The sequence below is a fragment of the Medicago sativa genome, chromosome 8, assembly GCF_051527215.1.
Source record: "Medicago sativa cultivar Bolivia chromosome 8, Bolivia_mono, whole genome shotgun sequence".
In the NCBI taxonomy this organism is placed as follows: Eukaryota; Viridiplantae; Streptophyta; class Magnoliopsida; order Fabales; family Fabaceae; genus Medicago; species Medicago sativa.
The window spans coordinates 27,810,005-27,954,183 of record NC_140756.1 but is presented as its reverse complement, the minus strand read 5'-3'; the positions used below and the strand labels follow the sequence as shown (position 1 = coordinate 27,954,183).

The following is a 144,179-nucleotide window of genomic DNA, read 5'->3' as shown; positions in this document are numbered from 1 at the left end:
TTGAAGATTGTCTTGCTAGTGCTGAAAGAGAAGAAGTTGTATGCTAAATTGTCTAAGTGTGAATTCTGGTTGAATGAAGTAAGTTTTCTTGGCCATGTTATTTCTGGTAGTGGTATTGCGGTCGATCAGTCTAAAGTTGAAGCAGTGTCACAATGGGAGACTCCTAAGTCAGTTACAGAGATTAGAAGTTTTTTTGGGTTTAGCAGGTTACTACCGAAGATTTATAGAAGGATTTTCTAAGTTGGCACTTCCATTAACGCAGTTGACGTGTAAAGGTAAAACCTTTGTGTGGGATGTTCATTGTGAGAACAATTTTAATGAATTGAAGAAGGGTTTGACGACGACTCCAGTTTTGATTTTGCCGAGACCTGATGAACCTTTTGTGGTGTATTGTGATGCGTCCAAGTTGGGCTTAGGCGGTGTGCTTATGCAAGATGGTAAAGGGATTGCTTATGCATCAAGACAGTTGATAATTCATGAACGAAACTATCCTACTCATGATCTTGAATTAGCTGCAGTTGTATTTGTGCTTAAGATTTGGAGACATTACTTGTATGGTTCGAGATTTGAGGTGTTTAGTGATCACAAGAGCTTGAAGTATTTGTTTGATCAGAAGGAATTGAATATGAGACAGCGAAGGTGGCTCGAATTGTTGAAATATTATGACTTTAGTTTGAATTGTAACGCCCTCCTTTTTATTTAATTATTTTTATTAAGTTAGAATCTGTTTATGTGATTTATTTATATATATGAGGTGTTAGTATTTTATTATGTGGTATTATTCTATTATTTATTAGAATATGAGAATTATTAGTGTAAGTAGAATTGGAGGTTAGAATAGAAAGAAAAATAAGTTATTGGGCCTAAATAGATTTAGGAAGAGTGATTAGTATTATAAATAAGGAAGCTTAGGTTAGAAAGAGTTTTTACGTTAAACCGCTTTTTGGAGAAAGAGGAGAAAGAGGAGAACTCAAAGAGAGAGAACCCTAGGAACGAAGAACGCTGCTTTTGATTTCAGAAAAACAATCTAAGGTAAGGGTGGGACTATCTTTCACTAATATTAAGTCTGTGAATCATTAGATTGCATCTAACGTGTTTTAGGATGAGTTTTGTAAGATTATGAGAATTAGGGTTTGAGTGAGGATTGATGATTAGGTGATGAAAAACCGTTGAATTGATGTAAGGGGGAGTCTTTATTCATCATAAGGGTTGTGTACTCATGTAGGTAGTGAAAGGTTTTGTTTACCATTTTTTTCATGATTTTTGATGATTTCATGTTAAATTTATATTCTCATATGTTGATTTGATTATATGTTTTGTTTTACTGTTATTTTGATCGATCAAGAATGATCTACTTTTGATTGAATAGTTGTTCTGTTTTGTTCATGGATTGATGCGTTTCATATATGCTTATATGCGATTTGTACATGATTTGGTACTCTCTTTCATCAAATTAATTTTCGACGACTCTTTTGTTTCTTGTTCCGAAACTACATTAAGATTGGACTGTTTTTTTTTTTTTTTTTGTAATCGTATATACATGTATACCTTCTTCATGCCAACTCTTTAGTGATTGAGATTTTGAAACTTCTAATAATGATCAAGTTACCCTTGTAAGTTATCGAAGCTTGCTTTAAGATAAGTCTTCTCAAACATTTTTCTTTTCTTTTTTTAGAAACTTATTTGTGACTTTGGTTTATCAGTAATTGCCCTTAAACATGCTCCAAAGTGAAGTCAATTGTGTTTTTCTTGCTTTTGGATAAATCACCCCAAAAACATTGCTATTATTATTTATTTATTTATTTACTTTAATCTTTGGCAATTTAAGATGCTTCATGTTTCAAGCAAATTATGTTTGATTTTTATTCCTAATGCAGCCCATCGTGATATTTATTATTCTTTTTACTTTGTTTGGTGTAATTGCTATCATATATGATAAAAGTTGTCTCTAATTTTCTTTGTTATGTCTCTAAAATATATGATAGTATTTACGTGTATAACTTGCTTAATAAATCTCTATCAGTACCTCTTCATATGGGCATCTATGAAAATACAATTAAATAATTTATCTTAGCTTTACATATTTTATTTTGGTAGAAAGTTTCACATATTTATTTCTACAATTAATGATGAATTATTTGATAATGTGTGTTGATGTGATATTTGAAGATGTGTGATTTAAAGATGTTGTTGATTATCATTTGATGCTGTTATACTATGAAGCTGATATGAGATGAATTATTTATATGCTGCATATACTGCTGAGTCTTATTTAAGATGTAAGTGTCGGTCTAAGTCAATGAGTTATAAGATGTTCATGAAGTTTCTAAGACGTAGGAAGTTGAGTCCATTGCATACTCATTCAAAGTTGGGGGCTTGATGCCCTGGAATGCTTAGTCATTCACACGATTGGTGAGGGCTTGATGCCCTGGAGCTTTTGCTCATTTTTGTTGGGGGCTTGATGCCCTGAAGAGCCTATTTACGCTCATATATGTTGGTTGGGGGCTTGATGCCCTGGAGTTTTAGCTCACTATGTTGGGGGCTTGATGCCCTGAAGAGCCTATTTACGCTCATATAAGTTGGTTGGGAGCTTGATGCTCTGTATTGGTACCACATGCATTTGCATTATTAAGATGTCTAAGATCGTTTAAGATGATTGAGAAGTTGAAGTTGCATAGTCGAGTTGTTAAGATGTCAAGTTGTCAAGTTGTTAAGATGTCAAGTTGTCGAGTAGTTAAGTTGTTAAGACGTTTTTAATTGTATTTATGATGATATAAGATGATGTTTTATGATTACATTTATGAAGATGTATGATGATGTTTGTGATTGTATTTTGTTGATGTATGATGAAGTTTATGACTAATGTAGGAAGATTAATGATATTAGTTAAAGAAGTTTAAGTTGTTATATATAATTAATGAATTATATGAAGCTTATGTTGTTAAATGTAATTAATGAGTTACCTGCTTAATATTATTGTTTGAGAAATCTCACCCCTTTGCTTGAAAATGTTGCTCTTCGTGTGGGTAACTTGCAGGTAACCAAGATTAGTTGCGGTCGTGAGTGAACTCCTCACAAATGTGTCTTTAGGTGCTCTGATACGTAACGGGATGGGATTATGTCTTTACTTTCTATTCCTTACGTATTGCTTATGGATTTTTATGAATAAATGATGAACAAAGACTTTATGAGATTTTATGATAAGGCCTGCGTGCCAAAGACTTTTTATGATGTTGAACTAATTCCGCTGCGAAGTTTTGAAATACTTATGTTAAATGATTTTGAAGGATAAATTGTTATTTATTTCATTTATGAATTTTAAGAAGTGTAGCATTCCGTTTATGATTGAAAAATACTCTGATTTATTAAGAAATTTTTACGTTGGGAAAACGGGGTGTTACAATTGGTATCAGAGCAGGTCGGTCCGTCTGGCCAAGTAGATGAGTCGTTGTGTCGTGTCGTCATGTTTTCTAGTTAGTAGTTATGTTTTTTATGTGATCATGTTTAACTAACTAACTTGATGTGGTTTTTGTGTTTTGTTTGAAAAAGTAATAACTAAATTTATCTTTTCTTGTGCTTTGAATTTCGAGGACGAAATTCTTTTAAGTTGGGGAGAGTTGTAACGCCCTCCTTTTTATTTAATTATTTTTATTAAGTTAGAATCTGTTTATGTGATTTATTTATATATATGAGGTGTTAGTATTTTATTATGTGGTATTATTCTATTATTTATTAGAATATGAGAATTATTAGTGTAAGTAGAATTGGAGGTTAGAATAGAAAGAAAAATAAGTTATTGGGCCTAAATAGATTTAGGAAGAGTGATTAGTATTATAAATAAGGAAGCTTAGGTTAGAAAGAGTTTTTACGTTAAACCGCTTTTTGGAGAAAGAGGAGAAAGAGGAGAACTCAAAGAGAGAGAACCCTAGGAACGAAGAACGCTGCTTTTGATTTCAGAAAAACAATCTAAGGTAAGGGTGGGACTATCTTTCACTAATATTAAGTCTGTGAATCATTAGATTGCATCTAACGTGTTTTAGGATGAGTTTTGTAAGATTATGAGAATTAGGGTTTGAGTGAGGATTGATGATTAGGTGATGAAAAACCGTTGAATTGATGTAAGGGGGAGTCTTTATTCATCATAAGGGTTGTGTACTCATGTAGGTAGTGAAAGGTTTTGTTTACCATTTTTTTCATGATTTTTGATGATTTCATGTTAAATTTATATTCTCATATGTTGATTTGATTATATGTTTTGTTTTACTGTTATTTTGATCGATCAAGAATGATCTACTTTTGATTGAATAGTTGTTCTGTTTTGTTCATGGATTGATGCGTTTCATATATGCTTATATGCGATTTGTACATGATTTGGTACTCTCTTTCATCAAATTAATTTTCGACGACTCTTTTGTTTCTTGTTCCGAAACTACATTAAGATTGGACTGTTTTTTTTTTTTTTTTTTTGTAATCGTATATACATGTATACCTTCTTCATGCCAACTCTTTAGTGATTGAGATTTTGAAACTTCTAATAATGATCAAGTTACCCTTGTAAGTTATCGAAGCTTGCTTTAAGATAAGTCTTCTCAAACATTTTTCTTTTCTTTTTTTAGAAACTTATTTGTGACTTTGGTTTATCAGTAATTGCCCTTAAACATGCTCCAAAGTGAAGTCAATTGTGTTTTTCTTGCTTTTGGATAAATCACCCCAAAAACATTGCTATTATTATTTATTTATTTATTTACTTTAATCTTTGGCAATTTAAGATGCTTCATGTTTCAAGCAAATTATGTTTGATTTTTATTCCTAATGCAGCCCATCGTGATATTTATTATTCTTTTTACTTTGTTTGGTGTAATTGCTATCATATATGATAAAAGTTGTCTCTAATTTTCTTTGTTATGTCTCTAAAATATATGATAGTATTTACGTGTATAACTTGCTTAATAAATCTCTATCAGTACCTCTTCATATGGGCATCTATGAAAATACAATTAAATAATTTATCTTAGCTTTACATATTTTATTTTGGTAGAAAGTTTCACATATTTATTTCTACAATTAATGATGAATTATTTGATAATGTGTGTTGATGTGATATTTGAAGATGTGTGATTTAAAGATGTTGTTGATTATCATTTGATGCTGTTATACTATGAAGCTGATATGAGATGAATTATTTATATGCTGCATATACTGCTGAGTCTTATTTAAGATGTAAGTGTCGGTCTAAGTCAATGAGTTATAAGATGTTCATGAAGTTTCTAAGACGTAGGAAGTTGAGTCCATTGCATACTCATTCAAAGTTGGGGGCTTGATGCCCTGGAATGCTTAGTCATTCACACGATTGGTGAGGGCTTGATGCCCTGGAGCTTTTGCTCATTTTTGTTGGGGGCTTGATGCCCTGAAGAGCCTATTTACGCTCATATATGTTGGTTGGGGGCTTGATGCCCTGGAGTTTTAGCTCACTATGTTGGGGGCTTGATGCCCTGAAGAGCCTATTTACGCTCATATAAGTTGGTTGGGAGCTTGATGCTCTGTATTGGTACCACATGCATTTGCATTATTAAGATGTCTAAGATCGTTTAAGATGATTGAGAAGTTGAAGTTGCATAGTCGAGTTGTTAAGATGTCAAGTTGTCAAGTTGTTAAGATGTCAAGTTGTCGAGTAGTTAAGTTGTTAAGACGTTTTTAATTGTATTTATGATGATATAAGATGATGTTTTATGATTACATTTATGAAGATGTATGATGATGTTTGTGATTGTATTTTGTTGATGTATGATGAAGTTTATGACTAATGTAGGAAGATTAATGATATTAGTTAAAGAAGTTTAAGTTGTTATATATAATTAATGAATTATATGAAGCTTATGTTGTTAAATGTAATTAATGAGTTACCTGCTTAATATTATTGTTTGAGAAATCTCACCCCTTTGCTTGAAAATGTTGCTCTTCGTGTGGGTAACTTGCAGGTAACCAAGATTAGTTGCGGTCGTGAGTGAACTCCTCACAAATGTGTCTTTAGGTGCTCTGATACGTAACGGGATGGGATTATGTCTTTACTTTCTATTCCTTACGTATTGCTTATGGATTTTTATGAATAAATGATGAACAAAGACTTTATGAGATTTTATGATAAGGCCTGCGTGCCAAAGACTTTTTATGATGTTGAACTAATTCCGCTGCGAAGTTTTGAAATACTTATGTTAAATGATTTTGAAGGATAAATTGTTATTTATTTCATTTATGAATTTTAAGAAGTGTAGCATTCCGTTTATGATTGAAAAATACTCTGATTTATTAAGAAATTTTTACGTTGGGAAAACGGGGTGTTACATGAATTATCATCCGGGTAAAGCTAATGTTGTTGCAGATGCCTTAAGTAGGAAGACTTTACATATGTCCGCTATGATGGTTAAAGAGTTTGAATTGCTGGAACAGTTTAGAGATTTGAGCTTAGTTTGTGAAATGTCATCTCGGAGTGTTAAGCTAGGAATGCTGAAAATTGATAATGATTTCCTGAAGAGTATTACGGAGGCGCAGAAGGTTGATGTTAAGTTTGTAGACTGTTGGTTGCTAGTAATCAAACTGAAGATAGTGACTTTAAGGTCGATGATCAAAGTGTGTTGAGTTTCGAGGTAGGATTTGTATTCCAGACAATGATGAGATAAAAAGGATGATTCTGGAAGAGAGTCATAGGAGTAGCTTGAGCATTCATCCGGGAGCTACAAAGATGTATCATGATTTAAAGAAGTTGTTTTGGTGGTCAGGATTGAAACGTGATGTGGCACAATTTGTGTACTCTTGTTTGATTTGTCAGAAGTCGAAGGTAGAGCATCAGAAACCTGCTGGGTTGATGACACCGTTAGATGTACCAGAATGGAAATGGGATAGTATATCCATGGATTTTGTGACGAGTTTGCCAAATACTCCTAAAGGGAATGACGCAATTTGGGTGATTGTTGACAGATTGACGAAGTCGGCACACTTCCTTCCGATTAATATTAGTTTTCCTGTGGCTCAGTTGGCAGATATTTATATTCGAGACATTGTGAAGCTGCATGGTGTTCCTTCGAGCATTGTGTCAGATAGAGACCCACGATTTACTTCTAGATTTTGGAAGAGTTTGCAAGAGGCTTTAGGTTCTAAGTTGAGATTGAGTTCGGCTTATCATCCTCAGACAGATGGTCAGTCGGAAAGAACGATTCAGTCACTTGAGGATTTGTTGAGAGTATGTGTGCTTGAGCAAGGTGGAACTTGGGATAGTCATCTTCCGTTGATAGAGTTCACTTATAATAACAGCTATCATTCAAGTATTGGGATGGCACCTTTCGAGGCTTTGTATGGTCGGAGGTGTAGGACTCCGTTGTGTTGGTTTGAGACAGGTGAAAGTGTGGTTTTAGGACCAGAAATTGTTCAACAGACTACTGAGAAGGTGAAAATGATTCAAGAGAAGATGAAAGCGTCGCAGAGTCGACAGAAGAGTTACCATGATAAGCGTAAAAAAGACCTAGAGTTTCAAGAGGGAGACCATGTGTTCTTGAGAGTTACTCCAATGACCGGTGTTGGTCGTGCATTGAAGTCAAAGAAGTTGACTCCAAAGTTTATTGGTCCTTATCATATATCTGAGAGAATTGGCACGGTGGCTTATAGAGTTGGCTTACCACCGCATTTATCGAATTTGCACGATGTGTTTCACGTGTCGCAGCTGAGGAAGTATGTTCCAGACCCGTCCCACGTGATACAGAGTGATGATGTGCAAGTTAGAGACAACCTTACGGTGGAAACTTTACCTTTGAGGATTGATGATCGCAAGGTAAAGATGTTGAGAGGCAAGGAGATACCTCTAGTGAGAGTGGTTTGGAGTGGAACGACTGGCGAAAGCTTGACGTGGGAGCTAGAGAATAAGATGCGGGAGTCTTATCCAGAGTTGTTTGCTTGAGGTAAATTTTCGAGGACGAAAATTCTATAAGTTGGGGAGAGTTGTAACGCCTGTCTTAATTATTTAATTAATTCGATGAAGTTTAGAATATAATTATAAATATATGCTCATATGATTTATGATTTAAGTGATTTATATGATTGATATGTGTGAATAATATGATTTATAAATAAATTATGTGGAGTATATGATGTTGTGAAGTTGTTATGTTGGTGTGACTTATTTTATTATTAAATAAAATAAGATATAAGAAATAAAATAAAAATATTAGAAGTTGGGCTGTGAGGTGGAAAGAGTAAGTTTATAGGTGAGATGAGTAATAGGGTAAATAAATAGGACAGACATAAGTTGGAAACGTTTTACGTGAAACGCTTTTGGGGGAAAAAGGAGAAAAAGTCAGAAGAGGAGAACCAGAGGGAGAGACTATCGATTCTGCAATTACAAGGTAAGGGTGAGACTAATTTTCATTACTATTAAGGGTATGATTCTATAGGATGAATTTAGCATGATTAGGTTAAGTTTTGGTGAGAATTGGGAATTAGGTTTAAGACCGAATTTGATGATTGAATCATGAAAAGATGTTAGGTTGATGCTAAATTAGTGTACAGAACTTAGTTATACCATAAGATGATAATTAGATGTTAAATTGAGGTTAGAATTAGGAGATTAAGTGAAAAGTTGGAATTTTTAGGTTTCTGGCCGTACTGACATTCATCGCTCGCACCTGCGAGCAAGAACACTCGCATCTGCGAGCTAGAACCCATAACTCGCAACTGCGAGCAACACAACTCGCAACTGCGAGTGACCTGTGAGCTCGCAACTGCGAGCAGAATAACTCGCCACTGCGAGTAAATACGTAGGCACCCAGAATGCACACTTTGCTCGCCATTGCGAGTGAAGTTACTCGCCACTGCGAGTTAGGCTGTTAGTTGCCCAAAATTGTCCCGATGCGATCCTTTCGCACGTGTAGTCTTGAGATGACCTTAGAAGTAAGTTAGAGAGCTGTTTAGGATGCTTTTATAAGCTCCAGAAGTCTGTTATGGTGACTGAAATTAGAAGTGTTGCTGCATGAATGCTATAATGATGTTTTATGATATTTATATTGATGTAATTAATTCTTTACGTGAATGTTAACACATTCAAGCGTTGTTAATTGTTGTATGTTGTTGCTGTTTTCTGTTGTCGGCTGTTAGTGTCTTGAGGTTGCATGAGTCGGTCTATGTTGTTGGAATTTAAGAAGTTGTCCATGATTTTGAGTCATATGAGTTGTACACGTCGTTGTCTAAGTTGTTGGGAGTTGAGTTCATTGCATACTCTTTAAAGTTGGGGGCTTTAGGCCCGGCAGCCTTTGTGCTCATTAAAGTTGGGGGCTTTAGGCCCGGCAGCCTTTGTGCTCATTAAAGTTGGGGGCTTTAGGCCCGGCAGCCTTTGTGCTCACACGTTGAAGAGCCTATTATGCTCATTTGTTGTTGATTGGTACCACATGCATTTGTGTAACACCCCGTTTTCCCAACGTAAAATTTTCATAAATAAAATCAGAGTCTAACAACTTTAAACGGAATGCTACACTTCTTAAAAATTCATAAACTGAATAAATAACAATTTATTTTTCAAAATCATTTAACATAAGTAATTCAAAATTTCGCAGCGGAAACTAGTTCAACATAATAAAGGTTTTTGGCAACGCAGGCCTCATCATAAAAATCACAAAAGTCTTGTTCGACATTTATTCATAAAAATCCATAAGTAATACGTAAGGAATAGAAATAGAAGACATAATCTCATCCCGTTACGTATCAGAGCACCTAAGACACACTTGTGAGGAGTCCACTCACGACCGCAACTAATCCTGATTACCTGCAAGTTACCCATACGAAGAGCAACATTTCCAAGCAGAGGGGTGAGATTTCTCAAACAAAAATATTAAGCATATAAATCATATAAAGTACATTCAACAACTTAAACATCTTATAACTCATTAATCATATCTAACAACCTAAACTTCCTACATTAGTCATAAACTATCATAACACTAATCATAAACATCTTCATATATCATCAATTACTAATCTTAAACATCATTATATAACATCAAATAATAGTCACCAACAATCATCACATAGCATCAATATTAATCATAAGCATCAACATGTAATTCACATAAGTATCATTATCAAAACATAGCATTACCGAAAACAACTTCATAATCAAATTCGTAATCAACTCCATATATCCACATAATTATAAACATCGACTTATAGCATCCTAAGTACAAACACAACGTTATCATGTATCGTCATAAATATATTCATAAAACATCACATATCATCATATCATAATTCACGTAACATCTTATCATAAATCATATAACATCATAATCAATCATCAACATAAATGTCATAATCATCCGTCTTCATTCATCATAGCACTTCATTAATAACTTATCAACGTGACATCTTGACATCTTAACAACTCGACAACTTGACATCTTAACATCTTAAATCATCTTAAAAACCTCTTGATATGCAAATGCATTTGGTACCAATACAGAGCATCAAGCTCCCAGCCAAATTATATGAGCGTAAATAGGCTCTTTAGGGCATCAAGCCCCCAACATAATGAGCAAAAGCTCCAGGGCATCAAGCCCTCACCCATCGTGTGAATGACTAAGCATTCCAGGGCATCAAGCCCTCAACCAACTTATATGAGTATGCAATGGACTCAACTTTCTACAACTTAGACAATTTCATGAGCATCTATGACATCCTAACATCTTGACATCTTGACAACATAACATCTTAACGTCTTAACATCTTAGCATCTTGACAACATATGGATCACATAAATAATTCATGTCATATCACAATATAACAATATCAAATGATAATAAACAACATCTTAAAACATCATATTCATCAATCATAAACAACTTAATATAACATCGTATTTAAACATCAACAATAATTCACTATGTATCTTTGTAAACACATAATAAATTATCCACAACATATTTTCATGTCAAACCAAAGCTACTGGAAAGATATCACAAATATAAACAACTTTATTGTTTACAACAAAGATCAATTCAAAACAGAAACTATGAACAAAACGCAAAAACATGAAACAGAGAATGCTGTCACCGTACAATTTCGCTAAGACCTCCCTGTAGTATTTTAATCATAACTCAAAGACCAAACATCATTTTCACGTCAAACCAAAGACACTAGAAAGCTAACAAAATTATCTAAAACTTTCATGTTTACGTCTAAGACCAATTCTGTACCGATCAATACCAATTTTCATTTTAAATTCGGAAAAGTTGTGCTGAAAGTCCATAAAAATTCATTGTGACCTACGTGCAGTAATTTTACCATAACTCAATTTCTATAAATCGTTTTGATGTGAGACCAACGGAATTAGAAGGCTAACATCCATACCTACAACTTTCATGCTTACAACTAAGACCAATTCGACACCGATCATTACCAGTTTTAATATCAAAATTCGGGCAGAATGCAGATTTTCTCCAAGTTTCACCTAATCTCATGGTTCTAACCTCAAAACTACTTCCAATAATCATCCTATGGATTATCTAAGGTCTGTACACAATTTCTACATCAATTCAGCAAGTTTTCAACATCTAATCATCAAATCTCTCTCAAAACCCTAATTCTCAAATTCTCACAAACTCTCCCCAACTTGTTAGATGTAATCTAATGATTTAACAACTTAATATTAATGCAAGATAGTCTCACCCTCACCTTAGATTAATTCCTGAATCAGCGGCAGCGTTCTTCTTTCCTAAGGTCTTCTCCTCTTCTCTTCTTTCTTGTTCTCATCTTTTCCAAAAAGCGGTTTTCGGTAAACTCTTTCTAACCTAAGCTTCTCTATTTATAATATTTAACGCTCTTCCTAAATCTATTTTGGCCCAACAACTTATTCTTCTTTCTATTCTAACCCCTTTCTTATTTCTATTACACCTCAAAACTACTCTATTCCTCATAATCTTATTTATTTCTAAATTAAATATATCTCTCCCCCACTTAATAATAATAATACACCAATAACAAATATATCTCTAACAAATAACAAATATATTTCTACATCAAATAACAAATATATCTATAACAAATAACAAATATATTTCTACACCAAATAACAAATATATCTATAACAAATAACAAATATATTTCTACACCAAATAACAATTATATTATGCTAGTAAATACCAACATATAACATAACAAAATATCACATAAATCATGTAAATTATACCAATCATATAAATATATTCTAAAACTCATTTAAAATAATTAAATAAAAAGGAGGGCGTTACAATTTGCATATCAAGAAGTTTAATGATGTTTAAGTTGTCAAGTTGTTGTCAAGTTGATAAAGTTGCGTGGTCTAGATGAGTTGTGTTGTCAAGTTGTTGTTGAGTTGATAGAGTTGCATGGTCAAAGATGAGTTGTGACGTCAAGTTGAGTGTTAAGTTGATTATGATTTGTGATGAAAATTAGTAATGATATTTGATGATTGTATTTGTTATGACATGAAAAATATACTGATTGTTAATTGTTGACATGTTATTAATGTTTAAGTTGTTAAATGCATTTTATTGGATTATATGCTTAATGTATTGATTATGAAATCTCACCCCTTTTGCGTATATGTTGCCTCGACCGTGGGTAATGTGCAGGTAATAAAGATTAGAGGCGTTCATGAGTGGACTCTCAGTTGGTGTCTAGGTGCTCTGATACGTAACGGGATGGGGGCTTGCATTTACTTCTATTCCTTACGTGTCTCTTTTATGAACTAATTTATGAGATTTTTCAATAAGGCCTGCGTGCCAAGACTTTTAAATGTTGAACTAATTTCCGCTGCAATAGTTTAAGATTTTTCATGATGTTGAATTTGAAGGATTATTATTATTATCCATTTTATGATTTAAATGAAGTATGTGACATTCCGTTGTGATCAAATACTCTGATTTTAAATGAAATTTTTATGTTGGGAAAACGGGGTGTTACAGGCTGCAACTAAAGCAAGAGCTTTAAACCCTCAAGTTTTTTACTCCTTGTATTAGGTTTTATATATTTGTCTTAGAAAATATTTTTATACGCCAAATTTTGTAAACATGTTTACTCGAAGCTCAAGTGGTATGTAAATGAGGAGTCATAGTTCATGTTGCAAGTTCGATTTCAATGCTAGCTATTTTAATGATTATTTGGACCTTGAATTCTTTTTGCTTTCAAATTCCTAATAATCTAATTCGATTTCGGTTGTTCTAAATATATTAAGACAAATAGTGTGTAATTAAAGTTTGTAAAAGTAAAAAATTAATTTATATTTGTATCATTTCAATATATTTTATTCTTTTAAGATCTCTAACAATCGGTAAATAATGTCTATATTATTATTTTCAACACGCACGCACGCACAATATATATATATATATATATATATATATATATATATTAAAAAGGCCACACACTAGCGGAGTTGATTATAGCGAAAGATGATATACTCTTACAACGTTACAAACCAAAATTTAATTTTTAGGTGACAAAATACTCATATTTAATTAGTATCTCATACATATCATATATAATTACTTTCAATTGAGGGAAGTTATGGATTTTTTTCTTAATTTTGTCTTATTTTCTTTAAACGCACTTAAAAACATCTATTTAAATTTCGTTTTAGTCTAAAAATATATTGGGCAGGCCCTGATGCTGCATCCAAATAATTCTTACACCTACTCAATAAATTTTTTAGAAATTCATACCGGTTATGTGAATGCAAGTTACCAATTCAGCTACAACCTAATCTAGCATCAAAAGAAATAACTAAACACAGAGAGCATTGATTGTCACTTCATCAACAGTTAGCAATATGCAAAATATAATATTTCATTGAAGAACTGAGAAGGATGCAAATTGACCTTCAACTTGATATTTCATTGATTACGGTTTGATCCAAGGAATATAAACATGAAAGTGCAATAAGTACAGAGAATTAGGCTAATAAACATAACATAATAAAAACAGAGAATTAGGGTTTGATTTGATCCATGGAAAAATAGAAAGTACAACCAATCAATAACTAATAGACACCACAAATATCATCACCATCATAATCATCATCATCATCAACATCATCATCAATCTCTTCAAGCTCCTCCATTATCCCTTCTTCCATCCGCTCCATCTGCCTCCTAGCCCTTTCCTCCTCTTCTTGTTCCATCTTTCTCTTCATCCTTCTCTTCCTGATCCTTTCTTCCCTCCTTCTCTGCTCCATTCTATCTTCTTCTTTTCTAACTCTCTCTAACCTTCTCTCTTTCAACAGCATTCATCTCCCTTTTCCCTCACCCTAATAAGACTGATATATTTGGTGAGCCATGAACATAATCTGTACCAAAAGAGAGAATCAGAAGGATGTGAAGAACTTCCATAATCTTTGCTTTTAGTTCTACAAAAAAAAAAAAAATAGTTTGATTTCTAATTTTATTGGTTATTTGAACCTTAAATTCTTTTTACCTTCAGATTCCTATCAATTTAATTTGATGTCGGTTGTTCTAAATATATTAAGACAAATATTGTGTAATCAAAGTTTGTAAAAGTAAAAAATTAATTTATATTTGTATCATTTCAATATTATTTTGTTCTTTTAAGATCTCTAACAATTGATAAATAATGTCTATATTAAATATTATTTTCAACACACGCACGCGCGCGCGCGCGCGCGCACACACACACACACACACACACACACACACACACATATATATATATATATATATATATATATATATATATATATATTAAAAAGACCACTTACTAACGGAGTTGATTACAACGAAAGACGATATACTTTCATAATGCGACAAACCAGAATTTGATTTACAGCCGACAAAATACCCATATTTAATTAGTGTCTGACACACATCATATAGAATTACTTTCGATTAAGGGAACTTATGAGATTTTTTTCTTAATTTTGACTTATTTTCTGCACTTAAAAACCTCTATTTAAATTTCGTTTTAGGCCTAAAAATATATTGAACCGCTCTGATACTACATCCAAATAATTCTTACACCTACTCAATAAACTTTTTAGAAATTCATTCTGGTTCAGGAGCAATTACGCAAATACACCGGTAAATTAAAATGTTTTATTCATTATATATCATATATAATAATTAATATAATATACTTTTAAGCAGGGGGTTTGGCACCATAGCATCTTTCTCAGCAGCAGCAGTAGGTGCAATTGGGTTATTGTTGTGATTGTTAGAGAAGGGACAAACCCTAGTAAATTGGACAGTACTGAATAGGATCCACATAAAACCACATGTTGTATAGCCATGAACAAGTCCACACGGTCTTTTCATCATCTTTCTTGGAATGAAAATACTGCAAGTGGAGTACTATTGAATTCAAAAAAAAAAATTTTGAAGGATACTGTTGAATTCAATTGAATTGTCTCCTTTATTTTTTAAACTAGTATATATGAAAATACCAATTGTGAAGATTTGCTTCTTGGCTATACACTTTAATCACGATGTGGAGATATATTGTGTACCTTACAAATCAGAAATATTTGATTTTAGTTCTACAAAAAAAGAGTAGTTTGATTTCCACCTCTATAAGTTAAAGACTCAATAAACTTTTTAGTTTGATTTTTATCTTAAATTTGATTACTATACACAAATCACTATAAAATTTTTTTTTACCATAATTGCTTCTAATCCGAGTTTTCTTTGTTTTGTTTTTTGTTTATGGACGATTTCACCATGATTAATAGAAGCTCCAAAAGCAAGCTTTCGCGACAACTTGATTTTTCAACGCGGAAATGGTCTACGCATCGTTATAGCAAACACATACTTGAACATAGAATCCCAAATCTCATGACAATAACAAGCTTTAACTCACTCACTCAACCTCTGATTTCGAGTAATGATCGTTGGCTCAAAGTGTGCTAGATAATTGTGGTTCTAATTTCGAGGAGTAGTGATGGGATTATCAAAAACTTAGTAGAAAAATCTCCAATTTTCAACTTTAGATGTGTCTTTCTTTTTCACATATAATCTTACATGATTAGAAATCCGGCTCAATCTTACATCGCTACTACTTTCAGGTTAATTATTCTTAATATGTTTTAAGCGGGGCTAGTGTTTAACTAATACTATCTCAGTGCCTCTTGTGTTCACCTTAATTACATGGAAGATCCTGTCAAAGCTAAGTGTATATCCAACAAAAAATTATTGTTGGCTTATTTAGCTGCTGGTTGTACAAAATATTTGAACTCATTTATTCTTCATCTACTATATATCATCACATCGTGACCAAAGTGTATAGGAAAGAAGTAATCTCCACAATTGGTATTCATATATATTCTAGTTTAGAAAATAAAAGATACCCTTCAATTGAATTCAATATGGTACTCCGTTTGGAGTATTTTCATTTTGACATGGACAATTTTAGAATAGAGACTGAAAAGAGAGCCTAGCAATTAAAGACTTTTTGAATCTACAATAGTTAGTAGATCTACTTATTTTGATTTTGAGTACATCTTCCATAGGTATTAAATATCGATGAACTACCTTTCAAGGCCGATCTAAGGGGATGCCACTAAAGCAAGAGTTTTAGGCTCCGAGATTTTTAGGCCCAGTATTAGATCTTATATTTTTATCTTTGAAGATATTTTCGTACTTCAAACTTGTAAACATTTTCACTTGAAGCTCAAGTGGTATGTAAGCGAGGAGTCATAGTTCATGTTGCAAGTTCGATTTCAATGCTAGCTATTTTATTAGTTATTTGAACCTTAAATTTGTTTTGCCTTCAAATTCCTATCAATCTAATTCGATTTCGGTTGTTCAAATGTATTAAGACAAGTAATGTGTAATCAAAGTTTGTAAAATTAAAAAATTAATTTATATTTGTATCATTTCAATATTATTTTGTTGTTTTAAAATCTCTAACAATTGATAAATAATGTTTATATCAAATATTATTTTCAACACGCACGCACGCGCGCACACACCGATATATATATATATATTAAAAAGGTCATGCACTAACGGAGTTGATTATATCGAAAGAGGATATACTCTCACAATGTGACAAACCAAAAGTTTGATTTCTAGCTGAAAAAATACTCATATTTAATCGGTGTCTGACATACTTCATATAGAATTACTTTCGATTGAAGGAACTTACCGAATTTTTTTCTGAATTTTATCTTATTCTCTCTAAAAGCACTTAAAAAGCCTCCATTTAAATTTCACTTCAGACTTCAAAATACATTGAGCCGACCCTGTCTATTAAATATTGTTGAAGTAATTTTTTCCACAAGCAATGATATATGATGTGATTTAATAATTTTATAAATTATGGTCTAAAATAGAGATTGATTTTATAAATTAAGTGGTAGTGTGTTACTATTATAAACAAAAAAAAACACATTTTAAATTCATTAAAAAACTTATGTATCTTGTTTATAATATAGATATGATACATCTTCTTTTCAATGAATCTAAAAAATAATTTTTTTTTGTTTATAATAATGACCAGAGAGAATATATATATATTTGGTGGATGTGAAATAAAAATGATCTTTATTATTTGAGTTCTATTTTTACTGTTGTTATGGGATAAGACAAGTTGGGCAGTTGGAGTGGGAACAGTGGCGGAGCTAGAAAAAATATCGAGGGTGGGCCAGCAATCAACAAACAAGAAAATTAATTAACATTCAAACTTAGTAATAGTAGCAATCATCAATCAACAATATCGAACAACAACCAATCTTAGTAGCAAACAACAACAAACAAACACCTTTAAATTCTAAAATCAAAAGTAACCAAAAAAAAATTCTAATATCAAAAAGAAAATCAACAATAGTCAAGAAATTACCTTTCTATTTGGATTGGAAAAACAGAGAGTGAAAAAGAAAAAGGGTTTTAATTTGATATTCTCTGAATGAGAGAGAGAGAGAAGGGAGTGCCGGAGTGAATGGTCGGCGCTGGCGGTCGCACGGCCGGAAATCGATGAGAATCGGCGGTGACACTGTGATTTGGGTTGAAGGTTATGGATTTGTAGCTAGGTCGAGTTTTCAAAGAGAGAGAAGAAGTTGTGTCTAACGTAACAGAGGAAGGGGAAAAGGCTGGGAATGCTGGGTGGGCCACTTGGGAATAATAATATAATCTGAGGGTATTTTTGTAATTTCCCTATAGATTTTTTTTTTGAGGGGTGGGTCGTGGCCCACCTCAGCCCATATAAGGCTCCGCCACTGAGTGGTAACATTCCAAAGCTGAAATATGATATTTATCAAACTGTTAAATAATGATAAAACTTCTAATTGTCTGTAATATTATGTCCCTGTATAATTCCTAAATAGAAATATCATATATAGAAATAAAAAATTCCTGAATAGAAATAAAAATTAAATATGATGCAGTAACAAGGAACTCTATTTAGGCCAAATTTTGAAAGATAAATATAATGGAATGAGAAACCTATCGCAAATGGTTTCGTGGTGTAGTTGGTTATCACGTCAGTCTAACACACTGAAGGTCCCCAGTTCAAGCCTGGGCGAAGCCATTTTGCTATTTTTTTCATTTTTCTTCTGATGGACCAAAATCTGTGCACATTGGTTGGTTTTCACATTATAAAAAAACCTAAAATCTAACTTAGAAAATTGATTAATATACTCTTCATGAACATACATTATAGTTCACCATCTGGAATCGACGTTGAAAGCTTTGTGCTCGGAGGCCAACAATTCGCTTTCTGAACATCGGTTGGGGCCGAAGGGTAGGGCAACGGAATGGTAACAGCTGAACAAATATCAGTAGTTGCAGTAATAACAGAGGTGGCAGGTGGAGGACATTCGAGGTTTGTAAAACGCCTTTTATCACCTCTATGCATATGCTCTTGCATCGCCACTTCTTACCGTCTGTTCTTTGGCATCTACATGGTTCAGGTTCTAATCTACTAAGAAGTCAGAGTTAAAACACTTTCACCGCTATATTTTTTCAGGAACATTTACACAAAATAGACATATTAAATACATTGCCTACTCAGGTTACATAGATGTAGTTTCATACTACAAACAATACTCACCAATAACATCAGTCTTTAAATTAGTAACAATATAAGAAAACCCCTTGATGTGTCTTTTCAATAACACTACTTGAAATTGAACATTTTCCCAACAAATGATTAAAACTAGAGGAGTTAGCTCCTTTGAACTTAACATGAGATCAAGGCACTATCCTCAAACAGCATAGCAAAATGACTTAGGCCACATAAACCAAAAAACAATGGTGCAGCTTTGGGGGAATTAATTTGCAATTGGTTTCGTGGTGTAGTTGGTTATCACGTCAGTCTAACACGCTGAAGGTCCCCAGTTCGAGCCTGGGCGAAGCCATTTTCATTTTTGTATTTCGCATTTTTCTTTGAAAAAAAGTTTGGTCGCATAACAAAAATTGGGTTGGGTTCGTGAATTTTCGAGCCTGGGCGAAGCCATTTTCATTTTTGTATTTCACATTTTTCTTTGAAAAAAAGTTGGTCGCATAACAAAAATTGGGTTGGGTTCGTGAATTATATTTCCTAGTAGAGCACAATGTTCTTTAAAGATGGGCACAACATAAATGATATGCAGAAAAATCATAAATTAAAGATGTTTAAAAAGTTTTTTGTCATCGTTCGTTCCTTCAATACAGAACTTGAATCAGAGAGTTTTGTCAAGGCCAAAGGTTCCCTGGTGGAGCATATGCCCATTATTTCTTTATGAATGATAGGCTAATTAATTTTGTCCATATAATCAGAGGACATTGCATTAAGCAGAGGTTGGAGTTCGAATCTCAAATTTTCCACTTATTCATTAAGTAAATTTTTATCCTATAGACCGTTAGACAAAAAAAATCGTTATGAATATGACCGGTTTCAAAGTGATAATTCAAACAAATACTATATGTTCAAATCCAAAAAACAGAATTTATGAGTCATTAGGAATATAAGTAGAAAAATTTGCTCTCATACCATATAATAACATAAATTACACACAAATAGAAAATATTATATATATTTTATTATATAAAACAGACTAATACTCAAATTACATACATTTCTGTAACTAGCTTCAATAACACTACATACATTTCTGTAACTAGCTTCAATAACACAAATTACATTATTTTCACACCTTAAGGTAAATTACATTACTTACAAATTTCAGACAATTTATTTATGACAACATATAAGCCTCATAACCAACATTAAAATTCCTTCAAAAAAAAAAAACCAACATTAAATTGTCACCAGCTAGTGATTAATATAGTAACTACTTGAGGCAAAGATCTTTTGCAAAACCATTGACTTGTGGTATATTGGTATCAATCTCAGATAAAATGGTAGAGTGATGATGATGAATAGGAGGGAAGCATGTGACAACAACTTTTCCCCAAGCTCTTCCAGTTTCAATATAACCAAATGCATCAATCACATTCTCAAAATCATATTCACCTTTTGGATCAATCACAGCTTTCAACTCTCCTCTTTCCAAATATGGTCTCAGCTTTTCCAATATTTCACCACTAACTGTCAAACATGAATAAACTGCTCTTGGATGTGATGCTGGCCATGTTATGTCAACTATTGCTCCATCTTTCTTTGCTACCACAAATGATTTCTTGCAATCACCTGAAATTTTTTATAAGATCATCGCCACTTTTCGAATGTATTATAAAAAGTTGGTAGTGTAACTAATTAAATTAATAATGGATTCGATCGAGGAGAGAAACTTTACCAACTGTATCGTAAAGAAAGTCAAATTTCTCCTCAATGTCTTCATATTTAGTCTTAGTATAGTCAACCACTTTATCAGCACCAAACTGCTTCACAAATTTCAATTTTGGAGTGCTACATGAAGAGACAACATAGGAAGCTCCAAACATAAGTTTGGCCAATTGAAGGACCAAAGTGCCAACACCACCTGCTCCACCAACCACAAACATTGTCTCACCCTTCTTAAAATCTCCTGTTTTGAATCCTTCTGCTTCAAATGAAAGACATTTTGGTTTTCTTGCAACTAACTTCTCTTCCACAACAATGAATTGTGCCAAAGTTCCAAGCTGCTTTGGTTTTTCCATACTGTTGAAATCTTGTATGTTTCCATAGACTTCATCACCTATGTCAAATTTTTTCACATTAATTCCTTTTCCTATCACCACACCAGCCATGTCACATCCAGGAACGACCTGCATATAAATATCCATGGTATTATTAAAACATGAATACAAAAGTTACCACTGTGGCACCGACACTTCTGATTGCGTGTCTGTGACAGCTTCTGTTATGAAAGTTACCAGTGTAGTACTGACACTTGATTGAAGGCATGTCCAGTATCGGGCGCATGCCTGTGTTTCACAGAAAGTTACTAGAGAAGCACGACAATACTTTTCTTAAAAAGGTTACTTATGCAACAAGCAACTTGCTAGGAATCTTGAAATGAAGAATTCCTAGCTTTTTCTTGTAGTATACTATTCATTGATTACTAACACTTTCAAGAAATATACTTTAATCTGTAAAAGTGCATCAAAGATATAATTTGTATCCATAACTTCACATTTCCATTGACTGTCACATGATTGACAGTAACCTATAATATGCACTAGTTCCATGGTCCTTTAAAAAAATGTTTGTTCATTATATCTTTCGAAACTTATAAAATGGCTAACCAAATTTGTGTGATTTAATATAATTTGAGCTTTAGTAATAAATAATTTGAGCAGTGAATAAATTTAGAGTTTCAAGCACTCACAGGAAACTCAGATGGAAAAATAGGACGCATACGCCTCTTTGAATCGATAGGATTCAAAGCAGCAGCATGAACTTGGACAAGTAGTTGGTTATGCAGAGGACATGGAATAGGAAAGTCTCCTAGCTTAAGGACTTCCTTAGGACCATACTCCTCATAGAACCAAGCTTTCTGCATTTTCATATTGAGAACTTAGATCTTTTTTCTCTCAAATGGTTTTAGTCTATGCTATTAGACTTGTAAACCAAGATATATATAGTAAGTTGATGAGTGAGGAAGGAATCATAATATCCCAAAACTATCATGTATGTGTGAGGATAAGAGATTCAAATCCAAAAACATTATCATGTGATAGTCACTCTCTACCTATAACTGTTATACTATCCTCTTATGCTCTATCCTCTTGCTTACAATAGATGCTACCCCACCAAAATTTAAGATGAAAATGCAAAATATGAATGTATATTGTATAGATATTTTGAGTGAAGAGCCTAATGAAATACATATTCAATAAGTGCTTATTATGTCAATGATTATGTCATAAGTACTTAAATTAAAAGGTTATTTGTGTTTCCATATGCGTGTTCGAAATCTATTTACACAATTGTTTGTCAAAAAATAAACTCGAGTAAGCTCTCAAATGTCTTTTGTATTGGTATATAATGCTGACTACCTCTAAGATGAAAAAAAAAAATGGCATATTATCATTAGTCTAATGGGATCAAATATCATCAACAAAACAAAAACAGAGATAATGTATAGATAAATAAAATATCAGTTCATAATACTTCTTGTGTATAGCATGAAAGCACCGTCATTATTGCCATAATTCAAGAAAACAAACATTAAATCTCTACAGAGGCCTATGAAATATGTTTTCAATCTTCTAATCCATTCCTTCCTTTTCTCATCTCTTATTAATCTGTGTGCTTGCTAGAAATTTTTATTCTATACTTATTGATTGTAAAAGTTCAAGGAAGTTAATCCAAGGCCATAACAGTGTTATGTGGTATAAGATACAAGAAACAATATACTATTTCTTGTGGATTGGATAAATGCATGGATTTTTGTTTTGTTAACTATGTTATTGGTGTAAAGTATTCGCCAACTTTGTGGATGACTAATCTCTGTTGGGGAATCTGACCGGCCGCTTTTCTTGGAGTTTTTCCTCCCAACCACGTTTTTTTCGTTCACAGAGCTTGAACTTATAATTAAGACCCTACGCAAGTTATCCAAGTCCAATACTACTCATACCAACACAATGTTGGCAACTAATTGATCACAAAGTTCGGCCAATCATGCTTAGGTCTTCTACTGCAGAGCGGTTATAATATCTTTCTATCATTCAAGCTTATATGGTTACGGAGAACAATTTGTGTTCAAATACTACGCGTCCACTCGAGCAACATGTCCACTTATCAGTAAACTGTGAGCCATATTCAATGCTGATGCATGAGTTGCTCTCACATCTTGTTGTTAAGTCTTTGTCGATCATCCAAGTGGGTTAAGGTAGATATGTTTGAACTGATATTCATTAATTCTAGTTATCCACACTGAAAAACGAGCCATCAGAAAAAACATTGTGGCTGCAAACTTCTCAAAGGATAATCCACTAGCTTGAAAGATGTGGTTAAGAGAATGGCATTTGAGAAAGACCGAAAGAGATGTGGTGTAACTGCAACCTGCGAGAATGTTATCCATAGCCAACTACCAGTCAATGCAAATGCATTGCAAAGAACTTAGTCTAACAACCTTAATATTCTTGTGAGGTGATATATCTTGGAACAAGTCCCACATTGTCCGGTATGGTAAAGAAAGAGGAGGTTGAGACTATATACATTGACTCTAGTTATTCACTACATGTTGTGCTAGTCGAAAACACTTTAATTAACTTTGTATCCGACTTACCCAAGAGTGCTTAGACTAGATGACACGGTTCTCTTCTAGCTTAACTAATGTCCTGGGTTTGAATCCATCCTTGAGGGAGAGTTTACCGCCTATTTGGGTCTCACAAGGCTCGAGGAATTAGTCTCCGCAATTTCGCGCGGAGGATACCCGTTTACACCCAAAAGAAAAGTTTGTAACCCAACTTTCTTCTTTTCTTTTATACTCCTGTCTTAGAGTATTGTGAGATAGTGTTCGGGTATAATGGGAGCAGTAAAATGTTTGAGAGAAGATTACTTGTTGTAAAATCTTCATGTGGTATTCTCTCGTGTCCTATTTATAAGAGACATTTTGATCATCAAAAATTAATGTAATTGGTCTAAATTTTGAACTAGATACATCAAACTTTTGTTACCTAAATATCTCTTATAAATAACTTTGAGGAGTATTATTCTCTAGTTCTCATATTAGACAACAATTATATTCTAGTGTGGTGATTGTGTTCCTTAATTTTTCTTTTCCCAAAAGTGTAACTTGCTAATATTATCCATACCCAACTACCAGTCAATGCAATTGGAGTGCAAAGTACTTGGTCTAACTACCTTAACATTTTTTCTCATGCAATCCAAAATAATAAATATAAAAAATGAAATAAGAACTACTTTTGACTTGTTTTGTTCACATTTTTAAATTCTTAAATGGAGAGAAATAAAATCAAAACAATTTAGTATTTTTCATACTTATAAACGTTTAAACTCAACAAGATATTTGTGTTAGAACTAAATAGATAGGTGAAAGATATTTGCAAACTCAATAAGATATTATTTGATGATAACTCATAGATTAAAGGTGAAAAATTAATCAAGTTATTATGGTGTACAAACATTGTGATAAGTGAAAGTCACTTTAAAAACGTAACACAGGAAAGTATGTGTACTATTTTGAGTATTGTACAAGCATTGGGTTTATCAAGTTATTATAGTGTGCAAAGATTGAAGAGTGCATTTAGCAATGAAGTGAAAGTTTTATGAGAAATGCTAACCGGTGTCCCCGGAATACTAGTTAAGGAAATAAATATAGTAGAATTGTATTGGAAGTTGTGAAGTCAACTCCTCGAAAGTTTAAAAAGTGTTATTTTTAAATTAAAACTTTTTTGTTTTGGCTTCCTTAACTAGTGTCTGAGTTAGCATGACCCAAGTTTTATTGCCTTAAGCTACTTAAGGTCTTTTGTATGATTAGTTAAAACAAGTTTTAATCAAATGATTCATCATTTTTAGTTTAAAGGCATGTTTACTAATTACTAAACTTGGCAATCTAAAGTTCAAGGGAGTTAATCCAAAGCAATATGTGATCAAAGATAGAAGAAAACATTATACTACTTGAGGATAAGTAATGCATGAATTATTGTTTGTTACATGCATCTTGATGGTCCATCACCCATGTGGGTTAAGGTGTAGACATGTTTGAATTCAAGCTATATATGGAAAATAACAATGTGGTTGGAGTTCATTAGATTCTCATAGAAATGATCCATTAGAATGAAAGATGTGGTAATTAGAGAATGGTATTTGAGAAAGATTGAAAGAGATTGATGTCCTATGCTATGAATGTTGTTATCAACATCCAACTACCAGTCAATCCAGTGCAAACCATTTGGTCTAACCCTTAACAACTATTGTAATATCAAATAAAAATGAAACAAAAAACGTCATACTCTTGCCTTGTTTTGTTTTACATTTATACATTTTAACAACAAAGTGAAAATGTTTAAATTTATACATGCTTAAAACGAGTTAAGGAAAATGAAAATAATCCAGGACTAGTTTGATTAGTTTTTTTATTGTAATCATAAGTGAAGATATGCCAACTAAAAGTGGGAGATGGCTGGATGCGAAGTTGAAAGCAGCAGTTTTTTTTTTAAAACAATTTTCTCAGTACAAAAAATTAGAATAAACGAAACATAATAATAATAATAAAATAAAATGTTACAACAAATGTGGACGTGCCGGAGTGGTTATCGGGCATGACTAGAAATCATGTGGGTTTTACCCGCGCAGGTTCGAATCCTGCCGTCCACGCCTTTTGATGAAAATTTATCTGCATATTCCTTTTTGATGAAAATTTATCTGCATATTCTTTTGTAAATTCTTCTACGATATTCAAAAAACCCCAGAAAAAAGATGGGTCTGTATGGGCAGTGGGCACCCCTGGAGAGATTTTGTAAAATTAAACTATAGTAAAAATAAAATAATAAAAGAAATGTAGAACGTTCGATATTGTGTAATTTTTTATATAAAACAACTAGTAAAAGATTATTATGAAATGTTGGATAATATTATGAAATGTTTACCTTTCAAAAAAAATATTATGAAATGTTTTTTTTAGGAAATACTAGTATATTTACCCGGCGTTACACGGGTTAAGCATATAATTTTGTATACTCGTAAATTTATAGATGCACAGACAAATATAATTAACTGGATTTAATAAAATATTTACCCGGCCTTGCACGGGTTAGGCATATAATTTTGTATACTCGTAAATTTATAGATGCACAGACAAATATAATTAACTGGATTTAATAAAATTATTAACATATATATATATAATAAAATAAACATTTTTTAAGTATCCGGACTTGCAAAAATCTGTACCCATTATTATATTAGTAAAATTATACAATTGTCATATTACTTGAATAAAAATCTTCTTGTCATGAAATAAAATATAATTGTATTGTCTAATTAATGATTTTTGTTTGATTATTAATTTCTTGTCAAGTGAAAGTGTGTGGTATAATATTTTTGTCTTAAAAAATAGAATGAATAAGTCTAAAATGTGTCAATTCAGTGGTAAAAGTCTGACTTTGTAACTTCAAGAGATGTTGTCCAAATCTCACATGAAACGGTTGTAAAATGATCATTAGAATCACACTTATTAAAAAAAAATACGAATAAATTATACATAATTTCAATTATTTTTTAATAATGCATTTTTTTGTATAAAAAAATTGTTTTATATGTTGATATTTTCAAATATTTGTAAATATCTTAATATCCACTAATACTCGCTTGGCTGATATTCATGCAAATATGAAAATAACATAAATATCATTTTTATCAAATAAAAAGAGATAACTACTACGTATACCCGTGGACATCCATTATCATCTCCGATAAAAGTATAGTAACAACAACAATAAAATAATCATAATAATAATTATATTAAAAAATAATAATAAACTAACACTTCCATTAAAAAAAATAATCTCAAAGTATAAAGAGAAAAAAATTGTTCCGAGTCCAAAAATAATACAAACCTTATGATAATTGATTCAAAAATGATAAAGATTTATTTTATTTTCTAAATAACTGCAACAAAATTTTGTTAATATATAAGAAAATATCCTTCAAAAAATATAAGAAAATAAACATCTAAGAAGAACAAATGAAAGAAACATTGATAAATTTAGCTTTTTCAGTTGTTGTTTGACAAATGAAAATGTTCAACATTGTATCTTTTTTGCTTATATACCACAAAGCATAATAAAACAAAATGAAAACGTACTAAAAAATAAATGAGTATCTTTCACTCTTTATTCTCAGAAGAAAAAAGAAACACCCATACAACAAATAAAGAATAATAAGATGAAAAAAATAGCATAAGAATATTTATACTGAAAGGAAAATAGTCAAAGATAAATACTATAAAGTAAGAAAAATCCCTAATAAATAGAATGACAAAGAGTGTTGGGGTAAAAGAAAGCAAGATAAAAAAAACAGTATTTTGTTTATGGATAAAATAATAATATATAACACATCACGAATAAAACACATAAAAAGTGTGAGAATAATATAATTGGTTAGTTTCCATGGAAAAAATATAAGCGGTTAGATATTTATAGAGAAAATATAGGTGGTTGTTCCATAGAAATATAAGAATTTAACGAAATAAATGATGTTAAAATAAAATTAGAAAATAAAAAAAAACAAATAAAATATTTGGACGATAAAATCAAAGTTGATGTGGATTATTTGTTGAGAACTTGAGATGTCTATGCTAGATAGAGAAATGAGTTTAGTAAATAAAAATATAAAAGTTAATATGAAAGTAAACGTGCACATGAACAACTGTCAAAAACTCATAGGAAGGTATTTCTATTGCATCAAATAGACCCAGTGTGAGATAATAGTATATGAAACAAAGAAGGTTTGAGTTTCGGTTTCTGCTCAAAATATGTGATTTTGGTGATTAACAAAATCTCATTTATTTATAGTTAAAAAAAAACAAACCGAAACCTTTTTCTCCTCAATGAAAAAACTAATTGAATAATATGGTGCTAAAAGATTATATAATAACTAATTGAAACTTCTTTTCCTAAATAAAAGAAGAAGAAAAAAAGGAAGATTTAATGGATAATATTTATTATATATAGTTTGTTGAGATATTTTGGCTACATAAAATATTAGAAATTAAATATAAAATTAAATAAAATATTTAGTGGATAAGATCAAAAGTTTGTTGAGATATTTATGTCAAATAAAATATAAAAATAATAAAAATATTGAGAAAAAACATGGAAGTGACACGTGACATAAAAAACCTTACTTTATATATATACTATTGATATTGATTGATTGATTGATTGATTGATTGATATTGATAATTATTTAGATATACAAACGACTGTGATTGGTTTGTTATTTAGAAACGACTGTGTGTTCCTATACACTATTGGGTTCACGGTGTCCGCTATATTGGCATACACCAATTATGAATGGATGTCAATACCTATTGCTATAACGGCACGTACCAATTATGAATGTCCGCTATACTGGGTTCACGCACAAAACAACATAAAAGATCAACATAAGCAAAAATACCTATTGCTAAACTACAGAACTGGTGAAATAATAATAAAATAATAATAATAATATAATAATAATAATAATAATAATAATAATAATAATAATAATAATAATAATAATAATAATAATAATAATAATAATAATAATAATAATAATAATAATACAAAATAGGAATGGATGCCACAAACTCAATTATGAATTATGAATAAGAATGGAGAGAAGAGCGGTACTGTTGAATCGGAAAAAGAAAAAAAAACAATAGTATATGTGTTAGTTCAAGGACCTAAAACAGAAACAATAGTATAGGTGTTAGTTCAAGGACCTGAAACTCGTATGTGTTTGTAATGGATACCAAAAACAATAGTTCAAGGACCTGAAAGAAAGAAAAAAACAATCAGTAAACTTACTCGTAAATGTTAGTTTCATCTTATAATATATATATAAAAATAAAAATCTAAGCATAAGTAGAAGAAACGATAGTATAGGTGTTTGTCAAACATGAAGAAAAAAAAGCTTAGATTAAAAGAAGGTTTGAGTTTCGGTTTCTGCTCAAAATATGTGATTTTGGGGATTAACAAAATCTCATTTATTTATAGTTAAAAAAAAAAAAACAAACCGAAGTCTTTTTTTCCTCAATGAAAAAACTAATTGAATAATATGGTGCTAAAAGATTATATAATAACTAATTGAAACTTCTTTTCCTAAAAAAAAGAAGAAGAAAAAAGGACGATTTAATGGATAATATTGAAAGTATTATATATAGTTTGTTGAGATATTTTGCCTACATAAAATATTAGAAATTAAATATAAAATTAAATAAAATATTTATTGGATAAGATTAAAAGTTTGTTGAAATATTTATGTCAAATAAAATATAAAAAATAATAAAAATATTGAGAATAAACGTGGAAGTGACACGTGACATAAAAAACCTTACTTTATATATATACTATTGATTATGATAGGAAATATTATGAATTATGAATTCAAAAAACCCCAGAAAAAAGATGGGTATGTATGGGCAGTGGGCACCCCTGGAGAGATTTTGTAAAATTAAACTATAGTAAAAATAAAATAATAAAAGAAATGTAGAACGTTCGATATTGTGTAATTTTTTTTATAAAACAACTAGTAAAAGATTATTATGAAATGTTGGAGAATATTATGAAATGTTTACCTTTCAAAAAAAATATTATGAAATGTTTTTTTTAGGAAATATTATGAATTTATGAATTTTTTTTTTGTGGTGTCCGGGGTTTGAGCCCCAGACCTTGCATACATTATGCATTGTCCTTACCAACTGAGTTAAGCTCACAGAGACAATATTATGAAATGTTTAAAGATAGTAAATAAAACCTATAGCGTTAACGTAATGTTTCTGTTAAAAAAATATATGAAAAAATCCGTTAAATATTTGCACCACGTTCATTGTAGATTTTATTTGCTTATATATAAAAAAACAATTTTTTTTTTGGTCAAGATAACAAACAAATTTTCATGAGATGCGTAAAATAAGTATATTAATATGAGAAAGTTGATATGATAAAAAATATAAAACTCATAAATATTTACAACATATCAATTAATATAGTGTTTCTATTAAATATTTGTTAGTTTATATGAGAAACACTATTCAATATAATTATGTTTTTGACAAAAAAATTATTGAACAGTGTTTCACATATAAAATAACAAATATTTAATAGAAACACTATATTAATTGAGTTTCAGTTGATTGATCCAGGGACTTAAGCTTCAATCACAAAGTTGCAAATGACATAAAAACTTCATAAATTTAGAAAATTCACATTTTATAAAGTATGAAAGAAATATCAAATTTCTAACTTTTATATGTCATTTAAAATTTTCTAATATTTAATTGAATAAAATACCTTAGAAATTTCCAAAATTTTAAAAATTATCTAAATTAACATCAAATCAATGATTGTATGATATTTCCGACATTTTAAAATTAATAAAATAAAATAAATTTGAGGTATCTAAAAGTAAGAAATAATTATATGACATTCACATACACATTCTAATGTATGTCATGCCATCTCCACATCATCCTCTTTTTCCTACAAATTTTGGAGGGAACTGAAACTAGAAACGAGGAGGTCAAAATTCTCTATTGAACAAAAGAAGGAATCAAAATACTAGAGAATAAATGAATTATTTTGTTTGATTGCAACTCAAATGATCTTGATTGATGATAACTCAATACAAATAACTCTGCTCATATTATTTTGTTATCGATGTCCTATAAGCACATCTTAGTTGATAGTTGTAAGCACAATTTATGTAGAGGTTGTAATTCGAACCTCAGACTCTCCATTTCTTTACATTTAAATGTATGAGTCCGAGTCACTACGCCACTTTTAAAATAAAAAAATTGTCACTTTTTGTAAATATTTTATTTAGCATTGTTGAGAAGGTGAAATATTGATAGAAAGAACAAGAAAAATTGAGAAAAATGTGAATGAATTCTCATTAACTTGGGATAGAAAGCAACTATAAGCATTCATAGGTTGTTATTGGAAGACCATGATAAGCTAGTGTGTTTTATGCCACACTAGATGATAGCAAATTAATTGATAGTTCAGCAAGTTAGTTACAACAAGTAACTAACTCTAAAACTAACTAGATCCTAATAGCTTGTGTTACAAGTTACTAACTTCTATTGTGTTCCTTTTCTTCATTACTGAGTAGACATGCTTCTATATCTTGTGTATTTTGTTTCAACAGCCTCCCACAAGTTGGAGCATGATAGATATTGATCATTCCTAACTTGCAAATGAATAAATTAAATTTAGGAGGGGGGTAGAGCCTTTGTTAAGAAATCTGCTGGTTGCTCATTAGTTGAAGCAGGTATAAGCATGAGTATACCTTTTTTTTAGCTTTTCTCTGACCAAATGGCAATCTAACTCAAGGTGTTTTGTTCTCTCATGAAAAACTGGATTGGATGCTATGTGAATAACACTATAACTATCACAATAGAGAACAGGTTGTCTGACACATTGAATATTGAAGTCCTTTAGCAGATATAGTACCCATTGAAGCTCATAGGTTGCAGTGGACAACGCTCTATACTCGGCCTCTGAAGAAGATCTTGAGATTGCTGGTTGTTTCTTAGTTTTCTAAGATATGAGTGAAGAACATAGAAAGAAACAAAAGTCGGTGGTTGGCAGGGACGGACCCACTTGTTGAACTATGTGGGCCTTGGCCCTCACTTTGTTAAAATTTTCATATTTTCAAATACTATATGTGTGGTAGTGTTTATCTGGTAGTGGTTTTAAAATACTGCCAAATACACTAGAAATGTCCACAATATAAAATATTTGTATTCTTTTGTTCAACATAAAACAATTGTATCCAATTATTAATTTGATAGGCTCAAGAACGAATATTGAGGAGAGGCACTCATGAAATAGAAATTAATGAGACTTAATTTAGAATAGTATTATATATATTAGCCTTTAATATGACAAAAGATAGAGATTTAGTGTTAAACTTTAAATAGTTTGATTATGTTTTATTGTATCTATATTATCTAGATTTGAAAAGAATTTTAACAAGAAAAGTTTAACTAAAATAGATAGTTTTCAAATCCTTTATACTTAGTGTAGATTTGAATTAAAATTTAAGTTTGAAAAAAAATGAGTTGTTATGGATAAATTTATCAAGAAAAAAATCCGACCAAAAAGTAGTTAAGTGTTTTTTCATGAAGAAAAAAAAAGTTAAGTGTTAATTACCTATGGAGTTGCTTTTCTATAATGGTGTGTGTGGCCTGCACTGCTTAAAATTTCTGGATCCGTCCTTGGTGGTTGGTCTTCTAGAATCTATACACCCTGCTCAGTATGCATCCACATAACCTACAACTTGTACTTCTGATTTTCTAGGAAACAAAAGACCAAGTCCATCATCATTTTTGAGATACCTTAGAATTATGCATGCTTCTTTATAATGAGTGACAATAGGAGCATTCAAAAACTGACTTAATTATTGAGTAGCTAGAGAAATATAGGTCTTGCAGTATTTAGATACAATAATCTTCCAATGAGTCTCATGTGACAAGCCACATCTGTAAAAAGGTTTGTTAGTGTCTTGGTGCAATTTGAGTGAAGTATCTAGAAGTGTAGTTGTAACACCCCGTTTTCCCAACATAAAAATTTCATAAATAAATCAGAGTTTTTCAACATAAAACGGAATGTCACATTCTTTTCTTAAAAATCATAAATGGAATAAATAATAATTTATCCTTAAAAAAATCATTCAACATAAGTATTTATAACCTTTGCAGCGGAATTAGTTCAACATCATAAAAATAGTCTTTGGCACCAAGGCCTCATCACTATAGTCTCATAGATAGTCTAAACATCATGATTTGTTCAATCCGACAACTTCATTATAATACTCATAAAAACAATACGTAAAGGAACAGAAAATAGTATCAAAATCCCCATCCCGTTACGTATCAGAGCACCTAAGGACACAGTGAGAGATAGTCACCCACGACCGCAGCTAATCTTGATTACCTGCAAGTTACTCATACGAAGAGCAACATTTTCAAGCAGAAGGGGTGAGATTTCTCAGAAAATAATATTAAGCTTATAAATCATAAATTACATTTAACAACTTAAATATCATTAACATATCTTAAACTTCATTAACTAGCATCATTAATCTCCTACATTAGTCATATACTTCATCTTATATCATCTTAATCATAGACATAAACATCATCATATAACATCAGTTACTAATCATAAACATCATCACATATATTAATCACAAACATCATCACATATCGTCAAATATTAATCATAAACATCATAGCATTATCAAACATAGCATTATCATAACAACTTCATAATCAATTCATGGTCAGCTTCATAATCAATCATCAACATCAACTTCGTATTCAACTTATAAATCAATCTTAACAACTTGACATCTTAACCTCTTGACAACTTGACATCTTAACCTCTTAACAATTCGACATCTTAACCTCTTAACAACTCTACTCGACTATGCAACTTCAACTTCTTAAAATCATCTTAAATCATCTTGATATGCAAATGCATGTGGTACCAATCAACAACATAAATGAGCATAATAGGCTCTTCAATGTGTGAGCACAAAGGCTGCCGGGCCTAAAGCCCCCAACTTTAATGAGCACAAAGGCTGCCGGGCCTAAAGCCCCCAACTTTAATGAGCACAAGGCTGCCGGGCCTAAAGCCCCCAACTTTAATGAGCACAAGGCTGCCGGGCCTAAAGCCCCCAACTTTAATGAGCACAAGGCTGCCGGGCCTAAAGCCCCCAACTTTAATGAGTATGCAATGGACTCAATCTTCCTACAACTTAGACACAACGTGAACATCATGAACATCTCTTATAACTTCTTGACTTAGACCGACACTTACATCTTAAATAAGACTCAGCAGTATATGCAGCATATAAATACAGCATCAAATGATAATCAACAACATCTTAAACATCACATCATCATAAGCATTATAATTAACACATATAGTGCATAAATAACAAGATCACATCTTTATATAACCCATCTTTAAATCACACATCTTCAAATAACACATCTTTTACACATCCTCAAATAACAAATCAATTTCACATCATCAAATAATTCACAAATTACACTTAGTCAAATAACTCATCAATTACACTTCTTTAAATAACTCATCAATTACACATCGTCAAATTACTCATCATAAAATATGCCATTGCAAATAAATCAAAAGTCTATCATGTATGAAGAGACTAAATCTACAATCTCAATAAAAATTAAAGTGAAAATAATTGCAAGGCAATTCTCTTTTTAACACACGTGAATGCAGAAGCAGAAAGATCAATTCAAAATATTAATTCAACTTGATAATCCATTTAAATCAATTCTCATCAAATATTACATTGATTTTCAAAAGATTGATCATACCAGAATGATTAGTGACAAATGAAGACAAAAGTCTTGGATCAAATTACCAATTTTAATTTCAAAACTTACTAGATCCATCGAAAATTTAGTAATCACAGAGGTTCCCTGTTCACGTCAATTATATCATGAAAACAAACAAAAGAAGTGCTATATTTTTTTTTCAAACCGAAGGCACATATACATATATATATAAACGAATTGCAACAACTTTACCTTAAAAGGAATATAGCAAGTATAGTATCACAATTATAAAATCCAGGAATTAACCATGCCCATGCAAATTAAATAATGGTCAGAATGCAGTAGTTTATATATATACATAAAACACGATATGCATGGAAATAATAACAATCCACTAATAAAACCAAAGTAGGCGCATCAACAGTAATTGGTTATGCCACAATGAAGAATCAATATCAATGAAAATTAATTAAGAATATCCACACAGTAGTACTCACGATTTGGAACGAGAAGAAAGCATGATAAATATTGAATAGCTTTTCAAATATAAACAATAAAAGCAAACATTAACACAATTAAATCATGAATTTACAAATACTCACATACTCATAATCACAACAACATAAGCACGGGTTTAACATTAATTCGTTAAAGGTCATGAAAAATAATGGAAAACAAAACCCTTCACTACTCATATGTTCCTACAACCCTTATGGTAAATAGAAACTCCCCCCATACATCAATTCAACGGTTTTCATCACCTAATCATCAATTCTCACTCAAACCCTAATTCTCATAATCTTACAAAACTCATCCTAAAACACGTTAGATGCAATCTAATGATCTACAGACTTAATATTAGTGCAAGATAGTCTCACCCTTACCTGGTAATTGAAGAAAATCGATAGCCTCCTCTTGTTCTTCTCTCTTTCTGACTGTCTCTCCCTTTTCTCTAAAAAACGTACGTTCTGCCTAAAAACTTTTCTCAACCTAACTCCTTCTATTTATAACCTCACTCTAATTTCTCTTTACACCTCTAAAAATGCTCTTTTCACATCACAGCCCAAATTCTAATATTTTTATTTTATTTTCATATCTTATTTTATTTAATAATAAAATAAGTTACACCAACATTATAACGTCACAAAATCACATACTTCACATCAATCTTGAAAATCACACAATTTACCTATAAATCATGTAAACTACTTAAATTCATAAATCATATAAATCACACATATAAATCATATAAATATATGTTAAAACTCATCAAAATAGTTAAATAATTACGACGGGCGTTACAGTAGTAGCAGGTTTGGCACCTAGAAGACCTGAAGATTCAAGTAGATTCAAACATTATTTTCTTTGTGAAATAGAGATTCCTTCTTTAGAATGAGCTACCTCTAATCCTAAGAAGTATTTAAGATTCCTAAGAAGTATTTAAGAATCCCTAAGTCATGTAGATTTCAAGCTCCTCCCACAAAATCTTCAACTCAGAGTAAAAACTTGTTACAGACTTAGAATCTTGTTGCAGAGAGTAAAATTCTTGCATCAATTCAAAGATTCTTACCAAATCACCTTGTGTTCCTTTTCATTATTGAGTAAACATGCTTCTATATCTTGTGTATTGTGTTTCAACAAGCATGAATGTCGGTTTACAATTATTTTAGACATATATTCAATCCACCAATAAAAAAACACATATATTCAATGATGTGTTGTCGTTAATGTCGTTAATTGATGCGACAACACATCATTAGATCTATGAGTAAAATAACTTTACCTTGTCCATCAATTAAACTCATTTTTGTAGAGGTAATAGTCATTTTGTTCTGTGAATGTGTAACAAGTAGTCACAATAGTCTGCATCGAAATTCCAAAATGGTCATTGATTGTGTACTTCATTAATTAAGATATGAGAAATGATATTTGAACATCCCACTTTGTGACAACTTCTGTGACAACTTTCTTTCTCATACCCACATTACTTTTTAATTCATCTCTCTATTGTTTTGGTTTTCGTGCAAATATCAACTTTTTCTTTGTAAATTGTGGTTGTACCAAAATTGTCAATCAAATGGTTGTTCAAATAACACTCCTCTTAAGATATCGCCACCATCGCCACCCCTTCAAACAACACCACCACCACACTCGCAAGAAAACCGATGAACGATAACCATGACCTCTGAAACACCGTATTGCTGCATTTCACACGAATTCTTCAGAACAGCCACCACAAACCCTAACAAAATCGCCGTCATCCACGCTTCCGGCGTCGCCAACCTTTCCCGCCAAAATTCCACCTCCCCTAACTCCAACCAAGACTTCACCACACTCTTACAGCAGCGCGTTGAATCAACCTCCCCGCCATTTTACCACGGTGACCGTTCTTTCACTTACTCTCAACTCTTAGACGCCGTTCGTTCTCTTAGTTCTCGTCTAAGCTCTATTCTTCATGGTGCTCATGACCCGCACCTGATCACAGCCAAATCTCAAGGTTCGTTATAACGGAAAATTCAGTTATAGTTAATTGCTTAGTTAGTTTTTGAAGTGTTTTCTCGAATTTTAAGTTATTTTTATGTTTAAATTTTCGTAGAATCTTTATTAGTGTCACTCCAACTTGTATTGATAATTGAACTGTGGAGTAGAGACACATACACAGACACTGATACGTCGACACTGATAATGATTAGTGAAAATATATCATAATTTAATGCAATCATATGTGTTGGTGTATGTATCTGACACGTCTTTGATCAAAAGTGTTGGTGCTAGCTATAGAGTAATTGAATCTCTAGGTTTGTTATTCACTTGATGATGGAAATTCTGTTACATAGGTGGTTTATTCCTTTGTCTTTTTATTAAGCGTTTATAGATGGATAAAAAGGTTAATTAAGCCCTTATATAATAAGCGCTTATGTATTTAAGTTATTTATATAACTAAATATAAAATGATGTCAAACTGCTTTCATAAACTGTCATGCAAAGCTGCTGGAAATAAGCTGAAAACAACTTGTGGACATGTCATAAGCTGTTACCGTAAACTCTTGCAAATAGTCTCACAAGTGCTTATGTCAGTAGGTAAGCTCAAATAAGTCGATCCAAACTGGCTCCAAGTAATTTCAAATGAGGCTTATATTTAGGGATAGAGGTAGTGGTGAGTTAGTTTTAATTGTAATTAGAAGCTTCAATTGAGAATATTGTGAATGAATTATCTCAGTGTGAGTTTTTCATGTGACCATGTTGTGGGTGTGCCGAGTAAGGTTTTTGTGTTTCCCTGTCCTTGCATGACCTTGTTCATGTGATGTGACCCATTCTAGTGACTAGTGATGAAGCTAATTTGGGGTATACTTTGTTTGGAAGGAAAGGGAAGGAACCGATAAATATTCATTTCTAAATTGTGAAAATGATGAAGTGTTTGTCAAATTGAGTAAGGGAAGGGATTATTGTGAAAATCTCTCATTTTATGTCTCATTATTTAATAACTATAAAGTTAAAAAAATATGTGGTTTCAATTTTCCAAATGTTCACTCTTTACAAGTTATTGTAAACACTTTACTGACTGCTATTTTGATTGTTTGCTATCTATTAGCTCTGTAACACCGGTACTTTAGGTAAAAGATGCTTCCGAGTATCAGACATCTGTTGGTGTCCGACACTCGCTCGACACCGACATGTGTGGTTACGTTCAATCACTTCTATTTTCTCAAATTATTGCTAGTAGTAGTGCCTACGGGTCAATGTTGTGTCTGGTGGCCGTATTTGTGTTTGTTCTTTCTTCATAATCTATTAGTTTTTTATATGTTCGAATGGGGAAATGATTATGAGCATCCTGTATTCTACTGTAGGTAACGATGGTGTCCACCGTGAAGAGGGAGCTGTTCAGAAATCCGAGTCCTTGAAAAATGTCAAGACTAGGGCAGAGTCAAATGTTAACTCCATTGAAGAGTATAAGCCAAAGATAGTGGGAATTTATATGCCTCCTTCTGTTGAATATATTATTGCCGTTCTCTCAGTATTGAGGTGTGGGGAAGCCTTCTTGCCTTTGGATCCTTTTTGGCCAAACGAAAGGATACTGTCAGTTGCTTCTTCTTCAAATGTTGATCTCATTATAGGGTCCCAATCTTCATTTAGTAAAAGTAACTTGGACCAGCTTGATGAATCGCATTGGCTGGTAAAGTCAATTGGTTGTCCTGTTTTAAGATACTCCATTGAAGAAAATCTTCAAGAATGTAGTTCTTCAACAGATTTGGCCTGGCATTGTGCCAATGAAAAGAAAAGATCTTTTTGTTATCTGATGTATACTTCTGGATCATCTGGAAAGCCTAAAGGAGTGTGTGGCACCGAACAAGGTAACTTGTTACTATAGTTTGTTGTGGCTGCTACTTTACCGAAAACAAGATTTACTTACTTAAATGTTATCTTGTGCACTTGTCAGTTTCTTAACCTTCCTTATTTCTTTGATACACATGAAAAGAAGCATATCATATTCAACACCTATTGGATCATAGAATTTTTAACTTTGTATGAAATAAATCGATGTTCAATATTCAACAGTTCTCCCATTTTGAACAAAGCAACATCCTGTTTATATGTATTCTCATGTGTGAAAATCTTTTCAGTTTTACACCAATGAGTTGAACCGTGGAGACTATATACTCCCTCCATCTTTATATATAAGCCCTCTTTGTCTTTTTCACATTTCTTAAGACAAGTTGTCAGTGCAATTAATGTGGACATTTTGTGTGTGAATATTACTCCCTCCGTTTCAAAATACATGTCCAAGTCAACCACTTCACATATGCCAATGCACAATTTTGACCGTTAATATCTTTAATTATCTAAAGTAAAAAATTATAAAAATTTAATATTTTGAAAATATTTGTCGAAACAAATCAAACAACAACTTACATGCTAATATTTGAATTTATACATTGGTTAAAAAGTATGGTCAAAGTAAGTCAAGTGAATAGTGCACATTGCAAAAAGTGGACATGTATTTTGAAACGGAGGGAGTACTAAATTGTTCGTTGTTTGTATGTGTATTAAATTTGACTTTTCATATTTCAAGACAAGCTAGTAGTATTAATTAGGGGTATGTTTAGGAAAAAATAATAATAAATGCATATAGTAATTTGTATAAGGGCTTATATTTAGGGGCACATTTTTTTCTCAAAGAGTGCTTATAATCAGGGACGGAAGGAGTATTTATTGTGAGGTTTGATATGTAAAGATATGGAAGGAAATGAACAAGTCTTGTATTTGGTCTTAATTTATGTGGAGATCGATAGAGATGTCATGTATAGGATTCAAGCTGGGTGAATGATATAGAGAAATGTATTAGCTGTAATTTGTGATCACATTGTGCCTATCAAACTAAAAAAAAAAAGTTCTATTACAGGACCAATGCTGATCTATGTATAATGAGGTGCCAACATGTGAAAAAGAAGTTTAGTAGAGATAAAAATGTCGAGGCAGATTGGCATATATGCATGAAGATATACTAGAAATAAATTTAGGAAAACATTTGAGTAGCACTCACTATGCAGAAGATGACTGAATTTCATGTAAATATGGTTTAGTCGTGAGAAGAATACCAATAACAGGCTCAGTGAGAAAAGCAGTTCAAAAAGGAATATGCATGAAAACTTAAAGAGAAACATTTTAAACTACCTTGGTAAAAAAATCCTTTTATTGGAATTTTGGTTTTCGATAGAACCTCACTGTGTCAATTGTCCCATGCAGTCGTTCCTACCCAGTGAGAGTGGGCTTGGTTGTTAATATTTATTTCTTATTGAATAATTTTAGTTATTTTCATCCCACACAATAATGTTTCTGTCTAAATTCTTATGCTTTTAAAGTAAAAGTTTATGATCAATAATATTATTTTTCTATCATCGATGATGTTATTTTTCTTAAATGGATATGTATCTTCTTGTATCACAATCTGATTTACATTCTTGCTAGGTCTTTCAAACCGCTTTTTATGGATGCAAGGAATGTATCCTTTGACGGGGCAGGAGCTATTGTTGTTTAAGTCGTCAATTAGCTTCATCGACCACCTCCAAGAATTTCTCAGCTCTATTTTGACTGCTTGTGTATTAATTATTCCTCCTTTCAGCGAGCTCAAAGAAAATGTTTATTCTATAATAGATTTTCTACAGGTATGGTGGTAATTTCCGATATAGCTTTTGTGATTTCTGTATTGCCATTAATGATCTTCTACATTCTATTATTCTCTATTAGTTAGTGATGAAGTTATACTTAATTGCTTACCCTTACCTGTAATATTAAATGCTTCTGCAGGTTTATTCTGTTAATAGGCTTACGGCTGTTCCATCACTGATACGGACAATTCTTCCTGTATTGCAAACTCAAGCTGACTTGCGTATCGAAAGTTCACTGAAATTGCTTGTGCTAAGTGGTGAAACTTTTCCTTTCACCTTGTGGGAGACGCTTTCAACTATATTACCAAAGACATCAATCTTGAACTTATACGGAAGTACCGAGGTTAGAGAAGAAAACTATGCTTCTACTTTGAGATTTTTGCAAGAAAGTTCATACTTTGTATTTCCTGTATGATTCTTGTTATGAAATTCAATGCTTCTACTTGAGAGATTCAATGTCGTCATTGACACTCTTGCACATGATTTGACTTGATATTGTTTTTTTTCTATGTATGAAGGTAATTTGAATTATTGTTCTTGCTGCTTCCTTGTCTACTGTTCTTGCTTTGTTACTGCAATCCAATGGTATTTAGTCACACGTATTATAATCTAAGTGAATTAGTTAGAAACAGAGTTGCCATACATCATAATCATTATTCTCATCACCACTGGAACAGCTGCTCTATTGAAAATTTAATTATACCAACATGCCAAGTCACTGAACCATGAAAAGACTAAATTCAAAACACAAAATAAGAAATTTAGAGAATATTGGAGGGTTTAATTAAGGTATGGTAGGGAAATTAGAGCCTAATGGAGGGTTTAATCAAGGTGTGATAGAGTAGGTTTGATTTATAAAAATTGGTTGACACATTATCCACTTGAGAGTAATGCTTGTTTGACTTTTGAGTTTTTATTATTTCTTTTGCTATTTGTAAAATATCAACCATGGGTATTATGGTTATTTTTGGGGTGCAAGACAACAAATATTCAAGCTATGGTATGAAGAGGTGAAGAATAGGCTAAAGCTAAGGCACATTGGTTTTGATGAACTTAATGCAACTTGAGTTATGTAGTTAGACTTTGTCACGAGGATCTTCATTGGGTTGGCACTTGTCTTACTTAATGCATTAATTTTTCTTCTTTTATTTTGAATGTAGATTATGTTATTTTATTTGTTTATGTGAATTTCCACAGTTCTTATCATATTGCACTTTGCTATTCTTTTCTATTATTATCATTGGCTATTCTAGTCTTACATTTCTTTTCCCCATCCATTTTTTAACTAAGGTCTCCGGCGATTGTACATATTTTGATTGCAAGAGGATACCATTGGTTTTGAAGGAAGAAATGCTAACAAGTGTTCCAATAGGTTTACCAATTACTAACTGCAATGTAGTGCTTATTGGTGAAAACGGTGCATCAAATGAGGGTGAGCTATATGTTGGTGGTTCTTGCATATTTAGGGGTTACTACGATGAATCTGATATAATGTCTGAAGGATTTGTAGAATTGCCTCAAAATTATGGTTGTGAAGATTCTGTTGATGTTTTCCAAAACGAATTATACTTTAGAACTGGTGATTTAGTCAAACAGTTGCCAAGTGGTGATTTTATATTCTTGGGAAGAAAAGACCGTATTGTAAAAGTCCATGGGCAGCGTATTGCCCTGGAAGAAGTTGAGAATTTGTTAAGGGAACATCCAGATATAAATGATGCTGCTGTAGTTTGTCGAAATCTTCAAGCAGAGCTTGTGTTTATTGAAGCCTTTATAATATTGAAGGACAAACAACAACTGGGTGAGTTATTGGTACCTGCAATCAGAAGTTGGATGATTAACAAACTTCCATCAGTTTTGCTCCCCAACCGTTTCATCTTTACAGAATCATTTCCCGTCTCTTCTAGTGGTAAAGTTAATTATGAGTTGTTGGTTAGCTCAGCATTATTGACCAAGAGTGTCAAGGATAAGGTTGGTAACATTAGCTGCAGCAATCTTCTGCAACTTATTAAAAAGGTATAGTTTCAGTATTTTATATAGCTCAGCATTATTAAAAAGGTTGGCAACATTCGATACCGAATCTATTTTTTTTCCATCTATCTCTACAAATCTGTGTGGAAGTGACTGTATACTAGGTACCGTTGCCCAGTTCTCCTCTCTGAAAATCTAATCGCCTTTGTCAATGAATGCACACAACCACAAATGAAGTGGAAAAAAGATTTATATGGGGGGATGGGAAGTGTGTTTGTGCCTGTCCCTCTCTTACTTTTCATAATAAAAATTTAGTTATCTGCTTATTAGCCAAACCCATGAAAAATTTAATGAAAAGTAAGAATACAACCAGCTATAGCAACAATGTAGTTATTGCAACTTACAATTTCAGCACAAGATATGACTTTTTGTGCTTTGTCCCCATTTTAATCCCGAGGTATTTTAATGAGGCAGTGTTAAGAGGTGAAAACCATTTCTAGACAATATTTTGTTTCAGAAGAACAAATTTATAAGTCAGTTTATTCAAATCTTTTTAAACATGCTCATTTTGTGTAGGCATCTGTATGTGATGATTTTGTATATCGGCTCTCTCATTTTAGAGGATCCCCTGTTCTCCTCTTTTTCTCCATTTCAGAAGGAATAATTTATAACTCAGCTTGTTCAGATCTTTTCAAGCATGCTTTGTTTTGTTTACGCATCTGTAACTGCTTGTTTTCCTTTTGGGCCTTCTCATTTTGTTTACCCCTTTTCTCTCTAATAAATTCTTTTTTCATAAAACAATTGCTGTCTGCTCTCTGATTAAGTGTTTCCTTTGATGATCTATGATGCATTACAAATAATGAATGAACCTATGAATCTGCAATATAATGAGACATGTTACTTCTACATATTCCGTTTGTACATGTCTATGCATGTAAATGTAACTTGCTGGCTCCTATACTATTTATGTAAAAAGCATTGTGTCTATCAAAAGTTTTTGATCTGGTGATGGCTTTAACAGATATTTCACGATGCTTTGCTGGTTGAAAAGTTACGCAATGACGATGATTTCTTTATTATGGGTGGCAACTCTCTATCTGCTGCACATGTTGCTCACAATTTGGGGATTGACTTGAGATTTCTTTACTACTATACAACTCCTTTTAAGCTTTGTATGGCTCTTCTCCATAAAAGAGGATCGTGCTCTTTGCATAATAGGTTGGATAATTGTTTGCAATTAGACACCGACATACAAAATAACCATTTTTCTTCCAATCATACTGAAAGTTCATTTCCTCTCGAGTCAAGGATGATTCCCAAAGATAAAGTTGATGTTTTGTTCCCTTCTAAGCGCTTAAAAAGGGGTTCTACAGATGTTACATCAGGGGGAGATGAACCGTTTCCTTGGCATTCCCTTCCAATATTCTCATCATCTTCATTTAGCCGCTGCAACAAGGTGTTGTATAAAGGACAAACTTCTGTAATGGATACACACCAAAGAACTTGGTCAGCCAATGTTCCAAGAGGAAGCAGAGGTCACATGAAGAGCTTTTGGAAAGTTTACATGGAATCTTGTGTTGATGCTTCACCCATGGTTGTGTCTAAAGGCTCAGATTTGTATTTATTCATTGGATCTCACTCACACAAATTTCTCTGCATAAATGTTAGAAGGTATAAACAAAATATAGTTAGTATAAATGGTTTTAATTCATCTCCAGGGTCTAATGAAAAATTATAATACCAGCAATTACAATTTTTTAAATCTAATTTGAACCAATATTGTACCCTTGGCATCATGACGATTTCATGTACTCTTAAAAATTTATTTGTACTGATTGTTGAATGATGTAGATCACATACCATCTTTACATCTTAGTACCTATTTTTTCGTAAAATGCATCAATTGATATAGATTTCTTTTACATGAAAGAATGAGGAGATTGCTTACACTATTTTCTCTGAGACTATCTGCCACACTTTTACTGTTTTTCACAATTTCTTAGATATGTTCATGCTATCATGCTTTGTAGCGGATAAATAGAAACTGCATGTTTGGTTACCACACTGATCCTATATATGTTCAGCAAGGTTAAAATGTAAATCCTTGAATCATAGCAGTACTATGCACTGTTGATGCTAGATCTATAAAAAGAAGTTTAGTAGAATTTGGTATATATTTTCTTTTCTAGAACTACTAAAGCTGCTGCTGCTTAATAATTGGTTTAGTGGTTCTATGCAGTGGGAGATCAAACTAGAAGGTCGGATTGAATGTACAGCAGCGATTGTTTCTGATTTTTCCCAGGTAAGTGTTCAATTGTTAAGTACTACAAGATTCTATCCATTTGTTCAAACATGTGGTATTTCTGTAGGTGGTTGTTGGATGTTACATGGGGAAAATCTATTTTCTTGATTTTTGGAATGGACACATCTGTTGGATTTTTCAAACATCTGGTGAGGTATCTAGTTTTAACACTATAATTTTGTCTTTTCTTCTGGGTTTTATGGTGTCTTCCTTAAAGTCTTAGGTTTTCTCAAGTCAAGTTATTTTTTTATTACCACACATATCATGTGAAGGGGCGTAGTGATTGCCGAAGGAACTGGAAAACAGATTGACAGGCACCTATTAAATTTTACCTTCAGTGAAAACCATTTGTTTTTATCAACCAAAATCTATAAGTGAAAAAATAAAATAATATTTGATTCTTCAAAATTTCATTTTTTATGGTATGCAGAGACATGGCAGTCCTGCACTCTTGGTTTTTATTTTCACACTCCTTTTATTTGGTACTTTTTCTATTTTTTTCCTTCCCATGTTGTGCCTAGTATCTGGCATCATTTATCTCCAATTATTATTTTCATTTTAGGTCATGTGGTTATACCCCATCCCCTTCTCTCCCGTCCCCCTTCGTGGTCAATGTCTAATTTATGTTTTAAACTCTTGAAGGTTAAATCACAGCCAGTTGTAGACACATGCAGACAATTGATCTGGTAATTCTTTTTTGCTTCTCTTTCTATGTATTCAGGTGATTTTGCATACTTTTTTGTATATCATTATTTCCGTGGATGAGTTGATCTATGGTGCATATTTGATTTAAGTATCTAACAGTTTGTGCTAAAATTAGTGTTAACGTTATAGCTATAGGTTTTAGATAAAAAGGGAAGGAAAAGAATATAAAGACTTTTGTTGGAAATTCCGCCTTAATTGTGGTCCGCCCCTAGTCGCCTAAATTGCGACCTTTGGTTAGCCTTCATTGCAGCCTCCAACACCTTCATTGTGTTGTGTTTGCTTTGAGGGGGTGGATTTAGTCACACATCGGATAGATAGGACTCTTGAGAAGAGTTTATGAAGAGGAGGCACTCCTCACCTTACAAGCCGGTTTTGTAAGTATGAGTTAGGCCCCAAATATCAACAACTTTGAATTATGAATGTAGTTTTTTTTTGGTAAAGGAATTATCAATATGGTTTGATATGATTAATTTTTATGATTTTTTATACAAAAAGACGAAGTTGTAAGTTGTAACCCTTATTTATACTAATGGCTCCAAATCCTAACTAAACAGGAAATAGTCTATAGGTGATAATAACAAAAAATAGTCAAGAGATGGTCTAAGATACACGAAGATAGGAAACTAATATCATGGTAATTTAAGATACTCTAAGATAATATCAAGATATTATAACATATTTTAGGACTTCATATTCTCAGAAATTCTGAGTTCCGGTGGGACTATGTTTGCTGTAGAATGTGCTTCCCTTTGACTTCATAGCTCTGTTTTGGAAGATATCATCTGCTCTGTCCCCTGTAGCCCTTTTCCTCTTTCATGTCTAAGAAAGGTTATCTTCTAAACATACTTTATGTAGAAATTAAACATCACTTTGTACAAACAAAAAATAAATATTGGACTAACTATGGGTGAAAAGCACATGTTTAAAGGGTGTAGTTTAGATGTTTAAACATCTTTTATTTGTCAGAAGTACATAACCTATGTTAAAAAGAGTTGCTATATGTAAGTTTTAAGCATGGTTTAATGTTTATACAGGTGTGGCTCGTATGATCATACCTTATACGCTCTCGATTACAAAAATCATTGTTGTGTCTATAAGCTATCATGTGGAGGCAGTATATACGGGTCACCTGCAATTGATGAGGTGAATTTCACTTCTAAAGGACATAATAACTCAATATGGGTTAGTTAAACATTTTATACTGAGTTCTTAACCTTTTGTACTAATGTTTCATGTAGGTTCGTGGATTGCTTTATGTGGCCTCTACTGGTGGTCGTATAACTGCGGTATCGATATCAGTACGATCAATTCATAAATCTATTAACATACTTTCAAAAAATATATATTTCTTTCTGGAGACTTCAATTTTTTACTGATATAGACTGCCCCTTCTCCTGATACCCAAATTCCAAATTTTGGGTTTAGGTTATTGTTAAAATAATAAAATACTATATTAGATATTTGAGCTTCTTCCCAGTGGATTCAAAAGTTTTGATTTGTTGGTAACAAACTCTATGAACTATGATATTCAATGTTTATACTGAAAACTGATATTGAGAAGGGTTATCCACTGGTTATGGTTAGTCAACAAAAACCTCTTAGCTTGCCTTTTACTGGATGACTAAGGACTAAGGAGTTGATCAGTTGAACTAATGATTAACCATCAGTATGGAATAAATGAAAACAGCTTAATGGAACTAAATTAATTGTTCATCCATTTTGGTTTATGACAAATCTGGTATAAATTAGAACATATTTTGTTTTGCTTAACTTTTTAAAGCGAAACAGCTTTTCAGCAAAAATCTCTAGTGATCCAATAGAAATGGACAAGAAAAATTATACTCCCTCCGGTCCTATTTATAAGAAAAATTTGACTTTTTAGATTCATTGAGTAATTGATGAATCTTGTTTAGAATATAGATCAAATACATCATTTATGCAATGAATCAAAAAAGTCAAATATTTCTTATAAATAGGACCGGAGGGAGTAAAAGGGAATGAAAAGAAAAGATTAAGGTTTCTTTGCTGACACAGGAGATTCCTCCTTTTATTTATCATTAGATGCATTAATATGTTATTATAGCTATTGAAGCTGCCTACATGTTCAAGTCAATCGAGCAATTGATCTTAATTCCGACTGAAGTATTCCTTTACTAAATCCAGGGTTCACCATTTAGTATACTGTGGCTACTTGAATTAGAAGTTCCCGTGTTTGGTTCTCTGGCTGTCACCAAAAATGGAACTGGTATATGTCATGCACTCTTCCTTTTGATGATTATGTCAATCACTCTTCGTTAGATCGGTAATCCTTTTTCCTATTTGTGCAGTAATATGTTGCTTGGTAGATGGCCATGTTCTTGCATTGGATCCCAACGGATCCATAGTTTGGAAGGTATGAAGTATGAACCTTCTTATATTTGCAATATGTTCCCCGAAGGAAGTAATTTTAACGTGCCTTTTTTGTAAATAAATTTTGTTCAGAAAACAACTGCTGGTCCAATATTTGCTGGGCCGTGCATACCTTCTGTTAATCCTCACGAGGTACATTATTCTCTACATGGATTTTACAAATATTTATTTTTTTTCTTTCTTTTTTCCATTTAACTCTTCACATCCTTTTGTCAAGGTCAATGAAAATTGTGAAAATTAATGTTGGCTTCTGTTTACATGTAGTATGTTCATAATTAGTAATAAGGAAAGTGTTTTGGGTCTGGTTCACTCAATTTAATACCTGTAGTGCATCCGCGAAGTAAAGCGTATTTGTGTCATTGTGAAGTCTCGGTATTGGTGTAATTAGCTATTGGGTATATTATTAGTATTACAGTTATTCTAAATGATTGGCGAATCATTCATTTATATTATTATTCTCTTATTCCACCGTAGGTGCTTGTATGCTGCAGAAATGGAAGTGTGTACTCATTCAAACTGGTGAGAACCAGCAGATAAACTTGTACCATTTTTTTTTCTTGCCATCTTTTTGGTCAATTTAACTTTTGACTGTACAGATTCATCATGTTCAGCCACTTTTTTACTTTGAAGTTTGAACTGATTGAATTTTATTTTTTTCTCTCTCTAATTTGCACTATATTCAATATTGATCTCTCTAGTTTTTATTTATTTAATTAAGTCCCTCAATTTCTAAACTAAGCAAGTCTGTACTGGCTGTAAATTTTCTTCCATCTGAAACCATTAAAGTCTCATTTTATATCCAAACATTCAGATATTTTATAATGCAGTTGGGATATGAAATGAAATACTTTTAAATGTTAAGAAGTCACAAAATTCGTGAAATTATGAGTTTTTTTTATAGGATGTGAGACTATAATTTGCAGAGGGGAAAATTTGGGGAAAAACCTATTGTTAGGTCGTTGTCCCATGTAGTACTATACAGTGATAAAAAAATGATTTTGTTTCGTTTAATAATGTTTGTTTTATTCCATATGTTGGATTAACACCAGGAAAAGGGAGACCTAATATGGGAATACAACGTTGGAGATCCAATTACTGCATCTGCTTATGTTGACGAGCACTTGCAGCTGGAGTCTGATGCCTCTCACATTTCAGACAGGTTAGCCTAGTTTGTTTTCTTAGTTAAAGAGACAATATCAGCTATCAAATTCAAACATATTTTTTGTCGTTTTCAGGTTAATTTGCGCTTGTTCTAGTTCTGGAGGCATACACATTCTTCGAGTGAACACAAATCATCTAAAAAGTGAGGTGGAAGAGTTTGCAAGACTTAAGTTGCCGGGGGATATTTTCTCTTCGCCATTGATGATTGGTGGCCGGATTTTCGTTGGTTGTAGGGATGATTACTTGCATTGTGTTGCCCTTGAAATTCCAAAGCAACGTGAAAGTCAAAACCTTGTATAGTTGAGATTTTGTTGAAATATATTAGGTGGTAGGTTGTATGTGTGTTAAGTTCTCAAATCTATGAAATTCTTGCTAGAAGGCTCCTACTAACTTGGTAGGTCGCATGTATACAAATAATAAATAAATGAAATTCATGAACGAGCACCCTCTTTACTTAACCAAAATAATTTTTTTTAAAGGTTTAATAAGTTTAGTTTCTACAAAAAAAAATTATTTACTTTTAGTACCTATTTGTATTTTATCGGGACAATTTTGGAGGACTAAAAGTATCCATTTTTTGTAAAAAGTTTTCAAAATAAGGACTATTTTTAGAAACTACAATATTTTAGAGGACTAAAATTACCATTAAAATTTTATAGAGACTAAACTTGAAAACTCATAATTTTGTAGTATTTAAGCTTTTTTTTAGGAATCCCAAATAAAATGTTATTTTCTATTTATTTATAAAATAGATAATTAACAGAAGAAGAAAAAAAAAATCACACTGAAGACATCTGCTTATAGCATATCCATAAATTTTGTAGTATTTATAGCTTATAATATCAACATTTTTTTGTAATATTTCCTTTTATATATTGAGTTTAATTTACATAAATGGTTGGTGTATAAAGGTTGTATACCTATTTTTAATGATGTGTTGACACATTATTACACTCACAGGTGTGTGTGTAAATTAAACTTATATGTGTAGTGTATTATCTTGTAAAAAACAATTCGGTTCGGTTCAGTTCAGTCTAGTTCAAAACAGTTCGGTTCGGCTCGGTTTTAGAAGTTCTAAAATTCGATTTCGTTTGGTTTTTTATATTTTTTTTCAATGGTACCAATAATAACAATTTAGTTCGGTTCAAATCAGTTCAATTCAGTTTAGAATAGTTCCATTCAGTTCGGTTATTTTGAATTTAACAAACAATTTACTTTGGTCCGGTTTAGTTTTCATCCAAAGTGAACCATGTCCACTGAGTTCAAATGTTGGAATCTCCATTTCACATTTAAATTTAATAAAAACAAGAAATAAAATAAAATAAAATAAAAAAAAGTCTTCCCTCTTAATAATTTATAAAAGGAGTTTTTTTCTTGTAGCGCAGATCTATGAAACACAACACAAGACAAGACGAGAAGTGAAGGTTTTGAAGATTTTAAGAATTGATTTCGCTGCTGTTTGAGGTCAGAATTCTCTTACTCATTTTTCTAGTTTTGGATTTTGCATGTTAACTGTTTGTGAAAATGCTGTTGATGCTTGTCCTCTGTTTCGAATTTCCCTATATTCACAAGTACTCAAGTTGATGTTCGTGCAAGTTTTTATCCCTCGTTTTGATGATTTGTGTGTTAATGATCAGTGTTGATGCTTGTGAGATTAATCTTTAGTGCACATTCATATGATTATCATTGATTGTAAAACTGTCTAAGGCAACACTTAGTATGAATCTGGTAAAAAGAGTCAGGGGAAGATCAATCTACAAATGGGTAATGTAATACATCAACAACAACCAAGCCTTATCCCACTAAGTGGGGTCGGCTATGTGGATCAAATTACGACATAGTGGGTAATGTAATAGAACAGGTAAAAAGAGTCGAGGAGCAGATTTTAGCTTATCAAAACAAAACAGAATAAAAGATACACCAATCGACAGTGAGATTTGTGCAAAACATGAAGCACTATTACAAAGTTATGAATTGTGCTTAGAGAGTACGAGTCATACTAGGGGATGCTTCAAGTCGGATTATCAAGTTTTAATCCTGTTTACACAAAGAAATTATGACATTACTACTGAAAATGTTATAGCTCAGAAAATGTTTTAACAATGCTTGTATATTTTGTAAAAAATTATATTTTGGATATAAGTCCTACCTCTTATGGAGATTTTATCTCGTTAGTTTAAGTTTATAGTTCAGTTTAACATGACAAAGAGATGGTAGGTAGCTCTGACAAACTCATGTCATTTAGAAGTTGATTTATGGTTTGGTATTTTACCAATATAGTAGTAATATGTAAAGTAACTTATAATAAATTCTTTTCAAAACGTATATTTTAATTAGTACAATATACTATGAAGCATGGAGCCGAGCGTGTCCAACTTCGACACGACATAGACGGATATGATCACATTGAGTTATATGATTTTCTGAAATTATTATCTGTGTCGTGTCCGTGTCTGTTTCCTGCTTCATAGAGAGTGAAGAATATACGTTTTAGGTTGGGTGTTTTGCTGTCCATTGAATTCATCTATAATAACAATTTCAATTTTAATAACTAAGGAATCTTTTTTAGATGGACTCTGCAATTTTTATTATGTACTGTCCTCTAAAGGGATTTTACGTTATCAATTTGAAGGTTTGTTTTTTGAGCAAGCTGAAACTCCTGTTTGAATGGTCGATATTTAAGATCTTTGTTGAAATCTCTGGTTGATGATGGCCAGCCCAGAACCTGTGAGTTCAGTTGGAGAGAATATGTCAGTGAATATTGCTGCTCCCAGGAAGCCTCGGATTTTACTCGCTACTAGTGGAAGTGTTGCTGCGGTTAAATTTGCAAATCTTTGTCATTGTTTCTCTGAATGGGCAGAAGTAAGAGCTGTTGCCACAAAATCGTCTTTGCATTTTATTGAAAGAACAGCCATTCCTAAAGATGTGATTTTGTATACGGACGATGATGAATGGTCTAGTTGGAAGAAACTAGGCGATAGTGTGCTTCACATTGAGCTTCGCAAATGGGCTGATATCATGGTCATTGCTCCATTGTCGGCAAACACTCTTGGCAAGGTAATTAGTTTGAAAATGGGCTGATATAAAGGCCCGTTTACTTCCATGCTTCCTGTTTTCATTTTCAATTCAACAAATAAACATTAGAATATAAATCAAATATTTTCTTCACCATTTTCTTTTACAATTTCTAAAAACAGAAATAACATTTTTCATAAATTTTGAAAATGCTAAACCACTGTTTGTATTGTTTCTAGAAATGCATTTTTCCTAGCCAGTCTTCCTCTTACTATCACAATTGTTTACTACAAAAGTCTTCAATCTCCTTGTTAGTAATTTAAACTGAACACAAATTTTAGAAATTGAAACTGAAAATGGTTTTAGAAAGTTAATAGGATCTAAAGACTTTCCAATTTCTTTAGTTCTGGCAAGTTTGTGTGATGATGTGTTCCTATCCGTTATATGATGTTAGCAACCCAAGAGTTGGATTCGAAAGAAAAAACACTTTTGATTAAGAATAAGAAATAACGAGGGAGCAAGCTCTCCTTTACTGGTTATAAAACCAATTACAACTAAGATATAGGCCAAAGATCCTTTTCTAAGGGAAGAAGGTTATATTTATAGACCTTCTGTTACAAAAGAAAGGGATAATGGGTAAGGATCCATGGCAACTAACCTATAACAGAAAATACAACATAAAACAAAACCCAAATAGAAATCTAACTAACAACCTTAAACCTAGCTAACTAACTCATAGTAACAAAATTCGTGCACTAGGCAGAGAACCGTGAAGGCGCAAACCAATTCGCGAGTACCTAATTCGGGTACTTCTACATATTGAGATGCATCAATTCACGTGGAATTCGCACAAACTGCCATACCAGGCGTACCAAAGAAAGGATAACGCTGATTGGTGAAAAAAACGGTTTGAACTATAAAATAAAAATTAAATAAATAAACGGGGAAATGCACCGAATTCTTCACATGTTGTGTACCGCGAACCTGTACCTGTACCGTGTACCAATGTGAATTGCGAATTATGTGACTACGAACTAACTAAACAAATAACTATCTAATTACTTTAACAACTGATATCTACTTTAACTACTCTAATTTCCCTCTATTCTATAATCCTAACATGATGGTCAGTTGTGTATGTACATCTTATGTATGGTTACATGCATGTTTCTATTATACTTAAGTAATTGAAATTGCAACTTTTTTCGTGTCTATAACTTAAAATGTTTGCTGTTGTAGATTGCTGGAGGGTTGTGTGACAATCTACTCACATGTATCGTGCGAGCCTGGGACTATAGCAAGCCATTCTTTGTTGCACCAGCCATGAACACTTTTATGTGGAACAATCCTTTCACAGAGCGGCATCTCATCTCCATTGACGAGCTTGGTATTTCTCTCATTCCACCTGTTACAAAGAGGTTAGCTTGTGGGGATTATGGCAATGGTGCAATGGCTGAACCTTCTACCATTTACTCTACTGTAAGGCTCTTTTATGAGTCAAAGGCTCAGCAAGGTAACGGCGATGTTTAGTGACGCTAACCACTGTTCAAGTATGAATGGTTTACTAGGACTTCTATTGACCCCTTGATAAGTCGATGCTATTTTATTGCTTAGTTGTTGTTAGAATTCTGTGTTTCTCTTACATTACAACAACTTTGATCTTAGGTGGTGTGTAATAGTGTAAATGGATGTGCTATATTCTCCTTTTATGTCTCAGAGGGTGAGGTTTGTATACACACCCTTTTGGATATTTGGTCGTGTAAAATATTTTCTTATTGAATTTTAGCAAACATATGATTGTTTCCTTGTTTGTAGAATGACCTCAAATTACTTCAACCAGTTTTTATTTGTCTTTTTACAATTTTTCAAGAGTGCATGTAAACATATTTTATGATGTTTCCTCTCAATCTTTTTATCTTTTCTTCGATTGATGAATTTTTAACAATTATGAATCCAAAATTACTAGATCTCTGAAAGTAAACGGAAGTTAATTGGATGTTTATTCAGGAGTTACACATGGAACTCTATGGAAATAATTTCTTTTTTCAAAGATCTATGGAAATAAGTTGAAAATGTTTAAGACACTCATTGTGTTTATTCAGTAATTTATAGGTGTATATCGAGATACTATGACATTATATTTTCCCTAAACTTATTAATCACTGTCATAAATGCATAGTAAGATACTTGCAATGGACTAAAAGTGTTGACGAAAAAAGTGTTGACGAAAAATATTTTATGAATTAAAATTGTTAAGGGTAAGCCTAGTGGTATTGGCTTGGGACCTGAAAGTGTGCTCCTTTTCGAGATCTTAGGTTCGATTCTCCACAATAACAATTTAAGTGGGCTAATTTAGCTTCTTAAAAAAAATTGCTAGGGTAATGAAGGAAAACTTTAATGTAGTACTTTTATACAAAATGTAGCAAATACGTAGAGGACAATATTTCAAAATGATTCTATGGAGAGAACGGGTGGTATCGGGTGGGGGTGGGGGTGGGGGGTGGGGGTCAAATAAATAAGTAAGACTTGTTTCATATTTATGATTAAATTTTATTTATAATTTATAAACGTACAAAACTTCACAACATCCTTTTGATTTCTACCCAAAAATAGAAAACATTCTGTTGCCGACAGTCCTTTTCATAACTTGAACCCACAAAAAAGTTTCAGCTTATATTAACATTAACATTATTGCGAAAATACATTTGTTATAACTACAAACCATTAAGTTAATTATAAGTACAAACCATTAAGTTAAATTTGGATTACTTATATACAATAGCATATAAATCAACTCTGTGTCTGGGGTGACTTATTGGAATTCAACTCATGTAAACTCTTATTTATAAATATGCTCCGATTAAGTTAATTTCAACAAATATTATTATTGAAAGCACCTTTCTAATACATATTCACATAAACAAGTTTTCATAATAAAGTAAATGAGAGGAAATCATAATTTGGGGAATACAATTATTGATTATTTTAGTTACAAATTAAATTTGGATATTTTTTTTAATCAATATATAACTTATTGGTTGTTCAAAAAAATTTATAACTTATTGGTTTTGTTTAAGAGTGTAGAGGAGTAGGTTTTGTGTCTTCCTCTTATAATTTTATAATGCTCAAATTAGCCAAAGTGGGACCTAAATTGTTATCACAAGGAAGGAAGGAATAAGATATTGTCATTGACTCATTGTGCTTCCATTCATCGTCCAATTAATCATCCAAACCCAACAAATGACAACATGTTTCTTCATGTCCCTACCCCTTCCCCCACCCAAAAAATAAAGGATAGATAAAATTGCACTTTCTTTCATGAACTTGTGCATGAAGAAAATATAAGAATAAATTAGTTGAACATGAAAAGCAATTTTTCAAAACAAAAAGAAAAAGGAAAGTGTTTTATTTTTATTTTTTTTAGAATAAGGAAAGTATTCCCTTAATTAGTAGTAAAACAGCCGTCACATATGACATGATATTAGCCTGTCTTAACTATAGAAGATGGATTGCTTGTCAAAAAGTAGAAAATTAGTACTAGTCTATTCAGATTGGTTTTTTTTTTTTGGTACATCATAGATTGGTTTTTTTTGTAAAAGATGAAAGGGACAAGTATGATGTGAATTTTTTTTTTGTACACTATAGAAGATGGATTACTTTTTTTCTTAGGTAAGTGTTAATAGCATTTCATTAACAATCAAAGTCTCAATACATTGAGGTATATGAAAATAAATAGCGGAACTAGATGGAAATGTGGTCTCTCCTGCAATAGTATGAACAACCGCATTTGTTTGTCTCCTAACAAACGCCACCCGAGAGTTGACAAAGTTGGAGGAAAGCAGATTTCAGGAAACCATAATGATGTGACCAAACTCTAAAATGTCTTCCCTATTCGTAAACACAAAAAAAATCATTTCACTTTTATACACATCCTCTCTCTCTCTCTCTCTCTCTCTCTCTCTCTCTCTCTCTCTCTCTCTCTCTCCAAAGTGAAATTCTTTTTCCCCTCACCTCTCTCACGCGCTTTGCATTTTTCTAAAATTATTCTTGTTTGAATTATATAATTTGAAGTTGTTTTTATGGTTCAGATTATAAGAAGTCATAAAAACACTTTTAATAAATCAAATTCTACAACAATATATATATATATATATATATATATATATATATATATATATATATATATAATTCAACTAACAAAAACAATAACAACATAGTTCAACTACAACAACATAAGCTAAAAGTGTACATTAAACACACAAAAAATTATGGATAAGTCAACAAATTTCTTCATTGGGTTCAACCATGCTCGCCCTAATTTCTTTGTATGTACTGGGGCTAATCAAACTTGCCTGAATAATATGATCAAATGTTATCAACTATGCAAGTTCCACATCTGATCCAAGATATACAAAGAAATTAGGGCAAGCATGTTCTTTTCCTTATCATATGTAACACACATGATTATCAAACTTGCTCTAATTTCTTGATATGGTCTACCAAACCACACGCAAGTTCCACATCTGATCCATCCATATACCATATCAAGGTCCTTGAAAAACTTCAAGTACGGCACATCAACATATGTGGCACTCTTGTCAAAGAAGATGGTGGATCCCGACAAGAAAAATAGGGACACCCGACATTGTACAATTAATGCATGAGGCCCATTTATCTTATCCATTTCCCAGCAAGCCTTATACGAGTCATCACCAATAAACTCCGCCATTAGACTGATTGTATCATGCATGGTTTTTTGGCCATGGTTCAACAAACTATCATGGATGCAAAGATGCAGTAGACATGACAAATCATCCAATATCAGTTTCATATCCTAAATCGAGAGATGAAAGCTAGATGTCTTCGAGTTCCACCTCCTAAAAAGGCCGACAAGAGGTTGTGATCAATCATGGTGTAGCATGTGGTAGCAAGCTCTTCTAGTCCGTTAACTCAAATGGCGTGTATGAATCGATCCTCCCTTCGAGTAATCAACTTAATGAACTTTCCATTGTTGACACATTTCAATGTGTAACTAAGTGTGTGTTTGGTTCAGCTTTGGATATAATTGATTCTAGAATTGATTCTGACATAATTGATTTTGAGAGAATTAATTTATGTTTGGATACAATAATGCAGAATTGATTAAACAAATTGAATGTTGTTTGGATAGTTTTTATCAAAATTGCTTTTGAATGTGTAATTACTAAAATGGACATAGCTAAATTCAAGTAAATGTGCTTAGTCGAATGTATATGTAGATCAATACTAAATGTAGATATATTATTTAATTTAAATAAATAAATTTTTTATATATTAATGATGACACTCTGTCATCCTAGTTTTTCTTAGGCATTTTTATGTCATTTTGGGTCATATTCATTGCAATGTATGGAGTTACAAGCTACAAAAGGAAAGAAAATGAAGATTTTGAAAACTGAAAATCGGCCACCGATTTGTAAAATCGGCCACCGATTTTTGCTGCAGTTTTAGGCCATCAGCTTCGAAAAAAATCGGCCACCGATAAGAGAAAATCGGCCACCGATTTTGGCACTTCTGGCACGCGTTTTGGAAAATCGGCCACCGATTTCTGGAGCACGGTGGCCGATTTTTAGCTTCTTATAAATAGAAAAGAGGTGTTTCTGAAGAATCATCACGATTTTTGGAGATCAAAAGGCCTAGAAACACATAGGAGAGCAATTTGGAGCAACTTGGAACATCATTGAAGGAGTTTTAACAAGGTTTATTCATGAATTCATCTTGTAATTCTTCTTTTATTGTTTATTGCTCAATTATGTGTAACTAAACCCTCCATTGTTGGGGATGAATAGACCTAGATGAACATGTTTCTTATGACTTAGTTTATATTATTGATTGAAATTCATATGATTGTTTCTCTTATTTCCGTTCTTAATGCTTTTTATTGTGTCGGCCGCCTTTAAATTGATTTATGGTTTATTTTGTGATACGGAAGTGGAATTGATAAACGCTTTGAAATAAGAGATCCTTGCCTTTGTAATCTAGGAATAGATACGAACCCTTGGAATCATTAAGAGAATTCTTGTTCGTTAATGCTTAACCCTAATCTTCAAATTCACTAAGGAATTAGGTCTTTAGTTTAGGTTTAAAGTTTTTGTCACTAAGGAATTAGGGCAAGAATAAATTAGATAATTCGGTAACAATCATATGAGTCGATCCAATAGTTGAGACTAAGTTATTAGCGTTTCATGGTCATCTAGTGAAATTCATCCCTAGCATCTTTCTCCAATTAATCTTAATCACTTTACTTTCCGTCATTTTCATTATTGCACTAAGAACAAATCTCGTACCTTTTTGTTCAATTAAGTCTTAAATACAATTCGATAGTATAACGCGATCCTCGAGTTCGACACTCGGTCTTACCGTTTTAACTTTACTACTTGAACGGTTTCGTACACTTGCGAAATACGCCATCAAGTTTTTGGCGCCGTTGTCGGGGATTGCCAAATCACTATTGAATTTTATTTTCTTAATTGAAATTTTTTGCTCTGCAACAAAATTATTGTTTTTATTTTTGTTTTTAAAATTATTACTCACTCATTGTCTAACCTTGTATGCGAGGCCAGCCCTCAGCTGAACTTACCTTTATTCCAGAAGTTGAAAAGTACTGCCGAGCCATCCGGAAAGAAACAAAACTCCGAAAACTTCGAGAAAAGGAAGGGACCAGCGGAGTAGAGGTTGACACGGACGAGCAGTTAGACGAAGAGATGGCGGAGGGACAACCGCCACCACCACCACCACCTGAAGAAAGACTTCTAGGAGACTATGGGGCCCGTGACAGAAACCGAAACAGGCTGACCATCACTAATCAGCCTGTGACGGTAAACAAGTTTGAGATCAATCCCGGTCTGTTGCGGGAGTTGAAGGAGAATCAGTATGCGGGGAAGTACAATGAAGATGCCAACAAGCACTTGAAGAGTTTCTTGATACTTTGTGAGACAGCTAAGGTACAAGGGCACTCTGAGGAAGCAAAAAGATTGAGACTGTTCCCGTTCACTTTAACTGATGATGCTTATGAGTGGTTTGACTCTTTATCGGCTGGTAGCATAACAACTTGGAATGAGATGGAAGATAAGTTCTTGGAGCAATTCTTTCCTACAGCTCTATTTGTGAGGAGGCGTCAAGACATTTCCAGCTTCCAACAGAAAGAGGGAGAGTCCTTGGGAGAAGCTTATAAAAGGTACAAGAAGTTAATCTCAGCATGTCCCGAGCACAACTTTGATACTACGGTTCAAATGCAGATGTTTTGTAATGGTCTACGTCTGGCTACTAGACAAGTTCTCGACACAGCTTCCGGTGGTTCCATCAATTTCAAAACCGCCTCTCAGATAATCAAAATCATTGAAGCTGTTGCACTTAATGAACAAATGGAGATGTATGATAGAACCGGTGGTACAAGGGGAGGACTCATAGATCTGAATCAACTTGAGCTCAAAAATGCTCAAAGCATACTAACTGGTAAGCAGATTCAAGATGCAGTCGCTGCTGAAGTATCAAAGAAAATGGCAGCACTCAACTTAACTCAACCCCAAGTTGCTCCGGTGAATCAAATGAACACTGTTAAATGTGATTGGTGCGCTGGCCCTCATTTCACTATGCATTGTGATGTGCCCATGGATGCAACCCAAGTGGAGATGGTGAACTACCTCAGCAGTCAAGGGAACCAGGTTAGAAATAACCCTTTTGCAAATACATATAATCCAGGCTGGAGGAACCATCCAAATTTCTCTTGGAAAAATCAACAAGGTGGTTCCCAAAATCAACAACAAGGGGGTTATCAAGGAGGTTCATCAAACCAAGCACCGAAGAAGGCGGATTGGGAGTTAGCAATTGAAGCAATGGCTACCAACATGAATTCCTTGGCTCAAGAAACCAGAGAGGCTCAAAAGAATACAAGGGCTTCAATCAAAAATCTTGAAACTCAAGTTGGTCAAATTGCTCAACAACTCACTCAACGAGCTCCAGGAACCCTTCCAAGCAACACTGTAATCAATCCAAGGGATCATGAAAATGTGAACATGGTTACCACAAGAAGCATGAAAAAGGATGAATCACTATCATCTCAAGCTAAACATGATGAAGGTGACTCATCTCCTGAACTAATTGAAGTGGAGCTTGAGGTGCATGATACTGTTGATACTCATGTTGTCGAGGAGCCAGAAAAGAAAAAGAACGATGATCTTCCAAAGCCACAAATCAAGCTGCCGTATCCTCAAAGGTTGAAGAGAGAAAAAGATGAGAAGTGCTTTGCAAAATTCATCGAGATGTTCAAAAAGCTACAAATCAACATCCCATTTGCTGAAGCTCTCCAACAAATGCCTTCATATGCAAAATTCATGAAGGACATCCTTTCAAGGAAGAGAACAATTGATGATGAAGATGTGATGCTCACCGAGCAATGTAGTGCTGTTTTACAAAGAAAAATCCCAAGGAAGCTAAAAGATCCGGGTAGTGTTACGATTCCTTGTACCATTGGAGATAGAACTTTTAAGAAGGCGTTGATTGATCTTGGAGCTAGTGTGAGCTTGATGCCTTTGTCTATTTATAAGAAGTTAGGCATCGGAAGAGTAAGAGACACAAGGATGACTCTACAGTTTGCAGATAAGTCTTACAAATTCCCCTATGGCATAGTTGAAGATGTTCTTGTGAAAGTTGATAAATTCATCTTCCCGGTGGATTTTGTCGTTCTTGAGATGGAAGAAGATGATGATATTCCTTTGATACTCGGAAGACCGTTCTTGCAAACCGGGAGGTGTTTAATTGACATGAAAGATGGCACTTTAACTTTGAAATTCTTTGATGAGGTGGTGAAGTTGAATGTTCTAAAAGCTATGAAGCACCCCGAAGAAGAAAAATGCTATAGGGTCGACATGATCAAATCCTTTGTGAAAGAAAAACTCCAAAAAGAGATACCAGCCCTACCACTTGAAAGAGTCCTAAGCTTGCCACCGGAAATTGCACAAGAAAGTGAGGATCCTAAAGAAGGTGAAGTCTTAGCTATGTTGGAGGCCTCTCCATCCCACAACCGTCGCACCCCTACTAGGTGGGAGGAACTTCATCCTCAAAACGAAGTTGTGGAGAAATCAAAGGAAGCACATGTAGTTGAACTCAAACAATTACCCTCTCACTTGAAGTATGTGTTCCTTGGTGAGAAAGAGAAGTACCCAGCCATTATTAGTTCTAACTTGAGCAAACTTGAAGAAGAAAAATTGTTAAGGGTGCTTAGAATGTACAAGGGTGCTTTGGGTTGGTCTATTGAGGATTTGAAAGGCATAAGTCCTACTTTCTGCATGCATAAAATATTGATGGAGGATAACTTCAAGCCGGTGGTGCAGCCACAACGAAGACTAAATCCAGCCATGAAAGAGGTGATTAGAAAGGAGGTGGTGAAGTTACTTGAAGCTGGTATCATTTATCCCATTTCTGACAGTTCGTGGGTGAGTCCCGTCCAAGTTGTTCCTAAAAAGGGTGGGACTACCGTGGTTACAAATGAGAAGAATGAGCTGATCCCAACACGTACAGTCACCGGGTGGAGAGTTTGTATTGACTACAGAAGGCTGAACACTGCAACCAGAAAGGATCACTTCCCACTACCTTTCATTGATCAAATGCTTGAGAGGTTAGCGGGTCATGAGTACTACTGCTTCTTGGACGGTTACTCCGGGTATAATCAGATTGCGGTGGCACCTGAAGATCAAGAGAAAACTGCTTTCACATGTCCTTATGGGATATTTGCTTACAGGAGGATGCCATTTGGGCTATGCAATGCCCCTGCCACGTTTCAAAGGTGTGTTATGTCCATATTCTCCGATATGCTTGAAAAACATATCGAAGTTTTTATGGACGATTTCTCTGTCTTTGGCTCTTCTTTTGATAATTGTTTGCATAATTTATCTCTTGTATTGGAAAGGTGTCAAAAAGCTAATTTAGTCCTAAACTGGGAAAAATGCCATTTCATGGTGAGAGAGGGAATTGTTTTGGGTCACCGAATCTCCCACAAGGGGATAGAGGTTGACCAAGCTAAAATTGAAGTAATTGAAAAACTCCCTCCTCCCACTAATGAGAAAGGCATTCGAAGTTTTTTAGGCCATGCAGGTTTTTATAGGAGGTTTATCAAAGATTTTTCAAAAATAGCAAAACCCCTTACTAACCTGCTTGTCAAAGACATTCCTTTCCAATTCAATGATGAGTGTCTGAATGCTTTTAATACTTTGAAGCAAAAATTGATCACTGCCCCTATTGTCATTGCACCTGATTGGTCACTACCTTTTGAAATTATGTGTGATGCAAGTGACATAGCTGTTGGGGCAGTACTTGGTCAAAGAAAAGATAAGTTGTTGCATGTTATCTATTATGCCAGCCATGTTTTGAATCCAGCACAACTTAATTATGCCACCACTGAAAAAGAACTTCTGGCTGTTGTTTATGCTTTTGATAAATTTAGATCTTACTTGTTAGGGTCTAAAGTCATTGTTTACACTGATCATGCTGCACTAAGGTATTTGTTTTCTAAGCAGGAATCTAAGCCAAGGCTTCTTAGGTGGATACTGTTGTTGCAGGAATTTGATTTAGAGATCCGTGACAAGAAAGGATCGGAGAACACGGTGGCTGACCATCTTTCTCGCCTGGAGAAGATGGATGAAACAGAGGAGGAAAGGCCTATCAAGGACCTCTTTGCTGATGAGCACATCTTAGCTGTTACGATGGTGCCGTGGTTCGCGGACTTTGCGAACTACATGGTGGGTAAGATTATTCCTCTTGACTTTAACTCCCAACAACGTAAGAAATTCCTACATGACTGCAAGTCGTATGTGTGGGATGAACCATTTTTGTATAAAAGGGGGGTTGATGGGTTGTTAAGAAGGTGTGTCCCGGAAGATGAACAAGAAAAAGTGTTGTGGCACTGCCATGACTCCAGCTATGGGGGACACTTTAGTGGGGATAGGACTGCTGCAAAGGTCCTACAATCAGGCCTGTTTTGGCCTACTTTGTTCAAAGATGCCTTCACCTATGTTAAGAAATGTGACCGCTGCCAACGCACAGGAAATATTTCAAAAAGAAACGAGATGCCACAAAATCCTGTGTTAGAAGTGGAAATCTTTGATGTATGGGGAATTGATTTCATGGGACCATTCCCATCCTCATGCTCAAAGATGTACATTTTGGTGGCAGTGGACTACGTTTCTAAGTGGGTAGAAGCAATGGCCACGCAAACCAATGATGCTCAAGTAGTGGTTGCCTTTCTTAAGAAAAATATTTTTTCACGCTTTGGGGTACCTAGAGCGTTAATTAGTGATGAAGGCACCCACTTCCTCAATCGAAAGATGGAGGCGTTGTTGAAAAAGTACAATGTGCATCATCGGATTGCCACACCGTATCACCCTCAAACAAGTGGCCAGGTGGAAGTATCAAATAGGCAAATCAAGCAAATTCTTGAAAAAACAGTGAACTCGTCCCGAAAGGATTGGTCACTAAAGCTTGATGATGCCTTGTGGGCATATAGAACAGCATTCAAAACTCCGATAGGTATGTCTCCTTTTCAAATTGTCTATGGAAAATCTTGTCACTTACCTTTGGAACTTGAACACAAAGCATTATGGACCACTAAATTCCTGAATTTTGATCTTACCAAAGCAGGTGAATCCAGAATTCTTCAACTTCATGAGTTGGATGAATTCCGGAATTACGCTTATGAAAATGCCAAAATTTTTAAAGAAAAAACAAAGAAATGGCATGATAAAAAGATTCAAAATAGGGAATTTTGGGAAGGGCAATTGGTTTTACTTTTTAATTCCAGGTTGAGACTGTTTCCTGGGAAGCTGAAATCAAGATGGTCCGGTCCATTTAAAGTGGTGAAAGTTTATCCCTACGGTGCCGTTGAGGTGAAGGATCCAGACTCTGATAGAACTTTCAAAGTGAATGGGCAGAGACTCAAACCATATTATGGGGGAGAGTCAGAGCGTCCAACTGAGTCTATCCCGCTGCACTCCACTTGAAGGAAGAGAAGTGGACCGTCAAGCTTAGGACGTTAAACCAGCGCTTGATGGGAGGCAACCCATCGTAGGTATATTTTTCTTTTCGTTATCTTTGCATTTATTTTATGAAAAATGTGGGCGCTACAGATTTGAAGTCCCACACAAAAAATTCAGAAATTTCCTTTGAAAATGTCAAAGATCGGTAGTCGTTTTTCACAACCGGTGACCAATTTTTGACACCAAAAATATATTTTTCATCAATTTTTGTACAGTTTTTTTAAAAAAAAAAAAAAAAAAGGTAGAAATCGGCGGCCGATCCTCCTATATCGGGGCCCGATTTTTCGTAAAAAATTTTGCCTTCCTCACGGTAATTTTCGGCGCCCGATTTGCTGCCCATCGGCGGCCGATTTTGTTCTATCAATGGCCGATTTTCGGCCTGCTATAAGGGTACCTACTCTTCATTCCTTCATCCCCAACTTCCATAAGCAAAGTTATGCTGCCCAACTTCCTCTAGGTACCGAAAATCAACCTCTCCATCTTCATCTTCACCATTCAAACCAACCCAAACCTCAAATCTTCATTCAATCTTCATCTTCAACATTCATACACCTTTCACAAACCTACACAACTTCATCTCTAACCTCACAAATTCATAAACCCTCATCAACCACACCACAACCCACTACCCATAACCTTCAAAAAAATCATACATAAACCACAAATCCATCACAAATCATTATCAACTATCTAACCCACAAACTTTTATCAACAAATTCAACCCAAATTCTATCAATTTCATCAAACCCTCACTTTATCCCCAAATTCATATTCCCAAATTAACATACCCATTTCCCAATTCAAACAACAACCATGGCCAAAAACAAAAACCAAGCTCAAGAACCCACCACAAAGAGAACTAGAGGAAAAAGATCTACCGGAACTTCTTCTCAACAACCACCTAGCCCACCACAACCTCAACCACCCATCCAACCACCATACCAAAGGTTTGTTTCGGAGATTGCGGAGGAAAGATATAATTTGATTAAGAAGAGGGGTTTCAACAAAGAAAGGGGTATTGCTATGGATAAGTTAACAAAACACCCTGTTTTTGTGTGGCAAATTGAAGCTAGAAAGTGGGAAGGAATTGTGAACATGGTAACCGAGGAGAGTAATGCGAGCATTGCCTTAGAATTCTTGGCAAATGCATTTGTTCAGAAAAATGGGTACACTTATGTGCGTGGGAAGAAGGTGAGTTATTGTAAGAGGAACATTCAGCGAGTGCTGGGTTTGAGGGACGTGGAGAAGTGTGATGTTGAGTATCGGAAGGAGGTCTATGGTACTTTCCGAAGTCGAAGTGATTGGGATGGGTTGCTTGAAGGGTTGATGAGAGACGGGAAGGGATGGATAGGACCGGTGGTTAGACCTCAGAGGATTAACACTGTTGATTTGCTGCCAGAGTACAAGGCGTGGGCTTCGTTTATCTTGACTGTCATTGAGCAAACTTCGTCAACAGCTGAGATGATACGAGACCGGGTAATTATTTTACTTGCTATGATTGCTGATGATGAGATAGATGTTGCTGGATTGATGACTAATAGTTTGTGGAAGCTGATTAGCACTGATAAGAATACTTTAGGACATTGTTGTTTGATTAATAGACTATGTCAGGAAGCTCAGGTTCCGGTCGAACCCACTGATGTGTATGTGAGGTCTTTGAGGCCTATATCTGATCCTGTGTTAGAAGGCTTTGAGAAAGAACAGGAAGCTTATGATCGGAAGTTTAGGGAGGCGGAAGAGCATCAGGCTATGGAGCAAGATCACATCCCACAGGTGCCTCCACAACAGGTGCCACTACCACAGATGCAGCAGCAGGGTCTTCCACCTTATTTCATGGAGTATACCTATGCCATGGCCAACTGGGCCCAAGACATTTCTTCCAGAGATAGGATGCCGCCACCCGCATTCCCTCAGCCTTTCTACGAGGCAGCTGAGCATTACCGCCAGAATGCTACTGCAAGAACTAATGCTTATGACAGGTTTGCTAGCCCACTAGAGATGGAGAATTATTTTGCTGAAGAGAGGCAGCGGGGACTCAGAGCGGAGGAGCGAATTAGAGCGGAGTACTTTCGGATTCAAGCTGAGAGGAATCCGGGGGCAGAATCACAGCCTCTCTACTATCCATTTCCACCTTCAGGACCAGGAGGGTCCTCAGGAGCACGACAGTGATTTGGGCACCTTGTCTAGCCCAAACAGTTACTATTTTATCGCTTTCAGTATTTCTATTTTTGTTATGTCATTTAGTACTTTGTTTCAGTTGTATTTTGATTTGAACATGAGTAGTGTCCCTTATTTGTACTTGTTCTTGAACTTGTTTATTATCAACGAATTTGTTTGTTTCAGGTGACCTATTCCAGTTTAGTAACAGTGAGTTGATGAAATGATATTCTGAAAGTTCAAACGGGGGAGTGACTTGGTTTTTAAAGGCGAAGTGTACGGCGTTGCTAGGTAGTCACAACTCCCAGAAATCTCAGCCATAAGGTTCATTGCCAAACTTTGTTTTTCAATTTACTTATATGATAGATTAGATTTCCATGCAACTACATTTCTAGAACTTGCATTGCTTCTCTACTGTTGATTGGTCTTTGTCATTTACACACTGAGGCAAAAGTGCTTGGTCCTGTGAGCCTTTTTGAAGCCTACCCTATTTTGTTTACTTTTACTTTATCCATTTTAAGCCAATTTGAGCCGGTAGGTTTAGAACTTTTTGTTCGGTGACAAACTACAAATGAAGCCTAGAGCCTTTTAGGATGATTAACCCGAAATTTTATTTTTGAGTTAGGCTATGTAGAATGTTGCTAAATGATAAGTTTGGGGTTGCCTTTGGAATTTGCAACCTAATAAGTTTGGGGTGGGGTACTAAAGAACAAGAAAGAAAGAAAAGAATGAAAAATACACACAAAATGGTGTATCTAAAAGTTTGAAAAAAAAAATGAAATGAGAAAAAAAGAAGAAGAATGAAATTGAAAAAAGGGACACACATTGCTATATCCGAGTAAACTTCAAACTCGAAGTGTCCCAAGTTTTGAAAATGTTCTCTAGGTACCTAGAATCGTTATTTCAAAGGGGAATTGGGGGATTGAATTTTGTTTATCACTTGTAGGAATGCCTAACTCAAATTTTGTGTAGCCTACTTATCCAAATATATCCCACCTTTTACCTAAGCCCCGTTACAACCCTAAAGACCTCGAAAGTGTGTAATGACTTTGACTTTGATTGATGTTTAGAAACTTTTCAAGCGTATGGTAATATGTAGACCTGCATGTCGACTGGTAGAACCCTATTTCATATGTTTGCGTGGAGTTGTGAATCGGTGGATGCGAACAAGTCAAACTAGCTCATCTTTAGCTAGAGGAGATTGAACTTTTGGGTACTATCATTTCATCAGGTACCTGTTATTTTACTGTCGTTTGTCACTGTTGCAAGTAAATTCCTTGAGGACAAGGAATAGTTCAAGTTTGGGGTTGTGATGACACTCTGTCATCCTAGTTTTTCTTAGGCATTTTTATGTCATTTTGGGTCATATTCATTGCAATGTATGGAGTTACAAGCTACAAAAGGAAAGAAAATGAAGATTTTGAAAACTGAAAATCGGCCACCGATTTGTAAAATCGGCCACCGATTTTTGCTACAGTTTTAGGCCATCAGCTTCGAAAAAAATCGGCCACCGATAAGAGAAAATCGGCCACCGATTTTGGCACTTCTGGCACGCGTTTTGGAAAATCGGCCACCGATTTCTGGAGCACGGTGGCCGATTTTTAGCTTCTTATAAATAGAAAAGAGGTGTTTCTGAAGAATCATCACGATTTTTGGAGATCAAAAGGCCTAGAAACACATAGGAGAGCAATTTGGAGCAACTTGGAACATCATTGAAGGAGTTTTAACAAGGTTTATTCATGAATTCATCTTGTAATTCTTCTTTTATTGTTTATTGCTCAATTATGTGTAACTAAACCCTCCATTGTTGGGGATGAATAGACCAGGATGAACATGTTTCTTATGACTTAGTTTATATTATTGATTGAAATTCATATGATTGTTTCTCTTATTTCCGTTCTTAATGCTTTTTATTGTGTCGGCCGCCTTTAAATTGATTTATGGTTTATTTTGTGATACGGAAGTGGAATTGATAAACGCTTTGAAATAAGAGATCCTTGCCTTTGTAATCTAGGAATAGATACGAACCCTTGGAATCATTAAGAGAATTCTTGTTCGTTAATGCTTAACCCTAATCTTCAAATTCACTAAGGAATTAGGTCTTTAGTTTAGGTTTAAAGTTTTTGTCACTAAGGAATTAGGGCAAGAATAAATTAGATAATTCGGTAACAATCATATGAGTCGATCCAATAGTTGAGACTAAGTTATTAGCGTTTCATGGTCATCTAGTGAAATTCATCCCTAGCATCTTTCTCCAATTAATCTTAATCACTTTACTTTCCGTCATTTTCATTATTGCACTAAGAACAAATCTCGTACCTTTTTGTTCAATTAAGTCTTAAATACAATTCGATAGTATAACGCGATCCTCGAGTTCGACACTCGGTCTTACCGTTTTAACTTTACTACTTGAACGGTTTCGTACACTTGCGAAATTTCGCCATCAATTAATTTAAAACATAATAAATACGATCATTAAACTAATTTTTTTTTACAAAATATTTGTTCATATATTTTATATTTTTTGATAAAATATATTTAAGTTAAATAATTCTAGAGTTAGTTGCCAAAAATGATAAAATATAGCGTAAAAGAAATGTAAAAGAAAAAATACAGTAAATTTGAATGGGGACACCGTAAAGAAAAATTTAAAATTTGGTAAGTCATGACCATAAACATTTTTCGGGGGCTAATTTGGTTCGTTAAGTTTTCTAATTAAATTTGGTTCATCAAATTAAATTACAAAGCAAAAAGATGGAGAATTGATAAAGGACAATAAAGGAAAATAATAGGTTGTGGCTCTAGCTGCTCTTGCTCGGCCTCTGCCTAATGCACCTTATGTAACGCCCTCCTTTTTATTTAATTATTTTAAATGAGTTTTAGAATATATTTATATGATTAGTGTGATTTATAAGATTTATGTGATTGATATGATTTTAGAGAAATTTATGAGACGTTGTGACTTATTTTATTGTTTAATAAAATAAGATTCGAAAATAAAATAAATATTAAGTTGTGGGGTTATTTTGTGTAGAAATATATTTGTTATTTGATGAAGAGATATATTTGTTATTTTATGTAGAAATATATATATTATTTGGTGTAGAAATATATTTGTTATTTTGTGTAGAAATATATATGTTATTTAGTGTAGAAATATATATGTTATTTTGTGTGGAAATATATATGTTATCTAGTGTAGAAATATATTTATTATTCAATGAAGAGGTATATTTGTTATTTGGTGTTAAAATATTATATACATATATATTTTGATGAAATATGCTATTATTTGTTATATGGTGTATTATTATATATTTAGTGGAAGACTATATTTAGTAGAGAAATATTATTTATTAGAATATGAGGATTATTAGTGTGAGTGGATTTGGGGATTAGAATATAAAGAAGAATAAGTTGTTGGGACTAAATAGATTTGGGAAGAATATTTTAGTATTATAAATAGAGAAGCTTAGGTTGGAAAAAGTTTACCTTAAACCGCTTTTTGGAAAAGAGGAGAACAAGAAAGAAGAGAAGAGAAGAGAAAAGTCAAGAGAAGAGGAGAATACCTTAGGAAAGAAGAACGCTGCTGATGATTCAGAAATTAATCTAAGGTGAGGGTGAGACTATCTTGCGTTAATATTAATTTGTTAAATCATTAGATTACATCTAACAAGTTGGGGAGAGTTTGTGAGAATTTGAGAATTAGGGTTTTGAGAGAGATTTGATGATTAGATGATGAAAACTTGTTGAATTGATGTAGAAATTGTGTACAAACCTTAGATAATCCATAGGATGATTATTGGAAGTAGTTTTGAGGTTAGAACCATGAGATTAGGTGAAACTTGGAGAAAATCTGCATTCTGCTCGAATTTTGATATTAAAACCTGTATTGATCGGTGCGGAATTGGTCTTAGGTGTAAACACAAAAGTTGTAGGTATGGATGTTAGCTTTCTAATGCCGTTGGTCTCACGTCAAAACGATATATAGAACTTGAGTTATGGTCAAATTACTGCACGTAGGTCACAGTGAATTTTTATGGACTTTCAGCACAACTTTTCCGAATTTAAAATGAAAACTGGTATTGATCGGTATAGAACTGGTCTTAGGCGTAAACATGAAAGTTTTAGATAATTTTGTTAGCTTTCTAGTGGCTTTGGTTTGACGTGAAAATGATGTTTGGTCTTTGAGTTATGATGAAAATACTACAGGGAGGTCTTAGCGAAATTGTACGGTGACAGCATTCTCTGTTTCATGTTTTTGCGTTTTGTTCATATGTTTCTGTTTTGAATTGATCTTTGTTGTAAACATGAAAGTTGTTGATATTTGTGATACCTTTCCAGTAGCTTTGGTTTGACATGAAAATATGTTGTGGATAATTTATTATGTTTTTACAAAGATACATAGTGAATTATTGTTGATGTTTAAATATGACGTTGTTTATGATTGATGAATATGATGTTTTAAGATGTTGTTTATTATCATTTGATATTGTTATATTATGATATGACATGAATTATTTATGTGATCCATATGTTGTCATGATGCTAAGATGTTAAGACGTTAAGATGATATGAAGTTGTTAAGTCGTCGAGTCGTTATGAAGTCGTCAAGTTGTTAAGTCGTCGAGTCGTTATGAAGTCGTCAAGTTGTTAAGATGTCATAGATGTTCATGAAGATTCTAAGACGTAAGATGTTGAGTCCATGCATACTCATTTAAAGATGAGGGCTCATGCCCTGGAGCTTTTGCTCAACCACGACGATGGAGCTTATGCTCAACCAGAGACGAGGGCTCATGCCCTAGGAGCTTTTGCTCAAATAGCGACGAGGGCTTATGCCCTAGGAGTATATTTATGCTCAATAGCGACGAGGGGTTATGCCCTAGGAGTATATTTATGCTCACAAGCGACGAGGGCTTATGCCCTAGATTGGTACCACATGCATTTGCATTTTCATGATGACTCAAGATGATTTAAGATGATAAGAGTTGCATAGTCAAGTTGAGTCGCATTGTCAAGTCAAGAGTCGAGTCGATCATGAAGTTGTTTATGACTATGATTATGAAGTCGATTATGAGTTTGATTAAGAAGCTGTTATGATGATTATAAGATGCTAAGTGATTATTGTTGTTGATGTTCATGATTGTTTTGATGATGATGTTTGTTTATGAGTTGATGATTATGATTAGTACTTGATGTTATATGATGATGTTTATGTCTATGATTAAGGTGTTATGATTAAAAGGAATATATGATAATGCTTATGACTAATATTTGTAGATATGTGATGATATTTATATGATGATATAATATGAAGTATATGACTAATGTAGGAAGAATAATGATACTAGTTAAGGAAGTTTAAGTTGCTAGATATGATTAATGAATTATAGGATGTTTAAGTTGTTGAATGTACTTTACATGATTTATATGCTTTATATTATTGTTTGAGAAATCTCACCCCTCTGCTTGGAAATGTTGCTCTTCGTATGGGTAACTTGCAGGTAACCAGGATTAGTTGCGGTCGTGAGTGGACTCCTCACAAGTGTGTCTTAGGTGCTCTGATACGTAACGGGATGGGATTATGTCTTCTATTTCTATTCCTTACGTATTACTTATGGATTTTTATGAATAAATGATGAACAGGACTTATGAGAATTTTGTGATGAGGCCTGCGTGCCAAATACTTTTATTATGTTGAACTAATTTCCGCTGCGAAGTTTTGAAATACTTATGTTAAATGATTTTGAAGAATAAATTGTTATTTATTCGGTTTATGAATTTTTAAGAAGTGTAGCATTCCGTTTAAAGTTGTAAACTCTGATTTATATTCAAGAAATTTTCTTGTTGGGAAAACGGGGTGTTACACCTTAGGTTGTGGCTATGGTTGTGGCAAGTGAGAGGGTTCGTTTCTCTTAGATTTGCGCTGCATCTGGAGCTCCTACTAGAGGTCGTCATCGACATCCTGTTTCCCACAATGCGGTTGAGGTGTCTGTCTATATTTGAAATAACGACAAAGACATACATAAATCAGAATATAACTCAATCTAAAACCATTTCACATTTTAGAATTCAAAATTGCAAAGAGCGCAATTCAGATTATAAAATCGTAAACATACTAGTCCCATAAAAAAGATGCATATAAAATGGTAAAGATTTAAGCAAACATGTACTAATCACTTATGCCGCAGTTAAAAACCTTTAAAATGTGATGAATTCAAGCAATCTCAGATAAAAAAAAGGGTTAATGATGTTTACCTTTTATCATTTGAGCGAGTTTTGATAGTAAATAAATCATGAAGTGCGTATGTCATGAATTTATGATATAATATTTATAAAAATATTGAATATATGTGATACTCCCTCCGTCCCTTAATGTAACCACCCATTTGATTTTATTTTTGTCCCTAAATGTAACCCCCTTTTCAAATTACTAGATACATTTATTACTTTTTTCCTAAACATACCCCTAATTAATACTACTAACTTATTTTGAAATATGAATAGTCAAATTTAATACACATACAAACAAAGGACAATTTGGTAATATTAATACACAAAACAGACACATTAATTACTCTGACAACTTTTCTTAAGAAATGTTAAAAATGCAAAGGGGGGTTACATTAAGGGACGGATGGAGTATAAAGTATGTTTATGTACCAAAAAAAAGTATGTTTATGCTGCTAGGCCCTACCCAAGTGGAACCTTGAAGTGTTCCTAGCTACCACTTTTGCTCATCCACCAATAACAAACCTGGCCAAGTGCAAACTTAGCTCCACGAGTACAAATTGATAGTGAATCAACAATTTAATCTTTAACAATTTGGTCTTTTAAATCAACAAAACTCTTTTTTTTTCTTAAAAAAACAGCAAAACATTAAAATAATCATCGTGATTAAGAATTTAGACAAGTCTGTCAACTTTGTCATTGTAATTGTCTCATTGATGTTATTGATATCTATTTTTTCTTTTCTTTTTTGAGGAATGACATTTTTTAATTTTAAAAATCAATCTAAAATTGCATTAATTCCAAAAATCAAACTGTCCTATTGCTAAATTAGTTGATGATGTTAGTGAGGATGGTAATGAAAAATTTAATATGAACCTCCCAAATGTCTTGACGTTACCTGGCTGAAAAGTCAAGGAACCCTACGTAACTTAGTTAGCCCCATAAATCTGCTTAGTATCTTGGATATGATAGGTCATTGTTAAAGCAGCCAGAAAGAGACAAACTCCTTATGTTTTGCTCCGATTTCTCCGTAACCAAACGGTTCAACACACTCAAGATTCAAGTCTTGTACATTTTCTGAGTTAATTCACAATCATATCCATATTTTTTTTTTTTTTTGGTTACTCTACCAAATCATATCCATATTATTACAAGAATATAATAAATAAATAAAATATGCTAACATGTGTCATCTTTAAAATGCACAAGTTACAAAAGAAATTGAAAAAAGAAATCTTATACTAAAAATATAAATATTTAAACTTTTAAATTATTTATTTCGTTTTTTTTTTCAGGGTTCGAACCCAGGACCTTGCATTGATTGGGGTTTAAACCCTGAATCTTTCACTATTACTTTTAAATTATTTATTTTTCGTTTTTTTTTTGTCAGGGTTCGAACCCAGGACCTTGCATTGATTGGGGTTTAAACCCTGAATCTTTCACTTATGTGTGTAAGTTTTCAGTAACTATTGTCATTTCGTTTTTTTTTTGTGGTGGCCAGGGTTCGAACCCAGGACCTTGCATATTTTATGCATTGTCCATACCAACTGAGTCAAGCTCACGAGGACAACTATTGTTATTTCGTTTATCTACAAAACAAAAATATCGAATACAAATTATATTTTAACATTTGGATTCTTAACATGTGCTCTAATCGATCAGATTAGTTGTAAAAAAAACTTCAGTAGTTCTAATAATAATAATAATAATAATAATAATAATAATAATAATAATAATAATAATAATAAGTTGTTCAAATAATAATAATAATAATAATAATATTAATAATAAATAATATGTTTAAATGTATTTCTGGTCCATCCATTTAAAACAAAATGAAGTTTTAGTATGACACTTCTATGGTGGACTATTGCTAGTATATCTCTTTTACTTATAAATTTTTCTTATGTATGAAGTTTTCATAAAAAAAGTATTCAATTGTGAAACTAAATATTGAGAATATGGAGACTATTACTCTCTTCGTCATTTTCATAAGAAGAAAAAAAAGTCAAATCTTAAATCATCATTATAAACAAAATCTAACTAATTTTGACCCATTTAATGTTAGTATTTTTTAATATATATTCTTTAGTTGATTTAAAAAATATTTAATATAGATATTTAAATGAGTTTTTCCATTAAATATAAAAAAAATGATATTTTAGTAAATTTGACTTATATACTTATATTTTACATAAAATCTAGAAAACTAATTACCTTAAACTAGCTTTCCTTGTAATCAAATTGAGTAGATCTGAGTCAATAAAAGTTGACTCAAATAATAAAAAATTGACTCATAATAATATTTCACAAGAACATGTTAGGCGTGAGGACCTCTTTAATAGATGATACGTTAAGTTACGGAGTACAATCATCTAAATTTTATATTATGACACATTATTTTTCTTTTTTTATAGATGCACAACATGACAAAATCATTATAAACTCATACACATAAATGAACGTGTCGATGTTCGAATTTCGATCATGACATCCAGCTTAACATTTCAACATTTTTGTCGGTCGAACTAAAACGAATTTTTATTTTAGGGATCTAAGACACATTATTATATCTCTAGCTTATTGCGACCCTAACATAATTGGAAAAGTATAAAAATCAGAGAATGCAAACAGTGTTGAATGTGTGAAGTCCCTACATAATACAGCTCAGCTACAAAACTTTAATGCATTCCTTTCATTTCAATTCAATTCAATTCTATACAATTCAATCTCGTGAAAACTATATGAATTGAATTGAACCCACAAAAATAATAAAGTTTACATTTTTACAGTTTTGAAAACACAGAGTGTAGCAAGCAAAGAGAGTCCCACAACAACTCATAACAAATTAACAAAAAAATAATCACTTTTTTGTTAACTTTTGCTATCTTTCAAGAATCTCATTCTAATTAGCGTTCATCCTCTAAGGTAGGAATAAACATACCCTTTGAGTTTTTTTGCTCAATTTTCATGTAAAGTTTAGTTTTTTACTTGCCTTTGACTTTGTTTTTGTAATTTGAGTATTAAAGATTTTGTTTTTTAGTTCTTTTTTCATGTGGGTTTTTGGTTTTGAATTTTGGGTTTTTGTGTTTTTTTGTGTTGAAAGGGAAAAAGTGGTGTTTTGAATCTGTGAAGATGGGTTTGATTTCTGGGATTTTTATGGGGATGCTATTTGGCATAGCATTGATGGCAGGATGGGCTCGTATGATGAGGTATAGAAGTGCCAAGAGAATTGCAAAGGTATGGATTAATGGTTTTGTTTTGTTTTGTTTTGTTTCATTGATTGGTATTGAAGATGATTAGTGTTGTTTTATTTATTGACTTTGATTTTGGTTATGAATGTTTAAAATTCAGTGTAGATTTATCTGGTGTAGTTGATGAAATGAAATTTAATCGGTGTGTGACTTTTGTTGTTGTTGTAAATCGTGGATTCTCTGTGTGCAACTGTAGAGACTAATCTCTCGAGCTGAGTAGGGTCACAATTGATGTCAAAGCTTTTCTTCATGAGTTTTAGTCTTTCTAGAGCTGAATTTGAACCAAGGATCTCTAGTTAAGCTGGAAGAGAATTGAACTGTCTCATCTAAGCGCTCTTGGGTTTAGTGCGTGGCTTTTTGAATTTCTCGAAATTAAAAATTGGGGGATATTGGGTTCATGGAGTTGCAAATAATCCCCTAGTGGATTTTAGTAAAGCTTATTATATAGGTGAAAGGAAGACATTATAGGATGAAATATGAGGTATGTTTGGATTGGCTTATTTGACCTTATCTACTAGCATAAGGTTTGTGAGACTGTTTAGGAGAACTTATGAAAACAGCTTCTGACAATTTTCAAAAGTTTTTTTCAGCTTATTTTCATCAGTTCTCTAATATAGCTTACAAAAACAACTTATAGCATATAAAAAAATAATTTAACTTTAGTTTATCTTTTGCTATAGAAATAGCTTATGTGAGCTTATACATAAGCGCTTATCATGATGAGTGCTTGTGCTATAAGCTGCAAATAAGCTGTTTATCCAAACAGATGTCTCAAAACAAGCTTGCGTGAGAAGAGAATTGAGTATGCTTTTGTGAAGCTACTGGTTTTAGAGAGAGAACCTTAGGAGATGCTTCGTCAATTAATTACTGTCCTGCAGTAAAATGGAGAAGCAGACCATCTTGACTTTGAACCACTTTATTGCAGTGAAGTGAAATCTTCCATTGCCTTCTACAACTGATGCAGTGTTTGAGATCTTGGTCTTCTAGTTCACTAGGGTTGTTGTGGATAGGACTTAATTTTTAAGTGAAATTCGATCAGATTCAATTTATTTTGGATTGGACTGGTTTTTTGGCTTCTTTCTGTTACTGTCTACAATATTGTTTTATGTTTTTTAGGAGAAATTTTTATGACCATGGAAAAGGGTTTACATAGAGCATAATAGACAATACGTTATGGACATGTGCATTGGGGCCAACAATTGCAAACCACAAATGAAGTTTGATAACTAGTCATTTAGTATAATAATTGTGTGAAATTGAATACTAGAGGAACATGTATATCAATAGTATTATTTTCGATTCGTTTTGCATGATAGGAACCTAAAATCAATCCAATAACGGTTTGTTTGGTTTTTGACTTTTCGGTTTGGTTGTTGCAGTTTATATTGGATTAGATATGAAAATTCCTTGTAGCATCTAACTACATGAGCAATTTCTCATACCCCCTCTGTAAACAGAGCCATGAAACTGTTAACTGTATAAAGTGGCTTGGTTGTATTGGGTGAGAAACTTAGGGGTTGGGAGGTATAAGGAGTTGGGTAACTTGGGTTCGACCCTCACCCACTAAACTTTCTAACAGATACTAGCAACTAACTCTGGCTGTTCAAAAAAATATCATATCAAGAATAAAAGCAGAAGAAGAGAAATTTGAAAATTTAGCTTGCTAGTCACTTTCAAAATTATCATTATGTTCAACCATTTTTCTGGCCAAACTCTGTTACAGGGATATAAAAAAGGGTTTAACCCTGATGCTTCAAAAGCGCTACATCTTTTCCTGGCCATCATAAAGTAACTTTTTTGCTCACCCAATCCTGCGGCTTTCTTGCTTGGATCAACCAACCGGTGATTTCCAACAAGTGTCTCTGCATTTTGGAAGCAGAGACCAAATATAAGTGAGACTAAGTTGGCTGACGGTCACTGGCCGGCTCTGAAGCATGGGTACGTACCAGTACCGGGTACGCGTATGGCATACGTATCGAACTTTACCCATTTTTACTTGGTTGATTCGCGATATTAGATTCAGCAAAAACGTACAGACGGTGGGAAAATAGTGGATTTTTTTTTTTTTTTTTTTTTTTTTGTATTTCAATTCTCTCTATTGCTTTAGATGAAAATAATAGAGCGGCCAACAAAAAAAGTAAATTTCTGAAGCACAATGGTATAAGTGTGGTTAAAGTACAAGCAATATTATACTGTTTTTTATTATTGTTGATTTTTTTTTCTTTTCTCAGCATGTTTTTACAACTACGATGGTAGTAATTCACTAAAGAAAAGTAACTTTTTTTTATTTACTTTTATATATTTTATATTAACGTATTCGTACCTTCAATTTTTAAGATTTGCTCTATTTCGTACCAGTACTGGTACCCGTACTGGGTACCATATCTGTACATATGCATCATAGCTGGCCGGGCTATCCAATAGTCTGGTACTCACTGCCATTAGACTGAAACAGGTAGACAGTCAACTCTCTTACAGCCGGTTACCGAGAGTGCTAGTCTAACTTCCGGTTCGGGTATGTTAATAGATAAGGTGAAGTACGCCGAGCTTGTGACTCTTAAAAATGTAATGTTATGGTCTTCATATCCAGAAGGCATTATATCACCATAGGACTACCTTGTTAGAGGTGGTGCCTATCTATCCCTTGTCATAGCAGGCCTCATCTGTTAAGGCTGAGACGTGGATGCACTCTAGGGAGCGGTTAAGCAATTGTCAGACCCACGGCATTATCTTTAAGTGGCTTGGTGGTCCGTCCCGATTGATAGCTAGATTTTAAGGGAGAGTTCCCCAGGTGCTGGAATAATTATCAATTGAGTATCAGAGCTGGTTTCTGGTGGCTCAGAAAGGGCTACCTATAAAGGGGCCGATCGGAAAGGCTGATTAATGCGTCAGAGTGTAACTGCCGTGATGTAGGCTCTGAGGGACGGTGCTATGATACAAACTTGGGTATAATGGGGTTCCCATGTCCCACATCAAGTAGTATGGGGTGCTTAAATACTTATCAGATGGCTCATATGACGATAAATGCTATGGCATTAATTGGGATATCATATTGAGTGTTCTTCATTGCTGACCAGTATTTCTATTAAAATAAGCATATCCTTTTTTAATTTGTTGGTATGTTTTTCTTGTTTTGACATTTGTCATTCTTTTGTTTTGAAGGCTGTTGACATCAAAATCCTTGGATCCCTCAACAGAGAAGATTTAAAGAAAATTTGTGGGGAGAATCTTCCTGAATGGATATCTTTTCCTGTATATGAGCAGGTGAGACATTTCCATTGCTATATATTACCAGGCACTTGAAACTATTTTATGTGCACTTATTATTTGTGTAATTCTGTTGTTCCTGACTCTCGGGTGCATCACCTTTTTTCAGGTGAAATGGCTAAACAAGCTCCTGAGCAAGCTTTGGCCATTTGTAGCAGAAGTGAGTATGCCTGGTTGTTCATTTTGTTTAACAATTTACAACTGTTTGCGTGGCATCGATTTCTTACTAGATTTATTTCATGTTAGATGTTAGAACTTAGGTCATGTTTAGATAAGTAACTTAACTAAGAGCCTATAGAATAAGTGGTTATCATCTAAGCTCTTATGTATGAGCAATTTTTTATACAAACGATAAAATAAAATAAAACTGTTTTCATATAGGCTATACGATGTTTTCCTGAGCTATCCTGGAGAGATTATGAAAATAAGAATGTCATATGCTGTTTTCATAAGCTTTCCAAAACAATCTTACAAGTGCTTAATGCTTACCTCGTTTTTGTTCTGTAATTGGGCATGTTATTTTGCACAATATATTTTATTTATAATCAAAATTGCATCTAACACCCCATTGACACAATAAGCATGTTTTCCTGAGCTATCCTGGAGAGATTATGAAAATAAGAATGTCAAATGCTGTTTTCATAAGCTCTCCAAAACAATCTTACAAGTGCTTAATGCTTACCTCGTTTTTGTTCTGTAATTGAGCATGTTATTTTGCACAATAGATTTTATTTGTAATCAAAACTGCATCTAACACCCCCATTAGCATAATAAGTGTTTCTGAGACTGTCTGGGAGAGCTTATGAAAACAGCTTATGACATATCTATAAGCTGCTTTTAGCTTATTTTCATAAACTCTCCAGGATATAGCTTTTGAAAATAACTTATAGCTTATATGAAACTAGTTTATTTTTGTTTTATCTTCTGTTATTGAAATAGTTTATACATAAGCACTTATATGATAAATGCTTATGCTATAAGCGATTAATTAAGTTGTTTATCCAAACAGTGGTTTACCCCTGGCCTGTTTAAATAGATGACTTGGTTGTAATGGATTTTGTTGACCATTAGGCTGCAACGATGGTGATCAAGGAATCTGTTGAACCTCTACTGGAAGAGTACAGACCTCCTGGAATTACTTCATTGAAGTTCAGCAAGCTGTCACTTGGAAACGTAGCTCCAAAAATTGAAGGTATTACCAAACATTAGTGTTTCCTATTTACATTCTTTTCCCTAGTAAGGTAATGTCTGTTTCAGCTTACTTTTCGGGGAATAATCAGCTTTTTCTTTACATAAATGAAAAGTAATTATTTTTTTAAAGTAAGCTAGATGACACGGATAAATAAAATAAATATGGATTTTAACGTGGCTTAAAGATGAATGTAATTCTTGTCATTCACTGCTATGTTATAAGACTTCAATCCAGTGATTGACTCGGTTAGAGCACTGAAAATATATAGGATTAACCCGATTAAACTTATATATAAAAACATTGACCGAAAATATTTTTGTTTAAATAAAATAGGTGGTAGATATCAAAACTTTAGTGTAGCAGAAGATAGCTATTAAATCTACTACCTGTGCCCGAGTTCAATCCTCACCAGTTCAGTTTCTGGATTTTTTATACAATTATGATATAGTATATATAAAGAAAATGGACATATTCATACTGAAGGCTAGTGTGTTGTAGTGCTGCGCCTCTCTCATCGGTTCAGTTCCCACTTCAATGAATTGGACTAACCTGGCTGATTCTAAGGGCAGAATTTGACAATGTAATCACAATGACATAAATGCTCCACAAGCTTGACTGGGTCCAGACTAGTCATGGGGCTTGGTTTCCAGTCAAACTGGTCCAGATGTCCAGAACATTCATCAAATACAACTATACACTACCAAGCCTTTCGACAATAATGTTTTTTGTCAAAATCCATATAAAGTATATGGACGCGTTGCATAATTAAGATTGTTATTGACTGCTCACTTTTTTTTTTCCTGCTAAAAGTGTATTTAAATTACTTATGGAGCTGTTATTAACTGCTAATTTAGACACTGCATTCAGTAAGACCACTACCTCCATCCCTAAATATAAGATCTTGAGAAATTTTGTTATTTTAATTCATTTTGGCATGTTCAAAAAAAAAAAAAATCTTGAAAAATTTCTTTTTCCTTTTTATAAGACCCCCTTCAAATTTTCAACTCAATTAATTATTTCTTTATTAAAATACCCCTAACTTTACATTTTTTTTTTTTAATCAATAAGCCAGCAATAAATACTTTAAAGGATACACTTGGAAAACAATACTAATTGCTAATAAATTAAATACTTTTATCAAATTTTTTAACTCATGATTTAGCCAATAGGGTCGGTCCTATATTTAGGAATACAGGTAACATGTAAACATAGGACCTTTGTGTTTCTTACTGCGATGTTATACAACTTTTTATATGTATTTCAATTTACCATAACAACACTGTATGCAATGTTATATAACAAGTTATTTATAGCACTGCAATGTTAAGTTTTTTCATACACTGCAATGTTGTAAATATTTTTGTATGTAAAAAACTCATGTGCATAATTTCACCATCCATACAGGTATTCGTGTGCAGAGTCTTACCAAAGGTCAAATCATAATGGATGTAGATCTCCGCTGGGGTGGTGATCCCAGTATTATTTTGGCTGTCGAAGCTGCCCTTGTTGCATCAATCCCTATCCAGGTTTACTTAGCAGAATGTTTTCTGTTGAATACAAATATCACCAGTTCCTTTTTTATTTTGTCAAAATTTGATTTTTACTGCTTTTGTTTGCTTCAGTTGAAGGATCTAAAAGTTTTCACTATTGCCCGTGTTATATTCCAACTTGCTGAAGAGATCCCTTGCATTTCTGCTGTTGTTGTTGCTCTTCTTGCTGAGGTAATCTTTCAGGGATGTGGAGGGAAATTAAATTAGTTTGTATGTGAAGGCATGAAATTACATATGAAAGTATATAATGGCTTATTTCTTAAGATTTCATTAAAAACAATCTACTTGGTTTTTCCAATATCTCATTTAGAGTCAAGTGGACTGGTGTAAATATAGTTTAAAGCATTTGGTTTGATCATTAATTACTTGATGCGGCATGGTCATGTTGTCCCTACGAGATAGGATTGTTGCGACAATATTTTTCCTTTTTCCATAAGAATTTGTGCATTACTTAGACAATGGTTGGTTAAAGCCAAAACCAAAAAGGTGGGTAATAGGTCACTTCACATTAAACATATATCACTTGCATTTGAATATCAACGTTGTTGAGAGTCTCACATCGGATGAGATATGTTATGAAAATGAGTTTTTAAGTGAGAAACATCTCTCACCGTACAAGCTGATTTTGTAGGGTTTAGTTAAGCACAATCCAAATTCTAAGATGGTATTCTAGCATGTGTAAAATCCGTTGGTCACCCGCTATCTGGTCACTTGGGTCACATTCCATATGTCCAGTCCTAGACGTGAGGAGGGTGTGTTGTGAGTACCTACCATATTGGATGATATATGACTTGAAAATGAGTTTATAAGTGGGAGGCATCTCTCACCTTAAAAGCCGGTTTTGTAGTGTTTAGGTAGGCCCAATCCAAATTATAAAAGCTTCACTGGTTCACCTAAGTGATGAAGTTAGGGCCATCATTAAGACCATGAACTTTTCAAGATTGTAAATAGGGGGATGCAATCTTTTATATAATTAAACTGTCCACTCTTGGCGAAAATTGATATTCTAATTGAATGTTTGAAAACATTATCATCCTTGCCAAATACATGATTCCATCTTAACTGACTTTTGCCTTAAAATTGAATCAGCCAAAGCCGAGAATTGATTATACTCTGAAAGCTGTCGGTGGAAGTTTAACTGCTCTTCCTGGAATTTCAGATATGATTGATGTGAGTTCTATCTGCTGTGTTGCTCTTTCCCTGTACTGTTTAAGCAACATTTGTAACACTAATTTTATTTTTACTTTCCATTTTGTAGGATACCGTGAACACAATTGTTAGTGATATGCTCCAATGGCCACATAGAATTGTTGTTCCACTTGGCGGTATCCCTGTTGATATTAGGTAAATATGAATATTGCAAAAGTTTTGCCCTTTTTTTCTTTCTGATTGTAGATGACAATTTCAATTTGAGTTTGAAATTTACTTCTGAGTGGCACTTTTGTTTTCTTTCATGCAGTGACTTGGAGCTTAAACCTCATGGAAACCTTAAAGTGACTATAGTGAAAGCAACCGATTTAAAAAATATGGAAATGATTGGAAAATCTGATCCTTATGTTGTTCTGTACATTCGACCTTTATTCAAGGTTAAAACCAAGGTTGTTAACAACAACTTGAATCCTGTTTGGGATCAAACATTTGAGCTGATTGCAGAAGACAAGGAGACCCAGTCACTCATTCTTGAGGTTTTTTATGCTGCTCTCTTCTTCCACCTTTCTTATGGTTTTATGCTAAATACTTTGTTTCCAAACCATCTCCTCTTAAAGTATACTAAAATTTGAATCACTGATACTTTGGATTGAAGGTATGTCTGGTCTCTGAAACCGACACGACTAAATTCAATTAATTCATTTTCTCAAATTACTATTATGGCATGTGTCATTGTTAGTGTCATGTCAGGTGTCTGTGTTTGTGTCTGTGTCTATGTCAGTGATTCATAGATGCTAATTACATAGAGAAAAGAGAATATGCATTATCGGTGTAAATTCGTTTTACACTGATGTCCAATGAAAATTTAGTATTTAACAATTATTATTAGAATACAGTTATAAAATGAGCTTACTTGGCAATATGATGAGATTTTATAGGACATCGGTGTAAAACTAATTGACATCGACAAAAGACTCGTCATTAAACTCAATTACATAATGGAAGAAATTTAAGATGATTTTATTTCATATATTACATACGGTTTTGACATATTAATATATGATGATTATTAGAATCATATTATATTTTTCTTGGTATGCATGATTACTTGTTTCACAGCTCAGGTGTTTTGAACCTCTAAATCTGATCCTAGAGCCATTATTTTTCATAAGCTATATTTTCTTTGTAATTAAAATTCCTCTGTTGTATATACTTCCTCCGTCCCACAATATAAGTCATTTAGCAAATGACACGTGAATTAAGAAATGTAGTTAGTTTCGTTGATTTTATAAAAATTCTGAGTTAGGATTAACCTTCATTAATGGTACGAGGAAGAGAGATTACATGAACCGGAAAAGAAAGAGTAATAAAATATATAGTGAGGGATACAATAGGAAAAAATAAAATAAAATGACTTATATTGTGAGATGGAGCATTTTACCCCACCATATGAAAATTCCGGGATACCACTAAAATATTGGCAATTGTTACTTTTTTTTTTTAACTCAGTTCAAAACAGGGTTTCATTAGTCTCTACATATAGTTTTAGTTGTTAATTATATTTTGAAATTTTTTTTTCTCTCCCCCCATAACTTGGCAAAATGTATTGACTATACACAAACAAAGTATCAGTGTAAAAAAGTTTTATACAGCCATCCAATTATTTCTTACTGTGATACTACTTTGTTGTCACTTTCTAAAATATCTCAACAAACATCTACAGAATGAGATATAATTGAATGAGTATGCAGTTATTTTTTCAGAGTCTATGCATAGTCATTAAACTCTTGTTTATATATCCTACTTGATTTAATACAACTAACATAAATGCATGACTCTCGTAACAGGTTTTTGATGAAGACATTGGGCAAGATAAGCGATTGGGAATCGTAAAATTACCCCTTATTGAATTGGAAGTACAAACTGAAAAAGAGCTTGAATTGAGGCTGCTGTCATCGCTCGATACCCTCAAGGTGAAAGATAAGAAGGATCGAGGAACCTTGACCGTAAAGGTACATGCAGTGATCTAGTTATTTATATTTGACAGGGCCATTGATGTGAGGCTGCACATAGTATATTTTATACGTTTGGGTGGAAACTGAGAAATGGAATGAGAAAGTGTTTTTTTTTTTTCTTTCTTTACTTCAGGTTTTTGGCCTTGTTATTAATGTTTATTATTGAGATTATCGACCAGGAATATGGCCGAAATTCTCCTTATAAGGCTTGGGCAATCCTTACTTCTTTAGCTGACTTTTGGAGTTGAGTTAGGCCTAATTCTCAACTTTTGGATTTTTTTTTTGAAACTCGGTATTTGGCCCAACGACAGACTAATCCGGGGGGACCAATCCCACTCTCTAGCTTTATAATTGAAAGTAAAGTTTGAAGGTTCGCATGGGAGTGCATGATCTAGGGCCTCCCCCCCTCCTCTTAACAAATACTCCTTCCGTCCCTTATTATATGACACACTTTTGAGATGTCATGGTCCCTTAATATAACTCTCTTTTGAAAATTTCAAATGGCATTAATAATTTCTATACAAAAACACTTCTTAAGAAACGTCGTGTAGGGCCAGTAATTTCCCCCCTCCCATATTTATAAAAAAAATAGAAACCAGAGAGACGGATACTCTTTTTGCTCACTATCAGACAATCACTTATTAAGAAACGTCGTGTAGGGCCAGTAATTTCTTTAGTTTATTAAAAATAATAATGGGATTGAAATTTCAGGTCCTGTATTACCAATTTAACAAAGAGGAACAATTGGCTGCACTAGAAGCAGAAAAAGCTATCTTAGAAGAAAGGAAGAAACTGAAAGCCGCCGGCGTCATAGGTAGCACAATGGATGCAGTAGGGTCAGGTGTTGGACTAGTTGGAACTGGCATTGGTGCCGGAGCTGGACTTGTCGGAAGTGGCATTGGCGCTGGAGCTGGACTTGTTGGCAGTGGTTTTGGAGCCTTTGGTAGCGGACTTAGCAAGGCAGGAAAGTTTATGGGAAGGACCATAACAGGTCATAGTGGTTCAAGAAGGAGTGGTTCATCAACTCCAGTTCATAATCCACAGGAAAATGGTAGTCCAAAAAAGGCTCAATAATTCTTGCTTGTATAACAATGAATTAAATGGAACTTGCAGGTTAAGCAACCTTTGGTAATTGACAGATTTGTCTTGTTGATTGATAGCAGAAATGTCAATTCAGTACAGTTGTATTGTATCATCTTTATTTGTATATTATGTTTGACTTTAATGTGTAATATTAACATATTGTAAACATTCCTTATTTCTTACAAACCATTGTGATTCAAAAGACACAAAATTGTTGCTTAAATGATTAGAAAGATTTAGAGATTAATGATATGAATCCAAATATGGTTTATAATAGAATATTATGATGTAATTTGATACATATAGCCGACACTATGTAATGAAAGAAGACTTGGTTGTTGTTGTAAATGATTGGAGATTTCAATTATGGATGCTTGCGTAAATAATCTAAATTCAGTTTGTTTAGGTTCAATATTTGACCATTTGTGTAGCAACTAAACATCCTAGTTGGATATTTTAAAAGTCGCCATAAATGCAAAACCCCAAAATTGAAATGATATTTAAATATCATTTTAAGAAAGATCTTGCTAACTTGTACTCCAAAATACATGTTAAGGAACCTCAAAAGAATATACTACTTTTAAAAGAATGTTTTTATATTAAGTTCTTTATCATATGTCTAGAACACATTAATATTTGCCAAAGGAAAAAATAGTGCATGGCAAACACTTCAATAATGTAGTTCCTTTACAAGGTCAAATTTATCAAATCCCTTATACTCTCTCCGTTTTAAAATGAGTATCGCTTTAGCCAAAAAAATTTGTTTCAGAATGAGTGTCGCTTTCAGTTTCCAATGCAATAATATCTTTTTCTTTTCAATTGTACCCTCCAATTAATACTCTGCACACTACTTCCAAAGTATTACTTTTAAAACTAACCAATAGTTAATAAGGATAATTTGGTAAAATAACCATTCTCTTTCTTTTAATCATTGCATTTCTTAATATGTGTGTAAATACCTAAAACGACACTCATTTTGAAACGTAGGGAGTAAGCCTTTAGGCCAATTATTAGTTACTAGCTTCTACTCTAGTTTCTGGCAATGTTCACATGTCTTACTCTTACAAGTGACCATAATCTAGATTTTCTTCATTTGCCCCTATGTCTTACATAGGACTGTAACCATTCCATTGATAGGGCATATAGGAGTTGTAGGCACCAAAATCATTTGAACCACGACCACGCACATTGAGGTGCAATCAATAGTTATATATAGTAGTCCCTTCACTATTGGTTGGTTCTTCCCATGTTACCATTCTCTGAATGTCTTATATACAAAGATATTATAAATATTATATGACAACAATGAAATTTAAAATTGACCGATAAATATAAACATAAGAAAATTGACGATAAAAAAAAAAGAATGGAAGGAATCCACAAATAATAGTTCAACCGACAAAAATGTTGAAATTGTTAGGTTATACGTTGTTTTTGTGATCGAGGTTCGAATTTCATCTCCTCCACTTATGTATGTGTGTCTATCTAAAAAATAAGAAATGGAAAGAATATATATTGTATACTCCCTAATTTATTATGAACTTTATTTTACCTAAAAGTTCATCTTCTTTGTGCAAATGAGTTTCATTTTATATAAGTTCCAAGGTATTTTTGGAATAAAATTAGTATGAACACTCATTAGATACACTTTACTATACTCAAAAATATTTTCAACTCAAAACATCTAAATCCATTTGACCACAAAATACTTTTTTTGGAAAACAAAATTAACTATGGGCGTTTAAAAAAAATTCAGATTAGAATAGAGTTAGAAGTAAGTTTCTACTTTCTATTGTATCCATCCATATTCTATAATACTTCTATTGTATGTTCCTTTCATAGCAGTTTTTACCATCAAATGGCTGTTAAACCAGTTTTAAAACGAAATCTAGTTATAAATAATGTAAGAGATACAACAGTTAAAAAGTGTGGTCTATCCTCCTTACTATAAAGTTTAATATATTAGCTCATAGCTAGGTAAAAGGTTAAAAAATAATTGTCATCGAAATAATTGTCATATACAATTATTAGCAGGAGTTGAATTTTGTGACCTTCAGTCCTTCACAGAATCATTATCATGTAGATGAGTCCACTCTTTTGCAATGTGTCACAGTGTAACTTAATGAGCACCCATATCATTGTTAATTCCTTTGGTACTTGCTCTCATAAAGGAGTCAGAAGACATGTCACTTATTCCAAATTCAATTTCAAATATGGAACTTTGCTGCTCTTTTATCATGGAGATTTATTGTATCTCTGAATTTTTGGTATTTGTACAAAATGAAATATTCTTTCCAAAGCATTAAAGATAGTGTGACTAGTTCATACAAGTCGTAGTTCAATTGGCAAAAAACGTTGAAATGGGCTGAACGTCATGAACGGAGTTTGACCTCGGTTCCTCCACTTGGACGTGCGAGTTTTCAATGACTATTATCATTTTGTTTATCTAAAAAAAATATGTCTATACTAGGCTACCTAAAGGATGATAGATGAATAATTAAAATAAATTATTTTGATGAAAGAGAATGATTGATTAGAAGAAAAATAAAGACAAAGTTATCAATATCCTCAAAAATCAATGTCACTCAAGTGAAACTCGTTGAGCGGTGAACATTAGTTGCCACCAAGGTAATCAGAACCGAACCAGTCATTGAACTGGTGTACTTGCCACAGTAAATTAACTGATCCTCTTGTTTGTAAAGATCCTTACTTATTTTATATTTTTTTGGTCCATGAGGCCACAAATTAGGTCATTGATAGGATATGCACAAGCTAGTTTTTCAATCTTAATCAAATAAACACCGCACTAAAATAGAAAATCACAAACGTTAACATACCCTATAAAGACGAGAAATCAAAACAAACAAAGTTATTTCAACAATATTTGCAAGAGTCGTTATAATTAAATTATAAATATTATACTAGTTTGTACCCCCAACAAATATTATAGTACTAGACCACTAGTTAAGGATTTGTAGCATGTCTAAGATCTAACCAAAAGAGAAGGAATAAAAATCTTATTCTGTTGAAAAAGAAAGGCTAACCAACCAACAAATTCGATATTGGACAAATATCATCTCTATATAAGATACTACAATATCTTATTTTTCGATATGTGACAAATTGACAGTACTCCAACTTTATATGATAAGTATTAGTTTGATTTTTTTTCTCTATGGTCCACTGAAATGAAAAGAATGTCGTAGAATAAAATGATGGTGTAACATTGCTTATATCTTCGGTGCAGAACATGAACAGGTTATGGGAAAGTAGAGGACAAAATACAGTGGAGCATACATTAATATACGATAATGAACAAAACAATGATGTTGTTAATACGACAATCATCTCATTCTCATTTGAATGTTGATACAAATGCATGTTGAGGATACTAACAAATTCACCCTCATGCAATCAACATCAATCTGTTGTATCAAGACAAACATCACTGTCCCTTTCTTTGTCACAAATTTGGCCAAACCACTAGTATGTCAATAGCATGCAATACAAAAACTTTATAAAGGTATTAATTAATATATTAATCAATTTTGTTTAGAAGAATTTTTAGTGACTCATTTAGTCCAACCCATCACAATTCCATGACCATTTTGATTGTGGACTTTAGCTCAATTTGATCCCTCTCTCGTTTTACTTTTCATCTTATCACTTCTTATTTTCTCATCTCATATATAATAAAAAAGAAAATTACAACAATTCAATTTTATTCTATCAAATGGGTCGGTTACATGGATCAAACACACCATAATATTCTATTATATATAATATATTTATCTAACTCATTAATCTTTAAGTCTTTCTTAATAGTTTATCTTATAATTTATCCAGGTCTTCTTAATTCGACTACCCTACACATAATCAACTATATACTAATTACTAATACAAGGCACTTGTCTACATGCCCAAACCAGCTAACCGAAGTTTTTATAATCTTTTCTGTTATCAGCGCTACCTCGACTCTCTCTTTATTATTGTCATTTTTAATTCTCGAGTCTAGTCTTAGGACACATTCAATGCAACATCTTCACCATCTACACTTGTTATACTTGTTACATTGGTTCCTTACCATTCAACAATATATCCCATATAACATCGTCAGTTTTAATTTACTGTTATACGGTAACATTTTCCTTCAATTTGAACGGTATTTTTGTAACATATAAATCAGTTGAGATATGCCTCTATTTCAACCACCTCACCTAAATTAAAGTTTACATCTATTTCTATATTTATTCTTCGTTTTGTACTATGAACCCAAGATATATAAATTGTGTAACATGTGGTACCACATGATCTCATACTTTAACCTATAAGTTAAGAACGTTTTGCCTTTTACTAAAATTGCATTCCGTATATCATGGCCTACTTAGGCATAAGTCATACACTTCAAATGCTTCTCTCCAAGTTACTAACCTTCCATTTAATTCATCTCTCGACTCTCCAAGTATGACTATATCACGTAAAAAACACATGCATCTCGGCGTCGGCTCTTGGAAGTACACTCTAAATCAGAGTAAATAAGGACTTAGAGTTAGCCATTAGTGTAGTCTTATTGTTACGAGAAAATCTTATGTGGTCACATCTTGTGTTCTCACACTAGCCGAGATCCTCTCATACATATAATTGATAGCTTGAAGAAAATAAAATAAATTTAAAAAGTGATTTACCTATTGTATTATTGTATTGGACACGAGGAGTGTTATCAACACTCTCTAACATACTTTTTTTAATACATATATTATTTTTAATTTATTGAAATTTAAACGAGTCGCAATAAATAATTACACCTCTCTCTCCTCTTATGAAAAACATATTAGAAAAAATTACACTCCCCTATCGTGAGAGAAACTTGAATTACATTTTTATCTCCTCTAATGTTAAAATCTATACTTCCCTCTCCGTTAACATTCAAATTTTTAATATGATAAGACCAAAAATCTAACACACACATGACGATGAAAAATGGTGTAGATTCATTTTATTATACTATATCATTAACATATAATTTTAAACATTATTATAAAATATGAAACAATACAAAATAAATTAATTTTTAAAAAATTATTAAAACCAATAAAATATGAGTATTTGAAAATGTATGTTATATTCTAAATCATTAAGTCCATAATAAAATAGTCAAATTTCTTGTCAAAAAAATAATCAAATTTTTTATGATTGACATTGAAGCTACAAAAAAATGAATTATTTTTTCTTGAATGGTGGATCAAAGTTTGTAGATATTATAAAAATATTTACTTATGTAAAAATGGATTGAAATGTAGTACATAAATAATTCTTAAAGGGAGAGGATTATATCCAAGTATCTCTTAGGGGAGGGGGTATATTTTTATTTTTGGTTTGTACTTTCAAGGAAGGAAATTGTATATTATAACATAAGTAATCGTCTTGTCAAAAAAAAAACATAAGTAATCGTCTAATTATTATACGATTTTAACCACCAGAAAGTTTGGAGTTTAACATTTTCAGATAAAGAAATAAGTTGTTCCGTCTCGTTATGAAAAAAACTTCCCATTACATTCCTTCCAAATAGTAAAAAGCACCAAAATCCAAAAGTTGTTAAAAGTCAGGCGAGAATTCTTGAAAAATCCACCTAATCCCCCCTAAACTGAATAGAATGATCTTGTAAAGTTTCATGAAAAACTCTGAAATACCTAACCAGCCAGCTATTAAGAGCCAAAGTCGACCATATGAAGCACAATTAAAAAATAAATGGTCATTATCTCCATAAAACCACAATCTACTGAACAAAAAATATCATCATTCTCCAAATTATGTCGCCTTAACAAGTTATCCTTTGTTGCCAGACGCTTCAGAAATAAACACCAGATAAAAATGTTAACCTTGAGTGGTACCACCTTGAGCCACAACACATGATTGAAACCTTCATTGTGAACAACTTCAACATCAATCAAGTTATTATAAGCCCTTTTAATCGTATATTGTTGAAAAGAATGAAGCTTTCAAACTCATTGGTCTGCCGGCACTCCAACCTACAAAACAACTTGAAGCTTCCAAACACTCCCTCGCCAAAATCCTCCTTCTATGCAAACAGCATCCGACGCCATTTCCACGCCTCACCATTAACCTCTTAAACTAAAAAATGCATCTCAACAACAATGGCTAATTTTTTGTCAGACAACTCAAAAAACCTACTAAAACAAGCTTCTAAAGTGGATCCATCTAGCCTGTGGTCCTTCCAAAACAACCTAGACATCCTATCCCCATCTTTGTAGTAATATTATCCAACAACCATTGTAACACCCCGTTTTCCCAACGTAAAAATTTCATAATTAAAAATCAGAGTAATTCAACTTTAACGGAATGCTACACTTCTTAAAAATTCATAAACTGAATAAATAACAATTTATTCTTCAAAATCATTTAACATAAGTAATTCAAAACTTCGCAGCGGAAATTAGTTCAACAATAAAAATAATCTTTGGCACGCAAGCCTCATCATAAAAATCTCAAGTCTTGTTCAACATTTATTCATAAAAATCCATAAGTAATACGTAAGGAATAGAAATAGAAGACATAATCTCATCCCGTTACGTATCAGAGCACCTAAGACACACTTGTGAGAAGTCCACTCACGACCGCAACTAATCCTGGTTACCTGCAAGTTACCCATACGAAGAGCAACATTTCCAAGCAAAGAGGTGAGATTTCTCAAACAATAATATTAAGCATATAAATCATATAAAATACATTCAACAACTTAAACATCTTATAATTCATTAATCATATCTAACAACTTAAACTTCCTTAACTAGTGTCATTAATCTTCTTATATTGTTCGTAAAAATGTCTTAATACTAATCATAAACATCTTCATATATTATCAATTACTAATCTTAACATCATCATATAACATCAAATAATAGTCTCCAACAATCATCACATAACATCAATATTAATCACAAACGTCACCACATTTCATCAAACATTATTTATAAGCATCAACACCTAATATCAAATATAATCATAAGCATCATCATGTAATTTCACATAAGTATTATTATCAAAACATAGCATTACCGAAAACAACTTCATAATCAAATTCGTAATCAACTTCATATATCACCATAATTATAACTCACGTAACATCTTATCATAAATTATTCGTCTTCATTCATCATAGCACTTCATTAATAACTTATCAACTTGACATCTTAACAACTTGACAACTTGACATCTCAACATCTTAACAACTTTGACGCGACTATGCAACTTCTACTTCTCAAATCATCTTAAATCATCTTAGACATCTTCATTATGCATGTGGTACCACCAGGGCATTAAGCCCTCTTCTCTAAGGTCATAAAGGACATGTCGGGCTCATCTCTAATGTCATAAAGGACCTGTCGGGCATTGAGCCCCCATCTCTAAGGTCATAAAGGACCTGTCGGGCATTAAGCCCCCATCTCTGACTATGCAACGACACAACTCTAATGCAACGACATAACTTTCGTACAACTTAGACAACTTCATGAACATCTATGACATCCTACCATCTTGACATCTTGACAACATAACATCTTAACAACTTGATGACTTCATAACGACTCGACGACTTAACAACTCTTATCATCTTAACGTCTTAACATCTTAGCATCTTGACAACATATGGATCACATAAATAATTCATGTCATATCATACTATAACAATATCAAATGATAATAAACAACATCTTAAAACATCATATTCATCAATCATAAACAACTTCATATAACATCGTATTTAAACATCGACAATAATTCACTATGTATCTTTGTAAAAACATAATAAATTATCCACAACATATTTTCATGTCAAACCAAAGCTACTGGAAAGATATCACAAATATCAACAACTTTCATGTTTACAACAAAGATCAATTCAAAACAGAAACATATGAACAAAACGCAAAAATATGAAACAGAGAATGTTGTCACCGTACAATTTTGCTAAGACCTCCCTGTAGTATTTTCATCATAACTCAAAGACCAAACATCATTTTCACGTCAAACCAAAGCCACTAGAAAGCTAACAAAATTATCTAAAACTTTTATGTTTACGCCTAAGACCAATTCTGTACCTATCAATACCAGTTTTCATTTTAAATTCGGAAAAGTTGTGCTGAAAGTCCATAAAAATTCACTGTGACTTACGTGCAATAATTTGACCATAACTCAAGTTCTATAAATCGTTTTGACATGAGATCAACGACATTAGAAAGCTAACATCCATACCTACAACTTTCGTGTTTACACCTAAGACCAATTCCACACCGATCAATATCAGTTTTAATATCAAAATTTGGGCAGAATGCAGATTTTCTTCAAGTTTCACCTAATCTCATGATGCTAACCTCAAAACTACTTCCAATAATCATCCTATGGATTATCTAAGGTCTGTATACAATTTCTACATCAATTCAACAAGTTTTCATCATCTAATCATCAAATCTCTCTTAAAACTCTAATTCTTAAATTCTCACAAACTCTCCCCAACTTGTTAGATGTAATCTAATGATTTAACAACTTAATATTAATGCAAGATAGTCTCACCCTCACCTTAGATTAATTCCTGAATCAGCAGCAACGTTCTTCTTTCCTAAGGTATTCTCCTCTTCTCTTGACTTTTCTCTTCTCTTCTCTTCTTTCTTGTTCTCCTCTTTTCCAAAAAGCGGTTTAAGGTAAACTCTTTCCAACCTAAGCTTCTCTATTTATAATACTAAAATATTCTTCCCAAATCTATTTAGGTCCAACAACTTATTATTCTTTCTATTCTAACCCCCAAATCCACTCACACTAATAATCCTCATATTCTAATAAATAATATTTCTCTACTAAATATATAATAATACACCAAACAACAAATATATATCTATAACAATTAACAAATATATTATCTTAGTAAATACCAACATATAACATAACAAAATATCACTCAACAAAATATATTAACTAAATTATAAAAAGACATATAATCTCAACAAATCATATATCCCTCATATAAATATATAAATATATTCTAAAACTAATTAAAATAATTAAATAAAAAGGAGGGCGTTACAACCACCACTCATCTAAAATACTACTCCCTTCGTCTCTCAATAGATGACTTATTTGACAATATACATTATTGACTTTACATAATTTGACCATATTTTTCTACTAATTCACAAAGATCAATAATATCATGTTAAATGTTGCAGGATTCGTCTCGATGAATATTTTTAAAATATTAAATTTTCATAATTTTTTTAAGGGTCATGTTAACCAGTGCCTCGGGGCACTGGTTAAGGAAACTAAAAAAGGAGAATTCAAAGTAAAAATAACACTTTTTTAAGTTTTTGATGAGTTGACAACACAAGTTCTGAAGCAAGACTTTCTACATTTGAATCCTTAACCAGTGTCCCGGGGTCACTAGTTAACATTTTCCTTTTTTTAATAGAGAATGAAAGATATCAAAGATAAAACATATATACTTCGGTAAGTGTATCGGAGTCAATTAGGTCTTGAAGAAAGAAAAAAAAATTCTTTTATGAATTTTGTAATCAATGTTCTTATGATTGGTAACAGTAATTTGCTAGCAAATTCATAAGACCATTTACAATGGTCACCAACATTAAACACCCTTCAACACCCACTTTTTCAATTCCCAACACTCCACATCATCTTCTCTCTCTTAATTCAACACTCATTCAACTTTAACCTCTCCAATGGTTTTTTTTCATTCAACACTCTACCCCACCACCTTTTATTTCTTATTCTTATTTAATTTTATATTTTTGTTTTTATAATTACATAAAATTACAATTATCGATTATAATTAAATTAAAATAAAGAAACACTGAAAAAAATTTGAAAAAAAATTATTTAAATAATTTATTTTTATTTTTGGGATCCATTTCTCTAAAAAGAAGATTAAAACTTCACTTAGTTTGCTAATAGAAAGATATAATAAGAAGAAGATAGTGAAAAACTTGGTATTTTTTTCTGTGTCCAAATGAAATGAACCAAGTCTCTATTTATAGAGAAAAAAAAATCATGAATTTTGATATATATATATTTTTTTTTAAAATTATTTTTCAACAAAATAATTGATGTACAATTATTAAAAAAATTAAAAACCGGACAACCAATCAAAGACCAACACGCGTCCCCATCATTCCACATTTCCGCTTCTCTCTCTCCTTCCTCTGCAACTAACGCGCCCTGTCGGCGATTGTGCTACACGCGCCAATTTTGGCCCAATCAAAGCGTGACGCGTGGCAGTTCGCAGACTTTCAATTGTGTTGAACCCGTTAAACACCTCTCTCATCCATGCCACTTTCAACTGCATATTAAACAGACCACTGCATGGCTTTTTCTTGTTGAAACTGAGATTCAACATTCCATTGTAAATGGTCTAAGCAAGCAACTTCTTTTTCAGGGAAAGTAAACAACTTAAAAAATCGCTTAGGCCTTGGAAATATCGCCCTCACGGGTCAGCCTAGGTCCCCCGACAACCATGGCTTTCTACTTTTCACAACTAACCACTGCTAAGAAAAGTCCAACTCACATGATAAATTTCGATTTTTGTAAAAAGTTTACTGGTATCAGGAATCAGGATCTAATAAATACACCCTTCGATCACTATTATAAGCAAAATTTTACACTTTAGATTCATTTATTAAATGATGTATGTGGTCTATAATAAAGACCATATACATCATTAATTGAATGAATCTAAAATACAAAGTTTTGCTTATAATAGTGACCGGAAGATGTACACCCTCCGGACACTATTATAAGCAAAAATCAACATTCTAGGTTCATTCATTAAATGATGTATGTAGTCTTTATTATAGACTACATATATCATTTAATGAATGAACCTAAAATATTGATTTTTGCTTATAACAGTGATCGGATGATGTACATTAAGAAAAGGTTTATTGTAAAAAATATAAGGACATTATAAGAGTTGGATTTGAACTTTCAACACTTAACTTATTCTCGACGTAGTATTGTTTAAAAATCAAAAGAAATAATGTTTGTATAAAAAATAATTTAATTATTACTTTAACAAATGTTTAACTCGTACTCCCTTCGTCCCGTAATACTTGACCTATTTGGAAAAAAAAATTGTCCCACAATATTTGACCTTCTCAAATTTTTAAGCTTATTTTGACAAGTTTACCCCTTATAGTTACTTTTTGTGGTCTTCATGTAAAAGTTTGTAGTGGAACAAAGAAAGTAATAATTACTTTAAAAAGTGAAGTTTTAAAAAATAATAATAAGGGCAATTCAATAAAAATATCATTCTCTTTCTTTCATCTTTATACTTTTCTTAATCTGTGAGAAATGATCAAGTAGGTCAAGTATTGCGGGACGGAGGGAGTATTTTCTAATACTCCCTCCGTTTCAAAATGAGTGTCGTTTTAGGTGTTTACACACATATTTAGAAGTGCAATGATTAAAAGAAAGAGAATGGTTATTTTACCAAATTATCCTTATTAACTATTGGTTAGTTTTAAAAGTAATACTTTGGAAGTAGTGTGCAGAGTATTAATTGGAGGGTACAATTGAAAAGAAAAAGTTATTATTGCATTGGAAACTGAAAGCGACACTCATTTTGAAACAAATTTTTTTGGCTAAAGCGACACTCATTTTGAAACGGAGGGAGTACAATTTTTTCTTGGGTCTTGCTAACAAGTGCCCTAAGGGCATTGTTTAAGGAACCCAAAAAAAGAAACTATGTCTTGAAAATACAAGTCAAACACTTTTTAAAGTCATAACCGTACAATTTCCAATGCAAAAATTGTTACTTTTAGATGCTCAAACAATGCCCTTAGGGCACTTGTTAGCATTTTCCTTTTTTCTTTTATGTATTCTTTAACCTATGTTCATTATATTTAAGGTCATATGTAGTAAATTCTTCTTCAATCTATGTTCATTAATTATCTAATGGTAATACTTTTTTTTTTTAATAATCTAATGGTAATACTAATAAATGTTCTAAGGACACTTTTAAAATTTTATCTTAAAATTATGATGCATTCAATACATTAAAAATTTTAAAAACAATTTTTCTACATAAAATGTCCTTAACCAATGCCATGAGGACCTGGTTAGCAAGAACCAAGAAAAAATGTGCTACCTTTTCCCGCTATCTCATTCTTTGTTGCACTCGGATACCTTTTAGATTCCTCCTACGAAGTTTACAAGAATTCAAAGGCTGTTTTTGTTGGGTAAAGATCCTCTCCATTTGGTATAATAAATGGAGTATGCAATTTGAAGAGAGATAGACACATAAAATAGATAGTGGGTCCTACTATTAAGTGGGTCCCACCATCATTAATTACTTTTTAGTTTTTCGAAATTTTTGTGTGTCTAATCTCTCCAAATAGATGAAATGGAGAGAATAATAAATGGAGAGGATCTTAACACGTTTTTGTTCAACTACTATCATCATACCCTTTCATATTAATGGTACTTGGATTATGTGTTGGTTCCATTAATTCTCCCAACATTCTTTAAGCTACACCTATTTTAAGGACACAGGAGGGTTAAAGTTCTAATTATGTACTCCCCCGGTCACTATTATAAGCAAAAAACTACTTTTTAGGTTCATTGAATGAGTGATGTATGTGGTCATTAATATAGACCACAGACATCATTTATTCAATGAACCTAAAAAGTAGTTTTTTGCTTATAATAGTGACCGGAGGGAGTAGGGGTTATAAATAAATGCGTACCATGCTTTTTTTTTACCATGCTAAGTTGTGTTATAGCATCCACATTGGAGACACTCAATTGTGAGGTCTTAAATGGGTCCCACATGGACACATCATTTTTTTTATTTTTTAATGATAGTACCTAATAGGTACTCATCCACTCCAATGGAGACCCTCTAACAAAAGGTCTAAAAGGGTCCCACCAATAACTATTTATTTAAGACACTATTATCTATTTGAGAGATAGTAAAATAAAAATGATTATTTTTAAAAAAAGTAATGTGGGATCCACTTAAGCATTGAGGTCTTAAGTAAGACCTTGGGTCTTAAGAGACTCAAAAAAAAATTCACATTGAGGGTGCCTATTAGGTACTGGGTCTTATATGGTTAAGACCTCACCAATGTGGATGGTTAGGGCACGACTTAAAAACTTCAAAAAAGAAATGAAAAATAATAACTTTTGTCCAAAGAAGTACAATAGAGTAGCTTCATTAACATCAATTGTGCTTAAGGATTCATCAAGGTTAAAAAAGACATCAAGACTCAACGAATGCATATTCTTACACAAGAAATGGAGTTGAACTCACAAATATGCTATTCAAACTCTTTTCTTTATAAACCAAGTTGTTTGAGCTCTAGTGGCAAGAAGTTCATTCCAAAGACGTACCCAGGGAATACCGGGTTCGATTCCCAGGAGGAACAACGTTTGGTCTGTGCACATGTCTCTACGCATGAATCAGATTAGTCGCGCACCATTGATGGGTCGAAAACCGGCGCGAAAGCAAATATAAAATAAACTGAGTCAATATTGACACACAAAAATACTTTGGTAATTACTTCCTGATCTTGTTTTTTATTTTTTGTGGTGATCAGGGTTCGAACCCCGAACCTTACATATACTCCCTTCATCCCTTATTAGATGACCTATTTGACAATGTACACTTTTGACCTGACATACTTTGATCGTATTTTTATACTAATACTAGAACATCGACTCGTGCGACGCACGGGTCCAACCAACGAAGAAAAGCGACGAATAAGTTATATCGTCTAATTGGGTTGTAATTTAATAGTTCCATAAGGAATATGATGTATTACATAATTAGTATTAAGTTGACAACGTTAGAGTATGACGTCATTAAAGTTCAAATAAGATACGTGAACAATTTATGCAAACACGTTCTTGGATTTACATGGATAATTTACAAAGCAAATTTTTACTACATTAGAATATATAACTATCTTTGATTTTTACTACATTAGGATAACTAATGATAGAAAAGTATCTTGGCCATTTTCGGATTGAAATTCCATATGGATGCATGTTAAAATCATAAAATAAGTTGAACTTTTTAAAACTTGATCGTACTATTAATGTATCCAAACTGAGTTGAACTTGTTCAAATTTGAGTATTTTAGATCCTCTAAATTTATATGTAGGTGACTTGCTTAAACTATATATTATGTGATGTCCGATAATTGTTAACTTGTAGCTTTGCTTCTATCTCAGCCTGTTTGATGTCTTATAACTTTGCTTCTATCTCTTAAAATCACAAAATAAGTTGAACATATTTAAATTTGAGTATTAACGATGTATCCAAACTTTGTTTAACTTATTTAAATTTTGTTTACGCTATGTCAGCGCATAATTTTTTTTGTCTTTTATATTTTCTTCTAACACTATATCAGATGGAATAATTTGCAAATACACTATATTATACTGAATCAAAATAAAGGTGGACATATAACTTAACGCAAAAAAGACATATTCATTAGATTTTCTGAGGATAAGGAAACATCTTACACGTTACTGAAAACATAAAACAAAAATACATCTCTAAATCATCATTGGTAAGTCTTAGATTAAAAACAGAAACAACTTAAAAACAATTAAGAAAAATACATAGAACTAACCACATCTGAATCTCGTGTAATACAATTAAAATTCAATTTTATCTACAACTTGAAAAACCCCAATTAGAAATTTCTAAAACATGGATTGACTTACAGAAAATATGTTGTATCTAAAATACCTCAAAAAAGAAAAACACACACACATTTCCTTGACTATGCTGACCCATGAGAGGGTGAAGATGATTTATGCTGAGGGAGTTAAGCTTTAATAATAAGAGATAAACGTGAGCATATGAATGACATTCATTGCGTGACAAAGGGTTAGAATGTCAAATGTTAGAATTTATTGTGTGGTAAAAGAGTATTTAAAAGATTGATCTTAAAGAAGAAGGTCAAACAATTGTATTTAAATGAAGAGAAATTTTTTGGATTTGATGTGAATGAAATTCATTGCATGACAAAGGGGTGAGAAGGTCAAATGTTAGAATTTATTGTGTGGTAAAGGAGCATTTAAAAGTTTGAACTTAAAGAAGAATGTCAAACAATTGCATTTAAATGAGGAGAGAATTTTTAGATTTGATATGAATGGTAAAAGTGCATTTAATGAATGGCAAAGGAGTGAGAAGGTCAAATGTGAGAATTCGAAATGCTTTAAGGACATTTAAATGAGAAATTCAAACAATTGAATTTGAAATGAATGACATTTATTGCATGACAAAGGGGTGAGGAGGTCAAATCTGCGAATTTATTCCGTTGAAATGGGAGGGAAAAAGCTGGGTAAAAATTAGGGTTAGAAATTGCTTGACCAGACAAGCTTTAGAAACAAAGATAATTTGACTTGAACCATATTATTTTAATTTGCAATATCGTTTATTTTTTTTAAAAAAATAATTATTTAATGCATTTCTTTTATTTGAACCGTGTTTATTTTTTTTGAAACCATATTATTGAAAATTTGCAACCATATTATCTTATTTTCCAACCGTGTTCTATTATTGAAATGTTGCAACCATATTATTTTATTTTCCAAACAAATGTGTCCTTAAATGAAATGAATTGGCAAACAACCTGAATTTAAATGAATTTATGGCGTGTATTAAGGGTTTAAATGAAATGAATTACCAAAAAAACCTGAATTTAAATGTATTTATGGCGTGTATTAAGGGTGAGGAGGTCAAACCTGGAATTAATGCGTTAGAAATGGGAGGGAAAATGCTAGGTTAATTTTAGGGTTAGGGTTAGCTTGACCTGACAAGCTTTAGTAAGTAAGATACAAAGATAAATAATTATCATATAAGATGCTGGATTCGTCTCGATAAATATTTTTAAAATATTAAATTTTCATAATTTTTTAAATAGATAATTAAAGATATTAAAGATAAAAAAATATGCATTGGTATGTTGTCAGAGCCAACTAGGTCATCTACCTGTCTCCCAAGAAGTCACGTGGTTTAGAGAAACTCTCTTCAACTTCGAGGAACTCGGTTTGAGACCTGACACCGAGAGTCAACTAGGTCATCTAATAAAAGATGGAGGAAGTATTATGCATTGTTCATACCAACTGAGCTAAGCTCGTAATTACTACCTGATCTAATCTAACACTACGGGTCCAGTAATTATTACCCCTGTAGGTCACGTGATCTCAGGGTCAGTAGGAACAAGCAAACTTGCTTGTGCGTGCGTGTTTTACACTCCCAACGAAATTCACTCACTTTTCAATGGGATTCTCGTTGACTTTTTAATCTGTAAAGCGTAAAGTGGTACGAAATCCACAAGCATGCGAGTGAAGAAGATACACTTTCTAAAATGCTTTATCCTTAATTAGAAAATTGTTACTCCCTTCATCCCTCGATAAATGACCTAGTTGACAATATACTCTCTTCGATCACATTTATAAGCAAAAATGCATTTTTTAGATTCATTGAATACAAAATATATTTGACCTATATATTGAACAAATACATTAAGAATTGAATGAATCTAAAAATTGTTTTTTTGCTTATAAATGTGACCAGAGAGAGTACATTGCTAACTTAACATACTTTGACAATATTTTTCTACTAATTCACAAAGATAAATAATATCATATAAGATGTTGTTGGATTCGTCTCGATGAATATTTTTAAAATATTAAATTTTCATAATTTTTTTTAGTAGAGAATTGAAGATATCAAAGATAAAACATATGCATTGATACGTGTGTCGGAGTCAACTACGTCATCTAATATGGGACGGAGGGAGTACAAGAAATTAAAAAAACCTAAATTATTCTAAAATTGTACTCCCTCCGTCCTAATTTAATTGAGCTTTTTCGCATTTCACACTTATTAAGAAAAATGAATTAGTGAAGGAGAGAGAAAATATGGTTTTAAAAAAAAGATTAAATAGGATAAACATTTGTCTTTTTTTGGTTACATTGTACACCCTCCGGTCACTATTATAAGCAAAAATCCAAATTCTAGATTCTTTCAATAAATGATGTATGTAGTCTATATTAAAGACCACATACATCATTTATTGAATGAACTTAAAATGTGGATTTTTGCTTGTAATAGTGACCGGAGGCATAAAGGACGGAGGGAGTTCACAATTGTAAACCTGAATTGTCTAAGGTAAAAAATATCATGTAGTTACACCTTGTTTGCATCTCGATCAATAATAAAAAGCATAATATTCAAATTAGGAAAATGCTAAGTTGTACAATAAGGGTCTAAAAATAGAATTAAAAAAATAAATATTACTACATTGAAAAGATAAATTTTTAAGATTATGAATGCACAATTTTCAAAATTAAATTTCTATATTTAGTTTTTGGGTGATGTTAACTTGTGCTCTTAGGGCACATGTTAAGAAATCTCAAAAAAGAAATATTCCCTTAAACTTTGTGCATTCAACTCATTAAAACATCAAAAATTAAATTTAATGCACGCATTCCAATACATTATTTCTACATTTGACTTTTAAACTTATGCCTTAAGGACACAAGTTAACATTTCCCTTAGTTTTTTTATCTTATGTACTAAGGACATACTCCCTCTGTCCCAAATTGTAAAAGAAAAAAAAAATCAAATCATACTACTTATTAAGAAAACTAAAACATAGACATTTGAAGTATGATTTGTTGTGCTTTCTTTGGAATAAGTTTCATGGGAAGATGTCAAAACATTTTTTATTGGCTATTGATTATGGAGAAAATGGAAAAGAGAGAAAATTGAATTTAATTTACATTTAATTTCATAAGCAAAAAAATTTATTTAAAAATTACATGATTATCCTTAAAAAAAATGATTAAATACGATAAAATTTTATCTTTTTTGCTTACATTTTTTAACAAAGAAAATGATTTTTTTTTTTAAGATTTTGGAACGGAAGAAGTAAATTAGCAAGACCATTCAAATTAGGAAAATGTTAACCAGTGCCCGTGCCCCCGGGGCACTGGTTAAGGGTCAAATATAGTAGGATTTTGCATTGAGAGATGTGTAATCAGTGCATTAAAAGCTGAAAAAGTATGTTTTTTTATTTAATATTTCCTCTTTTGGCTTCTTTAACCAACCAGTGCCCCGGGGCACTGATTAACAAGACCCTTCAAATTATGCACTAACAAAATCAACTAAAAATGACACCGCCCATCAATTCTAGATGAGATAGTTAACACAAACAATTAAGTGCATGATGCAATTTTTGCACTAACAATTATGCTCATAAAAAAATGTTTGAATGTTAGTTTGACCGTTGACTCTTGAAATCGTTAGTCGTGAATCACACCTTGTTGAATCCTTAAATCACATTGAAGTCTTCATTTGAATCCTTAAATCATCTTCAAGTTCTTGGTATTGTTATTAGGAGTAGATTAGATATTTATATCTCTCTAAACAAGAAGGACCAAATACGTACATGGTTTGAATTTTAGAGTTGGACCATCCCACTAAAAACGTCATTGGCAAATTGGTACCGCGTACCACGTATCATTCCCATTGAAAAATATCTATATCTGCAAACTTCACAAATTTCATCCATTTCAAATTTCATAGGAAAATATTTTTTTTGACTCAATAGTCAATATTACAATATAGAAAAATAATTAAAATTTCAAGCTTTAAAAATAATGTATCACCCTAAGATTTACGATAAATAGTTTTTTTTTTTTTTTTTTTTTACAAATGATAGCTACTCCCTCCGTTGTCAATTATTAGAAAATTTAGATTTTTTAAGTTAATTCAATTAGTGATGTATATGATATATATTATAGACCACATGCATCATTAATTGAACGAATCTAAAAAGTCAAATTTTGCTTATAATTGAGAACAAATAGAGTACCTAAAATAACAATAGTCATCACAAATACAAATAAAAGAATCTGAATTTAAACCCGAATCATTAATTTAGATCGAATTTTTATTTTTATTTTTTTGAGAGTTAAACTTTGAGTCGTGGATTACACATGTCTAAGTCAGGCGACACATTATTTTTCATATGGTATGTTTCTTTCTACATAATCATATGACATGGTTGTTCGATAATATTCACTACAATTCACACACACAATTGTAAGATTTTGAATTAAAATTCAATTAAAGATATTCAACTTAATAATATCAACGTCACTAATTAAATTTGACTTTTCAAATACATTTATATATTTTTTGTTTAATTAACCTAGTAGATAGAAATTCACTTTTTAAGGTGAATATGTGAGATGTTCACATTTCATCTTTAAAAAAAAAAAAGTGAGATGTTCACATTTCAAATCTCAGCTTTTAAATATTATGTAATGTCTCTACTAATTGAGTTAAGTAAGCAAGACTAATGTGAACGATTGTTGTGTTCTTTTATCACCTGTTGTTTTGTAGGCTAATGTGAACGACATGTGGATTTGGAAACTTCATGCCTCTTCTAAATACAATGTTACTAGTGTTTACAATGTGCTGACTTCAAGGGATGCCTCTTTATCTCATGATCATGCTACATTTTTTTTTTTGGCATAAGGAGGGTTCATTTAAAAGTCAACATTTTTGCTAGGTGGCTACTTCGCAATCGATTACCTAAAACTGACAACTTAATTAGGAGAAAAGATTCTTCAACCGAACACTTATTATTGTTCAAGTGGATGTGGCTCTTCAGAGGATATTGATCATCTCTTTCTGAATTGTGACTTTTTTGTCAAAGTTGGAATGAAATCTTCAAGTGGTTAGGCTTTGTTACAGTCAAGCCAGTTCATGTTAAAGAGCACTTACTTCAATTCAGATCGCTAGGCAGTTTCTCGAAAAGCATATGCAACACTTTCTACTTGATTTGGCTCTCTTCTGTTTGGATTGTTTGGTGTGACAGGAATGCTCGAATTCTTAAACATCAAGGGGACTATATTCATAGGCTTTTAAACAAAATTAAGCTGCAATCCTATTGGTAGCCGAAGGCAAATCATCATAATCTTTCTTTCAATTACCACATGCGGTGGCTTAATCCCCTTTTGTATTTGAGAGTTGTTCCTTAGTTTCAATTGCATTTTGGTATATTTCTTCTGCGTGTTCACGCAATTTTTCCCGTTATTTTTTCTTTGGTTTTTGTTGTATCAACTGTTAAATTTTCCTTTGTTCTCTCTGACACTTCTTGTGCCAGAGAGACTAATTTTCTTAGTAATTATATTATGTTTTAGCATCTTTGAAAGAAAAAAAAAGTTTGCAAGACTCCAAATACATTTTTTTTTATTTAGTAAGGCAAAAAGTAAAAAGAAAAGAGAATCTTTTAGATAATATAATTTTATTCTATAAAAGCATCAATCCAATTTTTATGTAAATTTCTTTCTTCATTTATCTATTACAATATTGGTTGTCCACAACACAAAAAACCAAGTACTAATATATTACTCCCTCCGGTCCTATTTATAAGAGAAATTTTGATCAATAAAAGTTAGGGCCATGTTAACTTGTGCCCTAAGGGCACATGTTAAACAATCAAAAGTAGAAACATTCTCTTGAATTTTGTGCATTTAATTAATCAAAAGTCAAAAAATTAAATTTAAATGCATTAATTACACCAAATTATTTCCATTTTTGGCTCATTAACTTGTGCCTTAAGGGCACAAGTTAACATTTTCCTAAAAGTTAATGTATCTAGTTAAAAAATTGGACCAAATACATCCACTTTTGTTGACATAAATTTCTCTTATAAATAGGACCGGAGGGAGTACTACTTGTTACTTACACTTCACACTACTCACAAGTCAATAGTTTCATTCAACTCAACATTCTCTCTCTTTCTCTCTCTTCCTCATGAATGGTTAACTTTAACATTTCTATCTCATCATTATTACAATCATGCCATCCCGTCCTCCGCCACCACAACCACTTCCAACCATAGCAACAATCACACCTCCTCACCACCACCACCGCCGCGAGTTTCTCATCGGCGGCCTCATCGCCGCCGCCATCTTCCTCACCGCCGCAATAATCTCCCTCACTATCTTCCTCTACCGTAAACTCTCACACAACCGAACTACACCCGTCGACCAAAACCACCGCCGCTTCTCCTACTCCATCCTCCGCCGTGCCTCAAACTCATTCTCCGCTTCAACTCGTCTCGGCCACGGCGGCTTTGGTTCTGTTCACAAAGCCACACTTTCTACTTGATTTGACACTCTTCTGTTTGGATTGTTTGACGTGGCAGAAATGCTCGAATTTTGAACATCAAGGGGACTCTATTCATAACCTTTTAGACAAAATTAAGCTGCAATCCTATTGGTGGCCGAAGGCATTCATCTTAATTTTGCTTTCAATTAACACATGTGGTGGCTTAATCTCCTTTTGTGCTTGAGAGTTATTCTTTAGTTTCAATTGCGCTTTGCTATATTTCTGCCGCATGTTCACGCAATATTTTCCCTTGTTTTTCCTTTGGTTTTTGTTGTATCAATTGTTGAATTTTCCTTTGTTCTCTTCTGACACTTCTTGTGCTAGAGAGACTTAGTTTCTTGGTTATTATATTTTAGCATCTTTGAAAGAAAAAAAAAGTTTGCAAAACTTCAAATACATTATTATTTTTTATTTAGTAAGGCAAAAAGTAAAAAGAAAAGAGAATCTTTAGATAATATAATTTTATTCTATAAAAGCATCAATCCAATTTTTATGTAAATTTCTTTCTTCATTTATCTAGTACAATATTGGTTGTCCACAACACAAAAAACCAAGTACTAATATAATACTACTACTTACTTACACTTCACACTACTCACAAGTCAATAGATTCATTCAACTCAAGTACTCAACACACTCTCTCTTTCTCTCTCTTCCTCATGAATGGTTAACTTTAACATTTCTATCTCATCATTATTACAATCATGCCATCCCGTCCTCCGCCACCACAACCACTTCCAACCATAGCAACAATCACACCTCCTCACCACCACCACCGCCGCGAGTTTCTCATCGGCGGCCTCATCGCCGCCGCCATCTTCCTCACCGCCGCAATAATCTCCCTCACTATCTTCCTCTACCGTAAACTCTCACACAACCGAACTACACCCGTCGACCAAAACCACCGCCGCTTCTCCTACTCCATCCTCCGCCGTGCCTCAAACTCATTCTCCGCTTCAACTCGTCTCGGCCACGGCGGCTTTGGTTCTGTTCACAAAGCCACACTTTCTACTTGATTTGACACTCTTCTGTTTGGATTGTTTGACGTGGCAGAAATGCTCGAATTTTGAACATCAAGGGGACTCTATTCATAACCTTTTAGACAAAATTAAGCTGCAATCCTATTGGTGGCCGAAGGCATTCATCTTAATTTTGCTTTCAATTAACACATGTGGTGGCTTAATCTCCTTTTGTGCTTGAGAGTTATTCTTTAGTTTCAATTGCGCTTTGCTATATTTCTGCCGCATGTTCACGCAATATTTTCCCTTGTTTTTCCTTTGGTTTTTGTTGTATCAATTGTTGAATTTTCCTTTGTTCTCTTCTGACACTTCTTGTGCTAGAGAGACTTAGTTTCTTGGTTATTATATTTTAGCATCTTTGAAAGAAAAAAAAAGTTTGCAAAACTTCAAATACATTATTATTTTTTATTTAGTAAGGCAAAAAGTAAAAAGAAAAGAGAATCTTTAGATAATATAATTTTATTCTATAAAAGCATCAATCCAATTTTTATGTAAATTTCTTTCTTCATTTATCTAGTACAATATTGGTTGTCCACAACACAAAAAACCAAGTACTAATATAATACTACTACTTACTTACACTTCACACTAGGGGTGGCAATTAGATCCATCAAATCCATATCCATCCGATCCATCCAGTATAAAATCCATCCGATCCATCCGTCAAACATTTTATTTTTAATGGATTGGATTCAATCCATCCATTTAAAAATATGGATGGATCCAATCCATCCAACTTATTTTAATGATCCAATGGATCATTTTTTATTATTTATTTTTTATCCAATTAAAATATAAAAAAACAAACAACTCAAAAAATTAAAAGCTGATTTATTCAAAAAAAATTAAAAATTAAAAGCTGATAGTTTACTTCTTCCCCCAATTAAAAACTGAACCCTAATTTTTATTCTTCCCCAAACTCCTCTTCGAAGAAATTCAGAATGACACCGACGTTCTCTAGATTTCGAATCACAGTGTGGTGATTATCACACCATGAATCTGTAGCAATTCTCTTCTGTTCCACCCATTCTTCAGTTGTCACCGATTCTTCACTCGTCAGTCATCACCGATTCGAATTTTCTGATTTTGTAAAGGTGAGATTTTAGTGTTTTTTGAAATGGGGTTCTAAGATTTTTGTTGTTTGTGAGTCTCTAATTTGTTGCAATGTGAGATTGTTTAGTTTTCTGAATTGGGTTTCTAAGATTTTAGTTTGTGAATTTTAACAATTGATTTTTGTAAATGTGAGATCGTTGTGTTTACTTTGTGTTTGTTTGATTCTTGTTTTGTTTTATGATTTACACTTGATTTATTCAGCTGGGTTATAATGTTTAATCATTCTGATGTTGATTTTGAAGTGAAATTTGGGCATAGAAAGCATAGAAAATGGATAATAATATATTTGTCTCATATATAAGCCATTCTGAAGTTCAATACGCATTACTTATGATATTCATTGGCCAACTTGTGAAAATGATGAGCAATAGTTTGTTATGTGGTTGTTAAGCCTAGTAGAAAATCTCGTAGTTAACTTGAGAATTTTGTAGGATCTGTTTGGATAAACAAATTAAAAAGCTATTGTTTAACAATCTCATAGTTAACTTGAGAATTTTTTATGTTAGCTATAAGTTGTTTTCATAAGCTCTTCTCGAAAGCTTATGGAAAATAGCTTATCTGTTTGCATAAAATAAGTTGTTTTTAATAAGCTGTTTTTTAATAAATAATTGATAAAGATAAGTTATTTTTCATAAAAAAATATTCATTTTGGTATTTTATTTTATGAAATTAAAAAAAAATATATGGATGGATTGGATATCCATCCATTTAAAAACTTAAAATGGATGGATTTGGATGGATTTTATTTTTCATGGATTGGATTGGATTGGATTATTTTAAAAAAATTGAGTGGATTGTAAAGGGTCCATGGATATTTTTTTATCCATCCATTTACATCCAAATCCATATCCATCCAAACCATCCATTTGCCACCCCTACTTCACACTACTCACAAGTCAATAGATTCATTCAACTCAAGTACTCAACACACTCTCTCTTTCTCTCTCTTCCTCATGAATGGGGTTAACTTTAACATTTCTATCTCATCATTATTACAATCATGCCTTCCCGTCCTCCGCCACCACAACCACTTCCAACCATAGCAACCATCACACCTCCCCACCACCACCACCACCACCGCCGTGAGTTTCTCATCGGCTGCCTCATCTCCGCTGCTATCTTCCTCACCGCCGCAATAATCTCCCTCACTATATTCCTCTACCGTAAACTCTCACACAACCGAACAACCCCCGTCGACCAAAACCACCGCCGCTTCTCCTACTCCATCCTCCGCCGCGCATCAAACTCATTCTCCGCTTCAACTCGTCTCGGCCACGGCGGCTTCGGTTCTGTTCACAAAGCCACACTCCCCTCCGGCGAAACCGTCGCTTTGAAAGTAATGGATTCGCCTGGTTCGATTCAAGGTGAAAGAGAGTTTCACAACGAACTCTCTTTATGCTCGAATCTTCGTTCTCCGTTCATTCTTTCACTTCTCGGTTACTCTTCGGACCGGTCCGGTCGGAAGCTGGTTTTGGTTTACGAGCTTATGTCGAACCGGAGTCTTCAAGATGCGTTGTTAGACCGGAGGTGTGATGAGTTGATGGTTTGGTCGAACCGGTTCGATGTGGTTGTTTCGGTTGCGAAAGGACTTGAGTATCTTCATCATGAATGTAATCCTCCTGTGATTCATGGTGATATTAAACCTAGTAATGTTCTTTTGGATCGTGAATTTAGAGCTAAGATTGGTGATTTTGGTCTTGCTAGGGTTAAGTGTTTGGAAGATTCTGGAATGGAAATGATGGTGGAAGAAATTCATCATCATCATCATGAGAAGAAGAAAAAGAAAGATGATTTTGTTGTTGTTGGTGGTGTGAATGAGGATTGTAGTTCTGTTTCTGTTGTTGAAGAATTTGAGAGTGCTGTTAGTGTTCCTAATACTACTGCTGGAAATGATGTTGATCGGTCGCCGGAGAGTTGTAATGTTAGGGTTTTGGTTGATTCTGATGCTTCACCGGAGGTGGCGATTGTTTCGCAATCAAGTGTTGTGTCTGATGGTTGTTTTGATAAGTTTAGTATTGATAGTGGGAATCAGAGGAAGAGAGGTGGTGGTGGTGGTGGTGGTTCTGGGAGGGATTGGTGGTGGAAGCAGGAGAATAATGGGGGAGGATCTGAATCGGGGAGGGTGAAGGATTATGTGATGGAGTGGATTGGGAGTGAGATAAAGAAAGAGAGACCAAAGAGTAGTGAGTGGGTTGGTTCTGGTTCTTCGATTTGTTCCGGTGGTGGTGGTGATGTGGTTGCAGCGCAGTCGAAGGTGGAGGGTAAGAAGAAGCAGAGGAAGAAATTGGAATGGTGGGCTTCACTTGATGAGGAGAAAGTTAAAGGAAAGAAGAATAGAAAACCAAGGGAATGGTGGAAGGAGGAGTTTTGTGAAGAGCTTTCGAAGAAGAGTAGGAAGAAAAAGAGAAGCCTTGATTGTCACGGCAATGGCGGGGAATCGTGGTGGCAGAGAGACGAGGATGTAGGCGGCGCGGCGGTAGAGAAGAAGAAAAAGAGTAAGAGTAGTAGAGGGAGTATTGATTGGTGGTTAGATGGTTTAAGCGGCGAGCTTAGGACTAATGGAAGGAGAAATAGTCAAGATTGGGGTAATGGTGACATACCAAAGAGTGGTGGAATAAGTAGCACACCGAGTATGAGAGGAACCGTTTGTTACATTGCTCCTGAATACGGCGGTGGTGGACAATTATCCGAGAAATGTGATGTGTATAGTTTCGGTGTTCTGCTCTTGGTTTTGGTTGCCGGAAGAAGACCGTTACAAGTAACAGCATCACCGATTTCAGAATTTGAGAGAGCAAATCTAATTTCATGGGCTAGACAACTTGCTCATAATGGAAAACTCTTGGATCTTGTTGATAGTTCTATACATTCTTTAGATAAAGAACAAGCATTGCTATGTATCACCATTGCATTGTTGTGTTTGCAGAGATCTCCTGGGAAAAGGCCTTCCATGAAGGAGATTGTAGGAATGCTTTCTGGTGAAGCTGACCCACCTCACTTGCCCTTTGAATTCTCACCTTCACCACCCTCAAATTTCCCTTTCAAATCAAGAAAAAAAGCTAGGTGAGTTTTGCTTAGTGAGTGAGTTTTATTGTAATCATTATCATTAACTTGTAAGTGTTTATTTATTTTAGGTCAACTCTAATTTTATTCACCATTTGTAGAAACTAATGCTGAAAAAAATGTGAGAAAAATAGTGACTAGTGAGTTACAAGCCTTGCATAAATCCATTTCTTACCTTTATGTGGTTTTTATCTTCTCACACCCTCTTTTTAATATGACTACTATTCATTCTGACCTATTTATTGTTTTTTAATCTGAGAGAACTTTTTGAGCTCATGATTTGTTGAATTTCAGGAAATTCCGGGTCATTTTAAAGTTGATGGAACATTTCTTTTCCTTTTGATTTTGTCCCTTTTTAACGAAAGTATATGTTTGCTTATTAGTGCCTTCTGAATCTGATTATAACTGTGAGAGTAAGATTTTTAACTATCTTAGTGCCTGCATAGTGTCGTTTGATCCATTTAACTGACCCTACTTGGTGCTTGTTTGGTATTGCGGTAGCGTCGTTCGATCCATTTAGCTGACCCTACGCAGTGCTTGTTTGGTATTGCGGTGGGTTTTTCAAAATTTGTCTAACCCACCATGATATCTTAATGGAATAAAGCATAGTTGTTTGTTGTAGTTGTTATGGTGTCCGAATCTTATTAGGCAAGATTTATGTATCTTTTTTGTTGTTCTCACTTTTTAAAGTTATGTTAAGGATCTTAGATTAGAATGTGGTGTGTTTTGTAGTATGAGTTTCAGTTGAAGGGAACATATTCAGGCCCCATTCGTGTCTTTTACAAGTAATTATGAGGTTACTGTAGACTCAGTGGAGACTCCACTGTCCTGGAAATTGAGAGAACTGTACCATCATTTTATCATTAGTGCTTGGACCTACTGCAAGTTTTTTTTCTTCTTTTTTGCAAAGCTAGTGCTATTCATCTATGAGTAACCAAATAAAATGATAAATTGATAACAGTTGGTTCTTTATTAGAAGCAGAGTGTCCAATTCACTAACATCTGTTCTGAAGAAGTGGCTAACTTTTTGATTAGCCACCTATAATACATTTTAGCTTAGTATTGGCAATTAAAGAATCAGTCTTGTTACCAAAAAAGTTGAAGAATCAGTCTCACACTTTCAATAAAATTATGGTGTCATTGTGATTTAAAACATGTACTACATGGATCTTATATATGCTTCTGATTTTATACTAAGCAACTGGTGTTTTCCATTCTGATTTATTGAATTTCTGACTGATGTTGATCCATATATTAACTAATTAAATAGCCTTTTATATTGTTGTTACTGGTTACTTGTAATTATTAATGTACATGTAGTTATCAGGTCACAAGACTTTCACCCTGTTTTAACCAGATTCACACGGCTAAGGTGGTTTAGATATTATTGGCATAAAGTTGAGTTTGAAATTTTGTGCTTCTTTTTTGATAAAACAATGTTATCATCAAAGGAGAAGCACAATTAGTAATTTAGTACTATTAGATAATGGTTAAAATCGTGGAAGGTAAATACATACCTGTTAAATTGCAACTATATTGATTCATCTTCAGTTGACTGTTGCAAAAACTTAGCGTTTTGGGAGGCATTGCAATCCAATCCAATCCAAACATAACAGACAAAATTTATCAGTGATGTTACTTCATGTTTGGATCCACTGCAAAAGTGGGTTACTCTTTGATTGTTCGCAAATAGAATTGTTTTTATCCTAAAAAAGTCAAGAGTCATATTCTAAAAACTAGACCAGTGATTGTGCCCCAAAATATACTAGTACTATAATATATTAATGGTTTTACCATAGAATCTCAATTGAATAAGTGATAATTAAACTTCATTTTTAACGCCAATTCTTTGGCGCATAAGTGAGACAAGTCTTATATCATGTACAAGATTGTTTTCACCATTAAATCAATAAGACTCACTTTTAGATTAAAAGAGATATAATAAGATTTATTGATCTATTGGTAAAAATTAAACTTTTGCATAATATCAAGACTAATTCACGCATGCACATTACACAGCCTATTTCAAATATGATATAATACATTAGGTAAAGATTTATGGTAAAGATGATAAAGTTAGGGTAATTAATAATAAAATTTCAATTAAAAGAATAAAACACTAAATCCATTTTTGGTTAGTCTAGTGGTGTTTACTTGTGGTTTTGGAGTGTGTTTCTTTCAAGTCTGATGTTCGATTATTCTTGATGTCAATCTGTGAACTAGTATAGAGTATACTTTAGATGGGGCTCACGTAAGTGGACGTCGGGATTGAATCCATCGGATTTGTTAGTTTTTGATTTTTTTTTAAATGATTTTGTCAATTTTTTTGGGTTGGATATTGAGTTTTGATTTTTTTTTTTTTTAAAATGATTTTGTCAATTTTTTTTTAAATGATACTATTAATTCATACACCGGTGTCGCATTCGTTGGTTTTGAAACGGAAATGAAGATTGTCTACATGGCCAAGGTGAGATCTACAATCATGTGAAACTTTAAAGTAAATAAATCAAGGAAAGGCTTTACATGTGCAATTTTTATTTTATTAAGTGTCAAAAATATCTCTAAAACAGGAGGAATCCCCTTCGATTAAAAAATTATGCAGCGGAATCTCAACTACTCATTTATCTCTAGTGTATAAAGTCAAAGTCATAAAGATGAGAAAATCTAATACTCCTAGTGAAGATTTCAAGTGATCACCATCGAGTATCCACTCCAGTAAAAAACTCACGTAAATGAGGTAAAAGTAAAACTGTCAAATAAATGGAACTATGTAAGTGATGGAAATTGTCAACAAATCCAACAATCATGTCTCGTCGTACATATCAATAAAATACTTGATTGAAAATTGATAAGTGATAACTTCCATGCCGTGTGTGTCGTTTTTATATTTTTTGCCCGTCCTCTCGTGATGCTAGGATCAAATAATGTGTGATGAATTGGTTGCTTTTTAATCTTTTCTGCCAAAAACATTTATATTAGTTGGTGTCTTGGTGGCATCATGTTATGAGATGATATGATAGGTTGCTGTTAATAGCTTAAATTTGCAATACAGTTTGGAGTTTGGTTGGTGAGTGAAATAAATTGAATAACTAGGAAAGTGGTCCACATATACACAAGTGATGTATATTAGTGGTTGCAATGCATATTCAAAAATACGACATGATATGATAGTTGGATGAGTCATTTAAAAAACTATGACATTTGTTTGAATCACAATAAGATATTTTTTTTAACTTGGTTTGTCCAGTGAAGATCATAGGAATGTGGCGGCGGGTCTTCGGAAATTGTAGTTGTCGCAGCGTGTGGAGGAGAACAAGCTTCGTCTTCAGAAAAAATGGTGCATGCAGACATGTTAACACTCAAATCAGTATCTGAAAGAAGTGGATATTGTGAGAGAAAACTAGGTGAATGAAAGTGTACATTGAGTGTGACGTCAAGTCACGTTTATATAGCCGAGGAGGTTGATAACTGCAATCGGATTTTGAGGCATGAATCCTCGAAACCGTTATAGATGATTATGAGACCTAAGATTGATTCTGACACACTCATGTGCGACGATACACACAGGTCTTCGAGTGCACCATCACAACGCTTTCTCTTGAGGAATATGGGCCTTGGCTTTATTGGGCCATTCACACTGGACTTTATGACGGTCCATAACATAACCCAAACAATCTTCTAAGTTGTTAACTGAAAAAGGTGTTTGGAGATTTCGACAAAAAAAGAGGGTTTGGAGTCGAACTTAGGATAAATAGAAGTTAGGGTAGCTAAAATGCAAAGAGGCGGAGGTTTATAAACTCGTTCTTCACCTCAAATTTCTAAAACGTCCCCACTAAGCTGTTCACTTTTTAAATCTAGTAACATATCAACCGATCTAAAAAATCATATCCCATATTTGTAACACTGAGGCCCCACATGAATACAAACACAAGGTAGAATTTTTTATGTCAATTAAACATTTAACCGATTTAACAAAGTGTTAAAGTTAAAGTGTTAAATCAGTTAATCGTATAACTAATTTTAAAGGGAAATGCTAACAGGTGGGTCATGCTAACCGGTGCCTCCGGGGCACTGGTTAAGCATACCATAAAAGGAAATTATTACCATAAAAGGAAACTACTTTTGACTTTATTATAAATTAATTACATAATTTCAATGCATTAACAACTATATAATTTCCTTTTTCATATCCTTAATCAGTGCCCCGAGAGCACTGGTTAGCATTTCCCTTTAATTATTAATCATATGCAAATAGTCATATTGTTTACAAAAATACCCCAAGTCCCCAATCAATCAAACACATATAAGTTAATATTTGTGTTCATAAATGAAGATTATATATTAGAATCTAACAAGCATTCACTTCGAACAATCATCACATAGAAATTAACATCGTGATCGAAATTAAAACGAGGTAGCAAATCATGAAATTAAAATTTCGAATGCACTTGATTAATTTTTAGCTCCATCTGAGTAGCTTTTCATAGAATGAAAGTAAACAATACAACATGAATTGTATGTAAATCACATCATTTTACATAATTTGAAGGAGAATTTAATTGTCAACAATAAAGCCATCCCCAAATGTGTCATTGACCAAATCGGGCGAGTTACTTATTGACACAAGAAAACAGACTTGGCAGCAATGAGCTTCTTTCGTTGTAGACAACGAGGGCCGTAGTTTTGATTAGCGAAGACAGGAAAATCATCAATGATAGTAGCTTGAGGTTGAGGTGAAGAAGAACCGGACAATGACATAGATGTAAGGCGGTCGATGGAAATTTGAGAGCGGGAGTTACGGTGGTGAGATCGGGCTCTAATTCGAGAGTCGCGAATCTGAGCGAGGGTACCAGGTTTGAGGAATTTTTGGGAAAGATGAGGCAAGGTTGGTGATGGTTTTTGTTTCATGGAAAAATAAAGATAATACACTAATGTTAAGAAAACAATTAAAAACATAGATTGCAAACAAGGATGAAGTAGAGTATGGATTGGTAACCTACAAAGAGAAGTGAATATCTTCTTATATTACAGTTTCTTATTTGCAAATTAATTATATTACTTTAAAGTCATACATATAAATAATTATGATTTTTTTTTAAGGAAAAAACTTTTTACACTAATCAAAATTAAACTTATTTTTTACTCTTTGAAATTTTTCCAATATTTTAGAATATACATTTTATTATTTCAGATTTTACTTTATCAAAAAAAGAAGTTTAGATTTTGCTAAAATTATTTACCATTTTAAAAATTAATATAGTTTCATTCCATATAAAATAATATTCTATTTATTTTTGTTTTTTTCTTTCTATAAAGCCTATTTGTTACACTTTTTTTTTCAAACAAATTAATCACTTGTAGAAGTTTCTATATGTTTTTTTACCGATTTAAAAAAATGAAAATCTAAAGGAAAAATAAATCTAAAAGTTGTTTCAAAGGAGAAAGTGTTTTGAGTTGCTTCTTCAGAAAATCATTTTTGATAATTGATCATTTAAAAAAAAAGTAATTTTTACTATGGTAAACAAACACAAAACAACTTAGTGTATTTTAAAAAAATCATTAAAATTTAATCTTTAAATTATCGAGTATCAATTTTTTTTATAGTCCATAACAAACTAGCTCATAGTAGTTCTTTAACTTCTTTTGTGCTATTTTGGCTGTCATATTTGATTATTTCACGCAAATTAAAGATAATTCTTTTTAAAAATGTAATAACGTTTTTACCAAATTCAAATTATTATCATAAATGTATAATGTCGTTTTGTGCGCACAGATGAAGAGTTTCATTTATTTAATATTTATACTCCTTGCAACCCTAGGGAAAAACAAGATTTATGGGCATCTTTGGCTATCCGTATCCAGGCTTTAAGGGGTGCGAAGGTGTGTGTCTATGGTGATTTTAACGCGGTTAGGTGTGCGAAGGAACGTAGGTCTGCAAGGGGAAGCAGTGTTGTTAATGATCACCACCATTTTAGTGTGTTTATTGATGACAATGGTTTGGTTGATTTGCCGTTATGTGGGCGTCGTTTTACGTGGTTTAAAGGGGATGGCACCGCTATGAGCAGAATTGATAGATTTTTACTGTCTGAAGAGTGGTTTCTACAGTGGCCCAATAGCTCTCAGGTAGCCTTACTCCGCGGTCTTTCTGATCATTGCCCGCTTCAGTTATCTGTGGATGAGGAAAATTGGGGACCGCGTCCATCTAGAATGTTGAAATGCTGGCAAGATATGCCGGGATACAATCAGTTTGTGAAAGATAAATTGAAGACCTTCCAGTTAGAGGGGTGGGGCGGCTATGTGCTTTGCGAGAAATTAAAATTTATCAAAAATGCTTTGAAAGAGTGGCACGCAGATCATGCTAACAATATCCCTGGGAAAATTGATTATTTGAAAAAACGGCAATCAAATTTTGAGGAAAAAGGTGAAGATGGAGAGTTGTCTGCGGATGAAATTCAAGAATTGCAGGGAATAACAAATGACCTTCATTCCATGTCTCGTATGAATACAAGTATTAGGTGGCAACAGTCGCGGTTACTTTGGTTGAAGGATGGAGACGCAAATTCTAAATATTTCCATTCGGTTCTTTCCAGCCGTCGTCGTCGCAACTCCATTATTTCGCTTTTGGTGGACGATAATCTTGTCGAAGGGGTTCAACCTATTCGGAGCGTAGTGCTATCCCATTTCAGAGAGCACTTTGCGGCCAAGCATACTTCTAGGCCGGGGGTCGACAATTTACCTTTCAAATGTTTATCTCATGCGGATGGCAGTGGTTTAACAAAGACGTTTTCAGCAGTTGAAGTCAAAACAGCAGTTTGGGATTGTGACAGCTACAAGAGCCCTGGACCTGATGGGGTCAATTTTGGTTTCATCAAAGAATTTTGGGATGAGTTAAAGGAAGATGTTATGCGCTTTATCTCAGACTTTCACAGAAATGGTAAACTGACAAGAGGTATCAACTCTACTTTCATAGCACTTATTCCGAAAATTGATAGTCCTCAGTGTACCAATGATTTTAGGCCTATCTCTCTAGTTGGCTCGCTTTACAAAATTTTGGCTAAGGTGTTGGCTAATAGGCTGAAATTGGTGATGGGAAAAATTATATCAGATTCTCAGACTGCTTTCGTAAAAAATAGACAGATTTTAGATGTGATTCTAATTGCTAATGAAGTGGTCGATGAGGCCCGAAAGAACAAAAAGGAATTAATGTTGTTTAAAGTTGATTTTGAAAAGGCATTTGATTCGGTAGATTGGGTGTATCTGGATATGGTTATGAAAAAGATGGCATTTCCGGTTTTATGGAGGAAATGGATCAAGGAATGTGTAACAACGACAACTGCTTCAATTCTTGTTAATGGTAGCCCTACAGATGAGTTCCCTTTGCAGAGGGGCCTGCGTCAAGGGGATCCCCTCTCTCCTTTCTTGTTCTTGATAGCATCTGAGGGACTGAATGTTATGATGACTTCGGCGGTGAGAAATAATATTTTTACTGGTATATGGTTGGAAACTCAAATTCGGTTGTGGTGTCCCACCTCCAATTCGCAGATGATACTTTACTCCTTTGTGCCAAGAGTTGGGCCAATGTGCGTGCCTTGCGTGCGGTCTTGACTCTATTTGCAGAGATGTCAGGTTTGAAAGTTAACTTCAACAAAAGTATGCTGGTTGGTATTAATATTGCAGATTCGTGGTTATATGAGGCGGCCTCTATTCTAAATTGTAAGGTGGGTAAGGTTCCGTTCGTGTATTTGGGCTTATCGATTGGTGGTGACCCACGGAGGATATCATTCTGGGGACCTGTGTTGAAAACAATTAAAACTAGACTGTTGGGGTGGCAAAGCCGTTTTCTTTCTTATGGAGGTCGATTGGTCCTTCTGAAGTCTGTCCTGACCGCGTTACCTGTCTATGCTCTTTCCTTCTTCAAGGCTCCGTCAGGTATAATCTCTATCATTGAATCTATGTTTAATAAATTTTTTTGGGGAGGGAGTGAGGATAACAGGAAAATTTCCTGGATTGCTTGGAGCTCTGTTTGTTTGCGTAAGGAGTATGGAGGGTTGGGGGTGAGAAGGTTGCAGGAATTTAATAGTGCTTTGTTAGGTAAATGGTGTTGGCGGATGTTGGTGTGTTTTATCTTGGTTTTCGGGTGTCAAACATTGATTACGTTCGAACCTTTCTAACCGGTGATATCTTATTTTTTCTTGGGAAGGGAAAAAGTAAGCAAAACCCTTGAGAATCGAGGTCCGGGAGTTGTTTTCGCTACGGGAAGGTGTTAGGCACCCATAACGACTATAGTATCCTATAGGAACCATCTTTAATTTCTACGCTCGCGCTTTATTTTTAAATGCTATTTTGAAATGTTATTTACACCTAAAGTTTGCTAAGTGAAGAATTGGAGGGAGAAGAATGTTTTTGGATTTTTATTTTAGTTGAATTGAAGGAATTTTGTTCCTTGCCTACGTACCCGATTAAGGGATCAAATCCATCGTAGTTCTCTTCCAAAAATGTTTTTGCTTTTGTTGGTTGATTTTAAGTTTGAAAATGGATTTTGAAGAATAGAAAGAGGCCTCAAGGGCATGAGATTAGGAAATAGTGAGGTTGAATTAGTGAATTGCAAAATGTGGTCCAAACATGATTATTTTCATTGAAATTTGATTTAAGAAAATGAAAAAAGAAAATACAATGGGATTTTGGATCCCAAGGTTTATTTGGAAAAGAGTTTGAATGATGTTGTTCACATTTTTTGGAAAATGATTTTTCTAGGTTTAAAGCCTAAACATACATCTAAACATACAATCCTAAACATACATCTAAACATGCAATATTCTAGCTATATACCTAAAGTGGTGTGTGTGCATGTGTCGGTGCTTGTGTCGGTGTACATCATTAGAGTCCATTGTCCTTTACATCATACCCTAGATACATTCTATGGCCTCTTTGCCAAGAAATTAAAAGCATGAAAGTAAAATATTACAAGAATTCCTAAATGTTACATTCTAAGTCTTGGTACAAATTAAATTGCAAGAAAATAAAGAGAAAAAAATATAAGAAGGAGATGAAATGCTCATGGATGAATGAAACATGAAATAAAAGGGTTAGTAGCACAAATGATATAGAAACTAGTATTAAAAAGCATAGTAAAGCTATTTGTAACTTGCAAGAAAAGGTAAACTAACAAGCTTGACAAAGAGTGCTAAAAAGAGCTTGGAATTCAATGTAAAACTAAAACAAAATCAAAGCCTAGGTTCTCATGATATTGGAGGAGTTTTAGATGACTTATTGCAAGGGGACCAACATGAGAATCTAGGGATTTAACTATGCCAAAATTTACAAGATTTTCAAGTTCTTTATGCACTTTTTCCACATTATTTATCAAACACAAGGTCCACAAAAATCTAACTCAAAACAGCAATCATACATTACATTTAATAGGCAAATCCACTCAAATTGTTACATGTTCAAAGCCATTTTCATGCACCAAAGACCAAGTTCCAAATCGCACCATAATGTCACAAGAAACTCAACAAAAAGTGGGTTAAAAGTAAGAAAAGGTTACACATGCTCTTATAGTGGACTTTGGCACGAAACCACATCTTAAATGATAGGTTTCAAGTGCCAAAATCACTACAAGAAAAAACGCATCAACACTTAAAAGTTTTTAACACAAATCTAACAAAAATCAAAGCATTGAATTAACAAGACCACCAAAAATATTTTCCCTACACTTTAATCAATATTCAACACAAAAATAGTATCAAGATGCATCAAAAAGCACAAGAAAATTAACGGAAAATTATTTGGAATTTTTAAAGGGTTTTTGGGCAAAGCATGGGTGCATATAGCAATTTTACAGCAAAAAAAACGCAGGAAACGGGGGTGTGTATAGCAACAGGCATGGCAGTTGGTTATTGGGCCTTAAGAGGCCACTGGAGCGGGTTGCTCCATGGGTCATGGTTTAGACCTGGGTCGATCCAGGACCCATGGGTTATGGCTTAGTTAAAGAAAAGGGTTATTGTAAAAGTGTGAACACGTGATGTAACAATACAATCAAAACAAACATCCCTTTCTCTCTGTATGTCGCGATTTGGACAAATGAAGAAGAAGATGACTACTCATCTTGAAGCCTCATCTCCCATAACAAATCTCCGGCGGCGGTTGGCCGGCCAGGGGTGGCGGCGCCGCCGCCTGAACTCGTTCTCTCTCTCTGTTCGATTTCAAGATTCAGTTCCGCAAAACAACTCACAACCCAAATTCAGTTTTCATAAAGCGAATCAAACTAATCCAAATCCAGTCCCAAAAAACGTTAATCAAGAGAAGGAGGGGAAGAAAGTATGACCTGTTACTGATTCAGTTGCGCTTTCGCCGAATTCGTCGCTGTTGTTTGCGAATTTAACTTGATCGCTGCGATCTCGAATCCTTCCCTTTTCTGGTTTGTGCTTTCGTTCCCGCGTGTTGGCTTCTCTTTCGAAATTCGTTTGCAGATTTGAATTGATGTGGATTTACTCCTTCTCCTTCATTCTGGAATCGGTTTCCCTCTGTTCTTGGCTGCAATTCACGAGTTGAAAGTGGTAGAACATCGTTCTGCCATTTGTGTTGTCCGCGGCGTGAAGGTGATAGTGATTTCGGTGTGTAATTCGGATTTGTGAGGATTCGGATTCGGTTAGAAATTGGATTAATTCGATTTAGGACATTGATGAATTTTAGAATTTGGATGAGAATTTGAGGATTGGTGAAGGTTAATGATAGTGAAGTTGAAGGTTGAAGATGAAGGTGGATGTCGAAAGTTTGGTTATGGAGATTTTTGAAGCTTTTTGGCTATGGTGGAAGGTTGTTGTAGATGAAGATTGGTGGTTGAAGGTTGTTGTGGTGGTTTGGAAGGTGGAGAGAGTTGGTTAGGGTGGTGGAAAAGTTAGTTAGAGGTGGTTAGTTATGGTGGTTAGAAGAGAGCGAAAAATTGAGAGAATAAATTATGAACTTTTGTGATTTTTGTGTGGAAATGATTGAAAAAAAATTGACCACAAGTTTGACTTATATAGGTGATGAAAGGGATGCTTGGACCAATGAGGAGATGCCACATGGACTTGACTTGTAACAAACTTAAAAGGGATTAAAACGTAAATAACAAAAGTGCGCGGACTAAAATGAAAATTAAAACTAAAATTGAATTGAAAAAGTAAATTGAAAATTAACGTAAAATGAGACGATTAAAAACAACAAAGCAGATTAAACGAATCAGAAATATTATGTGAAATGACCAAAATGCCCCTGGAGGCTTAAAACGACTAAAAATGACTCAGATGAAATTTTAAAATGGATTTTTAACAGGAAATTAAAGCAAGAACTTATACAAGACTCAGAGACAAATTTTTTAGAATTTAAACAGGGCTTTAACATGTGAAAAGACCAAAATGCCCCTAGGGGCAAAACTGACTTAAAATGACTTCAAATGCACTCTTTGAACTGGATTTTGACATAGAATGAAACAAAGACTTATTCAACCTATTTGAAAGGACTTAAACAAATTTTGACAGACTGAGAGACACTTTGACATAGGAAATGACCAAAATACCCTTGCATGTAAATTTTGCAAATAACATTGAAATAAAATGCAGAGAAAGATGCAATTGATCAGAGACATATCAAATAGCTTGAAATGCAAGAAAGGAAAGATTGATTAGTATTTTTAGGTCCAAAATTAGGGTATAACAGCTGCCCCTATTTAAGTTTCTTTGTCCGGAGAGTCAAGAGACGAAGTCTTAGAGTTGACAGGACGAAGATACTTAAATACTAGCATTTGCACTGCTTTTGGACATAAAGATACGCTTTCAGATTTTCAAAAATGTACGTTCCATGCAATGCTTTGATTATGAATGCAAGACAAACAACTGGAGTCTATGGAACCTGTGATGTCACTGGGGATTCAGGTGGACATGGACAGGGTAGACAACCCACGGAGTAGAAAATAGGGTACAAGTTGTTCTTTGGGTCGAACTAGCCACTTGACCAAGGAATACAAAACAAAAGATAGGTGCAAGCTGTTCTTGGGATTGAACTTGGCACTTGACCGGAAACATAGACATATAGGCAGATACGAGCTGTTCTTTGGATCGAACTTGACACTTGGTTGAAGATACAAACAGATAGGCAGACACAAACTGTTCTTTGGATTGAACTGGCTGTTTGGCTGGATACATAGGCAAAAGGGTTGATACAAGCTGTTTCTTTGGATCGAACTTGCTTGTTGGATTATCACCACATCATGTGGGAAAGTGCAGACTGTTCTCTTAGAACGAACTTGTCGTTTGACCGATAACAAAGCATAAGCTGGGTACAAACTGTTCTTCAGATTGAACTTGTCGTCTGACTGATAACAAAGCATGAGCTGGGTACAAACTGTTCTTTTTAGATCGAACTTGTCGTTTGTCCGAAAGCATAGGCATATAAGCAGGTACAAGTGGTTCTTTTTCGGATCGAACCTGGCACTTGACCAGTAACGAGATACAAATTGAGAGTCTGGTTTAACAAGATACCAATTGAGGGTAAATTGTCATTGACCTGATTTACAAATAGACATGACCATTTTTGTTGGCCCAAGAGTAAATTGAGAGTAAATTGATTTGAAAGTTGACATTGAAAGAGGGGTTGAGATTGAGCAGAGACATAGACATAGACATTGGATTGAGAGTTGAAATTGAAAAAGACATTGGAAATTGGAATTGGACTGAGACATAAACATTGACATTGGATTGGAGAGTTGCAATTGACATTGAAATTGGATTGAAATTGGATTGAAAATTGACATTGGCATTGGATATTGACATTGACATTGACATTGACATTGGATATCGACATTGACATTGACATTGACATTGACATTGGATATTGACATTGACATTGACATTGACATTGACATTGGATATTGCCATTGGAGATTGTCATTGAAATTGGAATTGAAATTGGAGATTGGGAATTGCTTCGAATTTGACAGTTTGAAATTGAAATTGAGATTGGAAATTGCTTCGAATTTGACATTTGACATGATTTGAAATTGAGATTGGAAAGTTGCATCGAATTTGACAGTTGAAATTGAATTGAACTTGACATTGGGATTGGAATTGAAATTGAATTTTGACAGTTGACAGTTGAAATTGAGATTGAAATTGAAATTGAAAATTGAGTTTGACAGTTGAAATTTGGATTGGATTTGACAGTTGAAAGTTGGATATGCAACATGTATGTATGGTATAACAAGGTTATTGGATGTATGAGCACATAAAATGCATGATTATGCATGTATGAATGCTTGAAATGCATGATTGATTTGTAGTTTGACAGGGAAAGTTTCACAGAGACAGACAAGACATTGGAAGATTGGGCACGTAGTGGCTCGTGCTGCAACATATTCACAGGGGAACACCTCTTTGGAGAGACCGTCGTTTGGGAGACGCATCAAAACCATGGCTGAGGGTAATAAAACTTGTAGAGGAGGGACCCTTGGAAAGTCCTTGGATACAGGTCGCCGTTGCTAGGCGTGTCAGTGCTGGGTAAACATTGGATGTTCGCATCTGTGGTCAATGCTTTTTCAATATTTCATTCTTTCATTTTTTCATTTTCAAACCCCATTTTTGCCTGAACCGCCCTTTCGGGTTTTCGATTCACCGGGGAATAAAGATTCTTTTCATTGCCCCATTTTTGCCTGAATTGCCTTCATAGGTTGTCAATCAGCGGGGTGCTCGTTTTTGCCCAAGTCGCCCTTTCGGGTTTTCAACTTAGCGAGCTTTTTATTTGTATTTTTCATTTTTCATTTTCATTCTGTTTTTTTCATTCTTGCCATTGACCACAGATCATCCTAGGGAGTAACCTGCTTGTAACGTGTATTGAAATAGACATTGACATTCATTCATTCATGCATGTTTCATTGAAATGTACCCTGTTGCTCAGGTTTGCTTTCAAAAATAGACAGGAAAAGATTTTTCAATTTTCACAGATGTTTGTTTCAGACATTGACATTATCAAATAGAAAGAAAATATTCTGTATAAAGCATTGAAAGTAGAAAGAAAATAGAGTTTCAAACAATAGAAAGGCTCAAATTGATGTAGGAGAGTGAAAATCAGCCAAAGGCATGACTTCACGGATTTACAAAGCTTGAAAAATGGTAATTTTATTGGTTGATGATACATTGAACACAATGACCACTACATTTCATAGAAATTTTGAATTCACAAGTACAGAAGCCTCTGATGAAGACGATCATTGACAGTTGCAGATGCCCCAAGGAGTAATGGTGATTTGCCAGATATAGTTACTTGTCTTTTATCAACCTCATTTTTGCATGAACCGCCCTTTCGGGTTTTCGGCTCATCGAGGCGCTCATTCTTGCCTGAGTTGCGTACAATCTCAGCGAGCTTTTTCATATTCATTTTTTTTTGTCCCTAACTTTTGCCTGGATTGCCCTTTCGGGTTTTCGATCCATCGGGAAGCGCATTTTTGCCTAGGCCGCCCTTTCGGGTTTTCGACCTACCACGCTGTTCTTTTTTTTTCTAGACAAAGTATTTCTTGACTATATCGGCATTAACAGGATTTGGAAGCTCAACACCATCCATGTGTGTAAGAATCAAAGCACCACCAGAGAAAGCCTTCTTGACAACATAAGGACCTTCGTAGTTAGGTGTCCACTTGCCCCTTGGGTCGGGTTGCTGGTTTATTCTTCTTTTCAATACAAGTTCGCCTTCCTTGAATTCTCGAGGTCGGACTTTCTTGTCAAAGGCATTCTTCATTCGCACTTGATACAACTGTCCATGAGTCATAGCATCCATACGTTTCTCTTCAATCAGATTCAATTGATCATACCGACTTTGACACCATTCAGCCTCAGTTAGTTTTGCTTCCATGATTACTCGAAGAGATGGAATCTCCACTTCCAGTGGGAGAACTGCTTCCATGCCATATACCAGAGAGAAAGGAGTTGCCCCGGTTGAACTGCGCACCGTAGTACGGTAACCATGCAAGGCAAAAGGTAGCATTTCATGCCAGTCTTTGTAAGTAGTGACCATCTTCTGAACAATCTTCTTGATGTTTTTGTTAGCGGCCTCAACTGCACCATTCATCTGAGGTCTATAAGGAGAAGAGTTGTGATGTTCAATCTTGAATTCTTCACATAAAGCTTGCATCATGCTATTGTTCAGATTGGAACCATTGTCAGTGATGATCTTGTTGGGAACACCATATCGACAGATGATGTTATTCTTGATAAACTTGACAACCACTTGCTTGGTCACATTAGCATAGGAAGCAGCTTCAACCCACTTGGTGAAGTAGTCAATTGCCACTAGAATGAAACGATGTCCATTGGAAGCCTTCGGTTCAATTCTTCCGATCATGTCAATGCCCCACATAGAGAAGGGCCATGGGGAAGATATAACATTGAGAGCGTGTGGAGGCACATGAATCTTGTCAGCATAAATTTGACATTTGTGGCATCTCTTAGCATGTTTGTGGCAGTCACGCTCCATAGTTATCCAGTAATAGCCGGCTCTTAACAATTTCCTCGACATAGTGTGGCCCGAAGCATGGGTCCCAAAGGTACCATCATGTACATCATGCATCAACTTCTCAGCTTCTTGTTTGTCAACACATCTCAGCAAGACCATGTCATAGTTCCTCTTGTATAGGATTTCTCCGTCCAGAAAGAATCTACTAGCCCATCGTCTCAAAGTCTTTTTATCCCTGTTGGAAGCACCAGGTGGATATTCACGATTCTGCAAGAATTGTTTGATGTTGTAATACCAAGGCTTTTTATCATTCACATCTCTATCAGCTTGATCTGGCATATTTTCAATAGTAAACACATGAGCGGGTCTATCAAGACGCTGCACCTTGATCACAGGCACATCATTCCAGTGATTCACACGAAACATGGAAGACAAAGTAGCGAGAGCATCAGCCATCTGATTTTCATCCCGAGGGATGTGGTGCAGCTCAACCTTTGTAAAGTATGTCAACAGACGTCTTGCATAGTCACGGTATGGGATCAGCTTCTCATGATGAGTCTCCCATTCACCCTTTATCTGATTAATAACAAGTGCAGAATCTCCATAGATGTCAAGGTGCTTAATTCTCAGATCAAGGGCTTCTTCAATGCCCAAGATGCATGCTTCATATTCAGCTATGTTGTTCGTGCATTCAAAAGTTATTCGAGCAGTGAAAGGAATGTGGTGCCCCTGCGGAGTCACAATGATGGCTCCAATTCCTTTACCGTAAGCATTAACAGCACCATCAAACACCAATCCCCCCTTGCTATTGGGATCTGGCCCTTCATTGATCAGTGGCTCTTCACAGTCTTTTGCTTTCAGATACATAATCTCTTCATCAGGGAAATCAAACTTAATCGGCTGGAAATCATCAAGAGGCTGACAAGCAAGATGCTCAGCGAGGACACTTCCTTTGATTGCTTTCTGAGCTTTGTACACAATATCATATTCAGACAATAACATTTGCCAACGTGCAATCTTTCCAGTAACAGCAGGCTTTTCAAAGATGTACTTGATTGGATCCATTCGGGATATCAACCAAGTTGTATGATTCACCATATAATGACGCAGGCGTTTGGCAGCCCAGGCTAAAGCACAACAAGTCTTTTCAAGCATCGTATACCGAGTCTCACAGTCGGTGAACTTCTTGCTCAGATAGTAGATAGCATGCTCTTTCTTACCAGTCTCATCTTGTTGACTGAGAACACAGCCCACTGAATCGTCTAACACTGACAGATACATAATCAAAGGCCTCCCTTCCACTGGCGGGACAAGGATAGGTGGTTCCAACAGGTATTCTTTAATGCTATCAAAAGCTTCCTGACATTCATCATTCCATACAACAGGCTGATTCTTTCTGAGCAATTTGAAAATTGGACCGCAAGTAGTAGTCATGTGAGATATGAATCTTGAAATGTAATTCAGACGTCCGAGGAAACCTCTGACTTGCTTTTCAGTTTGAGGGGCCGGCATTTCTCTGATGGCTCGGACTTTGTCAGGATCAACTTCAATGCCTCTCTGGCTGACAATGAAGCCTAGCAACTTTCCGGATCTTACACCAAATGTGCACTTGTTAGGATTCAACCGCAGCTTATACTTTCTCAGTCTTTCAAACATCTTTTTCAAATACACAACATGCTGCTCTTCATCACTTGATTTCACAATCATGTCATCAACATATACTTCAATCTCTTTGTGAATCATATCATGAAACAGAGTTGTCATACCTCTTTGATAGGTAGCACCAACATTTATTAAGCCAAATGGCATCACTTTGTAACAGAACGTTCCCCATGGAGTGATGAAGGACGTCTTTTCTCTATCTTCAGGAGACATTCGTATCTGATTATAACCAGAGAAACCATCCATGAAGGAGAACACTTTGGATTGAGCGGTACTGTCAACAAGCACATCAATATGAGGCAATGGGAAGTTATCTTTTGGACTGGCTTTGTTCAGATCTCTGTAATCAACACACATTCGAACTTTCCCATCTTTCTTTGGTACTGGTACGATGTTGGCAATCCACTCAGGGTATTCAGCTGTCATAAGGAAACCCGCATCAATTTGCTTTTGTACTTCAGCCTTGATCTTAAGAGCCATGTCTGGACGAGACCTTCTCAATTTCTGTTTGACAGGAGGACATTCAGGTCTTGTCGGTATCCGATGTTCCACAATCTTGGGATCTAGACCCGGCATATCTTCATAGGACCATGCAAAGACATCCGGATAATCATGGAGAAGCTGAATGATCTTCCTTTTCACTTCTGGCTCAAGTGCAGCACCGATCTTGATCTCTCGCTTGTTTTCTTCAGTACCCAGGTTGATAAGCTCAATCTCTTCCTGGTGAGGCTGAATGGCCCTTCTTTCTTGCTCAAGCAGTCGAGTGATCTCATACGGTATCTCTTCATCATCATCCTCATCTTCAGCTTCATATACAGGGAATTCAAAATTTGGAGGAACCATAGGGTCACTGTGTTCAACGGGTTTATTGTGGTTCAATCTACATAATATGATTGGGATGATTTTAGAAAAATGTTTTTCTATGCAGATTTTTAAAATTAATAAGAAAAATACAGATGTTTTGGTTTTTTCTGGCATTACCATTATTTCCAAGAAAAAGGCACTAAAAAAGTAAAAACAAAGAGTCGTGAGAAAGACGACCACTTTTTATTGATTAACGGCAATGCCGAAACAAACACGCCCTTACAAAGATATCACTTTCGTCTTGGGCAGAGCGAAAGGATTGTTATTTTGAAAACAAAAAACATGAGCAACAAAACACATTACATGGAAGCATGCATGACTAAAGGAACATCAATGGCTTCCCAATTTCTCACAGTGCCTCCTGGTATAACAAATGCAGGCACGTGACCACCTTCAACAGCATCTTCAGTAATAGCATTGATGAACCCAGCACTGTAGAAAGTTCCCTTTGAAACAGCAGATGTCGGGGAGAATCCAAGGCCCTCTTTACGCTTGTTTTCCAGAATCTGAATTACCTTGCCCCAGCCAGCAGCTTGTCCTGCTTGAACAGCCTTCTGGGCGTCTTTCAATGAAGTCATGCTAGCACCAGCCCTCCGGGGTTCCGCACCCTCAACAGTCAATCCTTGAAATGATGTCCCTTCAGCGGACCCTGCTTCAACACAAGAGAACGATGATACTTGGCTAACTAGATATGCTTCCTCACCATGCACAGTGACAATCTTACCATTCCTCATGAACTTGAGCTTCTGATGCAAAGTGGACGTGACTGCTCCAGCGTCATGGATCCATGGTCTTCCGAGGAGACAACTGTAGGAAGCATTGATGTCCATGACTAGGAAGGTAATCTGAAATGTTTCGGGACCAATGGTAATTGGCAAGTCCACCTCCCCGAGAACATCCTTGCGAGATCCATCAAAAGCTTTAACCAGATAGCTGCTACCCCTCAGAGAAATTCCGTGATGGCTCAATTGCCTTAGTGTGGATTCAGGCATTACATTCAGAGACGATCCAGTGTCCACCAACACGTTGGATATCATGTCAGATCCACAATGTACTGAGATATGTAGAGCCAAGTTGTGGTGCTTCCCTGCTTCGGGGAGTTCATCGTCACCGAATCCCAAGCTATTGCAAGCGGTAATATTACCCACTATTCCATTGAATTGCTCCACAGAGACTTCATGATCAACATAGGCCTGCTCTAGTATCTTCATCAACACCTTTCTGTGAGCTTCTGAGCTCATGAGCAGAGATAAGATAGATATTTTTGAAGGAGTTTGTAGCAGCTGGTCAACGATCTTATAGTCACTTTTCTTGATAAGCCTCAGGATTTCATCCAGATTGGACTCTTCAATAGATTGGCCTGCTGGGCCAGTGTTTTTGTCAACAGGAGGAACAACTGGTGGAGTTACCGTGGCAATGGGTGTAACTACCTTCTTTTGAAACAAGGGTGGACGGACCTTTCCGCTTCTCAGAGTTGTAACTTCACTGGCAACATTGTCAACTGTAGCTGGGGATACCAGAGGCACTTCTACTCCATTCTCAATCATGGTTGCACTGTACTTGTAAGGAATTGCTTTGGTAGAGGTATAAGATACCGGACCAGGTAACCTGATCACCAAAGGCTCAACATTTCTCATCTGAGATACACTTTCAACAGGGGAGTCATGGAACACTGGCACAATCACACATACATCACTGGCAATCAAGTGCTTGTCATCCATCAGGCTCTGGATATCACCTTGCACCACACAACAGCCCATGGGATTTTACAGACATTCTGAACAAGAATCATGATCATGTTTGAACAAAGAGGCCTGGCAGAGCTTGACATGTAATGGCACCAAGGGAGTAACGACATTGCGGACATCCAACATGGGATCCTCTTGAGGAACAGGAACCCTTTCAAAGGCCTCAATCATATTGACAGCAGCATGGTTTGGAAGCGGGTTGTCAAGGACATGAGGAACGCTATTCTCAAAAGTCAAACGTCCTTTTTCTATCAGATCTTTCACAATGTATTTCAGAGCAAAGCAACCTTCGACATCATGGCCTTGAGCACCCTGATGGAATTCACATGTTAAGTCCTGACGGAACCTGGGAGGCAATGGATTAGGAGGAGGCTTGCCTGGTCTGGTGACGCAGTGTCCCTTGGCCAGTAGAGTTGGGAGTAGCTCACCGTACCGCATTGGTATTGTTGGAAAAGAAGGTTTGGGTCGGGGACCCTGTTGTTGCTGCCGTTGCTGTTGAGCAGGAGGCTGTTGTTGCACTTGCTGGGCGATGGCATTGACGGGCACTGGTGGTTGGCCCGGTGGCAGAGGATATTGTTGGTAGAATGGTGGGAAGAAAGGATGTTGAGAGTATTGCATGTAGTGATAAGGCAGAGGTAATTGTGTAGCAGCTGCAGATGGGTTACCAGACACCATCCCTACGTCAGATTCTTTTCTCTTGTGATGACCATTACCGTACTTCTTTGGTGCACTGGTTGATGATTCACCTTTCTCGAGGACAATAATACCATCTCGGACAGCCTCTTCTAGACGGGTTCCCATTGTAACCATATCAGAGAAGTTGTTCGGAGCAGAGACTATCATTCTCTCCTTATATTCCTTCTTCAGAGTCTTCAGGAATGTCTGCGTTAATACTTCCTCATCAAGTCGAGGAGAAACACGAGCAGCTGCCCCTCTCCACCTTTGAGCATATTCACGGAAGGTTTCATCTGATTTCTGAGATAGGGCTTTAAGGGAATCCCTGTTTGGCCTCAGACGGGTGTTGAACTCATATTGACCTTCGAAAGCAGCAGCGAGTTCCTCAAAGGTATGGATGTTATCTTTGCTCAGACTAGTGTACCAATCTGCTGCATCGTCTGTCAAGCTACTCTGAAAGCAGTGGATCATCAGTGCATCATTGTCGGCATAGTTAGCCATCTTTCGGACATACCGGATAACATGGTTATGTGGGCAAGAAGTCCCATTGTACTTGTCAAATTCTGGCTCTTTGAATTTCTTAGGAACCTCAAATCGGGATACCAAGCATAGATCACGAGCTTTAGCAGGAGCACCATTGTTTCCTCGGCTAGCCTTGACTTCACGGAGTTCTCCAGCCAACTCCCTTAACTGTCTCTTCATAGCTTCTATTGCGGGATCTTGTCCACGCGGAGTGTCAACATCAATCACCTGTTGTACAGTGTGTACAACAGGGTCGGTAACAACAGTAGTCACCTGAGGCATAGCAGTAGATACAGGAATCTGTCCTTAACCAGCAAAACCAGAGACACCAGCAGCAGTATTAGGAGAATAGTAAGCTGAGAGACCATAAGGACGCCCATTGGGCATAACAAAACGAGCATCAGTAGCCACAGTAGATAGTGGGATAGACGGAATTGCTTCAGTAGAAACTGGGACAGATGTGGCTGGTTGTTCTTGTGCAGCCAGCAAAGCAGACATAGTGTCATGAGCCTTAGCCAAGTCTTCTTTCATAGCAGCCAATTCGGCACGGAGCCGAGCGTTTTCTTCTTCAAAGTTAGCCATAACCCTTCTCTTGTGAAATCTTGTTTGGTGAATTCTATCTGGTTGGTAAATCTTGCGACCACGAGCCACTTTTCAGACTGCGGCGGACAAAACCAGGAGGCAATGAGCACGAGAGAAGCTTTTTATAACCAATGAATGCATATGATGCATGAAATGTGTAAATGCATATGCGGAAGGACTCTTTTTGTGTTATCGAAGGGTTTTAGACAAATTATAAACTCGTAAACATTACTAAACAACAATTAACATGAACGGGAAACAAACAATCAACCCATAGTTTTACAAGACAATTCCAACATAAACAAATGGAAATAAAAACAGGAAATGGAAGTCCTCAAGCATAGGAAGTGGAAGCGTCGTCCTCAGACTCAGACTCATAGTCGCAGTATCGTGCATAGAAGTCACGGGCACTCCTAGCCCTCTTGGAGTCCCTCATAAGCAACCTATCTTTCTCTTCAATCTCTCTCTTAGCCTTAGCTAACTCTTTCTTCAGTGTCAAGACCTCATGAGTCTTCTGCTCATCCTTTCCATCCAAAGTCATGATCAAGTTCTCAGCCTCATAGTATCTAGACCTCCACTGATGTTTCTCCCGACTCTTCATAGCTAGATGCTCCTGATACATCTCCTGGGTAGGTGGGAGTAGAGGCAAAGGCATGGTAGGAACAGATGCAGACACATATCTCATAGAGGGGTAAGGCATACCAATCTCCTCAGCTTGGTTTATCACCCACTGTGTATAGGCCTCATGAGCAATACCGGACCTTACACCCATATGCTTTACCTCTTTCTTCCGAAGCTTAGTCCAAGCTTCCATGAAATCCTCTCTAATTCCCGTGGGAGCATTGGAGTAGTGAAAGAAGTAGGGAGCTGTAGCAAGATTGATGGGTTTATCTTTCATCGGGAAACCAAATTGTCGCAAAGCAAGCTCCGGGTTATAGTTGATTCCACCCCGAGTACCAAGAAGAGGTACATTAAGAAACTTTCCACCACCAAAGATAATTTCCTTAACCCTAGAAGCGGGAGCGAGCCAAACCACTTCATTAGGAGTGAGAGCCATAATCCTCTGTGAAATAGACCAATTCTCCGGATTGTCATGGAAAGACTCCGGAAGGTGCGAAATAAACCACCTATAGAGGAGAGGCACACAACAAAGAATGTAGCCACGACCCTTGCCAGTACGATCATGAATAGCATGGTATGTGTCAGCTAGCAAAGTAGGAACCAGATTCTTGGAGTGGAAGATCATAATAGCATTCATGTCCACGAAGCCGTCAAGATTCGGAAAGAGAATAAGCCCATAGATAAGAAGTGCAAGAATAGCCTCGAGAGTGTCCTGACAAGTGGTATTGAGATTGGCTTTCCCAAGAAGATACTCTGAAGTGAACCCTCGGATGCGTGCTTTGGTGACAAGATTCTTGGAGACATCGGTGGTCCTGAGATAGAGATCCTTAGCAATAACCAATGGAGTAAGAGGAGGCTCAAGTCCTGAGAAAGGTATCCCCTTAGCAATAGATAAACCCATCAAGGAAGAATAAGCCTCTAGAGTAGGCACCAACTGAAAGTCTGGGAAAGTAAAGCACCGATACTTCGGATCATAGAATTGCACTAGAGTGTGCACAAGCTTCTCATCCACATTAGTATGAAGAATAGGAAGTAAAGCCCCGTAACGACGTCGGAAACCAGTCGGATCCTCAATCTTGAGTGCCAAATCCCTCAAACTAGCCAAATCCACTTCCTTGAACTTGTAGAACTTAGTCATCTTCATTCCTACAATGTTTACAAATTCAATTTGTCTAAGCCCTTCGATAACAATGCATGACAAAAGTTTATGCATGTATGCATGTATGTATGAATGCATGATTATGTTCAAGTTCGGAGAAAACATGGTGGGTTTGAAGTTCAAAGTCGAGGAGTCATGGGTGGACACGGTGTCCGGTGAAACTAGGGCTTTAGGAAGTAGTAACCGGGTTCTAAAAAGGTTCCCAAGTTGCAACCTCTCCGACGTATCTCATGGTGTCACGAGACAACACTCGCTCCATGATTATACGTGGAAGGTCTAACTTGAGTGTAGTATCGCGTGACGACTAAAACTCGAGACAACACTCGGTTTAGCCTCCGCACTACATCCTAGAAAATGGCCATGGATGGGTTTGGTTATCTACGGTTCATAGCGTCATAGAACAATTAGAAGTAAAGTGCCTAAACGCGACAACACGCGCCGACAATATCACCCCCAAAATGCCTCAGCTATGTGGGATTGATCGCATAATCCAAAACACGAGGCAACCCCCGGAATGAATTGTCGATTATATCCCTCCTAAATCCTAAGTTCACTCAGCCCGGGTGCAGGACTTTTGATATTCTCACCCCACACGTTTGCAAGAAATTAAACATTTATTCACATAGGAAAGCAAGTAAAAGAAGCAAGTAAAAATACAAGCGCAAGCGTGGAAAATAAAGACTAGGCGTAACCCTCGATAAGATCCCCAGTGAAGTCGCCAGCTGTTTTATCTTGGTTTTCGGGTGTCAAACATTGATTACGTTCGAACCTTTCTAACCGGTGATATCTTATTTTTTCTTGGGAAGGGAAAAAGTAAGCAAAACCCTTGAGAATCGAGGTCCGGGAGTTGTTTTCGCTACGGGAAGGTGTTAGGCACCCATAACGACTATAGTATCCTATAGGAACCATCTTTAATTTCTACGCTCGCGCTTTATTTTTAAATGCTATTTTGAAATGTTATTTACACCTAAAGTTTGCTAAGTGAAGAATTGGAGGGAGAAGAATGTTTTTGGATTTTTATTTTAGTTGAATTGAAGGAATTTTGTTCCTTGCCTACGTACCCGATTAAGGGATCAAATCCATCGTAGTTCTCTTCCAAAAATGTTTTTGCTTTTGTTGGTTGATTTTAAGTTTGAAAATGGATTTTGAAGAATAGAAAGAGGCCTCAAGGGCATGAGATTAGGAAATAGTGAGGTTGAATTAGTGAATTGCAAAATGTGGTCCAAACATGATTATTTTCATTGAAATTTGATTTAAGAAAATGAAAAAAGAAAATACAATGGGATTTTGGATCCCAAGGTTTATTTGGAAAAGAGTTTGAATGATGTTGTTCACATTTTTTGGAAAATGATTTTTCTAGGTTTAAAGCCTAAACATACATCTAAACATACAATCCTAAACATACATCTAAACATGCAATATTCTAGCTATATACCTAAAGTGGTGTGTGTGCATGTGTCGGTGCTTGTGTCGGTGTACATCATTAGAGTCCATTGTCCTTTACATCATACCCTAGATACATTCTATGGCCTCTTTGCCAAGAAATTAAAAGCATGAAAGTAAAATATTACAAGAATTCCTAAATGTTACATTCTAAGTCTTGGTACAAATTAAATTGCAAGAAAATAAAGAGAAAAAAATATAAGAAGGAGATGAAATGCTCATGGATGAATGAAACATGAAATAAAAGGGTTAGTAGCACAAATGATATAGAAACTAGTATTAAAAAGCATAGTAAAGCTATTTGTAACTTGCAAGAAAAGGTAAACTAACAAGCTTGACAAAGAGTGCTAAAAAGAGCTTGGAATTCAATGTAAAACTAAAACAAAATCAAAGCCTAGGTTCTCATGATATTGGAGGAGTTTTAGATGACTTATTGCAAGGGGACCAACATGAGAATCTAGGGATTTAACTATGCCAAAATTTACAAGATTTTCAAGTTCTTTATGCACTTTTTCCACATTATTTATCAAACACAAGGTCCACAAAAATCTAACTCAAAACAGCAATCATACATTACATTTAATAGGCAAATCCACTCAAATTGTTACATGTTCAAAGCCATTTTCATGCACCAAAGACCAAGTTCCAAATCGCACCATAATGTCACAAGAAACTCAACAAAAAGTGGGTTAAAAGTAAGAAAAGGTTACACATGCTCTTATAGTGGACTTTGGCACGAAACCACATCTTAAATGATAGGTTTCAAGTGCCAAAATCACTACAAGAAAAAACGCATCAACACTTAAAAGTTTTTAACACAAATCTAACAAAAATCAAAGCATTGAATTAACAAGACCACCAAAAATATTTTCCCTACACTTTAATCAATATTCAACACAAAAATAGTATCAAGATGCATCAAAAAGCACAAGAAAATTAACGGAAAATTATTTGGAATTTTTAAAGGGTTTTTGGGCAAAGCATGGGTGCATATAGCAATTTTACAGCAAAAAAAACGCAGGAAACGGGGGTGTGTATAGCAACAGGCATGGCAGTTGGTTATTGGGCCTTAAGAGGCCACTGGAGCGGGTTGCTCCATGGGTCATGGTTTAGACCTGGGTCGATCCAGGACCCATGGGTTATGGCTTAGTTAAAGAAAAGGGTTATTGTAAAAGTGTGAACACGTGATGTAACAATACAATCAAAACAAACATCCCTTTCTCTCTGTATGTCGCGATTTGGACAAATGAAGAAGAAGATGACTACTCATCTTGAAGCCTCATCTCCCATAACAAATCTCCGGCGGCGGTTGGCCGGCCAGGGGTGGCGGCGCCGCCGCCTGAACTCGTTCTCTCTCTCTGTTCGATTTCAAGATTCAGTTCCGCAAAACAACTCACAACCCAAATTCAGTTTTCATAAAGCGAATCAAACTAATCCAAATCCAGTCCCAAAAAACGTTAATCAAGAGAAGGAGGGGAAGAAAGTATGACCTGTTACTGATTCAGTTGCGCTTTCGCCGAATTCGTCGCTGTTGTTTGCGAATTTAACTTGATCGCTGCGATCTCGAATCCTTCCCTTTTCTGGTTTGTGCTTTCGTTCCCGCGTGTTGGCTTCTCTTTCGAAATTCGTTTGCAGATTTGAATTGATGTGGATTTACTCCTTCTCCTTCATTCTGGAATCGGTTTCCCTCTGTTCTTGGCTGCAATTCACGAGTTGAAAGTGGTAGAACATCGTTCTGCCATTTGTGTTGTCCGCGGCGTGAAGGTGATAGTGATTTCGGTGTGTAATTCGGATTTGTGAGGATTCGGATTCGGTTAGAAATTGGATTAATTCGATTTAGGACATTGATGAATTTTAGAATTTGGATGAGAATTTGAGGATTGGTGAAGGTTAATGATAGTGAAGTTGAAGGTTGAAGATGAAGGTGGATGTCGAAAGTTTGGTTATGGAGATTTTTGAAGCTTTTTGGCTATGGTGGAAGGTTGTTGTAGATGAAGATTGGTGGTTGAAGGTTGTTGTGGTGGTTTGGAAGGTGGAGAGAGTTGGTTAGGGTGGTGGAAAAGTTAGTTAGAGGTGGTTAGTTATGGTGGTTAGAAGAGAGGGAAAAATTGAGAGAATAAATTATGAACTTTTGTGATTTTTGTGTGGAAATGATTGAAAAAAAATTGACCACAAGTTTGACTTATATAGGTGATGAAAGGGATGCTTGGACCAATGAGGAGATGCCACATGGACTTGACTTGTAACAAACTTAAAAGGGATTAAAACGTAAATAACAAAAGTGCGCGGACTAAAATGAAAATTAAAACTAAAATTGAATTGAAAAAGTAAATTGAAAATTAACGTAAAATGAGACGATTAAAAACAACAAAGCAGATTAAACGAATCAGAAATATTATGTGAAATGACCAAAATGCCCCTGGAGGCTTAAAACGACTAAAAATGACTCAGATGAAATTTTAAAATGGATTTTTAACAGGAAATTAAAGCAAGAACTTATACAAGACTCAGAGACAAATTTTTTAGAATTTAAACAGGGCTTTAACATGTGAAAAGACCAAAATGCCCCTAGGGGCAAAACTGACTTAAAATGACTTCAAATGCACTCTTTGAACTGGATTTTGACATAGAATGAAACAAAGACTTATTCAACCTATTTGAAAGGACTTAAACAAATTTTGACAGACTGAGAGACACTTTGACATAGGAAATGACCAAAATACCCTTGCATGTAAATTTTGCAAATAACATTGAAATAAAATGCAGAGAAAGATGCAATTGATCAGAGACATATCAAATAGCTTGAAATGCAAGAAAGGAAAGATTGATTAGTATTTTTAGGTCCAAAATTAGGGTATAACATGGTGGATAGAGGAGGGTTATGGTATAGGGTTCTGGTAGCTCGGTATGGTGAGACGGCTGAGCGGTTGGAGGTTGGGGGCCGAAGTGTTTCATCTTGGTGGCGGGAAGTAGCGAAGATTAGGGATGGGGTAGGAGATGTAGAGGGAGGTTGGTTTGCAGAGAGGGTGTCAAAAATGGTGGGTGATGGCACTAGTACGTTCTTTTGGTATGATAGGTGGCTTGGTGCTACTCCTTTTTGTACTAGGTTCCGTCGTTTATTTGACTCAACGTCTAATAAATTGAGTACGGTGGCTGATATGGTTGCTCTTGGTGGGGAGGTTGACGGAGAGGCGTGGGGTTGGAGGCGTAGGTTGAAGGTGTGGGAGGAGGAGATGCTAGAGGAGTGTAGGCAATTATTTAATGGTGTTGTTTTGCAGCATAATATTTCTGACAGGTGGCAATGGGACTCTGATTCTGATGGTGGTTACACTGTGAGAAGTGCCTATCATCAACTTACAACGCAGGTTGAACCACCAGATGTTACTATGGGAGATCTTATTTGGCATAAGCAGGTGCCACTGAAGGTTTCCATTTTTGCTTGGCGTTTGTTGCGGGATAGGTTGCCGACTAAGAACCATCTTCTGAGGCGTGGCATAATCAATGCAGAAGCAGCTATGTGTGTTACAGGGTGCGGTATGACAGAGACTGCGTCACATTTATTTATTCACTGCGCCACTTTTGGTTCATTGTGGCATCTTATCAGGTGTTGGATCGGAATGTCCGGTGTTGACCCCCTTAATATTGATGACCATTTCATTCAGTTTACTCACTATACAGGTCACTCAAAGGCTCGTCAATCATTTCTCCAACTTATTTGGTTACTTTGTGTTTGGGTGGTTTGGAATGAACGTAACAATAGACTTTAGAATAATATCCAAACCACCGTTGATCAATTAGCAGATAAAGTAAGATTTCACTCTTTATGGTGGCTTAAAGCTAACAAAGCCAATTTTATGTATGGAACTCAAAAATGGTGGTCGGACCCTTTATCATGTTTGGATATCGATTGACCTTGCTTTGACTCTTCATTGAATGTTTGATTGTTATCAGGGGTGGCACTTTTAGTACATCTTGTGCTTAGGTGTTTCACTGCCGTTGTTAATATATTTCATTTTTATGTCTTCAAAAAATAAATGTATAATATATTCCATGGTTGAAAAAATTATATTAAAAATTGAAAATAATTCTCACTTTGGAACAACTTTATATTTTGAAAACGTGTTGTATTTAAAAAAAAATAATGGGTAAAAGGAAATTATTTTGGATAATAGGAGCACGAACGGCCATTTTACAATAATAGTAAGATTTAAAACTCCGATGTGAGATTTCAGTACCTCTCTAATGACAAATCTCATAAGTATTGGGTGACTATTTTTTATTTTTTTTAACTTTCGGACGATTAATTTTTTTTCTTTTATTGGGATGTCGTTTTTCAAAAAAATGTTTATGTTTTACAAGTTTTTAAAACAGTGTTTTTTTTTTTGAAGAAAAAACAAAGTGTTAATATCTTAAAAAAAACAGTGTTAATTAATGTTTTCGATGAAATGTTAACTGTAGTTATTTTTTATTTTGTTGACAAAGAAATGTCAACTATAGCTAATAACATATGATTACACCGTTGTCAAAAAAAAAACCATATGATTACACTTTTAACCAAGTGATTAGACTCAAGTAGTTAATGAGTTCCTCTTAAAACGAATCGTTTAGGAGAACCCGAACCTTTTTCATTAAGAATTGAAAGATTACTAAAAAAACCCTTTTAATAAAACATATTGCTACAACCTTTCAAAAGAATCAATGTCTAAATAAGTGAACTAATAAAAGAGCTTGTTGTTTAAAAGGCTATCAATATTTAAAAGAACTAGTTATTTAGGGAGTCCATCTTTGCAGATTATTTGACTCTCTTGTGTATGAATTATTTTGACTCTGAATATTATTTGACTCTTTTGTGTGTGAATCATCTACTTATATATATAAGAAAGGAAATGTCCGTTGAAATTACCAATTTGCCCCTATGAGGGGCATTTTGGTAATTCAATTATTGGAAGTGGTTTTTTTTTTTTTTTTTTTTAAGGTTTGGCCTATGAATTTCCATTTTTGCCCCTAACCAATTTTTTTAATTATTTTCTTATTTTTATATTTTTAATAACATTTAATTATTTTCCAATTTTTATATTTTTAACTATTTTTCAATTTTTCCTCCCAAATTCAATTGCTTCTACATTGCCGTTGTGGGAGATAAAGGTATTGTTTGACCCGACTTTTTTCAAACTTCTCTACATTTTTAAGGAGAAGTTAGGCCGAACACAATATCAATTAAGTATTTACTAAAAAAAGTACTTTTTTTGAACGCATAAAATTGAATGGAATGAGCTTTGACCAAAAGCTGTTGAATGTTACTTTAAAAAACTACTTCTCGACAATTTATTTCACAAGCACCTCTTTTCAACTCACGCCGGAAACTTTTTCTTTATTTTTTAATATTATATTTCAATATGTTTTTTTCTTCCATTTAACTTTATTTTTTTTAACCGTTCCATTAATTTTTTAAGGAGATTCCATTTAATTTTATTACCTTTTTTTCAAAGGAATTTTATTATCTTTTTATCACTTATATATTTAATTTCAATATCGTTTAATCATCACAATCTCACAAATATTTTTATTAACACTGTCATTTAATGATCCCAAATATTTTTATCTCCTTTCTTCAACCTCGCGAATATATACATACATTAACGTTTAGAGTAATATTTTATGTCCGTCTGTCTGTTTTTTTGTTACGCTAATGCATATAATTTTTTTAGTGTTGCTTGGTTGAGTGCTACCTCACCAATTTTTTTAACTATTTTCCAATTTTTATATTTTTAAAAACTTTTAACTATTTTACAATTTTTTATTTTTAACTATTTAAAACTAAGTTGATGGTTCATGGTTTTTAAGGTTTATATATTCACAATTATCCGTCATTTTACCATCTATCCTTTCAATGTAATCTTCCAGACTGAATATTACTAAGCATATGTGAAGAGACGGAATATTGCTCAGTTGATATCACTTTTTTGACGTCAAAGAGATTTTTTATTTTTTAACGGTCAAAATATTAATAACCAAGTTCCTACACAAGACACTAAAGAGTTTAATGTGTTTCTTTCGTTCATTTTTTGTCATGTAAATATTGGTGTTAATCCCTTTTTGGTAACTCTATGACAGTAGCTCACTTTTATAATTTTAACTATTATGTAATTTATGATGTTTTCCTGCTCTTGATAAAGCTTTCATAAATATTTTGATAAAGTTTTTTAATTTTTGTGCAATATTCATTAATTTGTTCATTTTTCCTTCGGAACAATTTTTTTACAAAATACGTTACTTAACCCCATGCCTTAAACCATGCATCACAAATATTTGGATATGCGAACTTCATTCTCAAATTTACGAAGAATGGTAATATTCCGTAATTTGAACATCTCTCCTTTAAAACAAGTTTTTAAAAGTGCGTATAATTCACATGAAAGGACTCGATACTAAATTGCAGTTAATATCTGCCTTTGCTGTAGATCATGTGAAATGATTTATATACGTTGAAACTGAAAGGCAAAATGATATAAATCAAGTAGAGAGGCATTCAACTATCTGTCTGATTCAGAAGTTTGTTCACCTGAAAGGAATGGATACTAAATTGCAGTTACTATCTACCTTTGTTGTAGATCATGTGAAAGGATTTATATACGTGGTACTAAATTGCAGTTAACATCTGCCTTTGCTAGGGGTGTAAAAAATACCCATGCCCACGGGTACCCGTGGGTAAAATCCATCACGGGTATGGAGCGGGTAGCTAAACTGGTATCCACGGGTATAATAAATGGGTATTTGACTACCCTTTATTATATGGACACAGACACGGTTTGGATTGTATCCATACCTACGGGTACCCATACCCGATAATCAATTAAGTAAATTA

At 34.1% G+C, this 144,179-nt stretch overlaps 6 protein-coding genes and 3 non-coding genes across 10 annotated transcripts; 8 read left to right on the top strand and 1 right to left on the bottom strand.

Moving 5' to 3' along the window:
* The first annotated feature begins 18,475 nt into the window (after window positions 1–18,475).
* Window positions 18,476–18,549, top strand: TRNAV-AAC (transfer RNA valine (anticodon AAC)). The gene has a single exon. It is a non-coding gene; the product is annotated as a tRNA-Val (tRNA).
* Window positions 18,550–19,304: 755 nt separating this feature from the next.
* Window positions 19,305–19,378, top strand: TRNAV-AAC (transfer RNA valine (anticodon AAC)). The gene has a single exon. It is a non-coding gene; the product is annotated as a tRNA-Val (tRNA).
* Window positions 19,379–20,011: 633 nt separating this feature from the next.
* Window positions 20,012–21,996, bottom strand: LOC146898077 (2-methylene-furan-3-one reductase-like). Its single transcript, XM_085735852.1, has 3 exons — window positions 21,773–21,996; window positions 20,759–21,209; window positions 20,012–20,652 (listed from the first exon to the last, which is right to left on the bottom strand). Exons 1-3 carry the CDS (start codon window positions 21,950–21,952, stop codon window positions 20,294–20,296), a joined length of 990 nt encoding a protein of 329 aa, XP_085591978.1. The 5' UTR covers window positions 21,953–21,996; the 3' UTR covers window positions 20,012–20,293.
* Window positions 21,997–25,649: 3,653 nt separating this feature from the next.
* On the top strand, window positions 25,650–25,731 carry TRNAS-AGA (transfer RNA serine (anticodon AGA)). The gene has a single exon. It is a non-coding gene; the product is annotated as a tRNA-Ser (tRNA).
* Window positions 25,732–36,558: 10,827 nt separating this feature from the next.
* LOC146898075 (AMP-dependent synthetase and ligase family protein) lies at window positions 36,559–49,597 on the top strand. Its single transcript, XM_085731845.1, has 17 exons — window positions 36,559–36,938; window positions 38,290–38,793; window positions 40,409–40,605; window positions 40,748–40,951; window positions 41,899–42,621; window positions 43,598–44,247; window positions 44,803–44,878; window positions 44,946–45,032; window positions 45,521–45,564; window positions 46,618–46,726; window positions 46,822–46,881; window positions 47,747–47,828; window positions 47,911–47,975; window positions 48,065–48,124; window positions 48,467–48,511; window positions 49,042–49,151; window positions 49,228–49,597. Exons 1-17 carry the CDS (start codon window positions 36,620–36,622, stop codon window positions 49,451–49,453), a joined length of 3,561 nt encoding a protein of 1,186 aa, XP_085587971.1. The 5' UTR covers window positions 36,559–36,619; the 3' UTR covers window positions 49,454–49,597.
* Window positions 49,598–50,295: 698 nt separating this feature from the next.
* On the top strand, window positions 50,296–54,002 carry LOC146898074 (phosphopantothenoylcysteine decarboxylase HAL3a). Of its 2 annotated transcripts, none has more exons than XM_085733309.1 (3): window positions 50,296–50,617; window positions 51,871–52,210; window positions 53,408–54,002. In XM_085733309.1, the coding sequence occupies exons 2-3, from the start codon at window positions 51,902–51,904 to the stop codon at window positions 53,696–53,698; spliced, it is 600 nt and encodes a 199-aa protein (XP_085589435.1). In that variant the 5' UTR covers window positions 50,296–50,617; window positions 51,871–51,901; the 3' UTR covers window positions 53,699–54,002. The 2 variants fall into 2 exon arrangements, with proteins under 2 accessions (XP_085589435.1, XP_085589434.1); XM_085733308.1 differs by having other exon boundaries at window positions 50,389–50,617; window positions 51,786–52,210.
* A 4,756-nt stretch (window positions 54,003–58,758) lies between these two features.
* LOC146898073 (uncharacterized) lies at window positions 58,759–64,288 on the top strand. The gene is made up of 3 exons (XM_085736505.1): window positions 58,759–61,194; window positions 61,573–61,706; window positions 64,110–64,288. Exons 1-3 carry the CDS (start codon window positions 58,759–58,761, stop codon window positions 64,198–64,200), a joined length of 2,661 nt encoding a protein of 886 aa, XP_085592631.1. The 3' UTR covers window positions 64,201–64,288.
* An 11,024-nt stretch (window positions 64,289–75,312) lies between these two features.
* On the top strand, window positions 75,313–86,345 carry LOC146898072 (calcium-dependent lipid-binding protein-like). The gene is made up of 12 exons (XM_085738088.1): window positions 75,313–75,552; window positions 75,731–75,864; window positions 79,041–79,142; window positions 79,255–79,305; window positions 80,217–80,337; window positions 81,742–81,863; window positions 81,960–82,058; window positions 82,977–83,057; window positions 83,146–83,231; window positions 83,347–83,572; window positions 84,884–85,048; window positions 85,763–86,345. Exons 2-12 carry the CDS (start codon window positions 75,760–75,762, stop codon window positions 86,123–86,125), a joined length of 1,521 nt encoding a protein of 506 aa, XP_085594214.1. The 5' UTR covers window positions 75,313–75,552; window positions 75,731–75,759; the 3' UTR covers window positions 86,126–86,345.
* Window positions 86,346–110,377: 24,032 nt separating this feature from the next.
* On the top strand, window positions 110,378–112,754 carry LOC146898071 (Protein kinase superfamily protein). The gene has a single exon (XM_085732635.1). It carries the CDS (start codon window positions 110,496–110,498, stop codon window positions 112,557–112,559), a length of 2,064 nt encoding a protein of 687 aa, XP_085588761.1. The 5' UTR covers window positions 110,378–110,495; the 3' UTR covers window positions 112,560–112,754.
* Window positions 112,755–144,179: the final 31,425 nt, after the last annotated feature.

What these genes read in the sequence shown, in the direction of transcription:
- LOC146898072 (XM_085738088.1), top strand. Translation starts at nt 75,760, where the DNA reads ATGGGTTTGATTTCTGGGATTTTTATGGGGATGCTATTTGGCATAGCA. An exon ending in TTGTTGCTCTTCTTGCTGAG is followed by an intron (nt 82,059 to 82,976) that starts GTAATCTTTCAG and finishes AAATTGAATCAG; the next exon opens with CCAAAGCCGAGAATTGATTA. An exon ending in GGTATCCCTGTTGATATTAG is followed by an intron (nt 83,232 to 83,346) that starts GTAAATATGAAT and finishes TCTTTCATGCAG; the next exon opens with TGACTTGGAGCTTAAACCTC.
- LOC146898075 (XM_085731845.1), top strand. Translation starts at nt 36,620, where the DNA reads ATGACCTCTGAAACACCGTATTGCTGCATTTCACACGAATTCTTCAGA. An exon ending in TTCTGCAACTTATTAAAAAG is followed by an intron (nt 42,622 to 43,597) that starts GTATAGTTTCAG and finishes TGGCTTTAACAG; the next exon opens with ATATTTCACGATGCTTTGCT. An exon ending in ACATGCAGACAATTGATCTG is followed by an intron (nt 45,565 to 46,617) that starts GTAATTCTTTTT and finishes ATGTTTATACAG; the next exon opens with GTGTGGCTCGTATGATCATA.
- LOC146898074 (XM_085733308.1), top strand. Translation starts at nt 51,860, where the DNA reads ATGATGGCCAGCCCAGAACCTGTGAGTTCAGTTGGAGAGAATATGTCA. An exon ending in CGGCAAACACTCTTGGCAAG is followed by an intron (nt 52,211 to 53,407) that starts GTAATTAGTTTG and finishes TTGCTGTTGTAG; the next exon opens with ATTGCTGGAGGGTTGTGTGA.
- LOC146898071 (XM_085732635.1), top strand. Translation starts at nt 110,496, where the DNA reads ATGCCTTCCCGTCCTCCGCCACCACAACCACTTCCAACCATAGCAACC.
- LOC146898073 (XM_085736505.1), top strand. Translation starts at nt 58,759, where the DNA reads ATGCGAGGCCAGCCCTCAGCTGAACTTACCTTTATTCCAGAAGTTGAA. An exon ending in AGGATCCTAAAGAAGGTGAA is followed by an intron (nt 61,195 to 61,572) that starts GTCTTAGCTATG and finishes GCCATGAAAGAG; the next exon opens with GTGATTAGAAAGGAGGTGGT. An exon ending in GTTACAAATGAGAAGAATGA is followed by an intron (nt 61,707 to 64,109) that starts GCTGATCCCAAC and finishes AGACTCTGATAG; the next exon opens with AACTTTCAAAGTGAATGGGC.
- LOC146898077 (XM_085735852.1), bottom strand. Translation starts at nt 21,952, where the DNA reads ATGAAAATGCAGAAAGCTTGGTTCTATGAGGAGTATGGTCCTAAGGAA. An exon ending in TTTTTCCATCTGAGTTTCCT is followed by an intron (nt 21,210 to 21,772) that starts GTGAGTGCTTGA and finishes ATTTATATGCAG; the next exon opens with GTCGTTCCTGGATGTGACAT. An exon ending in CTTTCTTTACGATACAGTTG is followed by an intron (nt 20,653 to 20,758) that starts GTAAAGTTTCTC and finishes AAAAAATTTCAG; the next exon opens with GTGATTGCAAGAAATCATTT.